A 143,061-nucleotide genomic window follows, 5' to 3' on the forward strand; every position below is an offset into this window, starting at 1 on the left:
TTCTCAGGGGCCATCATACTCTTTTTGGTTCCTTCTCCTATTGGAAACACCATCGGAGCTCAAATAAAGCATCCCATGGGGTATTTGCTGAAAGAGAGTTGCTGAGGCATTCGCACACCGTGGCGCCACTCAGAACCAAGGGGCCATGGGAGGCAAGGAAGAAGGGAAACAAGTGTTCAATTTGAGAAATGGGTGAAATTATCTCATCTTGTCCTCCCCATTAAGTCATCCCAACCTGCTTTGACGCCATCTTCCTACAGGGATCAGGCTCCTCCATACTGCTCTGCCACAGCTTTCTGGGACATCCTCCACAGCGAAGGGAGGGCTACAGAAAATTTTCTACAGAAAAATGACCATCAAAAATTAAGATATTGCCACTTCCTATTGGGTCAGCTTTGACTCACAGCACAAGTAATGGGGAAGCAGGAATACTGACCAGCATCTGGCTGGTTTCCTCTTTCAGAGATGTGGGAAGTTCACCCAGTTTCTCAGCCCATTCAATGGGAAGGAAAGGAAGAAGCAGAAATGACTCATTTTCTCTTTCTACCGGGAGAACAGTGTCAAGGAGTTGCTGAATTTGTGCCTTTTATTTGCAGCCAGATTGCCTGAGCCCAACGTATGTGAGCGGGTTCAGTGGAAGCTGCCCAAGCCCTGGTGTAACAACAAGGATCATGTTGGCACATATAAACACAAAAAGTGTCACATTTAAATGAGGGGAGTTTCTCCTTTTGGAGAAATAATAGGCTTTTCAAACATATTAGCAAGCCCTTTAGTGATGTCTAGAGACAGCTCAAAATAAATAGATAAATCACACAGCCATGAGCAGGAGAGCACGTGGTCCCAGCCTGTACCCAGACCTGAGGTCCTTGGCATGGCCCTAAGATGTCAGTGGGAGTAACAGGTCTGAATAGGGGAGCTGAATTGCTCAGTGCAGTTCCTGCAGGAATTAGATCACTTTTTGGCCCTCATTAGATTAATACACACATGGCTGTTAGAGCAGCCAAGGCGATGACGGGTGCTCTGCCTGGGTACAGCCAGCACGCAGCCTTGCTGAGGTCTTGGCTCTCTCTTCCTTCGCAAGATGAATAAATTTGATGCATTTCTCACAACACACTCACCAATATCCCATCAATCGTCTTTGTAAGATCTGTAGCTCATTATGAAGAGAATATAGACTTGAATTAGGAGGCTGAATCCAATTAGACTGTGCTGAATTGCAATGCACCGGGTCTTAGAGACCACGAAAGCCTGATCCCATTTGGGATGTACAGTTTACATGCTGGATGTTCGCAAAGAGCAGATTTTGCAAACCCTCAGATCGTTTTTGCAGCAGTCCTCATTATCCCCATGCCAATTTCTGTCAATCATAACTGGTAATATAAAATAAATAAATCCTCATACCACTGCAAAGGGGTTGGGAACCTTCTGGAGACTTGGCACTCATGTCGCGCTGCTCACCAGTGGGTGAACTTGGCACAAAACCTTATTGCTATGAGAATAACAAGGCCTTGATCAACTCAGCCTTCAGCATCAAGCCCTGGTCTGTAATCTAGTGAAATTATCCTCTGCTACTTTTCACCGGGCACCGGCGTACAAAGGCAGCAGTGTGCCTGGGCAAGCACATAGCAAGGCTGCCCAACTCACACCAGCGCTGCTCCTGCCCAAGCACGGGCAAAACGCCCACTGGCTTTTTGTAGGACCAGTGTTTGGGTGTTGTTGGGTTTTTTTGTTGTTTTGGTTTTTTTGTTGGTTTGTTTGTTTGTTTTAAGCGTCGAAACAGACTTTGCTGGCCAAAGCAACCCCTCGATCCCTCGCAATTCTCCGGCGCTGTCTGGCTGACCCTTGGTGACAGAGAAATTATTCACGACTGGTTGATATAAGGATCATAACCAAGCAACTTCTGAACCTGGTCCTGCAAAGGAGGGCTTCATAATTGTGATATCAAGTTCCTCCTGCCCGACTGTGTGTTGTGTGGGCAGTTTTTAAAGTCTGTTATTCCAGGGGAAAAAGCTCATGTCAGTCCATACAGACGCAGGAAGGGGCCTGAGAGGATTGAGAGGCCTTGAGCCCTGGGAGAGGATTTTTACTTGATTTAAAGCAGAGCTAATCTTGCACAGTGTTTGCATTTTGCAAGCAAGAGCCTAAAGATTCAAATGATCCACCAGGTAATGCCTTCCTGTGGCATCTGTGACACTGAGAACTTGTAACGTGGGGAAAGCAATATCCTGCCCTTGCTGCAAACACTGGGAACAGCACACCCCAAAAAGCATTACAAAATTTTAACGACCCCAACGCAATTTGATATGTAAAGGTTTCATAAAAGCTTATGAAATTAAGTATAAAATGACACTTCTAAACCTCCTGTCCATTGCCTATCAACAAATGTTTCACATCATTGGATATCAGAGAGTGTTTTCGGAATGAACTATAATACTGCTATACTTTTCTCTAAAATTAAGTAGAGATTGTTTTTTATATGAGCATTAATTTCAGGTTTCAGACAGCAAAAGGCCCCTGCAATCTCTTTTACCCTTTTAAAAAAGTAATGAATAAACGAAAGTAAGGGATGAAGACATCCTTTCCCAGAAAACCAGCCGTGCAGACACGAAAAGCTCCTGCACCCTCTGCCAGACACTGCCGAGAGGAGTCCTTCAGACAAGAGTTAGGCAAGCTGCACACATTATACGTTGTCCTGTACGAGATAAATTATTTTTTCCTGAAGATGTCTTTCCAGTTGTACAGCACAGATGAAACCACAACATGGCTCAAAGCAGCTCTCATCCCAGTTTGAGATGAGCAGTGGTGCAAATTGTGCTCTGGGCACCAGGAACGACAAATCTGGCATCAGCCACGACTAGGAGCAAATGGGCAGCTGACAAGTTTGCTTCCAGCAATAACTAAAATTAAACATCTTTCAGCCTGAGTATCATTGTGAGTGGCTCAGCCTTGCAGCAGCATCCAGGAGCAAACTGAGGAGATGCATCCAGTGCTCCTGGTCTGGGCACATCTGGGTCAGAAATACCAAAGAGGGGCCAAGCACCCCTCACTGCCCGAGGAGCACCCACCAGCCAGCTGAAATGGCCCAGGGCATCCACCCCGCACGAAGTTTTGGGGATCCACAGCCTTGTGTGAGCTGGACTCACCCCACAGCTTTTGGTGGGACGTGGTCTACTTGTGAGGGGCAATGGGGCAAAACTGAGGGGCACCATCCAGCTCCTGAGCTGGATAACCATGGCCTGAGATAAAGCTCTCTGGATTTTCCATAACAAACTATGAGGTTTTCCAGAGCCAGAGTCGTTTTGCAATACGACTGACTAGACCAAAGTTGTGTGTCCAGGAAGGACCTTGTAAACAAGTAGGAATTTCTTATCAATCAGAGCTGCAGAAACATGCAGACTACCTGCAGGCACTTGATTGTTTCTTAAAAGGAAAAAAAAAGCTTCCCTAGCCCTCATGGCATCAAAGCAACAAATCCTAGGGAGATTTTAATTAACCTTCATGTGCCAATGGAAGGAAATGCTTAGCAGGAAAAACTGCCATACAGGAAAGTTATCAGCAACCCAAGGGATAAAATAGAAGGGCAGGGAATGAACTGTGGATTTAATGGCACAAGGAGGAGTTATTTACAAACCCTCTCTTAATGGCTCAGCGTAGTTATCAAACCTGAAGTATGCGTTCAGCAGTGGGGCGGCTGATGCTGCTGGAAGTGTCATTTAAGGTATCGCGAAGCAGCTGTGATATCTCAAATGCAGCAGAAAGGACCCTGGACATGCTCATGTCCTCAACTCTGAGGTTAGTCACCCAGAAGAAAGAGTTGTGGTGGATACTCATTGGCTGTGTTTAAATGAAATGGGATGTTTTTTCTAGTTTAAACTAGAATTAATTTGGGTGACCTCAATAGTTCACTCTGGCTTCAGTGTTTGTGGATCCAAGGTAGGATGTTGTCTCACTCAGAGCAGTGGGCTCATTTTCTGGCTTGTCAACATAACCTCATCACTCTTCTCTTCATGGCTCCCCCTCTGACATGTCAAACATGCCAATTCATCTCCGTCTCAAGGCTCTTCACAGCTCATCCCCACACTGGCCATCTCCCACATGCTGTCAAACTGTCAACACCCACCTCCAATCTGACAGCACCGGTCGCCTCCGCTGCCAATGGCAAACCCTCCAGCCGGTCCCCTGCCCTGTCCTCTGCTTGGCTGCATGCAGGAGACCTCTCCTCCATCACCCAGTGACCCTTCCCAGGTATCTCCCAGAGGTTTGTTCCTCCTATGAAAAAGCAGGCTAAGCCCTTTGCCCGTGGCGTTGGCCAACATGGTTTCCCTGCTGCTGTCACCTTCCTGTGGGTCCGGCCTGAGCACAGATCTCCTTCAGTGGGCTTTCACACAGCCCCAAGCACGAGGGACCAGACTGGCATGATGGGGATCATCAGCCATGACCACGGAGCAATAAATCACTGAACACAAAAACAGGATAACAAGTACCGCACAAACTTCCAGCTTCTGGCTTTCTTCTTTGCCGGGTGAGCAACAGTTTGATGCCTTCCCATCATTATTAAGAGCCTTATGTTAAAAAAAAAAAAAATTCGAGCTTTTGAGCTGGCTCTGCTGCACAGCTGGATTCACGAGCCATGAGCAGCCGTGGCCAAGGCACTGCCCATGGAAGCAGCTCCTTTGCACTCTGGCAAAAGCAGGTGTGTGCAATGGAAGTATGGGTATAACAAAAATGCTACGTAGACAGATATCTGCATTTTAGCAGTAGTAGACTTTTCTACTTTGAATGTCAATGCAAGCCAGTCTTTTTTCTCCATATCTGCACTCCAGGCCCAATCCTCTTCCATGGGAACTTTCTCCCCACGCAGGCTTGGGCAGAGGAGAGAAGGCTTCACCATAGCACACATTTAAACGAATGGTTAATTTTCCCTGTATCAGCACTGTAGACTTTAGGAGGGATTACTTGACCTAGAGTCAGCAACTTTTTCCACCAACACTAAAAATACCCTTGAATGAGCTGTGGAAATATGATAGCTTAAACACTTAGCAGTACTTTAGGCTAGACAGTGGTTTATAATTATATGGTTTCCGTTCAGAGACCTGCCAAGGGGCCATTCCCACACAGGCTTTATTTTAGTGAGGGCAGGGCTCTGCCAGCCTGAAGGTAAGGGAGTTAGGCGGTATCTGCCTTTGCCTATCAGCAAAACCAGCCTCAAGTCCTGCACCACATTTTCTGTCTCCAGCTTTTTTAAAATCAAACAACAGCTCCTCTTAAACTGAAAGGAAAATCTGCGGAACACAAAAGAGTAACAATCACCACAACAGCTGTATCACTTATTTTTATAGTCATCTTTATGTGCTTTCATATTTGAATACCCAGTTTATTGCAGTTCTCTGTGCTGCTAATGCCAAAGTACTGAGAAGTTTGCGGGCTGATCCTGGCAGCTGGAGTACCTGGACAGGGGAGATTTGGGATCCTGGGCACCACAAGTTTTGGTTTGGAATTTTGAATTAAGCTACTTGAGGTGAGATAAATATCTCTCTTCCCTCCTTCAAGTGAAAGCAAATGTGCTGGAGCTCAGCCCTGGATGGCAGGAGGCGCCGGAGCCTGTACCTGCGCAGTGAAGGAAAAGCAGAGCAACTTTTCCGTTTCTGCCTACAAACCTGTTAATAGCAGCCGCCAGGTCAGCATCTGATGTCAGATAACAAGCACGTCCCCAGAGGAGGCACAGGACTCATCCTGCACTACACAGCCCTTCCTCAGCACACGCGCATGGGAAGGATTGCACACGCAAAGCAGCAAAATGGATCACGGGGCATCTGAGCAGCCAGTGGCTGCACACACCAGTTCATCCCAGTGGGCAGGTGCTGGTGAGCATCCCCACAAACCCCAGCACTGGGGCTGGGCTTCCCTTAACCAGAGAAGGAGCAGTACAGGTAGCAAATATATACACACACACACAGAGACATTTTACCTCTGTGTATGTACGCAGACGTAAAGATCCAGGGAGAAAAGGAAGGGCTGCTTAGCAGGACTGCATTCACCTGCTTTCCATCAGAGGGCAGTGGCAGCCCAGCCATTTTCCCCGTCCCCTGCACAGTCCAGTTCAACTCATGAACCCCTCGATGCTTTGGAGGAGCAGCACTGCCCTTCCCTGGTCCTCCCCTGTTTCTCAGGTGTCCAAAGCCGAGACACGACTGGGACCAGGTCTCCACAAACTTCTCCTGGATGAGCCCAGCTGTGCCAAGATAAGCTTTTGCTCCACAGGTTTTTTTGGAAGGAAAAGGAAATCCTGAAATACTCCCAAACCCAGCAACAGGACAAGAACAGAGGGTGACCATTACCCTGGGACACAAGGGGCATCTTGGGGCCGACGCACCGCAGCGGGGAGGAAGGGACATGGGGCTGTGTGGCTCGTCCCATTGCACCCTGCCATGCTGATGGGGACCTGGAACCCCCAAGAAATTCCTTTCTGCAAGCGCCAAGAGGCAGCTGTGCACAGCAAACTGCAGGTTTGAAAGCTAACAACGGACTGAATTAAATACTGGGTGCAGACGCCAACGAACTGCGTCTCGCCTGGGCTCAGAGGGACATCTCATGGGACAGCCCGGAGGCAGCTCTCCGTCGGTTAGGGAAGCGCTGGAGTATGTTTTCATGATTGCACACAGCATCTTCAGTTGCTCACATTAACTAATAAAAAACCACTATGTGTTTCTACAGATTGAAGCAAGGCTTTTTGAGGAACCACAAAACCCTTCTTTCCCACAGGCTGAATGTTTCTAAACTATTTCCCGTGAAACTCTGCAATAAAGTCTCTCTCTAAATTACACTCATTAGTTAAATTGGGTTTCATTACCATCCTTTCCCTCTGTGTCCATTACACCAGCTGGATGCTGCATTTCAGGAATCCGTTACATGCTAACAACAAATATGTTGCTTCTTAAAGAAATAAACAATAATAAAAAAAAGACATTTTGGTGATAAACTAATTCCTATTTCTTTAAAGGTCCAAGATATTACTAGAGAAGGGGAGGCAGATGAAACTGCTTTTGGACACCAGAATGCTCTCTAGAATGCTCTGTTCTTCCAATTTATTTTGTTTTATGAGGATAATTAACAGAAACACTAAGTTTTTCTCCACATAGCCAGCTTTTTGACTAATTCAGGCCCTCTTTTATGCACTTGTCAGTCTCTAGGAAACAGGGGCGACACGTCCCAGCACAGCAAGAGGGAAAGCGTGCTGGCACATGGGAACACAGCTCGTCACCTCCTTGAGCAGCTCATATATGGCATTTGCCACCATCAAAAAAAGAGAATGAAAAGAAGACATTGATAACAGACATCTGTAATACCATGCCTTGGAGCTTACTTCAGTAGAAATTAAACTAGAATCTTGCAAAATCTGGATATTTCAAAAACCTGGCACTTAGGTAACCAAACTGCCCTCTCTTCTTTACTGCAATCTCCCCATACCCAGGGATTTCACTCAATTTTAATCTGAAGGTCTTTTAAGCATATTTAGATGTTTCAGTTTGTATTAACCGGTGAATAGAAGAAAATGAGAAGGCTTCTGCCTCTTGGGTTTATATGGTGGGTAATTCCAGCAAAGCAAAAAGCAGAGCAGGCTGCGAGCTTCAGCGTACCTGCGTTGCCAACAGCTCAAGAGGGAGGAACAAAGAGCATTTTTAGCATAAGTTAGTTGGGCTCAGAATTCGGTGCCTTTAGAGCATTGCCAACAAACTCAGTCAGGCCTTGGTACTTGGTAAAACAGAAAGGAAACTATTACAGCTGTTTGCATCCCTTCCATAACAGGGGAAAAAACCCCTCATATTGCTAAGTGACAGGCTGAGTCAAACACTTCCTCTCTAATGAAAACTTTATTAGATCCCCGCATGGTTACAGTTTTGGAAATTGCTTTTAGTGAGTTTGATGAGGTTTGGAGCTAGGATTTAATGTCATTGTCGTTTAAATTTAATCTTATTCGAATTACATTTAATTTGATTGTGCTGTGATGCTTACTTGCAGATGAGCACTTTACCATTTTGCTACTTATTCGCCCCTTTGCAAGCAAGATCCCCACCTCTCCCAGTGTTACCCCCCAAATGCTGCACTGTGGGTATCCATAAACCACAGGGTGTCCTGCAAAGCCTACAAAACTGCAGCGTTTGGGGTCTTTTTGTGAGTTTTTTCCCCTTCAGACATACGTGCTATCTAGGCTCCGCAGCTACTGCTGAAGATTGCCTTTCCCACACGCGCGTTTTCCTCTGCCCTTGGTTTTTCTCAGCCTGCCCTGCTTTAACTCTTTCACACACCTGCCATCAATGCAAAATTCAGTAACTGCCAATCGCTGTCACCTTTCTGCAACTGTTTTTTTCTGCAAAGAAAAAAAAAAAAACAACAAAACAACTTTGCAGCTGGCAACAAGCAAAATGTGAATAAATTGTAGGTTACGTGCGTTGCTTCGGTCCTTCTTGTCCAGACACAGACTAAGGCTGTAACCCCTGTGAAACGCAGCGTGGTGGGCGCAGAGAAGGCGAGCGAGGGATCCGCTGCTCTTGCACAGTTCACACAAAATCTACATTAATCACTCTTTACCTCCCTGATCTTTATGTCAGGGTACAATGTAAAATGTCAGGAAATAATCTAGTCTTTACCATGTTAAATTCATTCAATTAGCTCTGTAAAAAAAAAAAAAAAAAAATTAACTCGGTTAATAAAATCAAAACAAAGCCAAAAAATGTCACAGAGGGGTGCAAGGAGTCACGCTTTGCCGACCTTAGCAGTCTGCCCGTCCTCCACACACCAGAGGCAGCAAGGCAGTAGTTTTTTAAAAGACTCTGGAGAAACCAATAGCCAGCCTGGGAATTCAGATTTCCAAAAAGTTCTTAACCCAAATTTCCCGGTGTGACACAAGAGCAGGTGCACATTTTCTACAGTCTGCATGGCCAAGTGTATTGGTGACACCAGTAATTTGGGGCATGAGCAGACGTTAGCTGTTGAGGCTGCTCTCTTGGGGGTCAGAGAAATATCAGAGATGGTGTGGCCTGATGGCTAAGAGACCTTACTGTTGTGTTTGAAGAATTCAAAGCTGGTGGGTTTTCCTGTTGCATCTCACCACGGTTCGTACATTCACCTCTGCTGCACTGAACGGGGTGTGCAACTTGAAACTGGATGGGCTGTGCCAGTATCTGGCCTTCAGGATATTTATTAGTAACAGAGTTAGGGAAAAAAGCTCATTTTCTGAGCTTCTGAGGAAATGAATAGAATTACTTCACTCATTCTTTTCTCCTCTTTGATCTTGATTGGTAGGTCTCTAACAAAATTAGTAATTAACAAAATGAATTTAAGATAATGCAATTTTAGCTCGATTGGTTTAGCTGAGCCCTGGGCATGAGAAGCATTGCACAGAGAGCAAGGTATTGCCATATTTTTTCCTTTATACTCTGTCTAAACATACTGTTTCAAAATGTTACTGTCAAATAGATTTTTCCCCTCTCTATATATAACATCTGATGAGCAGGAAAACAGTAAACCAGGAGTGTTTCTTCTGGAGAAAAAATTCACGCAGGGATTCAAATGGGAGTGCGGGGTGTGGGAAGGTGGCGGCAGGTTTAAAACCCCTCGTGCAGCAGGACCGGTACGACTGTCCTCCTCGTCTGGCCAATTTGCAGTGGGTTGTCTGGAGCTGAAACATCCCACACGGTCTCCACCAGCCCACTCCAGCCAGGCTTCAGGTCCAAGCCAAGCCGTTGCCCTGTCACTGTTAGTGTATGGCAGACATCGGTGACATAGTTGGATGACGCTTCAGCAGGAGAAGGGGAAAGAAGAAGGCAGCACGTGTGCCTCAAAGGCAGCCTGATGGGGTCACCATCTTTTCCCATGAAATACAACTTCTGTTCAGCAGCATCCATCAGCAGCCGATGTTTCCATCTCTGGAAAAGATGGGTTTGAATTCTGTGCAGAAGAACTGCTCTTGGTTTGGTTTTGGGGTATAAGGCCAGTCTTCACCCATCCGGTGCCACAAAAGAGAGACAGCGAGGGTGCAGCGTCCTGCCTGAGAGCCCCGACCCAAAGCCATATCTAACCTGGGCTCTCAGGTTTTATTGCACGGGGAACCAAAACGGTCAGTGGCTCCCGGTGGTACAGACCGCTCAGCCAAAGAGCCGAGAAGACAAACAACTTCCAGCTCCTGGCTGCAAACCAGGGCACTGCATTCCCTCCCTTCCCAGAAACAACACTCGAGGTGGCCTTATGCGTGCTCCAGTGTTCTCTTCTTCTTCAATTTCCTGTAATTTTGTTCAGCCACAATATTATAGGGTTCATAACATTTTCTGTTCAGGCACAGTGAAGATTGTAAACATGTGTCCCTCCCACTGTTAGTGCTGAAGGTTCAGCAGCAGCAACATGGCAATTTCTGGGATGCATTAATGAAGCCGGCTAACAAAAATGGGGTACAAAGGTCTCATTTCATGGGTCGCCTGATCAGATTTTTCTAGCGTGAGGTTGGGTGTGAATCGTGGCACAGAGCCGTGTCCACCTGGCTGAATTTCTTTCCGTGAAACAACAGCCATGGTGGGAGGGCTATCATGGTGGAAGATATCCATCTGGCCAGATTTTTTTTAAGGTCATTTAAACTCTTTTCCCCTTCTCCACCCAAATTATCTTGCTAAACTTCAGGATTGTGCAACAGGCAGGAATAGTTACAAATTGCCCTTAAAATTTGAGTTTAATATTCATGGTTTCATTGTAAACAAAACCAAACAAAACCCCCATAGCTGCCATTGCGAAATAGGTTGGAGCCTTTACATCGCCAGTTAGCCAAGCTGGTGGTACACTTCAAGGGCTGCTGTCAGTTCTTGCTGTTGGCCTGAAGCTGCAAACAAAAGAACTGAGTCCACATAAATTTTCTGATTGGCTGGAAAAATTTGGATACAGCCTCTGTTGAGGTGTATAAATAGAAAGCAAAGTATTTTAGACCATTCACTTTGGAAGCAGAGCTCTCAAGGCACATGAAAATGCGGAGAGTCACAGCAGTCATCCTCGCGATTGTGATCTCCAGTGGTGAGTGAGCTGAATTTTAGTAACCATTGCTCGTTGTAACCTGCCTTCTTTTACTTTCTTTTCTTTTTTTTTTTTTTTTTTTTTTTAATGAAGTATATCTGTAAGGATTTAGGAACTGATTTGTTCTCTGCCATTTTTTTCTCTTGAAAATAACCCCTCTCCCATTGCATAGAAACCTCCATGGAAAAATCCTTTTCAGATATGGTAGAGTTGTGGAAAAATTTTGTTGGAGTAATAATGTTGATTGAATGAGAAAGAATCAGCTGAGGCACATCAATTACCAACAGCATGCATGTTTTCTTGAAAGCCTTTTACCTAAAGATCAGCCCACTGAGCAAAGACTGTTCCCAGAGATGTTTCTGTGTTTAAAGCCGTCACCTTTGATTTCACAAAGAATACACAATTCATTAAAATAAATGAAGACTACCTAGAACAAAGGACTGTTTTGCTTGAGGAAGGCGTTAGAGATTTCCTGCATCCTTTTAGCACCAAACCTTCAGTGCCAGCACATCATTTCCCCTGTTTGCGTATATTCCTGGAGCCCAGCGAGGACGGTCCCTCCCGAGCAGTTCACATGCACGAACAAACTAACTCGTTGCTGCTTGCTAGACCAGTCCCATTCTTGCTAAAGCATCCCATGGGAAACCCTAGTAGCTTTGGTGGGGGGAGCAGGGCTTGGAGAAGGTACCAAGACAGGGGGTTGCCTTTCCCCTCTTCTCCCCTGTAAATGTCTCCCCTCCCTCAGACATCACCGGGGCCGTAGGATCAGCATGGGTTTGACTGTGGGTGGTGGCAGCTGGAGTCTGGAATAAAAAATACGAGGATGTTATACCCTGTTGGGGTACCTTGAAAGTACTGGGGTGCTTTGAAAGAGTAATATAGAAACACAGGGAGACAGAAAATGCAATCAGTAAAAGGTAGATGACAGCTTGTGTTTTTGACTGGATCCCACATTAGGGAATAGGAATGGACTTGGTGGGTCTCTCTCAGCCGTCTTTTTTACAGTTACAGTGCAGTATCCCAAGATCCTGGGTGGCTCAGGTCACCTTCCAGGCAGACATCCCATAGCTCCAGCCCCACGCTACCACATGAATGCAGCACAGCACGTCTGCCCTGGGGCAATGGGAGAGGAGTGGGTCATCCCATGATGTCCCCTCCGGATCTATTTGTTCTGCATTTTTGCTTTGAAGTCGCTGCTTTAAGTACCCTCAAACGTCACTGGACAAAGCCTAAAACAAATAAAATGCTGTTTCATTGCATCCCTAAAATTAACTTGCATTAAAAGATGAGCAATTTTCTAGCTCCTTGAAGCCTGATCCACGGTTACAGCAAAGTCCAAAGGGACCTTGCTATTGATTAAACAACATGGGCTGGGAAATCCCCTTTTCTAACTTGTGGGTTTCATCTCCCATCCTCCTCTTTTCTTCTTTTCTAGCTACTGCAGCACAATGGGCGAAAATCTGCTCAAGTCAACCTGCAAACAAAATCAGAAGCTGCGACAGCCAGGGCTGCGGTGGATACAACAGCTCCAGGTCCTGAGCTGGCATGACGGGAGATGGTTGTGCTTGAAACTTTCTTAAAATAGAAATAAGCACGGAAAAATGGGCAAGGGGAGGGTTTCTAGCTGGCAAAGCACTCCGTTCTGTGCTAACCCACCTTGCTCTTCTTCTTCTTCAGAGGAGGGAGGAAGCACAAGGGAGTGGACGTGGTGTGTGAGGACGGCTCGGTGGTGTACGCACCCTTCACGGGGAACATCGACAGGCAAGTCAGGCCCTACGGAAATGGCAATGCCATCGACAACGGAGTCCAGCTTTCAGGATCAGGTACCAGAGCTGAACGACGTGTGTCTTGCAAAGCCTGATTGCAAAACGCTCCGATTGGTTTATAGCGCTTTAAACTCAGCCAAAAATTGTGAACTCAACCCAAACTGCAGTGTGCTTGCATGTGAATCCAAGTGAAAACTGTAACTTTGAAATCCCGGTTCTGTTAATGCAGGAAAATTGATTGAAATCATGACAGCATTTCACCTCTATTAAAAAAGTCAAAGGATGAAGCTGGTCCCTTTGCACATTTTGGATAATTAAAGGAACAGCCTCTGGCTTGCTCATGCAGTTTTGCCCACTTTATTGCCCTTCCCCACCCTCCTCCATGTTCATTTATTTCTTTTCCTATTCTCTCTTCTTGATGCTATAGGAGCATCACAGCATTTTCTGTAACTTTTGCTGCTGCTGAATCTCTTACCATTTTATTGTCGTTTGTGTTTTGCTACTGAACGTTATCACTTTGCCAGGCTTTTAAACCATTTCATAGTAGCAACAGTTTCCCCCCGTTCTCTCTCCCCTGTTAACAGGATTCTGCATTAAGATGTTTTACATCAAACCTGTCAAGACCAGCGGCCCCATCAAGAAGGGAGAGAAAATCGGTGTCCTGCTGCCCATGCAAACGGTCTACCGAGGAATTACGTCCCATGTCCACATCCAGAACTGTGACTTGACAGATCCTACTCCCAACCTGTAAACGGGCAGCTGCGCATCAGGGGCAAAGCCTCCAGCCCTCTTCCTGTGTATTCATTAAATTGCTTGGGCATAGATAGTCACTCTAGTAAAGTGGAGGTCACTGAGCCTCAAACAGTTGTTCCACCTAAAAAGTATCTGTGAACAAAATGCTGGTGGTTATCTGAACATAAACAGACTCAGAGTAAGGTATAACACGCGCTTTAGAGCTGTTGTCGTATCCTGCGCATCACTGCACTCGGAGATGAAGGCTGAAGCAGTGGGGAACGGACGAGCGGCTGGGAGGTGGTGGATCCTCGAGCAGCACCGCAGTGAGCCGTGCCGCAGCTCACTCATCTTGGACTCCTCGGCTCTCTTTGCAGCCAAACATGAAGATTTCTTCAATAAGCCAGAAATTTCACTTTTGCTTGCATATGGAAAATCACATTATTAAAGGGCTGCTTCACTATGAATTGCTTTGAATTTCTTTGGTGCTGTCACAGAGTTTGGGCTGGGTTCTGCTTTTTTAATGCAGCTGGGGGCGGGGGGGACTGTATAAAGCTGAAACCCAAATCTTTCCTGGGGCCCATGACCAAAAAACATAAAACAACATTAATGAAGTAACTCATTCCTTTTCCCCAGACTCCTGATTCAGGATTGCCTTGGCACACCCAGGTTTCTTTTTGTCCAAGTGAGGCATTTGTTCCATTAGTAAATCAGCTGAAGACTTTCCTGGGACAACAAGCTCTTGTTTAACAGGACGGGGCTTTTCAGGCCAAGGCTACCAAGATGCTACTGGGAGTTTCACGAGCTGAAGTGCCCCACAAGTGCCGCAGGCTCACGGATTTACTAATGCAACTGCAGCCTCGGATAAGCAAAGAAGCTGCTTCAGCGGGAGCTGCGTACGTCCCGACAGCAGATTTGGTTTTTCTAAGAAACTACAGAAAGATGTTTGCTACATCTGTGAAAAGTGCTTAACCTGCTGTGGCCCATTCAGCTCCCCTGGGAACCGCTTTAACTTTGCTATAAATGAAACAGCAGCACGTCCGTGTAAATATACAGCCCAGACCTGCAGGGGCAGATAGCAACCGGACATTGATGGCGAGTCAATATAACTGAGCTCTCCGTGAAAAAAAAAACACAAACCTTTTACTTATACTGAAAGCAGAAACATTTCAGCAAAAGTCCCCAAAGTTTTCCAATTTTGACCAATTTTTTTTGTTTGTTTATTTTTGTCATTAAGCTGGCTGCCTGCAGAAAAGAAACACTTCCACCTGAGTCTCACTTGGTTAAAATCCCAGGTGTTAACCCAGTTATCAGCTTCTCACATTTGAAAAGGGGAGGTCCCAATCAAGCCCCCACTTCTCCATGCAAAGCCTAACGAAAGACTGAGCTGGCCTTGCAGACTGAGCAAGGCACCGAGCCTCCAGCCTTATAGATTCTACTGCAAAACTAATATTTTTACTTGATTTTAGTCCTTTTATGAGGAAGAAAACATGACGTGACACTTTTTTTCCCCAGAAATGACAGGTAAGCTCTTCTCCAGGTCACACTTGTCTCCTCGCCCCCCGCAGCTGTCACGTGCATCAGGAACCTGTTAACAGGGACAGACGATCCCGTCACCTTTTAAAGCACAGCGCGGGGGTATCAGCGGGCCCTGGAAGGAACAGGAATGCCGAAACAGACCCCAGCCTGCCTTCTCCCGGCCCTCGGCACAGCATCCTGCCCTCCTGCAGTCCAGAGAGACCACGCGACAGTGCCCGCTCCCAGGGACTCGTGGTCCGAGCTGCTCCCTGCTCACCAGCTTTGCTCCTCTATACGTCACGTTTTCACCCGTACATTAATGACAACAGCTCAGCACTTTTCTGGTCTGTCCCCACAGACCGGTTTCATGAACCTTTTCAGGGAGCTATTATTTAACCAGAATTTTTCCAGCAGCGCAGGGGGTGCAGTGCTTTGGTGCAGGGATGCGGGATGCTCCGGCAGGTGCCTGAGAGAGGTAGAGGGCAAATGCTAAAAAATCCTGGTTTAGCTGGGGCTGTCACCCAGCAGCAGAGGAAAAAGAATAAATACCACTTTCTACTTTAGGTAACAAGCGGTTGGGGGAAACAGTATAAGTAAATCCAGCTTTATCTTTTCAGTCTAGTAAAAAAAAAAAAAAAATAACTGGCTGTAGAAGTAGGGAAAGCACAATTTGTAGCTGACTCCGGGAAGGAAATAAAGGGCTGGTAAAAGACAGAGCTCTAGGAATATTCAAGGGCAAAGGGAAAGTAATGGGGGCAACTAGGTTTTTCAGGAAAGAGCTGCAAACTCAGGCCATGCAGAACTGCTTTTCTTCTGCACCAGTTCTGCAGGGATCCTTTTCCTTGCTATCACTTTCATTTTATAAGTTTGTACAGTAAGGTCCCAGACAAAGAGATAAGCTGGGATCCCAAACTGTGAAAGTTCTAACTGCCTACGGCTGCAACCCAAATCTGCACTATTCCCTTCTATTTCCCTGAGCATTAAAGGACTTTTAGAGGATTCAGCCAAGCTTTGTCCTCCCCACAGGACAGGACATTGGTAGCAAAAAGATTTGCTTTTGTGTTCCTCCATCCTCCCCATTAAAACTTGCCGAAATCAGGCTTAGGAAGTATATTAAAAAGACAAAATCAATTCCAGATGGAGACTTCAATCAGAACTGTACACCAGCCCAACTTCATCTTCAGCTCATACTTAGCGAAGAAGGAAGGCAACACACTCCGATCTCCTACAGCCTGCGATCTACTCAACATGCCCAGCCAAGCCTTTTGGCTGATCAGCTAGCGCGACCTGCTGATTTTCCAGCGATACTACAGTATAAGCTCTGTACACAAAGCTTAATTAACCGCTGCAACAAAATTCCTCATATCTCAGTCTCATCAAATGACCAGAAGCCTGAATAAATAGCGAGTGCAAGTTGGTTTACGTTGTGCCAGCTTGATTTTCACTGTGAAAGCCTGTGCTGCTAATTGCACGAGTAAATTCTTCTACAGTTAATTTTTAAATCATAATTTGATTTGTAATGATTAGCACAAAGGATATTATTGATTTTCCAGAGAAACAGCTTTTAAGGTTGCTTAATAACATATTGTGTGCAGATCAGCCGGGAGGCGAGTGCTCAGCATTGACCGGTTCCCACACCGAACACATCAAGGACAAAGTCAATTGTTCTGTAAAATATAGCGAGGAAAAGGATTTACTTTTTCAATTGCCTGCTAACAAGTCTGGCAAATCTACAGTTATGGTACTGTAACATTACCAAGAAATAAGATGTGCAGCTCTCATTTATCCAGTTCACTGGGGCTGCAGCCCCACAGGGCTTGCAAAGGAGGAGGACTTTATGGACCAAATCATTAGTTTTTGGATGTTGGTTGAATCCCACTGAGCTGAAATATGTGTAAAGGAAATGATAGAGAAACCAGCCGTCCCTTGTGGGCAACACACGGAGGATGGCAGCACGGCTGGAAGGAAACTGCATGCCTTGGATGGGGGTTGAATTTGCCCTGGCTCAGGGTTTGGCCCTGGCTTTCGCTGATGTTTCTGCTCAAAGACCATGACCCAGGTGTGTCTCACCATTTTCTGGCTTTTTTCCTCCAAAAACTTTATCCCATCATTTTACCATTTTCTCATTAAGAGATAATGTTAAAGTAATTAATATATTAAGAGTGACAGACTAACATTTGCAAGGTTTATGGACACACGCGTGACAGGTACCATCTATCCAAAAGCCCTGGTAACTGGCAGCGGACCCTCCTGAAACACCACATAATTTACACAGCAGAGTCACAGTATCTTTGGAAAGGCTGAATAGCAAAATTGCGATTTCTCCCGGACAGCATCAGGCTTAACTCTCACTGCCTGTTGATACCAGCCCAAACACTCGCGTTTGCCCGCTGCACTCTCACTCAGTCCATGAGAAGACCTTGAAGGGACTAACACAGCCAGGGAAGTTACTACAGGCATAAAAGGGGCAAAACAGGGAATTCACCCAATTCATGCAAGAGAAAGAAGTCAGCATTTCCCCAGCCAGCGCATCGCTCCCGGTGCGCTTCTCGCAGCGCTGCGCGCTGGTTCCTCTCCATCCCCGTGTCCGCAGGGAAGGAAACGGTGCAACTGCAGCTCCCAGGGGCTGTGCAACGCTGGTCGGTTGTTCCATATCCTTCTGTTGGGGTGTGCTAAGCAGCCAGTTCGTGTGTTTCACAACCGCACCTACCAACTGTCATACTAACATCTCCGTTGCCCAACACAGGAATCCCAGCAACTTTGGTTCAGAGGTTCGTCAAGCCCAAGTGCCCAAGGCGAGAGGTCTGCACCTTCCAGCTCACCCAGGAAAGATGGGGAACACACTCAGAAGTCTCAACTGCAATATCATACCCTTGAAAACTGTTTTATTAAGAATACTTTACCAGAAGCGCATTAGATATATTACTGTAGCAAATGACATTTTGACATGTTTTAGAAAGAACAGAGCAAGATACAAAGCTGTTAAGGTCTCTGACGGAGAAACACAAAAAATTTACGCAGCTACGAGCAATTTGGAGTCAGCTCTGAAGCACAAATGAGATGGAAAAAAAAATCACTAAGAAAAGGTAGCTTAGAGCCACTTTACAAAATACCAGACTGCAAAACAGGATTCAGAGAAAAGCTTCTTTGGTGTTTGTGCACCTATTTGTACTTCTCTCTTCATGCCTACCAGCTCGACCAGCTTTACGCCCAGCCTTTCCTTCGCAAGACTTTGTAGAGTGGATTGAGGTGCTCCAATTCCTCCTTTGGTAAAATTATGAGCGTATGAGTTCACAAAAGTTTATAAAAATAGTTAGCTTTTCAAGGCAGGTCTGCCCCAGGTAAAATTTATTTAATGAGATATTTAAAACACTACTAGTGCAAAGAGGCAGTCAGGAGTAAACTGGGAATAAACTCTGGTGCAGAGAGATCAGTATTGCAGAAACCCCGCTGGAGACCCCCGCAACTGGAAATTTCCAGGCATCACCCAAATAAAGTCTTTATTTGTAAATGGTTTTGTTTCCAGTAGGAAAAAAGCTTACTGCAGCTAGTATCAAGCTAGCCAAGCTCGGAGATACTTTACTACCTCTATGCTATGAAGTCTTCATTGCAAGGTGCCACACACACCACCTCACTTGCTGATTCTCTCTGCTAAGGAGAGCTGAGGGGGGTTACAGAAAGCCTCTGCCAAATGAAAGCGAGGAAGCTTGGAAAGCTGCACAGAATATTGCACGAGCTCTCCCAGCTTGCAGCAACGAAGGCTGTTTCAGGCAAGGGTCACACAAACCCACATACCTTGTCTCTCAGTTCAGGAGTAAGCAGCATCCCCAAATCCTGAATACCCACTGAGAGCTCTTACCAGTGCCTTCTATCATTTACAAGCCTGGGCTCCATTATATTGAGCAAATTACAACCAAAAGCTTCATCAAAACTAGACCAAGGGGACATAATATTTATATAAATATTCGTTTGGTGGCTACGAGTATGAAAACAGCAGTTCTTTCTGGCAGGATGGAGGAAGAAAGCAGCAGGGGTAAAATCAGCAAAGCCACTTGTAAAAACCCCAGGGACTGTTAAAAGATTGTTTGGGGGTTAAATATTGGCTGTAAAAAAAGCTTGGAACCACAAGCAAAAAATTTGTCTCCAGCTGCTGGTTCTGCAGATATTTGCTCTTTGCAAACGAGAAGTGTGGCAGAGACACATCTGTTTCTCCTCTGAGTAAAACCTGCAGGACTTCCAGAGGTTTCTGTAACTTGGAATATCAGAGAGTTTATGTGAAAGCTCCATGATTCATTTTAATTTCATATTAACCAAGAAATGCCCATAAAGAAAATCTAGTATTTTTTCTGTAAGTAGTGCAGAAAAACTAAATGGAAGGAACAATTAAAAGAGACACTAACCAGCCTGCTTAATAGTACAAGAACTGAAATTAAGCAAATACTAAATGAAAGATTATAAAACCTAGATTATTTTTTTAATTCCATGTCAGTTATGCCATACAACTGTTTGTTTCAGAACTTGAAGATGGTTTAGCAAGAATTTTGTTGTTAAAAACTAGGGTTTTGGTGACAAGACTTCATGGATTTAAATGCAGACTTAGTGATAATTTCAGCTGAACAGGAAAAAAACACACTTCCACGCAAAAGCATCCACATTTCTTAGCCTAAGTGAACACTCATGTTACAGCAAACATGTGTTCTCTGTCACTCTGTTGGACATCTCTAGTGGGCACATACACCTGGGGAGGAGCGAAGCACTGGAACAAGCAGTGAAGGATAAACTGGTTACATACAGAGAGAGTTTTGCCCATCTTTTCCCTCCAATTCAATCTTCTGGACCGTATGCTTGTTTCCCATTGGTTTTGGGAACCATTAAGTGTTGCCTTGCTTCGTGAGGAAGAAGAAAAGATGTGAAGAAACATTCAACCAGAACTTCCTGAAATGTGGGATTTTTCATTTCCATCTGTTACTGTGTGCTAAGAGACCAATTATTTTATCCGTCTTTCCCAACCAGCTCTAACAACTGTTAGAGTTTGTAGACATCCTCAGTGCCTAATATGGCAACACCGTCCGCCTGGAGCTGTAATACTTTGCTCAAGATTGATTGGCCAAGACAAAAGACTGGGGCTTTCAAAAACACATAAATACCCCAGGCAGCTACTGCTCAACGTCTTTGATTCGATCAAAGAACACCGGTGAAACAGCCACAAGATGTCAGCTCTCAGTCTGGTCGCTCTGGTCAGCTTGGTGTCCGCTGGTGAGTTCAGAGTGCTGTACTGCAGTTGGTCTTGACTGGTTTTAGGCAGACACTAATGATTTATTGAAATTTACTCCAACATAAATAATGCTGTTTTTTCAATCTAGTTTTATGAAGAATTATGGTAATGTGTGCAATTCTGACTATCATAAAATAAGGAATTGGGTGTGCATTTAGAGTCATATATTGAAACATTTATTTTCACTTTTTTCATGAAACTTCTAGTTTGACTTATTTCACAAACTAATATTTAAAATAGTCATCGCTTTGCTTTTAGCATATCTTAAAATAAGACCTCTATGACAAGGGATCAAATCTATACAAACAGGTTGTATAATGTTCTTTTACCTACAGTTTCTGAAATTATAAACACCCATGAGCCATTCTCCACAGTATTTGAGGAATGAACCTTTCTTCTGTGGCAGAGGAGTCGCGTCTCCACTTTAAACACCCTATTTCGCACCTTAACTCTTTCTGTTGTACTGTACCGAGAACCCAGTTGAATTTTCCCCATTTCCCTCTTTTGCACGTAAAGTTTTTGCCAAGCAGTGGGACGTGCACCCGCCCCAGCAACAGCACAGGCACTGGGCACCGATCTGCAGCGGGAATCCCACCAACAGAATCCGGGGCTGCGATAGATATGGCTGCGGCCACTTCGGCGCCGACAGGTAACACAGCGAGGCATCGGGAGTGCGGAGCAGTGGGGTTTGCTGTTGCTTTCCTAAATAAAATGGTCACACAGGAGAAAGAGCAGAGTTTAACCAGAGTTGACACTTAGAATGAGAGAAGACTCTCGTCTGCAGGACCTCTTACTCATTTTTGGGATGTTAATTGGCAATCTCAACGAAGTGTAGTAATACCACAGCTACTAACTAGTGCATGGGTGAAGAAGCGAGACCATGAGATGAACTAGCAGCCACAGTAGTAAAGGAAATGGAAAGTATTTCAAGGATTTGGGTCATTTATTCTTGTTGCTTATAGACCAGGTATTTAACTAACATTCAGCAACAGCTTACAGGAAGCTAAGTACATTAATCTACATAAGCTAAAGGTCTGCCAGCATCGTTGTCTTTAAGTAGGCACCTCATAACAGAACAGGTTATATTTCCATGAAAAACGCTTTCATATGTAGAATGACTCCTGCTTGTCTGTTTTCCTGTCACCTCCTCTCCCCAGGTGCTGTAAGTGTCCACCCTCATCATGCAACTTCTGAATTTCTAAATGAGAAAGTGCCAAACATAAGATTCTACTTTACACTGGCACAGATGTATTTTGGGGTAGAACAGCGGTACTTTTCTGTAACAGGGGTACTTTTCTGTAACAGCTTGAAATATCCCATGAACTTGGGAAAATTAAAAATTTGCTTAAAATGTGAAGTCTCATTCCCTTTAAAGAAGGTCAGAGTAATACAAGCATTTTGCAGTAATGAAAGATGGATCAAAGTCGCTATTTCTTTCCAATTTCATTTTGTTAGACAAGTTTCAGATATACTGTGTTAACTGATCTATCTATACATCACGTTAAGCCTGGCAGACTTCTCTAAATACATATTTGTGTTTTCAGACACAGTGGTAAAGGAAAGCACACGGGCGTGGATGTCATCTGTGCTGATGGAGCAACAGTGTACGCTCCTTTTAGCGGCCAGCTCTCCGGACCCATTCGATTCTTTCATAACGGCAATGCCATTGACGATGGAGTCCAAATCACGGGATCAGGCAAGTAATTAACAGCAGATATGTTGTGAGGCAGGCACAAGTAATCATTTTATTCACTTGAGTAAGGTTTCTGTGGCTCTTCAATTCAAGCAAAGTGTTGATTAATCTTACAACTTCTCTAGTTCCTACAGTGAGGCACAACTACACTGCTGCTCCAAAATATCAGAAGTCAGCTCCAGCAGGATGCAGTTCTTTTCCTATGCTTGTCTTGGAGAGGAGGGAAGAAAGGAGTTGAACAACAGGTAGCAGGAAAACAACAACCGCAAATCAAAAAAAGGAAGCAGTAAAAATAAAGTAACAGAAATATGCCCTCAGTTTTGCTGAGGATGTTTTCCTGTCCCTATTTTCCAACTTCCTCTTTTCCATAGCAAATCAAGTAATTTTGATTTCGGGATTGTTGGTCCCTTGACTACATTTCTGTTTCATCATTAGTCTCCACTAAGAGCCTAGCCCGGAAGGTTTCTTACTCACCCTGAGAACAGATGCAGTTGATGTTTCCTGACCTCGCTTCCTCTCCCGTCTCTTCCAGGTTACTGTGTGAAGCTCGTCTGTATTCACCCCATCCGATACCACGGCCAAATCCATAGAGGGCAACCCCTCGGGAGAATGCTGCCAATGCAAAGAGTATTTCCTGGCATTGTCTCTCACATCCACGTTGAGAACTGCGACCACTCTGATCCTACTCAGCTTCTTACACCTGGTAAAGAAAAAAAACCCCAGAATAGTAGTATAATGAATGAAAATTAAGTTATTAATTTCAAATAAGGACAACAATATCAAATAGCAATAGTCCCCTCTGTCTTAGGTTCTCCCCGACAGCAACATCTGAAAGAAAATATGCATTATAAATACGGCATAACAGGACTGTGGGCAACGTTACAGGAAGGACGATATATCAGCTTATCAAGTGGCATTTCTTGCCCCCATGACACAGCAGTGTCAAGTCTCAGTAGTACACTGAGTCAGACATTTCTTCTGTTTCTACCCTTTCAGCTACTAGCAATGTTTTCAGTAATGCATCTTAGTAGACTTTGGGATGATTCTTTGCAAATAAGAGGACTTGAGGAGTCCAGTCTCAGCCTGAGCATAGAATAAGAAACAAAACCAAGTCTTTTCCTATCCCTCAGATTACACTCTAGGAACTGTGATGCTAGAATTTGAATTTTAAATTTTTGTCTCTAAAGCATGTTCCTTATACAAGATAACCCTAATCTAGAAACATTACAATCCAGTCTTAGTTGTACATTCTATTTCCATTTCCTAAAGGACAAGTTTTGTGAAGGAGGTATCCACTACAGGTGTGGGATGTAACTCCAGTATGTTCCTACCTAACTAAAATTAACACATAATACTTACAAACATGCAACACTTAGAACTCAAAAGTTAACTTCGATGCGCTGTGTTTCTGTATTTCAAAGATGTTCCACCATTCCCACAACAAGATGGACACTGGTCAACAATATGCTCTGGGAATCCTACAAACGAGATAAGAGGCTGTGATAGATACGGCTGTGGATACTACGGAGCTCCAAGGTACTGTAAGCAGAACACGTGGGGCTTTGTTGCTGCCCCACTGACATAGAGCCAAACTCTGTTTAAGCCATTTAAGAATTACAGCTTTGGAGATTTAGGTTGGACACGAGGCAACATTTCCACTGCAGGGGTAATGCAGCACCAGCACAGGTTGCCCACATTGTCCATAAACCCTCTGTGCTCGGCGGTTTTTTAATCCTCCACAGGTACCTGCCAACCAACATTTCCATGACTCTACAGCTCTATTTAAAGGCTTGGAAGAAAGGCTTTTTTTTTTCCTTCCAATTTGCAAAACTGCAACTTTAACAGATCATCAACCCTTCACAGCATTACATCATCTACACAAAAAAACATTTATCAGCCAGTCAACTATGTCAGCACTGTCTCAGTACAAACAACCCACTTCCAGATCTTGCAGCGTGTTAACTCATCTATCTTTGTGTTGGGCCTGACAAGAGACTTCTCTAATTAAGTATTTGTTTTCAGAAAAAATGGTAAAGGAAAGCACTCTGGTGTGGATGTCATCTGTGCTGATGGAGCAACCGTCTATGCTCCCTTTTCTGGCGAGCTCTCTGGACCCATTAAATTCTTCCACAACGGAAATGCCATTGATGATGGGATCAAAATCAGTGGATCAGGTAAACAGCTATTTTTCATTTCCTATTTCTTTGTCTTGAGATCACATAGGATGTATTACCTTGCAGCTAGCCAAGTAGTTAAGCAATGTACACTTTGAAACACTGCCTCTTCTATTCATCTGCATGCTAAACTTTTTGCTCCTATGGTAGAATGCAAATAATTGACTTCTGTAGAATGTCTTCAAGCTCTTCTCTTCAGTAAAGTAGGCATTCCCACCTTCTCCCTGCCTCCCATCTTCCCTCCTCCACCAAGCCAACAACTCCAACCACTATCTCTACTTTTTATGACCACAGTGCCTTTGCTATTTTGGTATTTCCACTATTGCTATCTCAGCAGAAAGGACAAGACAGAAAATGTTAATATTTCTGAAATATAGCACAGAAGAACAAATGCTTCATCAGTCACTTGATGTTTTCCCTCTTATTTTCACCAGGCTTCTGTGTAAAACTACTCTGCATCCATCCCATCAGATATACCGGTAGAGTTTCTAAGGGACAAATCCTTGGGAGAATGCTGCCAATGCAAAGAGTGTTTCCTGGGATCACATCTCATATTCATGTTGAGAATTGCGATCACTCAGATCCTACTGGCAATCTTGAAAGGGGGAAAGGGCAAAGAGTGTGAAGTGGAAATGTAGTAAATCCCAAATAAATTCATCTCAGCATCCAAAAGTTGTTGGTTTTTTTTTTTCTTCTCATGCACAACAACAGTTTATATTACACTGCCTCAATACTTTGAGCTTTATGTAATATTGCAAGGTGCTGACATTAATATAGATCCTAGGTACCGATCAGGTACTGGTTTTTAAGTACCTGTAATTATTGCAAACACTGTATCTCAGGCTAATTAAAAAAAAAAAAACACTTTACTATACTCTGGCAAACAAGATTACTTTAGATTTCAAAGGAACCTGAACTGAGAAAAATTAGAGGGAAATGTATTGAAACACACCACAAAGCATAAAAGATGCTGTTTGGAGTTGTCGTACCAGAACCGGTGGCTCTATTGAACAGCAAAAGGGACTCCACACAAGGAAAAAAAAATACAAGTTTTTGTTGGAATTTACAAGAGAATTGGGCAATTAGTAACGTCTAATTGTAAGCTTTCTCAGAGAGTCTGAAAAAAAAAATCAGTGACCATGAAAACTTGCTCACCCCCTCATGTGGCAGAAAAGGCACATTGCTGTTAGCTTCCACTGTAGCATGGAGTTTTTAGTGACCCTACAAATCTCCTTAGTATCAGGTGTAAGTTCTGTACTTCATTTTGAGAGCTTCAGTTACTCTGACAAAGTGTATTATTGCTTTAGAGATAGGCTTTTAGAAAGCCACGCAGGGCAGTAAAACTAAGAAAAGCCAATAAAATAGACAAAATTTGCCTTAGCTAGGACAAGGCAGAGCTCTGACATGTACTGAAGGGACAGGAGGAAGTAGAGGCAGAATCTACAGGTTCTTGCCAAATGCAATACCCTCCCCACTGCAGTCCCTCGGGGAGACCTACTGGAGAAGGAAAAGAAAACCCAATGCTGTTTTCCACAGGGCAGTGTTTTGACACTCCTCCTCAAAGCACTATGCACATACCACAGGACCAACACGTGACACTGAACAATCTAACACTAAAACTATACAATTCAACATTAACCCAATGTCAGAAGTTACCTTTCAATTAAAATCAGCTTCCCTTGCTACCAGTGAGGAACCAGCGTTTTACATTGAGACTAACATACCAGTTTTGTTGGCATTTAGTTATAAACTCAAGTATCAATTGGTCTTACTTGTCAAGATCAGTTAGCAGAGCGAATGCACAATAAAATCATCGCATCAAAATTCACATTAATAAATGCAGGGCCATTTTTCTAGAAGCTTGGAGCTGAGGCAAGCGAACGTTCATGGATTCACAGAAAAGCTGCTTTGATACAAGGGACAGAGAAAGGGACAACATTCAAAGTATTTTAACAGTTTCCTACTGAACTGTGTTTCTGTATACAGCCACTAGTGTTTGATACTTCATTAACGCTGCTATGTTGGCTAGAGACACAAAGGATTCCAAGACTCTACAGCCATCTACAAGTTTTGTCCACATTCCATTTTACAGTTTCAGCACGTCAAGAATACTCAAGTTTGAGGCACGAACATGGAATGACAATGACTAATTTGTTAAAATCCAAGAGCTAAACATTTCTACTGCCTCTCCCCAGGTCTGTCAAGTATGTTTCTAAGAGGACAGAATCCTGCCTAACAGGACATGGTGCAACAGATGGATAAGAGCCTAGTATCAGTGCATGTATTAGATCACTTTATTATGTTTACATTTAAAGCAAACCACACGTTTTAAACCAAATACTGTTTAGAAATATTTGAGTCTTTTAAACAAAAGACAATTATAATCCCCTTGATTACGGAAGCAAGTGCTTGGATAACAGGTGCTAGTAACCAGAATCAGATGCTGCTTAACTAACCAGGCAAGAGGCAATAATGCATTACTGAGTCAGACAGGCATTTTATGTTATCTTAAATCCTTTAGCTCACAACTGGAAACAAGTCTGTCCACAACATCGGTGGGTTAACCTTTTAGCTGTTATTTTTGCAGTAAAGAAGTGTAAGTGTTGAAGAAACTGACGTTTTATCTGATGTGACAAAAAACCACCAGGAAATCAAATGTAGATTTCTCATTATAAATAGGAAGATAGATCAACCACAGCATGAAAATAATTACAGCAAAATGTACAATGCATTTCAGTTTACAGTGTGCAAAAGTCAACACAAAAATACATACTCTAATTCACATCAACTCACCATTCCTTTCCTCTTTAAAGAAAATAAAGTAGTAAAAGACTATCTTCTTCCTCCAAAACCAATTAATACAACAAGTATTAAACAGTCCTGAATCAAAAGTTTCAGGATCACCTCTAGCAACCCTTACTCTTGAAATCAGGGCTTACAGCACAGCTGTGCAAGATACCAACAAAATTACTACAGGCCATTTTGGCCCCAAACTGGCTTAAGTGCTCTAAATCCTTGATTCCAGATAGAAAGTTATCAAAGACAACTGTATGCCATTTGATCCTTCCTTCTCACTAGCCACAGTTATGAGATCCTTCTTATCTCTTAATAATAAAAGCATGGAACAGCATTCAATTTTGTAATCAAAGACTTGAACTCTCCCAAATCCAGAACCTATTCCTTATACTCTGGCAGTTTCCAAAGTGCTTTGTCATTCACCCAAGCAACCAATCTAGACCCAAACTTTTAAGTTTATTAATTTTAACAAGGTCCTTTCCCATCTATTTAATGCATAAGACACAAAACCAACATGCTGTACAATGTAGTCTCTACAGTTTAGCTAATCTGACAAAATTTAAAGTGCAATTTAAAACTGTAAAGTTTATTTGTAAGCACAAGCTTATTTACCACAACATTTTAATATACTAGCATGAGTTTAAGCTAGATTATATGAGTAACCTGGGCTAGTGTAAGTATTTTCATGTACAAGCTTTTACATTTATAACATGAATATTTTGAAGGATGGCTGCAAAACATCATGACAAATAATACTGAACTCCCAAGTTGTATCCAGCTTCCCATAAAGATAGATTTGCTAAAGGAAAAAGGTTTCTCTAGTCCTCTGACTACATCGGAAAGACTAAACATGAAAAGACACAAAAACCCCAACTAACTTTAATGTGAATGGAACATTTAAACTGAAGCTCAGAAAAGTCCAAGTTCACTGAAGTTTGAAGCACCTGTAAACCACAGACATACTTTCAGAAGTGTTAAGTACACTTAATCTATTTTCTATTTTGGTATACTGTTAACATTCTAGAATGTTTTGCTGTTACACTGCTAGAGGTTCTCAAGGTAGAAAAACTCAAATCTGGAAATAAGTTTTCACCTTTCATTTTTAAATTCTTTATTTGCATAGAAAACAACACCCTGATCCCACCATTCTCTCCACAAATGTGGAGGATTTACCATGTTGGCATCATATCAGGAAACCACATTCTTCCAAGGTGTTTGGAGACTTCCAAATGAAGTCGATCTAAGCTGTAATCATTATCTGGAATCAGTACCTCCTCCATTATAGAAAGCTGGGTAAGCCTGCCCCCACACATCTTTACAAATTCAATAAAACCTCTGCAAGTTACTTCACATTCACCAAGTCCCATTGCTGTTAAGTTCTTACAGCGCTCTGCGATCCGAATGAGTTCGTCATCCAAAGGCTGAAGTCCATTAGCACACACAACCAACTCAATTAACCTTGGGCAATTCATGCCAATACGTCCTAGCATTGCTTTGCTTACTGCACGACCAAAGTAAAGGTGTGTAACAGGGGTTTCCTCTCTGAAGAAAGCATCAAATTCTTCTTCATATAAGAAAAAATACATCACAATGTTGACTTTAGGGGAGTGTTTAACAAGAGCATCCCAGCTTTGTTTTTTAATAGTGTGAAATTCAACTTGTCCAGGATTTTCACTCACAACATCTATGCGCAGGTGTTCAAGATCAACATGTTTTTCACTTGAAAGAGCCAGCAGTAGTTCATCACTTAATATGTAGTAGTTCAAAGCCAGCTCCTTAAGTCCATGACACTGGTCAGCAACACAAAGAACTCCTGAGGAACAAAAGAAATTGCTCTGTAAAATGAAAAGTGAATATAAGCAGAGTCGTTTGCTGTAAAGCTCAAGTACTAATTCTATTGGTTTGAGTATTTATGCCTATATCCAAAAATCCATGACATATGATAAAGTTCTAGATATCCACATCCTTTTATGGGGTTTTGGCCATGAACACTTATCAGTAAAAGAAGCAAGTCTAACGAGTCACATTCATCTTGGAACTACATCCTTCTTCCTCTTTGCCCTTCCTCATGCAGAATTTCCTCAACTCTGAAGAGGCAACTGAAATCAGGTAAGATTCAGCTGAAGTCTCCACTGCTCTCTTCCCTAATACTTCCTCTGCTACTTCCTAATACTGCTGCTTTCTTCCACTGCTACTTCCCTAGTGCACCTCCCTTCAGCATTCATCTAAGCATTCTATTTAGATGACCACCAGCAACCTATGGTAAAACAGACCCTTTCCCTAAATTAAGACATAAACAACAAAACTGAGACTCAGTCTTACATTAATAGTTTTTGAAATTTGTACACATCCCATTTTGTTGTGGGGTTTTTTTAATATAATTTTAAAGTATTAGCACTTTTGCTCAGTAAGATAAACTCACAGCACCTTGCAACACAGTTGTTGTCAACTGCTTTCATCTCCAACCAGCAGTTGATTCACAGATGGGAGATTTTGCACCTGTGTTCCCACAGATAAGTTTACAAAGTTGCACACATTAAGCAGCACACATTTGTTTACTCTTACAGAGACCTGGCAATGAACATCAAGTCTTTGGAACATGTGTTACAGGCCTGTTAAAGACTAGTTTTGGAGTCTTTTCCTCAAGGCCTATCATCAGAGGTACTGGAGTAGCTGAGAAGAATGTAAAAAAAATCCCCAGGATTCCAGAAGATTTAGTCAAGCAAGGAGCACCTCCACCTTCATTAATCCAACTCATTCCTTAACACAAAGACATTATTCTTCCCCTTCCAACTGCCCAAAGTCAAAACTAGGTCAACACAAGGGACTCAGGGACTCAGAAGAGCACTAGAAGTTTAATGAGTATCTTGTTTCAAACTAAGCCTTAACTATAGTTGTATGATACTTTACTATTACATTTTTCAAATATATTCACTACTCACCAGCAGGTGATACATGAGGACAGCTGCTCATTTTTAGCAGTTTTAGAGTATCACTATTGTTAGCAACAAGAACTTTCAAGGAAGGATCATCAAGTGGTGTGTCATCTATCTTGATTGATGATAACGATTTGGAGTTTACAAAAACGACTGTCAGTGCTGAAGCAAAGTGGGCCTGTTAGGAGAAATTGAAGGTGGGGGTGGAATTTATGAAAACAGAGGCTGTACTTCAGCATCTAAACCTCAGGTTTTGCATGCACAGAAAGTATGAAGATAATAACTTCCTAAGCATCCCCTTTCTTGTGTAAGAAAGGCTTATTTGAACATAGGAAATCTTTGCTTAAAAATAAACTGCTTCATGTGACAAAAATTCTAGGTACTTCAAGCTCATCACTATGTCCACTTATCCCTGTTTCATTACAGTGAAAAGAAATCAGAGTGGATGAGTTATCTACTGAGCGTAAAGTTAATTTATCTGCAGAAAAGAGGAAATGGCATTTATTTTATTTCTCCAGAAAGTAACTGCTGTGACCTATAAAGTCAAAAGAAAAAAAATCTCCCAAACATATTAATATCATTGTGACCAGCAGGTCGACAGAGGTGATCCTGCCCCTCTACTCTGCTCTTGTGAGACCCCACCCGCAGTACTGCGTCCAGCTCTGGGGGCCCCAGTACAGGAGAGACATGGAGCTGTTGGAGCGAGTCCAGAGGAGGGCCACAAAGCTGATCAGAGGGCTGGAGCACCTCTGCTATGAGGACAGGCTGAGAGAGTTGGGATTGTTCAGCCTGGAGAAGAGAAGGCTCCAGGGAGATCTAATTGCAGCTTACCAGTACCTGAAGGGGCCTACAGGAAAGATGGTGAGGGACTGTTTATCAGGGAGTGCAGTGACAGGACAAGGGGTAATGGGTTCAAGCTGAAGGAGGGTCGATTTAGATTAGATGTTAGAAAGAAATTCTTTACTGTTAGAGTGGTGAGGCACTGGCACAGGTTGCCCAGAGAAGCTGTGGATGCCCCTGGATCACTGGAAGTGTTCAAGGCCAGGTTGGATGGGGCTTTGGGCAACCTGGGCTAGTGGAGGCTGTCCCTACCCGTAGCAGGGTGGGGGGGGTTGGAACTAGATGATCTTTGAGGTCCCTTCCAACCTAAACCATTCTATGATTTATTCTTGTAATCTAGAAATGAGGAAACAAGCCTTCTAAACGATTCCCCATGTCTACACCACAAAGTATCAACACTACTAAATTTAATGAACGGAACCAATGTTTAACTATTTTCCTAACGTTTATTAAAGAAGATATGCCAATAAATACAGATAATTTCATAAAAATCACCATCAACTGAACAGCAGCACAATAAGAAAGCTAAGTGGTTTAAGAGTGAATTAAGTCACTAGTCACAGTTTGCAGAACATTACCTTAGAGACATTCATGAAGCTTGGTTTTGCTGTAGAAATCAAACCTAGTGTCTTGATGGAACAGTTCACCAGCTGAGAAAGGATATTACAGGCTGCTTCTGCTGACTCAGTACTACTATCAACCTATAAAAGCAATTTAAAAATTATGTCATTCTTTATTATTATTTATAAAACATCGCCACAGATACCTAAGACTGCAAATTCCACACCCACTCAGCTGTACTGCACCAGATTGCATTTACCACAAGGACAAAGTACAACGTTAATTAGAAATTTCAAGACAAGAAAGAGTTCAGGAAAGTTAGTTGAGTATTTCTTGAGTATGACTGCTGGATATTTCTAGTATGAAGAGAGTCTAAATCTAAGCCTTCTCTTCAAATCATCTCATGCCTTCCTAAACAACTGTAATCAGCATTAGTGTTACGATAGACAGTGGTATGTACACACCTTTTTTAAAAGGCCAATTCTAAACTCTCAGAGCAGAAAAAAGACTTGATAAAGCCTAGATATACTCCAGCAAGCTAATCTATTTTACCTGCAGGGACACCACCTTTGCATCGTGAGTAATGAGCTGATTCTCTATTCACCTATAAACCTGATGACTAACTTTGGACAAATTACTATTTTCTCTCACCCTCCTCCGTAGGAGGCTGACATGATAAAAGAGTTGCTAAAAAAGCCTAAGAGGTGTATTGAGACATTATAATGCCAATTCATTATAACTGATTATGCCAATTCATTATAATCTGTTATATGAAGTACAGAAGTTACAGGTCTTTAATAACTGATTATCCATGAACTACTGTGCAACCAAATCACGATATGTAAAAACACTACCAGTGCTCAGAAAAAGAAGCTTCTCATTTTCACCCTAGCTTTAATATCAATCCTTTCTTCCACTTTTCCTTCGCAGCTTAGAACTATGACCTCCTCTAAGGAGGAGTGCCAAAAGTGAAGCAAGCACCTGTAATTCCACCTATTATCTTCTCAGATAAACAGTGAACTGTACCAAATATTCAAATGAAAAAAATCTGAATTCATGCAATCTTGAGACTAAAACAAAGCTCACCTTTAAACCAAGTTTACTGTTACTTAATTATGCCCTTTGTGTCAATCACCTGAGTATATAGGCACATCTTTCTCCCTTACTTATGCTTTTTCAAAGTAGGGTTCTAAAATTTCAAGGACGTTCTTCACAGTATAGCTCTATTTCGCAAGTAAATTATATACACAAGAAACTTATCTCCTCAAATGCTTCCATGTGTAAGAAGTATTTATCTGCACAATAATCTGCTGAGTACTCAGATTGCACTAACATTGATTCACAGAAACTACGTATTCTGTATATTCTGAAAACATATCATTCAATCTTCAGCACTGTATTGCATGACGTTAGCTCCTTCTGTACTTTGCAGAGATTAGAGTGTAGAAAACGGAAGGAAATCATGTGCATGTGTGGAAATAAGTTGTTGCAATAGTTGCAGTTTTAAACATAAGACTTCCCAGGTACAACACTTGAGCCAACCGACATAGATAAGCTGCATATATTATAACAAAGCTTCGTGACAAAACAAGCCTCCATTCATCCAAGACTTACCTTGAAGCTGACGTACTGCAGATGATCAGCATGCCTCTTGATAATCTGCTGAATGAGATCAGGATGTGTAGACTTTAAGTAAGAAGTAGCTGGCTGGCTAAGTTCAAATTCAAATCTCCTCCAGAGATCTGGGATGTGAAAAATTTCATTCCACCTTCGACAAACAGAAGATGCCCTGGCTCGATCTACTAAAGGTAGAAACTGAAAAATACGCAGAATAACATGGTGCGGGAGGCTTTCCCAGTCCACTGAGGGTTGCAAGTCAGATTCACCAAACACCGAGCCATATAAGCAAGTTTTCTGCTTTTTGCTTTTCTGTGATGTTTGAGGAGGTTCATTTTCAACCACAACTTTCTGCCTAGCTCTCTTCATCATGAAGGTTTCAAGTACTGGAACTATCCAATGTATTCAAACTGCACAGCTTCCTGAAAGGTCTCCCATACAGCAGATCTCTAGAAAAACAGAGAGGATTAGGGGAGGATGGGAGAAAAGGTAGTGAAAATACAGTTAGTAAAATTTAAATACTATGAGAAACTATGAAAAAAGGTATGTCCATATGTCAATATCCAGTGCACAGACATTAGCAAGGGCTTTCTTTCTCAGTACCTTTTACTTTGTACAACTTGTAGTTCATGGTATAACAAGCACTTTGTAGGAAAAAAGTATTTAACAGCAATTTAGTTTAGTAGTAGCAAGTTATGTATGCTTAAGTTTAAACTCAGTAGTCAGTAGAGAAGCTATCTGTGATTTCTAGAGGACTCTAGAAGAATTTTATCCACTACAGAACTCAAGTCACAAACTCCCTTTTTAAACAATGATTAACTTGGAACAGATGAGTTCAGAGTCAGATTCGAAAGCTTTGCCCACCTCTCCCACTGCTTTGCTTTGTTGTTTTTTTCGTTTTGTTTTTTAAATCATGCCAGGCATAGGAAAAAATGTTTGTACAACTAACAAGTGGCCTCTGAGGTTTTTTGTTATCAAAGTAGGGCAAAACAAGTAAGGTTCACATGCTGTTTTTCAGCCGGAGAAAAGGACAGTGACCCTGAAATACAGTAAACTGTGTGAATCTACTTCACTGAGGAATGTTTACCGCATAAGCCAGAGTTCAGAAAACAGCAGCATAAGGAAAAGCTCTGCTTTCGCATGCTGAAGCAGTGCAATCTATTCAAGTCCATTCTAGACCAAGTTCTGTTATTCAGCCAGCTCTCAGCAACTGTCTTAACTGTTTCAAGTGCCACTTCATTTTACAGTGGGATGAGGCCCCTTCTCAAATGTCCTACTAATTAGATGGTCATCCCGACCTTCTCTTCCCAACCACTGCGAAGCTAAAATTTTCAAAGCAACCGTGCGTTCTTCAAGAACAAACAGAACACATTGTCTATTTTTACTGAGCAATCTTCCATGACAACCCTCACAGCATGCTTTTTCTAGACTGAAAATTTTCCACAGTACCTTCATTATGGGGGAAGAAACCCAAAATCTAGAAAGAGCTGCCAAAATAGACTATCCCATCAAAACCATATCCAACATTTTTCCCCAACTTATAAAACCTGATCTGTACGGCTGATGAGGCGTCTGACATGCAAGTGTAACTTTGTTTTTATGAAAAGAAAGAACAAGCATTGAGAATTGGGAAAGAACAACCTAGCTAAATAAGAGCTGTTTGTATGACCAGTTTCACTACTGTTTGTCCTCCTGACAAATCGTCTCAACCATCAAGGAATTTACTCTAACAGTCTTCAGAAGTCTCCACTCGGTCTCTTTAAAGCTCCACTTATGATAGTGATAGGTGATACACGCAGAAGGATAAGCAAGTAACACTCTTTAAATTATATTTAATAACAGAAGTTTTTCTTCCCTGAATAGACACATGCCTTGCATTAACAAGCAAAGGCAGCAAGTTAAAGAGAACAAATAACAACACACTCAAAACAGTATTTCTACACAATAGTGTTACTAATGTAATGAAGATGCAAGCGCAGCATGAATAAACATTTTGCCATTAGACCATTTTATCAAATTATCATCTACACGACCACGTTTTATGACTTTTGAGTGCTTTAAGTCACACAATGAATGCGCATTCCAAATCATTATGCATGGATGTAGTAATTAACCATTACATAACTCTCTCTTCCAGTTGCTTATAGCCTTGCTAAATATAGATTGAGTCAAATACTTGCGCACTTCCCCCCCCTCCCCTCCTTGGGAGGAATTACAGCTTTAGCTGTTTCCTAAAACTAAAATCCAGAACAAAAAATTAAACAAATGCTGTTGTCTGAGAAGCTTCTCTGTGCTTTTGCTATTTTCATGCAAATCTGCAACGTCTCGGTAAAATTTAAGTTGGGGGGGGGGGGGATGGGGGATGGTGGAATTTTTACTTTTTTATTTGAAACTTGAGCTTCACAGGTGCTGTTTTGGCTCCCACAAAGAGGTTTCGGCATCTGAGAACTACCAGAAAGGGTATTCCCCTAAACCAGAGACCAGGCTATACACCAGATGCAGCACATCCAGTCCAGACATATGAAGAGATGTGACAAGGTATGCACGGCATACACAGTATCTATGCTCTCGTGGATGGAACATGTTCTTGTTGCTACATCCCTCTAAAACTCTAGAATTTCTATTTTTAATATTCTATATTGAAGTACTTTAAACCTAGCAAAATTAGATTATATCACTCACTATCAGATGCAAACCCAGAAAAAGGTTCCATTGGTTCTATTATCATACAGCTTTTACCAAACATGAAGCCCTAATATTTACTGTGAAAATGTAAATGCTTATTTCATTCTGAATACTTAAACTACGAACAGTATATATTTTAAAACACAACTGAAGTTAACTACATTGTAGTTCCACGTGATATAATCCAGGTAGTATTCAATGAGAGGTTTACATGCACACATACCTCCAAAGAATGTGGAAGTTCCTGTCAAGTTACCAGGACCTTTCTGGTATCTGAACATCCATCCCACTGTTGAGTCATCCTGTATGTGTGCATGGATTCCTTAACCAGAAGGCAGGGACGGGTCCCAGAAGATGAACTGACCTGTGAAGCCACCGACCAAAGAAAAACTGTTCTGCAATGTCTGGGAGACCCACAGGAGGGACTAAACTCAGTTTTGGAACAAAGACTGAGATGAGTAGTACATTCTGCACTGCAGCGCAGTTGCGGAAGTAGATCAAGGGGAATGTGACAAATAAATTAATTTTACCAAATGTTATCTGCAAACTATAATTTAATTAATGGGAAGGTGTAAATGTTGGTGCAAATCTAATATTCGCATTATCTACAATTTTAGTCACATCAGTTCTCTTACGCAACACTGATACACCTCTGGATTCTTGAATATTACTTAAAGAAATTACAAACCTGGATAAAAAATGTTAATTTTTTCAGCTTACTGTATACCAAAACCATATGAATCAAAACAGTTATTCTTAGAGATATGACTTCTAATATTTTAAAATTTAAGGACTTTTGGGTTTAAACGTTACTCACTTTTACTCCAAAAGCATGCTTACTGCATCACAATAACCTTGACAGTAAACAAACTATTTTGGCTAGCTAAACTCTATCTGGGAAAAAAAGACAGACACTGATGATGTGCAAACACACTCCCATATACTAATATGAAAAAACTACCCTGTATCTTAGTATGAAAGAGCATCTTGATCTACAATAAGAAATATACCCAAAAACCTCCAAATTCAGTTACCCATTTTACATTATTTGAAGATTGTTTAACGGAAAGATATACGAGCAGCAAGACACATATTACTAAATCATGACAGGTTTGATATGAAAAAGTAGATTTAAAAAAACTGAAGATCATAGAACAGATTGGGTTGGAAGGGACCTTAAAGATCATCTCGTTCCAACCCCCCTGCCATGGGCAGGGACACTCTCCACTAGCCCAGGTTGCCCAAAGCCCCAAATAAGCCTCCAGGGATGGGGCATCCACAACTTCTCTGGGCAATCTGTTCCAGTGCCTCACCACCCTCACAGGGAAGAATTTTTTCTTAGTATTTAATCTAAATCTCCCCTCCTTCACCTTAAAGCCATTCTCCCTTGTCCTGTCACTACATGCCCTTGTAAACAGTCCCTCTCCAGCTTTCTTGTAGGCCCCTTTGGGTACCAGAAGGCTGCTGTAAGGTCTCCCCAGAGCCTTGTGTTCTCCAGGCTGAACCTCAGCTCTCTCAGCCTGTCTTCATAGCAGAGGTGCTCCAGTCCTCTGATCTTCTTTGTGGCCTCCTCTGGACTTGCTCCAACAGGTCCATGTCCTTCTTGTGCCGGGGGGCTGACAGCTGGACACAGTACTCCTAGGGGGGTGGGGTGTGTGTCTCACAAAAGCAGAGTAGGGGGGGAGAATCCCCTCCGTCGACCTGCTGGTCACACTTCTTTTGATGCAGCCCAGGACGCGGTTGGCTTCCTGGGCTGCAAGCACATGTTGCCAGGTCATGTTGAGCTTCTCATCCCCCAACACCCCCAAGTCCTTCTCCTCAGGGCTGCTCTCAATTGATTCTCTGCCCAGCCTGTAGCTGTGCTTGGGACTGCCTTGGCCTTGTTGAACTTGATGTGGTTCGCATGGGCCCACCTCTCAAGCCTGTCAAGGACTCTTTGGATGGCATCCCTTCCCTCCATCATGTCAACCCACCACACAGGTTGGTATTGTCGGCAAACTTGCTGAGGGTGCACTTGATACCACTGTCCATGTCACTGACAAAGACATTAAACAACACTGGTCCCAATACCAGCCCCTGAGGAACACCACTCAAACATCAAGCTGTTGATCACAACTCTGAGTGTGACCATCCAGCCAATTCCTTATCCACTGAGTGGTCCATCCATCAAATTCACGTCTCTCCAATTTAGAGACAAGGATGCCGTGCAGGACAGCATCAAATACTTTGCACAAGTCCAGGTAGATGATGTCAGTTGCCCTCCCCTTATCCACCAACACTGTAGCCCCATCATAGAAGGCCACCAAATTTGTCAGGCACAATTTGCCCTTAGTGAAGCCATGTTGGCTGTCACCGATCACCTCCTTATTTTCCATGTGCCTGAGCATAGTTTCCAGGAGGATCTGCTCCATGATCTTGCCAGGCACAGAGGTGAGACTGACCAGCCTGCAGCTCCCCATGTCTTCCTTTTTTCCCCCCCCTCTTTAAAAATGCAAGTTATGTTTCCCCTTTTCCAGTCAGTGTAAACTTCACCAGACTGCCACAACTTCTCAAATGTGATAGAGAGTGGCCTAGCAATTTACAAGTAGATATTTACAAAGTATTGTCTTCAACCAGTAATAACACCTTTAGAAACCTTCCAACGCTGAACTTTCTTATTTTTCTTCAAAAAATGGGAGACATGAGGCTTTAGATTCTCCCAGGTCATACCATCATCTTTTGAAAATCTACCCAGTTAGTATCAGTTTTATAGTTGTAAAGTTTAACACAGGTGTAGAATATGTGTTAATTATGAATACAAGAGAAGCAGCCCCATCTCCTAAGCCAAAAAAACCCACACTCAAGTACTGAAATCTGTGCAAGTAAAGCTGTTGCTCAGCTCATATCAGAAAATTTAAAAGCCACATAGTCATGCTTGTCTATAATTAGAAAGCTGACATACATTAGTAACTCAGTAGATGGCATCTGAAGAAGTTTGTAATTTATGGTAGCCTTGTATTGCACAGACAATCTACAAGTATTACATATTCTCCTGTGTTGTGAGCAGACTGCCCCTTTGCTAACTCTGCATGCACATAATATTCATTTGCAAAAGTGCTGTCAGTTTCTAACACATAAAAGTCAGGTTTATAATGACACATGTAAACAGAACACATAAATAACATTGTAATTCAGAGCACAAAACCCCAAGATGCAATTTAAAGATTCAACACAGAAGTGTATTGAGTGTAAGTTTATAAACCACATGACATTTTGAAGCAGCTTTCTTACCTGAAGAATGCTTCCAAGTTACAATAGGCAATAGATGAATGAACTGAGGCAGCTGCAGCCATGGGGCACTCAGAAGCATCTGTCTGCTTTCCCCTCCTGTCCAGATAAAAAGCCACAAAAACTGTTATTAGTTTTGAAGAAAAAAAAATCCTTGTATCATTACACCCCACGCAAAAATGACAGGAAAATACACTGACATCAATTTATACATTTTCTTGCCTTAGTAAAGGAGCTTGAGGGCATCACCTTAACACAAGGCAGCTTATCCCACATTGCAAATACTGTGTCATTGATACAAACGTGAGGTCAGATTAAGTATAAAACTGATGGGAAACAACTGTTGCAACTGCATTTACACTGTACTGGACAACAGTACAATGTAACCAGTAAGTGATTCAATATTTGCATTATCATTACTATTAGTACTGAAGTTTGGTAAACAACACTGTCTATAACTACTAACGTAATGTAAGAGTCATGGAAAAACAAAGAAAAAAGTGACAATGGTTTTTTTCCTGCCTTTTTCCCTTCATTAGCAAGGCTGTTTATTGGCTTAGGTCACTACGCGACAGATTCCTACCCTCAAACGTGCAGCAGCCTTAAGTCACCATGAGGTAGGGCCCTGGGTACCCACACAGTCACGTGGCAAGGAGCAAGACAGGAGCAGGAGTCCAGCAAGAACACACCGCCCAGCTGGCAGCCTCCTCCCTGTTTATGAGCTCCCAGAAAGCAGATGACAGCCTGCACAACCTGGCAGGTGTATCACAAATTGCCACATCGGGAGGGTGTGGATTAAAAGTGAAATTTTAGTGAAATTTGTGAAATTCAGGCTTCTGAATTTCACAAATATTTGGAGTGGTTACCTAAAACAGCTGAATACTTCCTCCTAACCATAGACTACCTCCTCATGAAACGAGCTTCTCCTTCAAAGACCCATCCTAGAATCCCTCAGTGCAGAAGGAAGTTTATACTTCTACATTGCAGATAAAAGTAGCAAAATCTTAGATACCATTTAAAAAGTTACTGACAGTTCTTGTTAACAATAAATAATTCATCAGGTGTACAGTTTAACGATGCTTCAAGTGTCCAAGGCCACAAGAACCATCCAAAGCAGCTTAAACTATGTGAACTCATCTAAGCAGCAATGTTTATAATAAAAAAAAAATGCATCTCTGATAACAAATTTGTATTTGATTAACTAGTTAGGTAAACAACAGTGAATTGTTAGTCTAAGGTAGAGTTACCCAAATTATTATCAAAGATAAACAGCAGCAACACAGCTGTTGAAATGAAACGCTTTGATAGTTGATGAGGTTTACTGAATCTATTCATATCCTCATTCGTGTAGAGCAAAGCATCAAATAGTGGTGCTCTACCCTACACAGCTGTTTTCCTCCACAAACTCAATGACCTCAATATCCTGAGAACAAGTATTTTGCACAGCTGCATGTTATCCTACTCAAACAAACTCAAATCCACAAAAATCATCAGGGATCCAGAAAAACTCAAGTTAAATAATTGTTTCTGCAGCTTATCCTGGTAACAGAACCATAAACTTCTGCTAAAATAAAGACATTAAAATCTCTTCCATGACATGGGGTCTCAACAGGGGATCCTGAGAAGTGGTCAGCAGCAGCTCAGTTCTGCTAGCAGCTGTTCACTACTTCCCATGCTTTCATGGGAGTTGCAAAAAAAAAAAAAAGAAGTTTTATTACAATAAACCAACATATCACAGATTCAAGCCACAGAGAAGTAACTGTTTCCTCTGATTTGCAGATTCTCAACACCAGGACTCAGCAAGAATTAATAAAACACCATAAAATCAGGGTTCTAATAGAGACAGTAAAAAAACCCAACCCAAACAAATCAAAACAAATCCAGCAGAAACGAAGCTCCTGAGAAATAAAAAACCTTTCAAATAACTAAGCTTGAAAATCCACTGGGATGAAGCAGGCATCGTGATAATTTTTAACTTTCTAACACTTGGAAATGAGTGTTTATAGATCTGCCTTTAACAGTGTAAATACTTGTCACGTTAATCATGGTGTCTTTAAGAAATGACAGTTCAGTGATAGTATCAAGGTCATCCACTTGCAATATTAAGGCATTCAGAGTCCGTCTGGGGAACAGCTACTATACCCAAGAAAGGCAGCGCTGGAAAGCTGCTCCAACTGCTGATGCAGCCTCAAATGCAATTGCTGAATATGTTTCAAAACATAGATCAAAAATGCATTTTAACCGTAAGTTTCAGAAGATCTAATCCTTCAGCGTGATGAGGTCCAAACCTAAGCTTTTTCTTCCTTTAGGACACAGTGATCTCTTAAGGGGTGGCATTTTCTTTTCTGAACAGGATTTTTTTTTAAAAAAATCAATCCTCACTCACTCTTCTCAAAACTGAGCCTCAGAGCCTCTCACATGGGATTTATCACTTTTGAATATGTTCATAACAAAACCTCAGAGACCTAAACATAACAGCATTCAGCTGAACATCTTAATGCTTGCATTAGTTTTAACTGAATAAATACAAATGCATTGCCACTTTTAGTGTTATTTAGGTGACAATAATTTAGCTATTCATGTTCTACTGATGCACAATTTTTAGCAGAAAACCACTCCTATTTGAAGAGCTTTTAGACCATGAACAACACCCAAGACTTACACTGTTTTACTGAATGACACATCTGAATTTCCACAGCTCTTTAAGAGTTCTCTTGAGAGCTTACCCAAACATTACGCTTCAGAAAAACACCCCAACATTCTTTCCACAGGTTTTCTAGAAATATTTCGACCCGAGTTTCAAGCCATTCAAGCTCTTTATATTGAAAAAACCCCTCCTTTTCCACCCGAGCATCCCCAGCGCCCCGCTCCCAAGGCGCTCGGGCAGACGCCCACCCCGGCAGGTCTCTCAGGTTATCGTGCCTGCGTGGGGACAGCCCAGTGACTTAAGGGAGGGTACAAGGCGACTGTAAAGTACATCAAACTCTTCCTGCACCGAGAGGCTTTGAATTTGTGCACCCGAACCCCCAACACAAGGCAGAGCATTACCTTTCCCGGACGCGCCCTCCGCAGCTCTCCCCGAGGGGAGGGGAGGGGGCGCGGCCGAGTTCCCCACCGCGGCCCGGGGCGGTGACCTCTCCTCAGGCCGAGGGCGGGGGTTTACGAACACCACACGTACGCGGGGGCCCTGCTCAGGTCAAGCCTCCTCACGGCTCAGGGAGAATTAGAAGTCTCCAGGCACGGTGTGCGTCTGCCCGCCCGGCCCCGCACCGCCCTCCCGTCCCGTCACCGGAGACCCCGCGGGCCTCTCCCAGCCCGGCCGCCGCGCAAGAGGTGGTGTCCCCCCCCTACGGCGCCCCGCCGCTCACCGCCGCCTCGGCGCGGCTCCCTCGCAGTGGCAGGGCCGAGGCGAGCCGCAGAGCAGGGGGGAGGCGCCGCGAAGAGCCCCGAAGCCTCCCGGTCCGCCGAGCGCCCTGGCCACGCCGCCGCCCGCGGAGGGGAGGAGCCGGCCGCGGCCCCAGCGCGCAGGCGCCGTGCGAGGCCCCGAGAGGCGGCGGCCGCACGTGACAGCGAGCGCCATTTCGCGCCCGGGAGAGCCTCGTCCCGCGGCTAAAATGGGGAGGGCGGGCGGTGGGGCGGTGCCCGCGGCTCCGGGGCGGGCCGTGCCCCTTGCCAGGCGGGTGGGGATCCTGTTCTGGGTCACCAGTCGTCTTCTTTCCTTCTCTTCTCGGAGTAGCAGGGCCCGCTGCTTCTCTTGACCAGTCTCCCACGGCCCTCGCTGCAGGCTTTGTCTCCCGCTCATTTTCTGCCCCGTGCATTTTGCATCATTTCCTGACGTGAAGTACTTGTATTATCATACCACCTTTGCGTTGGTGCATCCCTGGCCTTTGGAAACTTCCCCGTGAGCCTCTTTGGGAGGCTGTTTATTCCAGGCGCGGCCTTCCCCATCCCTCCCGTTGGAGCTGGGCCTCGGGGAGGCAGTTCTGTGGCAGCGCCGTGAGGGAGCTTCGGCCTGGAGCCTTGGGACGGATGTGGGAGCGACACCCGCTCTGCAGCCCTGCATTGCTGGCCCCGCAAGGCAAGCTTCAGCCAGCCGAGGCGGGCCAGTCCCCAGCTGAATGCCCACACTTCAAAAGGAGATGGAGTTCAAGGAGCTTTGATCGATTTTCAGCTATCTGTTGGTGAAAAAGGGCCCCTTTCTGAACAAGGTTTTCCCCGCCTGCCTCTTCAAAACACCCTGCCAGGAACAGAGGGCTGATGGATGGGTCTGAACTGGAGATGCCAAAAGTGTACCTCTAGTTTACTAAAGCATAATTTTAAAAAACTGCAGATGTTATCTCTGCAGACATGCTGCATAACAGCTTACCGCTAGTCAGTGTTTCTGTCTGATTGTAGTTCTCTCTGAACAATTCAGGTTTTATTACCAACTGCTACAAAACACTCACAACCACAGATTTCCTGGCTCTTGCATACAGTAATAATTAACCAATAACAAGCCTTTATAGCATCTTTTTATGAAGAGATAATACTAAACGTGAAGCATTTCAGTGGTAGATTATATCTGCCCTATATAAAAGCAAAGCTGGCAAAATTCAACTGAGTATTTGTGTGACATTGAAGTATGGCTTCTTTGCTCAGATCTGAAAAACTAGAAAATGGGCATGTTGAAGGGCTAATGAAACAAACTGAAAGGAGTATTTATTGTACAATGACTGTGACGTCTTCAAAGTACACAATTTCTTCAAACAGAATGATGAAACACACCACAGGTTTAAAAGTCAATTTAGTTTAGAAAATCTGCCAGAACCACTGTCACCTATATGGTTCTCAACTGTTTTATTCAGATCCTAAAGGAAGTAGGAGATTAAGTTCCAGGTAATTTTTTTCAAGTCTTTTGTTCCTGATGTTTTTAAATTGATTTTTCAGTAAATACTGTTAAAAACAAGCACCTTTAACTTAGACATTACTATCTGTAGACAGTAATAGAGGATAGATTGTAAACAGAGATTAATGGAGATTTGCAGCTAGTATCTAAATCCGCCAGTCATGGGTTTCTTTGGTCCATTGCCAGTAACCTTTGGGCTGCTGTGCAGGAGCAGGTTCAAATGTACTTTAGAAAGATTCGTATAGACTCAGTTCTGAGGCGTTCTGTATAGAAGAATTTCCTCTTTTGATCTAGTCTAGCACAGGCGTATTGTATACTTAACTTAAAATGAAGTATAGAGCAGTGTAGAAGAATTCTATAGCTATACTCATTATTGCTCTAAAATACTTGCAGGTATATACGAACAACAACAAAAAAATCAGCTATGAATTTATCAATACTGGAAGGAAATAAGCATAAACGTGGGCACACACTAGGAGCTTCTATCTTCTGCTCATCTTCCAGGTATCAGAGAGGTGCCTGGCTCAGAGCTGCTGCTTGTGTCTCCGGGTCCTTCATCTCATACACAAGATGCAAAGAGCTGAAGGCAAACTGCACCACTGGATATACACCCTCTTTATCTAACCCAGTGCTATGGGCTGCCCACGTCATCCGGCCACTCAAAGTCAAGCTTAGCCTTCCTCCTGTGGTTGTCTCTGCTGGAGACAGATTTACAGAAAGAGATATTCTACTCACATCTCATGTTTAGGCAAAATATTCCTGTAACCACCATAATATTTCACACAGGTTTCATAATATACTTTTTCTGTACTTTGATCAATACCGATATTCACATTTTTTTATCATTGGGCTTTGAAGTAGTAATCAAGAAAAACAATTTGAGTGAACCCGTGAGTTAATTAGTGTAAGAAAGCTTTCAGGAAATCAGAAGTTTCCCAAGACCGAAGAATGAACGTGTGTCAATTCAGAATCAGTACGCCATGCACTTAGAGATTTACAAGAACTGTATGAAAAGTTAAAGACGAGTCTCTTGAGATTATTGGCCATTTCCTAACTAGATTTTAACAGAAGGACTCCAGGAGAGTCAAGGATGTTTATTGTCAGATCAAGTAGGAAACCGTGCAGTAGATTGTGCTACACAACGATAGTTTATACAGATAATTCTTACAAAAAGAAATCACTACAGCTTTTTTGATACGCTAACTTCAGCATAACTGAATTTCATGGCAGGACTTCTTCATTTTAATGCAAGCCCTGCTTTTTTTTTTTGTCACAACCATGATTCTGACAAATCCATGTAACCAAAGGATACTCATGGTTGCGCTCTTGCTGTCTTGAACTCTTGAAAAATAACGTGGTGCGGGGCTTTGGGCAAAGTTTCGCACAGACACCATCATCACCATGGTGAATGATACTCAGTGTACCTTTTCTCTGAAAGTAGTTGCATTGGTGTCCACGTGCTAAGCCAAACAAGTGCTATGTCGTAGTTTCTCCTTTTAAAAGTTTAGAAAGAAATGTGTATTTCACAAACAATATTGAAAACACAGTGACATACTGTCATTCTTAATTTAAAACTCAAATACTTGAACTTTGTGATCAAACAGTGCAGCTCTAACAAGTTAAACGTAACTGAGCAGACTAGAGTAGCAAATGACGATCGTGCCCAGAAAGTGGGTTAGTATGTCATGTTTGCTGGAGGCTTGTGAGCTGGTCTGGTAGACACCAGCTGCTGCACAGGCAGGCAGTGAGAAACAACCTGTCTTGGGAATAGAAATCACCCAAGTTCTTTTGTAAAAGTTTCTATAATCCACACTGAATCTGAAATAAAATTAGTGAAAATAATAGCTTATTTACATGCCTGTTTACAAATGCCTTACTTTATAAGAAAGAGTTAAAATATGGGTTTATATGGGCAAATCTTTATGAGACGATATTAAGCTTTTAGAAATGCAATAACAGTCTAATATTATCTCTCCAGAAATAAACATGAATCACTAAAGGGAGTAACTCCAGGTATGTTGCAATCCTATCCTTTTGATTGATGATGTGAGTATATAAGATGGTATATTAACAATTGTTTTATAAATATGCTAGACATAGGTCTTTCAGACCTGCCGGGGTGTGTGTGGGGGGGGGGGGGGTTGAAGGGCCAGGGCTGAGCTGAAATAGGCACCTGGCGCCCTGGGACACTGGCGTGGGTGAAGCCTCAGGGGAGGCTGCTCAGGGCCATTGGTACCAATTAGGGTATTCATGTGTTAGTGTCCTGGCACTTTCCATGGGTAACTGCCCACCAATCCATAAAACACAGGTTATTTCATCCTCTGATTGAATATTATCTGATCAGCATTCAAAATAAATTGCCAGCTAATTCAACTTCTGTTTACTGGTGTTGATATATAGATTGTCATTTTTGGGAAAAGAAAAAAAAAAAAAAAAAAAGATTCTCTGATTCAGAGTTTTTATGTGATTTAGCTATATGGTAAATACCACAGTGTGGCTGACTTGAGCAATGAAATCCTGAGAAATGGCTGTATCCACTTGCGTTCTGATAAATATCTTTGCATTGAGCACACAATACCTTGTCTTTAAGATGCCATCTGTAATAACTCTGGTTCTGCTTAGCTTCTTCAATAAATAGATGCCCTCCAGACTGACAAAAACACCAACCTTAGACAACTAAGGCTGCCCAAGTAGGCAGCTGAAGATTTGATTTGATCAGAAAAACAGCTGATAATAGAAATAACTAATAACAAGTTAGCAGCTGAAGTAGCAGCAAACATTTTGAGTTTTAATACTAAGAAAAGGTTTCTAGTTTTATAGGTCGTAAATGCTCAGACAGACTACCCACAGAGGCTGCAGAATCCTCTTTGGAAGATTTCAGAGCAGGCAAGCAAAATTTTGGTCAAATATGGTCTAGATATAGAAAACTGCAGAGCAAAGGAATGGATTCAGTGACCACTTCAGTTACCCTTCAATCCTACGTTTTGATCATTCATGCTCTCTTTCTGTCCCTATCTCCTTTTTTGTTTTTTGCTACTGGCAAGTGCCCATTCATTTCACAGATCTGAGAAAAAAAGGAGGAAGTGGGTTTGTTGCAGTTCCTCTGCCAGGAAAATTATTAACAACGATAAAGGTTATAGAAGGGGTTTTGACCAGTTTCCTCCACCCTCTTTAGATTTTGTCTGCGAGACCTAGGATTCATGCGTAGATAAAATAATCTTTTAGCTTTAGCAACCTTATGTTACTTTTTGATTCATATTTCTGACAATCTTTTCCAGAGACACATTTCTGTTAATCCTTTTTCTACACTATGCACAGATGGTGTAAACAATTTTTTAAAGTGTTAGATCAATGGCCAGTGAACAAAAAATGCAGAAGTGTCATGTTCTCTGCAATTTGAGTTGTTTCTTTGCTCTCTAAAGGTCTGGGGTTTTTAAACATATATTTTACTTTCAGGTGTTGCTATAGCATCACTTGGTCACAAGAGGGAACTCGCATATCAGTCTCTGATTTATTTTTTTATATTAAAACTCTGAGGACTCTGCAGACTAATAAAAAGAATATGTTAGAATATGCATGTGCGTGAGACGTGTAAGTGTGCATATATAAATCTATGTATGTCTATATGCCCATGCCTTTTTATTACCAAAGGGACACCATTCATAGAAATAAGGAACAATAACCCTAGCAGGCATGACAGCAGAAAAGAGCCTCAGAATGGCCCAGAAATAACTTTCTTATACTCATGGGTATATATCTTAACACTCATGGGTTAAGAGGGTATGAGGACAGGGATGGAGCAGAACTCAGGGTATGAGGACACGGATGGAGCAGAACACGCTCCCTCCTAGCAGTGCCTGACCAGCAGGGATAACTCTCACCAATAGTTTTCACCAGCCCTGAGTTTTAACTGTGGATGTTTTGAGGCCAGGATCGCCTTTCACCTTTGCAGAGAGCCCTTTGCCAGCCAAAACTTGATCGTACTTGGAATCTGTCCCAGAAGTCATAGTATTGAATGTACATGCATATTGTTTGATTGTTAACTGGAGAAGACTGAAATACTAATTAATTTTCCATTTCTGCTAGATGCCAGTGGCAGCTGCGTGGATTGTACCCAATCTGCTCAAACCTATCAATCCAGAGCTTGCTACCTGAGAATTAACGTTGTCCTCAGAACTTGGTGTCACACATCTTCCTACACTGATGTTCCCACTGATCCAGCAATGAGCCAGCAATCCTGCTAATGTATTTGCAAGTTCCTTCAAGAAAACATGTAATAAATGCCCCTAATAAACTGAGCACGGTATGGGAACTTTTCTTGGAAACTTTGCTGCTAGACAAGACAGCCCGTGTACAGCTTACGAGATAACACCTGACAGTTCAGTAGCTGAATTTGGGTCTGGATTTGGTGATATTTGAGTTGTAAATGCTCAGGGTGGTTGGTTTCCTAGGAATTGTATGACCTTCCTGTGTGGAAGTGAACTACCTTGTCTCACCCTTGGGGTGTGTCTGGTCCCTCACACAGATTTAAGCACTGTAGTCTGGAGCACAAATTGTAGTGGCCTTTTGGCTTATCCCATGGCTGTGAAGCAGTGCAAACCCACTGCACTCTGCCAGCATGAGCTACATAATAGGGTCATAGTTGGTCCTGGCTGGTTTGTCTTTCAGATATATCATGTCTGTTTTGCACGTTTTCCGTTTTGTCCTCTGACCTTGTGAGTTCCTTAGTTCCCTTCAAGTTTTCTTTCTGTACAACTGCTACCCTTCAAATACAGCATCATGAAATCATCCCCACCGTGGCTGGTGGCACTGCTACAGATGCAGTGGACGTTGGGCCACAAATCAGTGATGTGCTGCCAACGAATTTGGGGCCCTTGAGAAAAGAGAAGGTGTCCTGCACCATAGGGCTGATTCCTAGAAGAACTGTTATGTATTTTGGGGGATCTGGGAGTAGATGTTTGGAGAGATGTGCCAGTTTCAAAAAGCACAGAGTGAATTCTGTTAAGCTGATTCTTGTTTATGCAATGAAAGACACTGTCAATAGGAGAAGGCAGCTTTCCTAACCTGAGCTTGCTTACTGAACCACAAATCACATGGATATCTGTCAGTTTTGATAGATGGCAGGGCTGCCGGTCTTGAAACTTCTAAGAGAAGGTTACACGTAACTAATTGTTATCTATAATCTGCACATCTGATTTATTAAAAAATCTAATATTAATTTAATTGCACCACACCTGCATACGATTGTTCTGTTTGTTTAAGTTAGTGGGATAAGAAAGTTTGCACAATCTAATTTTGAAGATCTTAAAAGCCTGGGATTAGTCCAAGAAAATTACAGATAATAACGTTAGACCTCAAGCCAGGTGTACAGTCATGAGCATGTCTGATCGTGGTGCCACATGGTACCACAGCCTAGATGTAAGCACAAACACACCGTCAGAAAGGTGAAGACCCTCTCAAGGCTGTATCTTCAAACTGCTGTAATGTTTTTGTGTGCTGTTGCTGATTCTGGACTTGGTTTGTGTCTCAATATACCTTTAGATGCCCTTTACTAGTGTATATGTGTCTTTTTCTAATAAATATAGCCAAATTACAAGAGTGGATGGTCCTCCTTGGAAAGAGTATGCGATAGGATGCTGCTGTTATTCTGTGAGTCTGGGCTCTAGCCAGTCTAATACTTGTGGATTAATCTACAATAACTCGTTTTCCAGCTTAATCAGGAATTTTGATCAGAAGTTTTACTTCACCAAAGTGTGAGGTAAAACCAAAGCATGGCAATAACTGAACTTCATTTGGTAGTGGAGCCAGGACAGTGCCAACTGTAGAACCACGCAGAAGTCTTTGGTTGTTTCCAAGAAACTTTGAGGAAAGTTGAATGAGAACAAAAACCATATAATCTTTGTTATTAATTCTCCTAAGATTTTCGTCTCTCGTATCAAACAAGTATCAGACTAGGCTTCCGTATGCCTCTGCCAACTACTTCTTGATGCATCTCTCATGTATACATTCAGACAGAGGCTTTTCTCATTCATTTTTTCATAGTTCCTCTTCCTTATATCAAATACAAAGTAAGATAAATTTCTCTGTTTATTTCTGTAGCTGGTATTACCTTGCTCTCTGCAGTCTTGGGGCTGGCAGCATTCCTGCAATACGTGCCTCTTGCCCCTGCTTCACCCACACAGCTCCACTTCCCTGGTGGTTTCCCTTCATGCAAGGGGATTTCTCAGTTTACTGCCTGGAAACTCTGGTTCCCCATAACCAGGTTGTTCCAATGCCGAAGCATTTTCTACCTGCTGGACCCTTCCAGGAGGCAATTAGGAGGGAACAAAATTTTCAGCAGTTATCAGGATCTTCTGGTCTCCTACTCTGTCCCGAGGTTTGATGCTAAGCTAAGCTGGTGGCAAGAACAACTCCAACAGCACAGTGAACAGCAGCTCCCACCAAACCCAAGAAGTCTGCTAGATTCTTGCCACTTTTTTTTCCCTCATCTTCATGCCCTGTGTAAATGGTGGCACCAAATTGAAATATGCAGAATATGTGCTTTATGCACATCATAGTTTTTCTTAATTGCACATTGATCAATCAGTAAGAGGATTATTGGAATGGTGAAAGCTGCATTAAATTATCCTTTGCTTGCCCATCTTGCCCTCTGTGGCCCATCGATATCACAGTCTCCAAGGAACAGGGAGACCGTATTTTAAACCACCTAAATTTCCCTTCTTTCTTCCCCAAAACTGTTCCACAACTTTTGCAGCCTCAGTCAGCCACCAGTGAAGGGGATCACTGGGTCCTAAATGCCTGTTTTCTTAAATCATTGTGAGATGTGCTAAAGCAATTAATCTTTTGGGGGTACTTGCTTCTAAATAGGTGATAATGATTAAATGGATTTTGCACTTTTCCTTCCTTGCAAACAGCATAGCCTTTATTTCTAAGTGTACGCTATGTTGCTGAAAATACCTTATGGTCAATGGGGATCTGTAAGTTTTCATGCTTGCCTTTCTATTGCATTTTACTTTGTAATATGATGTCAGGTGTATGGGAGCACAGCAAAATGAGAGTGAGAAACTTTTTTTGCCACCGTGGAACAATCTTATATCTCAATGGCTGATTTATATCCTGCCTGAAGTCTGTGTCTTTTCTCTCCCACAGGCTGCTTGCAAAGTCAGAAGTAGGCTGATCATTATCTGCATCTCTTAAGTCATGATTTCCCTCTTATTTTGCTCTTTTACAATTCCAATTTTGTGGGGAGTCAGGGGAAACTCCCCTCACTCCTGGGCTTTTTGTTGACCTATTACCCCTGGAAAATATTTAGTTAGTCTGAAAGTTATCAAATTAAAAACTAGCAATATGAATGCAATAAACAAATCAAGAATGTCTGTTTTCTTGTGAAGTCTCTTGATGATGCTGTGTCTGACATGAGTAAAATCTCACTGATGTTTTACATGGAAAAATGTCTTTAATGTAGTTTCTTACTGTCACTTTTTCTAGATTATAACCTGATATACGCTTAGGATTGTTTCATGTATTACTACACAACTAGATAGCAGAAACAATTCAGACACATTGCTCATATGTAAGCATCTTTGATTTTTAAAGCCCGTATGTGAATCGGGGGAAAAGGCCGTTGTGGCAATCTAGGTATTGTGTTAGTGAAGCATTTTACCTTCTTTTTCCAGCCCTTTCACTCCTTTGCCTGCCTGAGCCGTGCTGCTGCTGAGCTATATAGTCCATTCCGTGTCTCAACAGGAAGAAGACAACATTTATCTCCTATCTCATAACAGTAGTGTGAACATTCAGGATTATTTACGGAAGTTCATACAAAGTGACAAAAGATGACTGTTTGAACTGGAGCTCGGTGTGCACCTTGCACAACAGAGTGTGTGTCCATGAAGATGCTGTAATTCATAGATCGCTTCCCTGAGAGATGCACATAAAAGTCTTGGGAATTTTTAGTTCTAACTTTTGGAGATCTTTTTTTTTATTTGATTGGATCAAAAGTGAGAGACCAATAGAGAAGAGGGGAAGGGAGCTATAAGCAGCTGTGGGCAGGCGTAGGCTTATCTGGGCGGAAAACAGACCAGAAATGGTAGTTACTTTGGCTTTAGCCTTCCCAGTAGCACCAACTGATATTATGTGTGCTGTCATTTCTGTCTTGGCGATGTTAAACTCTGGTGTGCATTGAGCTCTGCAAGCAAACGCTATCAGTCTTCACACAACTGTAAAATGCAGAGTGTTGGGGAGAAATGAGTTCTCTGTCTCACCAAACTCTCGTTTCCTTACTTTTCTGTAAAACTATAAGAGTGAGGCTTGTCCACATGCCTCAGGAGGATGTAGTGAGGATTAACCAGATAAGATCAACTTTCTTACACAAATATGTAGAACTGCTTTTAAATACCGAGTGTGATTTATGACTGGGAAGTGTTTGAATGGCAGCCCAGTGCCTCTCCTTCCCATAGCATGGCATATACCAGACTTGTTCTTACAGGGGTGCAAGAGACTCAGAAAAAAACAAGAACATACCAGATGCACCAGGGCAGTTATAGTCCCTCCAAAAATAACTTCTAAACCAATGTTTGTCTATCTGTCATTGGAGACAGCTTCTTATTAGATCTTTGACACTGCTTAGGGCTTGGGCTTGTCCTGCAGCAGGTCATGGAGTTGCATAAAATCAAGGGTAGCGGGCTGGAGCACAAGAACTTTGGCTCTGCTGCTGTACTTCTGCCTTGAGAAGTATCGTAGCAGAGACTCAAACACATAAAGCTGCCCTAGTCAGGTTTCTAAAGGCAACACTACAAGTTTTGTAATAGCCATGCTACTACGTGGATGCCTGAACTAAGACAGAAAATACTGCTGTGGAACTGCAGGTCTTGTGAGTGGGTTTCTGGCTGACTGCTGTGAGCAAATACCTTTCAAAGAAAAGGTGTGTGCTGGCTGGTGTTGCAGGACTGGGAGAATTCTTCCTTGCTGAAGAGTAAAATAGTGTCTCAAGTGCCTTTGGGTCATTCCTAGCATACAGTTTAGCATTACTTCATGCTAAAATGGGGAAAAAAATCATAGTTGTCGTGATATGTGGTATGGAATTGGTCTGCACATTCCTAATCCTTAACTTGTGAGACAGACATTCCCAAAGACAGGGGTACTATGTACAGAGATAATGGTGTTTCTTTCCACTTTGCAGAAAGCAGCCATTCCTGCCCTGCATCCTCAGATACCGAGGGTTTCTGTCTCAGAAATCATAAAGCAAACAGTGCTCAGAGCCTCCTTTTCCTGACGTGAGTCGTAGAAGCAAGGCAATTGCAGAACTGTACATGTTTGAAAACAAGCACACACCTTGCCATGGACACCTGTACAGGTTTGAATGGGTGGAAGAAGAGCTTTTCCCTAAAATCACGGTTGATTAACAATTCCCCATTGTAAATCTATTTCACAATATAATCTACTTGCGCAGACAAATCATCTTGTATACCAAATGTTTGACCATCTTCACCTCCTCTGTCCCCTCTGCCATATGCCACATCATCTCCATTAGAGCACATAGCATGACACGTCCTGCTAGAAAGCTGCAAGAGAAAGATAATTGAGATGCAAAAAGGTATACTTCTTACAGTAATTAAATTCCTCAATGGATTAATCTCCTTTTGTTTTCATCTGGCAGTTTCACAATCCTATTGTGAATCAAATTCAAGAGAGGGAGAAGAGGCCCACGAGCATCCGCAGGGTCCTACGTCTCTCAGGGGCTGGCTGAAGGGACGCTCGGTCCTGCTGAGAGACATCCAGCCCTTCCCACAAGGCTGCCCTGCGGCTTGCAAAACCTCGCAGGGCATTGGAGTCCCACAGAGAACATCTGAGTATGCCTGTGGGGAGGCAGAGAGCTAAACTACTCAAGGATGGAGGACTATCACCTTTCCTGGACTCTGGATCGCAGGGCTTTCGGGAGGTCACCGGTGCGAGCAAACACTTGGCATCGGCTCACAGATGTAAGGGGTATGTGTGCAATGACAGCTGTGGAGGCACTTATTTCAGGTTGCACAATTCAGCACTGAATGCTTTAAGCACACAACAATCGTTTCTGTTACGCAGATTGCAAACTGAGGCATCAGATGAGTAGATATTTTGCAGATATGTCTTCTGCAGTTTAGTACGTTTGGTTGGTTTTTCAAATTCTGTGCAAGAGTTTCCTATTACTGTCTTGCAGAACTGATTTGACTGGAAGCTGCCTGACTACATTTGACTCTCGCCAGCTTATGCTGGGCAGAACTGAATTTATGATGTCTCTTTTGCTTGTGCCACAATTTCACAATTACTGTATGTATTTCATAAATCTAATTAAGTTGTTTTGGGATTAAAAGTATTAGACAAAGAATTTTCTTTTTCCTTGCAGTTGCTGAAAACACACAGTTTAGAGCAGCTGTCTGCAGTCCTAGGAGCTGGGAAGTCTTTTGCTCGTCTATAAAAATGAATCAACATTTTTCAGATTTTACACTTGCTACAGATTATGACCAGACACAATGCTGGTGAGCTGCACACACAAAGATATGAAAATCAAAGCATCATGGAAACACTGAAATAGCTTGGACTTGCACTTGGAAAATATTAACGAGGCTGAATAGCAGTATTTGCTGAGGCAATATTTGGAAATTTGAGATCTGACAGCATACTAAGCACTAGATACGCTAAGATCTATGGATGCTAAGGAGCCTTTTTCTTCTGTTCAAGGACAGTAGCATTCATAAACATTCTGCTGATTTGTCAGAAATGTGAATGATTTTACTTTGGACTAGAATCCCAATAAAATGATTATTTAGCAGAAAGCTGTCTGAGCTGAATTTGGAGTAGAAAATGTAGAAAGATATGAAAATGTGAGGAAGATGAAATAGTTGTTTTATTTCTTGTTTTCATCTGCATGGGTGTTACCACAGAAATAGTATTTTGTATTTTAATATTTATTATTATCATATTTGAAGCAGGTGGCATAAACACATCAAGAAATGCCTTCGATCTGATATATATTACATAAGTTTAACTCCTTTCATATAGTTGTATCATGCGTTTTCTATAATCTAGTTCTCTCTTTTTCCCCAAGCCCATATTAATGGAAACCTTAAGAATAATAGTGTAGTTGATGAGCACTTCCATCATGCTTTTAGTCTTAGAAACATGATCATCCAATCAATATCACACTTCATGCTGAAAGAAGAAAGGGAATTACATGCCTGTGTCTGTTCCTTGAAGTCTGAAAACCCCACCGTACTCCAGTGGAGGTGGTGAAGTCATTGGAGGTCGTTTAAGATCCTCCATCTCAAAAGCCAGCCCTGCTACAATGCCTCATCTCTTTTGTTCCTCTCTGAGGCACAAAGGAGATGAAATCTAACCTTCTTTCACCTGTTTGGGATTTTCCCTTGTGTGGAGAGATCTAAGAAACTACTAGTAAGGCTGCAATAGGTGACTGAGATAAGCGTCTCCCATTATATATATATATATATTTTATTTTTTTTTTTTCCCCAGCAAAGCTCCCTTTTTGCCTCTTTTGTTTCTGTTGAGCTGAGTGGAGAGGTGGTAGAGGAGCATATCTGAGCTCATCACACTATAGAAAGATCTTCAAAGGCAATGGTAAATACGTCCTGAGGAAAAAACAGTTGCCCGCAACACATTCCAAACACACCAGCCCATTAAGAATTTCTAATTACCCCCGGGTATGGTCTTGCTTTTATGTGTTAAAATGTTCATGAGTTCTCTACTACTGAATATTTAGAAGAAAAAAAAAAAAGTGGCTATGGGCAGGAAAATCTGCAACCTTGCAAGAAAGAAACTAAGCAACTTATTCGTGGTGTGTAGATATTATCAAAAAATAAAAGTGATGCAGAAGGAAAGCACAGAATTTCTGTTTGAATCTCAAGTTCACATATGCTTCTGGTGCTATACAGTGGTCAGAGTCTGCATTTTGCTGTAGCACCTCATGCGAGTGAAATTGTTGGACCGGAGCTTTGCAGAAGCATTTTGACCCACTGGTACAAAAGCAGGATGTCCAAACCTTCCACCAAGTACAAAATGTATAAAATTAAGACTCTTGAATACTTTTGGTGCTCATGTAAATGATAGTTTTATTTGTTTAGCAGTTGTTATTTCCACCTTTTAGATTTCAGGTAGATAATAAATACAATAAATAACTTTTCTGTTCCCCCTTCTTATCGAAGAGGTTTGGATTTTTTTAAAGCTTTTTTAAAAACACCATTAAGCTCTATGTTTATTGATTGCTCGATAGGTGCTCAGAATTTTATTCAAAAATTCCTTCACAGTTCCCTTGGTCTTGTACTGGCATTGATCCCCACGTGCCAGGCTCTGTGATGGAAGAAAGAACAAAGATTGGGTTACCAAAGATTTTATAAAAAAGAAAGGGTTTAGATGAAACAGTTAAAATATACATTCTTTGGAGCTAAGCAAGGATTTCAAAAACAGTTCCTAAAGAACCGTTCCTTGAGCAGTTAGTGTAAGAATGGCTTTTCATGGTTACTAACAAGGTGACAGCTTGCACCACCATATAGTTACAGCTGAAGTGATTGAAACTAGGCTGTTGTAACCCAGCAAATGTGCAGACAGAGCAGCATGAGAAGCTGGGTGAGACCAGGGCAATGGGTCTGCTCGGCGTTGCGATGCCAGTCTAACAGTATTTCCCCTTGCGAGTTTGAAGCTAGCTTCAAGGAGCTGGAGACGCTGCAGCATCAGCATCTTCCGTGTCTCATTGAATTACACAACAGTTTAGCTCGGTATGCAAATGAAAGATGCTTCACTGCCTCAGAAAAGGCATCTGGGGATTCAGGAGTCTTCCTGAGCATCATCACAAGTTTGAAGATGGGTATTTCATGCCCAAGCATCCTTGAAGAAACTGCAGCTTAGGTAGAATTAATGCTCCAGAAGAGAAGGAGGTCTCTGCCTGCCTGTCCCCAGCCATGCTGCTTCTGCACATCTGCTTTCTGGTTTTATATTATTGCTATTTAGTGTAGAAACACATTTTTGAAAGGAAAATAGAAAAGCAATTTAAATAAAGTTCCTTTCCCAGAGATCTGTGTTTAAAGGTCCTCATGCTAGAGGGGTTTGGAGACGGGAAAGGACAGAGTGGGGCAGAACCCATCTCCCTGCTTCCTCTGCCAATTTTAATAGCTCTCCATTGCCTCACGCATGTTGCAGCATCTCATCATATCAAACACATTTCAAATTAATCGAACACTTAGCTACAAATGTTTCAATTATTAAAAAAAAATCATTTCTTTTGTAAAAGACAGACAAAGATCTATAGAAAAGTAAGAAAAGTCTTACTTCACAGAGCTTTCTATCCAGCTGAGTCTGAAAGATGAGGTTCAGCCTTGTAATTATTGCATTTGAAGATACGTTGTTTTTCAGCATGTGTTCAGTTCCTTCCACAAAGCAGGCCAACTCATGGCCGGGCTGTTGAATGAAGAAGGCATTACTAAAAGCTAGAATGTGTTTTGTGTTTATCTACAGAAAGAAGAAATACATAATCCTAAATGTGGCAGTGTGTCACAATTACCCATAACATGTGCAATGGTTTTTGGACACACCTACAGCTGAGCATCTGAGGCCTGACATCTCTGGCCCCAGTTTGCTCAGTATTTAGCACCTAACCACAAAACAAGGTCTTGCAGAGATTTTCAAAGCAAGAACCTGTATCTCTGGATTTGTAAGTACGTCAAGCCCACAGAGGACTTTTGCCTGACTCTGGGCTTGGTTCTGATTGCACTGATAATGGGAGGACTTCTGTTTCCCTCCCCGCCACTATTCATCATGCTCAGTTTTACTGCTACGAGGGTATTAAAATCTTCCTCATAACTGAAAGCAAAAGTTATGTAAGGAGCAAAGTGAACAAACTTAAACTCAGTTGATACTGAACTTCTTTAACAACTACAGGAGCTTACAAAAAATAGACTTACCTCAGCAATAGGAAGACATGAACATGACTGAAAATGAAAAGAGTGAACATTAAAATCCAGCATCACTAGCATTCAACACACAAGTACATTTGTGTTTAGTTTCATGATATTCTCAAAAGCGATGTACTCACACTGACAGCTGTCTCCCTACATGGGCAACTTACAGAACTTTCCTCCTGAAAGAATAACAAGTGATAAATCAGTATTTACTATCATCTACTTTACAAGCATGCATTTTTACAGAATTAAGGTGCTAAACAGCCACTTACAAGTAGACGGTTTGTATACCGGATAATTTCACGGACACTGCAATTCTGTGCTTGCACAGAGAGCAGCAAACAAGAGAAGAGTATGTATGACAGCATGCTGGCATTCATGTGCAACTCAGTCTGATGGGTGACAGAAGAATAGGAGGACACTCCTTTTAATTGAGTCTTCACAAAATTCCCATTCTAATATGGAAAAACCCAATTATAAAACTGATACCAGGTGCCCACTATTTTTTCCCACTAGCTTGGACAGCATTTTAGAGAAATCAAACGTGGAATTGAGTCACCTACTGCAGTGACTTTTGTTTAGTACTGTGGAAATTCACAGATGCTCCTCAGAAGTGATTAATTTGAACATTATGATATCACACCCCAACAGGAAACAATGGTTAAAAATCTACGAAAGCATTTTTTTTTTCATACGTGGGTTTTGTCTCCTGTGCTTATGTAAATTATGGTTCCATGAAAGCGAAGAGACAATAATGTTCGGCATTGCCAAAGTTCCTGAGAAAACAAACTGACAGGCTGCAAGCTGGTTTCCCTCTGGATTCAAAGCAGGACCTTTCCCAACGAAAGCTGGTAATGCTGCTGGGGTCTGGTCAGCAGACAAAGAGCCGGAGTTGTGGAGCGGTGCCTGGAAAAGTTGTCACGCTGAATTACAGCTGCCGCATCCGGAGAGCGATCCCATAGTCCTTGACTGTGATCCCACCTCTGCCGAGTGCAAGTGCACCAGTGTGCAGATAAGGATCGGGCCCTTCAGAGTGCAAACACTGGGTGCAACGTTGCATCCCCCCGTTCCCTTTGAAGCAGAAAGTAGTGAATGCAAAAAATAGTCCTAGGTGACCAAACTGGTATTAAATTGGAAATTGTCTCCGATGGAGTCTCCAAGGCAGGTTGAATGTCTGCTGGAGCTTCCTGTGGTCACAGAGGTTTCCTTTTTTCAAGTTGCACACTTTGGCAGAGCAAGCAGCAACCCTTCAGATTTCTTTTAGATCCCCAGTGTTGACTTTTAAGCTTCCCTCCTGGTATGCCTTAAATCCTGTTATGCCTCAAAGATCTCCTCCAAAAGCTTGAGCCTTCTGCCGGTCAGTCTGGCTGAAGGATGAGCACGATCTCTCTGGAAACTGTCCTGGAAAGAGGAAAAACATCAGGTTGCAATTTGCTGGTTTTTTCTCTGGCATTTGCCTGCCGGCAAGGGATTCCTCTGCCTAGCATGGCTGCATCCTGCCCTGCTCCAAGGGGAGCGGAGGAGGCTCTGCCTGCGGCTCCTGCCCCTGCCTCGCTGCCTGCACACCGAGCACCGGCTCCGGGCTGGGACGGATGCTCCCTGCCTGTTCTTTGAAGTTCATCCTTAGCTGATTTAGTGTGGGAAGTGTACATCCCATTAGGCAGCTACAGCTTTCACGCAGGCCCCCGGGGAATACCTGTGAAAAGCCAGAAGCCCTCCCTTGGCAAGCTAAAGGCTACATTGTGATCCACAGACGCACAAAAGCACATCGTGGGGAGGGATGGCGTTCATGAGCCAGGCAGTGGCATCCTTCAAGGCACTGGGCTGTTAGACAAGGGCTAAAATCATTGATTTGTGATCAGGAACCTGTGATTCCCTGAAAAGCACTAAAGAAACTTCCGTGATGGGTAGGTGTCTGTCCTGGTTTCGGGAACAAGCTTTTTGCTCAAGCAGAGCAGTGGGCGTGCTGCGCTCTGTTTTTTCAGCAGGTAAACCCCCACGGCAAGAGCTAGAACAATTAGTTCAAAGCACAAATCCCTAAGGGAAATAAATGATGTGTAATGTTTGTGGGACAACTGGTTTCTCAGATAGTTGAAAAAAGGATTTTACATGGCTTTAAAGGAAAGAATTCACAAGCATCTTTGATTTAGCCAAGGTCGTGCAAGGAATATGGTAACAAGCCATGGAGAGAGAGGGGCAAGGGGTTCTTCCTGACAGCCAGGAGTTTCTACTGCTTGTTTTTAAGGAAAAGATGTTCATTAGAAATCCCATTTTGGCCAGTAGCTGCTACGCTCTGTCTTTGCAAGGATTTTACAAAATCTGATATACTTAGCAGGGTCTCTAGGGCCTCTTCACCTGAGGAATGGTGTCTCACTGCAGCTGCCATGCTCTGTAAGCGAGAGTGATGGGTGGCATAAATTGCGAGATACGTAATTGGGACCTTTCCATACATGAGTTGTAATTATGTTCGCTGCACAGTGAGCAGATCAGATAACTTCTTCCCAGGCCTACCACCCAAAATGACAAGATCTGTATTTTTGTTACGAGTTGAAAATGAGACTGGCAGAGCTTCCAGAGCTGCTCCCGAGCTGCTCCCTGAGCCTGCGGTTCCTCCTCGCAATCTCTATCTGCCGGCGGTGCCAGCGCTATCTCTGCATCTTTTAATTTCTATTTGATTGCTTAGTGAGATCCGTCACACGCTATTGTTGCTGCAGGGCAAATAGGTCAGCAGAGAAGCTGTGTTCAATTTCAGGCAATCAGAAATCACCAGAAGTCAAACTGGCAGACAAAGAAGTTTCCACGTATCGGTTAGAGCAGTAGTGGATTGGGCACCGGTTACGGCTTCTCTTTGGAGAGTTTAGCTCTATTCTGGCATTCAGAGGCAGGATCCAAAGACCATGGAAATCAATATCTGCTGCCATCCCAGCAAAAAAATCCAGCTTTTTAATATAATCTTTAAACACTTGGTTTTGATGTTTTAAAAGTCTTCATTTTGATGACCAGCTGTGGCAATGTATTTTCACAAACGTGATGTCATTTGTGTGTTAAATACAACCAGCAGTTTATATTTTGTCCTCATGTCTAGGAATCTGACCTCCCTCTCTTCCTCTCCCTTAATCTCTCTTTAAGCAACACAGGCCAAAACGTAGAGAGGAAATAGGGGTTTCCTGACCATTGCTCAAAAAACCTGAACCAAACTCATAATAAATTCAGTAGCCAAATCGCAGTAGGTAGGAAGGCGACTCCATGTCCACTTCCCTCCGAGGTCGCAAACCCACCAGCCTCAAAAGTCCAGTTGTCAAAGTGGGGAGCCACCAATGCTAAGGCTGGTCTTTCTGAAGCTTTTTCTTCCCTTTTAAGCTTTCTAGCTGGAAAAATCTGAAAACAAACAAACAAACAAAAAAACAGGAAGAACCAAAACCCAGGATTTTTAATAAAGGTCACCGAGCTCAAAGGTAGTGGGTGTGTTAGCCCATAAAACATCCTCTGCGTGGCCATTGGGAAACCTGCATGGGGAAACTCGCCATCAGCGCGGGGCAGGACCGTGCGTGAGCTGGTCGTGTATCCCCATACTGCGTACCGCTTCCCTACGGACTGAAGGATGCAGTGGAGGAGCAGAGTAGGGAAGGGCACTGCCAACACCAAGGCAGCACATCAGCCAGGAGTGCCTGGTTCAAGAGCACAACTTCCGAGTAACAGGATTGTAAGATTTCAGCCCAGAACAGGTATTTGGAAAAGGTGCACACTCAAAACTCTCCCAGTATAATTCTGTGGTCTCTTACAGGCAGTTCCCTCTGGATCCTTTGGAAATCCTCATCTCATGTCCTGTACATTTTTAGTTTATGTGTAAATATTTTGGGATATATTCTTTTAATGCACCCATTAAGAGAGGTTGATTAACTGAAAATGCCACAAAAATGTCCAATTTCCAAATAACTATTTTAGCCTGGTCAGCATGAACCCCCAGATCTTCCGAGTTCTCATGGCAGAATTTGCATCCCACTGTAGTATTTCCAAGAAACTTTGTACAGTTTGGGGGTTTTTTAATGTAGAAAAAAGATTCCCTGTAGAAGAAAAAGAAACAAGATAACACACAAGCTTCTTTTACATTTGCTGTGTACGCTAATCAAGATGTAAGAGCTTACAAAGACCACAAATGAAAAGATGCTATTGATAGTTTCATTTTCCAGAGATAAGGTGGTTTGGAGTATTTTTTTTTTCCTTTCTTTTAGGTAGATTCTTTTAGATAGACATAGCATATGCTAGTGTGGAAATAAAGGAAAATAGGGTTATTCTAATTCCTCCACGACAGGGTAAACCGTAGCATAGTAATAGAAAGATTGCCTCTGACAGGAAGGTGTAAAATCCAGATGAACTCAGGGAACATTTCATGTGCCAGCATGAAGAGGGCAGTGGCACCTCCTGATAGCTCTGCTCTGCCCTGCCCTAGCAGATGGACCACGGGATGTCCTCGGGACTCACCTTAGGTCATGGAGTCCCCATTACTTTCAGAAGCGTTTTAATTAATTTGAAACCATTTAAACTAACTAATCAAAACTAGCAGTGCACAGGAGCTGTGAGAAGGGGGGGAGCACCTGAGAGGAACCTTCCGAGCTGCGAGTCATCTTTGTTTCATGCAGTAGTACAGTCACCAGAGCTTTCCTGGGTTTTCTAGCAGGCGAGCCAAGCTTTCCATGCTGCAATGATATTTAGCAAGAGCTGAGGCATCTAAAAGCAAAAAGCCCTGATAGTAACGTGCCAGCCATGCTGGGTGTTGCACGTATTGCAAGTGCATCTCACAACCAACAGCCTCCAGAAGTAAGCAGAGGAAAACAGGAATTGTCCACAAAGGTCACCAGTTCTCTTGTATTTTTTTCCTTGATGCCATTGCTTTCCCTTCAGCATCCCCTTTTGTGGACCTGACCGCTTTCACCCCAGGAAAGAAAAACATTGCAGAGCTCTCAGATCATAAGTCCACTCACCCTTCCTTGCTTGTCCCACTGTGAGATGACCCTGGGTGCTGGATTTTCCTCTCAGCACAGCATGCAGAGGAAGGTTGAACATGTAGGACAGACAGACAGCACAAAGCATTCACTCCGTGGCTGCGTTAGAGCCCTCCACCAGCTATACCTGCACTGCAGCTTGCTTTCCATCCTGGAAGCACTGAAAAACCACGTGCAGACTGCTTGATGGAAGCACGGCAATCACAATTTAATAACAAAATAAGCATGGATATTGGTTCACACCTAGTTGCATGAGTAAGAATAGGCTGGCCCTCTTCCATGAGTTGGCAGGATTTTCTATGCTATGTGTACAGCAGGCTACGCTAGTGCTAAATGTTTTGAAACATGGGGGAATAGACCAAGAGCTGGTCCAATCCATGAAGATGAGCTGTGTAAGTCCCGGTGCTTTTACAGCAGGCGAGGCCGTGCCGGTGCCAGCCTTGAAGCACCGAGTGTTGGCAGCAGGGCTGTCTCAGCCTGTGCTGCCCCTGTTGCAAGATTCTTGTTTCTTCAGATCTTTCTCCTTGTGACCCCAAGTTACCCATTGCTTTCTCCATCATTCAAGAAGACCTTCTTATTCTTTTCAGAGATTTGGTGATCTACAGTCCGGTAGCCTTGGTGTTTCACCTATACTAAGAAGGGATTTCTTGATGTATTCAGCATTTTATATCTTGCAGTGAGACCTCATATGGGACCTTTGAGACACCCTTAAAAAGCTGTTCTCCTTCTGATGCATGTATGGCTCTTCGCAGGTTGGTCATTCCACTAATGTCTGACTGGAGCTGTTGCAGGATCTACAGTTTAGGAAAACTGCTTTGAAAATCAGTGTAACTACCTAAATTTCCCCTCACTGCATGACTTAATTCCCTTTGGAGCCTATCTCTGGAAGGATTCTTTACATACTACTTATCTAAGTGGGCAGTGATCAGTCTATGCATCACTATAGGAGCATATATAGGCCAAGGTGGCTATAGAGAAAGGAAACTTGTGCAGTTTATATTCAATTTAGCAACTTGAACTTCTTCCCACTTCTCTCCTTGGATCTCACCATTTCTTCTGGCTCTAGACTTTACCTTTTTCTTCACGAGTACAAGACAGGCATTGGCCTTCTTGGCTTACATGAATGCAATGTCTAGGAGAGAAATCTCCACTAGAACAATCTCTATAACAAAACAAGGAACTTCAGATAAACCAAGGAGATATATTAGATCTTAATGCCTGCAAAGGTGTCACCTACTCCTGTCTCAGAGTACAACAGAAAAAGAGAAACTGAGATGGGGACTCTGATCTCGCCTTCCCCCAAGGTGTGGACACGGCAAGCAGGGACTCCTGAGCTGTGAGAAAATCTCAGCCTGGCCCACAGCCATCACAGGCAGGGCTTCAGCAGGAGCTAAAACCTCTGGGGGCGAGCTCCTGCATGGGATGTCAGCTGCACCCTGCCTGGGAGAAGGACTCAAGAACATTATAGGTGCCCAGCAGCAGCAGGGATGCAGGAACAGGAGGTGAGGTGGCCCCCTCCATGCCCCCTGCCCAGAGGGCAGCCCCAGCCTGCTCCCACCTCACACCATGAGGCTTCTCCCAGCACCAAAGACCTTCATCCAGGTCAGGGCTGTTGTCCAAAAAAATAGCTTTTCACTGGGAAATCAGTTCCTGTTTGGGTTTTGGGGTTTTTTAAAATGGGGAAATAAGCTACTATTACCTTTTTTTCCTTCCATAGCACTACATAGTCTATAAACTGGGAAAAACAGCTACACAGCCAGCATCTCATTAAGTAATATGGGGTGTTGTAAGAGCTGGAACACCACCAGCAACATGAAAGGCGGGCAATTACAGACTCATTTAAGGCATGACAGGTCTGAGTATGTTTTCATATCCTAGGCAAGAAAAGCATAGAAGTAGGTATCCCTGGTCCTTCTGGTCTCCCTTTTCATTTTTTACCAATTTCAGGACTTACTGCATTTATCTCAGAAATGTGGGGCTCTGTGAGCATCTGTGATCTGAAGTTGGCTTCTCCCACTCCAGCATGCATGGTGCTGGGGAACGTGGCACCGACGGCAGGTCACTACGGCCACTGCACTGACAGAGGAGCAGGTCCGTATCCTGAATTATGTTGACACGAGGGATTATTCTTTTGTGTAATTAATTCAGGGACAAAAGCACCAACATATGCAATCAGCGCCCCATACAAGGGATGTGAAACAGCTGTGTGTAAGGCTGTTTGCCTGCCAGGCAAGGCACTGTTTATAACTCCCATCAACAGGTCCCTGAAGGGGATTCTTTAGAGATCTTAATTTCTATCAGTGGATAATGATATTGATATTATCTCTACAAATTAATGCATCTGATATATCACAAAGAAAAACATTCACAAGACACAGACCTGTTGAGTTTCCCTGTGTGTAAATTGTAATTGCCACCCGTCATCTTCAAGACACTGGGCTGACCTGCTGTGGCGTCACCCAGTCCCCCACCATCCCTCTTTGCTTGGTGACACAGCCAGGCACTCACTACATCAAAAGCAAGACTAAATTATTTATTGGGCTCTGTGTACAGGGATCCACTGTGATCCATCGCAGCGATGGGTACAACCATGCCAGAAAGTGCTGCACCTCAAACGCTGCTTGTCCCAACCCTGCTGTGCCTGACCCAGCATCAGCCCGACCTCCTGCGCGGTGGACAGGGCTGCTGTCACCCTCGAAACCCTCGTGGTCCAGCCCGACGTTGCTGGTTTGTCTGTAAATGCTAACGGGTTGATACACTCATTAACCAGGGCATGCAGGGCTTGCCTCCCACACTGCCAGACTAGGGAAGCCATTGGCAGAGCAGGGTCACCCCAAAAATCACCTGCACGCTGCCCGGCGTGGGGCTGCCCTGTTGGGAAGGGGGCGTGTGGTGGTCTGGCAGCAAACCTGGACTCGGGGTTGAATGGAGCAAGGCAGAAAGAGATTGCCTGGCAGCTCAAAAGCAGTGCAGTGAGTGGCACACGGCCGTGCCCTGCCACGGACGAGGATGCCATCAAGTGGCCAAAGCCTTCCATTCACTTCTCTCTTGCTTTGTGTATTTTTATATCAAAAACTTTCTGCCTTCTGCCCCCTTTCAACACCAGATAGTCCACAGCTCTCCCTGACAGCAACTTCTGGCAGGCGTGTGTTACACAGGAGTTTTGTCCGAGTAAATCCTGAGAATCCGTGTCAAAATTGGTATAATTGGATGAAGAATATCAGGGAAGATCACCACATGACTCTAACATGGGTCTTAGGGCTTTACGCCCAGCGGGACACTGAACACACCACACCTGGTCACCATGAGGGCAGGGTCATTCAGATACACAGCTCATTGCAAACCTCATCAGTTTAATTAATTCACGGTCCATTTTACATAATGCAGGCAGATAAGCAACATCATTTGTCTGCACTTAAAAACCAGTCTCCCCGAGTATTATCCCTGGAGACATATGATATTACGCATCTAGAGAACATGTTTTACGTATATGCATTAAAATAGGTAACATGGAAAGGATGAATCCTTAAATGCAGCCAGCAGCAAATACTTGTGTGAAGGCTCATCAATTTTATCCATATTGTTTATCAAAAACAGTTCCCTGTGTTCTCGCCAAGCTCAAAGGCACTGTGAGCCTCCTTGCCTGCAAGTCCTGAGATGAAGCAACACCAGCTGTTTCTCCCACTTTTTAAGACCGGTGTTGTGGGAAGCCACATTTCTGGTTTTAGTTCAGGCCTCAGCGAAGAGGAGTCCAAGGTTGGGGACCCCATTTCTGGGTACTGCTCCAGACCTGAGATTTTAGGCACTTTCTGCTGAGGTCTTCAAGTCTTGTCACCAATTCCTCCATTCATCCAGGGAAGAGGATGCAGGAGTTTCTCTTTGCTTCTCCTCCTTTTTTGGAGGAAAGCTGGACGGCTGCTCCAGGTTGTCTTCAGAAACCTTTATTGAGGGCATCTGCTAAAGCTGCCATTGCTGGGCTTTTTCACCAGAGCTCTTCTTCTCCAGAGGAAGATGGGGGGAACCGTACATTTCTCAGAGGACAATGTTGTCCCAGACTGTTCCCCCATGCTGCATGTCCCTCTGCGTGCGAGGCTGTTACCCCTCAGCCTCTCCTGCCAGTGCCACCAGAGTCCTCTTGTCCTAGTGGAGCTGGTTCTTCTTGGGTTTTGGCATCAGAAGCTCCATGATTAGAAAATAAAGCATGGAGGTATTTAACAGCATAAACAGAAATAGTCGTGATGTAAAAAATCTTGGAATAATTGAAAAGCTGAGGTAGACCAAAGAGAGACCTGGGGTGCCCCAGCCATCTCAGCAGGATTGTGGCAAAGAGCTGGAGGTCTGAAGCTGGCCTGTGTATTTTAGAGAATAGTTTGGGATAAACTGCATCCTTTAAAGAGACTTCCTTTGCCAGTGGTCTCTCAAGGCTGGAAAGTGATGTCTGCAGGATTTGGCCGTTGGCAAGCTGGACTGTCACGTCAGGCAAATCAGACGGTCTAACAAGATACCTCTAGCAGGTCCCTGGAGGGCTACACAAGACCAGTTAGGTAAATTAATAGGCAGCCATCTATATGGAATGCAGACTTGTTTTATTGTTTTCAGAAGAAAAATAGCAGCTTAGTCACTGAATTTAACATCCTCCTGTCTGCCAGTTTAATTAATATCTTGGATAACAAACTGAAGTTGTTGAAGCCCTTCACATCTTTTCATGATAATCTTGCCTGAATTAAGGCAGAGTTCTGTGATGTAAAACTTAAGTATTCGTTCATACAGGTAGAGTCATCCATTTCTTTGATCCCAAAAGCAAGCTGGGATTTGGTGGGAATCCAGACTTTCCTATATGAAAAGCACCTGCACACCCATCACACCTCTCCCTTTCCTTATGCGCAAAAAAAGATGAGCGTGATACACAGTGTTGTACGAAAGATGCTTCCTCAGCTGATGTTGAGTGGTCTGGTGTTGGGTATATCTCACTCATGTGGGTAAGGGAAGTAAATTGTTCTCTCGGCTCAATGCGAAAAACATCATTGGCGCAAAAGCCCAACACCAACATGGGAATTATTAAGGTGTTCTTAGACAACAGAGAGAAAGATGTTGTAAGAAAATGGGCCTTGGATTTGATTGAGCTGTTGCAGTTTTTTGAGTCCTCCAGGGACTAAGTCCGTGGCAGAAGAGAAAGCAGATGCCATAGGTGCAGGAGCAGAGTCTTCAGTCAGAGCAGCTGAGCCCTCACCAACACCACACTGCTGATTTGGCTCAGGAAAGTAGGAGACTTTCAGGTCTTCTTGGCAACGCTTTTGAAATAAGAAAGAAGGAGGTTTATAACGTACTGCAGGAAACAGCAACAACTGCCAAGAATAATCTTGAGTATTTAACTGCTAAAAAAGTTTCTGTAATCAGATATTTTTAATGCTGCTCCTTTCTGTAACCCTAGGATTAAGAGGGAGAGTAAAACTGTGAGTTGATAGTCAAGACACTTTGAAAGGGTTTCATTTCAGGTCTGTGTAGATGGATCAAAGGAGGAAATGATATTGCGCAGGGACTTTAGTGAGAATGGTATTTCAAAACTTACAAAATGTTAGAGAATATTCTTTCGGATTTTCTTTTCTGATTCACAGTCATCAAAACAATCACAGCAATCAGAATGGATTGTAATGAAATTCCACAAGATCAGGAATGAAACCGAAATCCATCGGCACATCTATTGTCTGCTCCAAATCCCACAGACCCAAATTTGGAAAATGTTTGACTATTCAGATGTAGGTACCCATGTAAGTTATCTGACTTTCAGAGGATCTATACAATTGCAACTCCATTTGTTTCAAAGATTAATTCTCTAATTTTAATAAAGCTAGAGGGTCTTTATGCGCTGACCTGGAAGTTAAGGATTGGTCTCAGTTTGGTCTCTTTTCATTGCTTTGAGAGAAAGTTCATAGCCAAGAAACATGGCTGAACTCATTGGGAATCCTCGCACTGCATTGACCGTGATGCCCCTAAAAAAGACCTGTTGGGGATGGAGAAAGGTTAGAGCACAGGAATATACTGGCTATTTTAAGAAGAAGAAGAAAACATTGAACGAAGTCATGGTGGGATTCTGAAGAACCAAATCTTGGTTTGCTCAGGAGATACACTCTCACTGCTGGTCTTTGCTGAAGTCATTCTGGAAAGAATGTCTGGAAAACATTGTCTGAAAGTCATGCTGGAGAACGGAAGCGCAATGGCAAAAGTCACCGGTTTGGTATCATTGTGCCCTATGCTCCCTCTGCCCCCCCTCTGTATCTGCCAGCACAAGCTACAAGAGTTTGAGGGTAAAAAATGGCCTCACGCCACTGGTGTAGAGCAGAAAGCAAGAAACCTAAAACATCTTCCGGGGTTGTCCTACCTAGCTGCAGTTCCTCCTTAAGTATGTGGGGATCGTGCAAACCCCAGGGTACAAGAAGGTGGCTGTTGCTTTCGTGCCACCAATGCTCTGACCTCTGGGACTGTCTATGAGTGCAGAAGATGTTTGGGAAGCGGAGAGGGAGCGGTGTGGCTGCAAGCCAGCCCGGCCGACACGGGCACTGTGCCACACAGACTAATTTGCAGATTTCACCTTTCAGCATAGAAACAATTTTTCAGTCAACAGAAAACTAGACTTACTCTGTACCTTGCTGAGAACTAGCTCTCGCCACTGGCTTTGGGAAAAATATTCGGAAGAAGCTCATATTTTCACATGTGCGTTCCTAAGGTCAAGCTTTGGTGCCCATATGTATCCCAGTGTTTTCTTTCATTAAGGTAATAAATATGAATGTATACAGCCAGGCTTCCTTATTCTGCTCAATATATATTTTTTGAAAAGATGCTGGCACTTACAAGAGTTTTTAAGTGCTCATACAGTAGAGTGCTTTCTGGAAAGTGGAGAGGGGCCCTTGTCGCTCCTCACTCCTGGTATTGGCTTGTCTCCCTTTGAAAATCCCCCTCGCTACAAACACTGGTGCCTGGTATGTGCAAGGGTGTGCACAAACCACTCGCTCTGGGTTGAGCCTGTTTACAAAATGATGATTGCAGGGAGTATCTCTGCTGGCCTGTTTCTCACAAAACCGCTCCGTTAACCACCCACGCTAATCACTGTGGCCACTAATCTAAACACCAGAAGTTCAGAATAGACACAAAAAGTAACATCAGCAAAGCAAGCGCCCTTCCAGGCTTCATAGAGGCAAAGCTCCCACAGCTACTGTAAGAAAGCATGGAAGATCTTGGCTGCAAGACCAGAAGCCCATAGATTTCAGCCTCTAACCACTATTTTCCCTGAAATACTGAGCTCTGCTAAACAAGACTATATGTTGTATCCAATAAATCCAGTGCATGGTGCTGACTTGTACGAGACACAATCAAAACATCTTCACATTGTTTAGGATAGAATTTTCAATGTGAAATTGCAATGTTGGGATGTTTAGGATATTACTTGATTTATTGGGGTGTTTTATTGTGCTGGGAAAGATAGAATTTTCTGGGAGGAAATTCAAATTTTGCAGTATCCATAAAGTAACATGAGAGAGCCAAGTTAAATAATAATGAAGATTTATGAAGAAGAGCCCAGAGGCATAATTTTCTCATTAGAATGAACACACCTGACCATGGGGAAAGAAGAGGGCTACATTTTTTTTTTTTTTTTTGTACACCAGGCAATTATTTTCAGCACTGTGAATACTGTTCCTTTTTCCCAGAATGAAAACATCCAGAGCTGGGTTTGCCGTTTATCTGTTCTGCGTCTCCCAAGATATAAAAAGATTTTCCTGATGACAGAAGGATCTAGTCTTATCATCAACTATTACTTAATCCTATTGCCGGCTTTGGTCCGAGTGCCAGGTATGATAACAGAAAAACTGTAAGCAGCTCAGCTGTTAATATTCAGGCAGGACAAGGAAGATAGAGGATGAGGATGGAAAGAGAAGGGAAAGCACGTGGAAATTCCTTTTTCAGCCACCCTATGTTTTACTGTGGAACTGCATGCCAAATCATAGAATCATAGAATCTTTAAGGTTGGAAAAGACCTCTAAGATCATCAGGTCCAACCATCAACCCAACACCACTGTGTCTACTAAACCATGTACCAAAAAGTGCCACATCTACACGTTTTTTGAACACCTCCAGGGATGGTGACTCCACCACCTCTCTGGGCAGCCTGTTCTAATGCTTGACCACTCTTTCGGTGAAGAAATTTTTCCTAATATCCAGTCTAAAACCGAAGGTGCAGGGTGGCCTGGGCAGAGCTTGGGACACCCTGACCCTCCTTGGACCACCTGAGCATGGTCCTTAGCACCTCTGCAGGTCCCTGTGCATCATATGAATGTGGCTTTCTTCACTCAACGGCAAAAAACAAACCAGACTGCAAGCGCCTGTGACAGCTGCCATAATATAGTGGCATGTTGGCAAATATTTAAATCACACTGACTTGTGATTTTGCAGGTTATGTTCTTCTTTGTAACTTGTTACTTTTCCCTCAGAATGTGAAAATTAACACTTTGGAGCTAAAAGCCCACATGATGTTTTGATGACAACTTAAATACAGATTTATTTCAATATCAGAAGATGTCACTTCTCATAACCATGCAGCACAATAAAGCTGCAAACCCTGGTTCTCTGCCATTCACATTTAACTGAGGCAAAGTTTGCAGTTAGAGCAAACAGCTTTTATTACACTAATAGATAAAGTCAGAAAAAGGAGATAAGGGGGTTTTTTGGCATGCAGACCTTCATGCTTGAAGCTGAAGTAATTCTGATTTAAGAGCATTTTCAATCAACTCTATCTTGGTGGGAAATGAGGGTGAGTAGTGCAAACAGCAGCATCAGTTCCACCAAAGCATTGCCCGAGGTGACCAAACACACCTTGGGTGCCAGCGCAGTCCCGCTGGAATCCGTTCCCATTGACTTTGGGGTCAATGGGAAACATTTCACCTCTGCATTTTATAGAAGCAATCACAGAGGCAAGATTTTCTACTCTGATTTATGACACGTCAAATCATATCCACAACTAAATTCACTGATACGAAGTCTTATTTTAAGTTAATTACACCAGCAGACCTTGACCCCCAGTCATTCATTTTGTCATTGCTGTAAGGCACATTATTACTCTCACTATTATGATTTGAAAAGAATCTGCACTACAATTACCTCCTCTCATTATTGTAATTTAGCAGTAACTGGCTTTAGCTGTCTCTCAACCCTGCAGATAGGTTTGTAACAGCCATTGTATTTCCCAATTGAAAATTAAATCCCTAATACCCAGATTTTACTTCAAATATCACTTACTTTTAAGCCCTCGTTCTGGTAGCTCTGCAAGATACAGTCAAGGGTCCCTTTGTATTTGTTTAAATAAACTCCATCTGCCTGAAGTCGACTTTTCACAACATCCATTGGAGTAGCAGTCCCCCAGGAAATGGCTCCTAGAAAAATGCAGAAGTATTTGAACAATTTCTTCTCTGTATTTCCTTCACCGCAGGTCAGTGGACTCAGAAATTCATCTCCCATCTACCACATCATATTCATGGGATTTTCATTTGAGGGTGTTCACCCTGCTCAGGCACAGGAACAGTATTTCGGGGAGCAAAGTTCCCTGTTTCTGAAGGAACCATTGAGATTTTGGGGGTTATGCTGGTAATCAAATGCAGGCAGCACAGGAGATGCTTCCCCAGGTGCAAATACATCTTCTGCCTTGCTTCTGGTAGAGCATGAATGTGCCGTGGGAAGAGCCTGAGCTGCAGGGAGCTGCCACTTTGGGCAGTTTCAGAAAAACTGGAGTCCTCAGATAATACTGTTGAAAAGCAAATTTTGAGCTGAGAATGCAAATAAGAGGCTGGTCTATCTCATGCAACCAGGGTTAGGCTCCACACGGCTGAGATATATCGTCATTCCTATAAAGAAACTGTCTATTTACATTGATTAGCCTGCAGCCAGGCAGGATATTTTGCCTCTCTGAAGAGGTCAGCATGTAACTGAAATACATGGCCCGGGTGGACAGATGAGAGCTTGTTTGGGCCTACGTGAGCGCTGGGACATACTAGAGAAGCTGTCTAGATGGGCCAGGGCTCTGTTTATTTGCAGGAGAAACACAGAGTGCATTTTGTAATCATTACCTGAGCTAAGGACTGATCTGCATTTCGGGGTCTGCAATTTAGAAATGGTCCAGAAACGGGGAGTGGGTGTAGGGGTGACCGTACACGTGTAAGCGTGGTGGGGGATGTACATGCCGGTCTTACTGGCAGGTGTACACAGGGCGAAAAAAAGGAGAAGATCAGTAACAGTCAGCTCTGCTTCTGCTGTGTGTGGTGCACACCCTCCTGGTGGGAAGCCAACAGGTTGAAGTCCTCTTCCGGAGGCATCTTGGCTGCTGTGTATCACTGGCAATATGTGACACGCGGGCTGCCATGAGACATCCAGGAAGATGAAGGTGCTGGCTGTTTTCATTCTTGCTGACATTGAGCCCGATGAAGGTCTGATAACACGACTTCCATAAAGTTTGTCAAGTCATAAAGCGTAGCTGTGGTGCCAGGGGACCTGGTCCTGGGGAGGAAGGTTGTTCAGCCCTATGTCCTCTCCTGGTGACCAGGAGGATTTGGTGGCCACTGAGCCACCCCCATAATCTGGCCTGGGAACCTTCCTGTCCTTGTTTTGTCAGTGTTGGGAGAAAAAAGGGTGCTTACCTGCTATACCCCCTGCCAGCCAGATGGAGGAGGGATTAGGGGAAATGCATCCATCAGGGGTAATCCAGCCACAGAAATATGTGTAAGGGATGAAATAGAGGCAGTACCCAGGAACGTCCCTCAGAAGCATTGCTCCCGCGCCCCGGTATATTCCTGCTATCCCCTCTTTCTGTAGGACTGTCCTAAAGCAGTGAATTGGGCCTCGGTACACAGGAAATCCAGGAAGTGTGGGCTTTAGCTTAATGTTCGCTGCAAAAGAAGATACAACTGTTATAATAGCTATATTGCTACAGAACTCCTCTCAAAAGCCTACCGCCACCGAACAGACAGAAATCACTGCCATCCATTTTCTTTTGCTGGGATCAACATGTAGTATGGGAAAAAAAAGTTTTAAGAAAGAGGACTTTGGTCCATTTTTAAAAGATGCTTAGACACTTCAGGACAGATTTTTCTTAGATGCATTGCATGCCTCCCAATAGGTATGTGCTCAGTAAAATTTCCAAATGAGCTTAAGGCTATGTGCCCAGTTTTCATAGATTTTAACCACATCTGGTGCCAAGCTGGATCTTTGGAAGCATTGATGTCTTAGGAGTTTGGCCCTTATAATGTAGAAGACCGAGGTGCTTTTGGAAAGGACATTAGGTTGCTAACCTGCATGGAGACTTTTAAAAACAGACATAGTATTATTTTATCAAAGCAATAAAAAAAGTCAATATTTCACAGTTGAACACCACAACTGTAACCATGAGAAAGGTGTTTGTGAAACCACTGAAATCCAAGCTGTTCAGCTCTGAAGCTGCGCCGTCTCTCCCTTTGGCTGCGCCCGTACTCTGGTGGGGTTTGCTCCATGCTGGCAGCCTGCGATGAAATTCTGCTGCCGTCTTGAGCAGAAGCACCTCCTTCTGCCTGCAGCTTCTGGAGAGGTTACAGCTGCCCACTGCCATCCTGCCAGTGTCCCCTCCTGACCCCTCTGGCCTGCACCTGGGTACCTATAACCCTGCCCCAAATAAGCTAGCGGTTTTCAAACATACATGTGAAATTTTTGCTTTGGAACAGAGGAGGGTGGAATAACAGAGAGTGGTTTATGGGCAAATATATGCGGGACGGAGAGGTGCAGCAGTAGATGGGGAGCTGGCATTGCTGCTGGCAGCTGTAGTGCTGCTGGTGGGATCTCCAGGGGACCCGACAGCCCCAGGACTCGCTGTTCTGCCCCACGGCCACGTGTTGAAGGTGGCTCCCCTGGCTCCTGATCCCGAGCAGGCCTGCCCCTGTGATCCCAATCAGCTGGAAATGCCAGAGGACATCTGATCAATGTCATTGATAAAAAACCTCCCCTTGAGCTCAGCAGGATGGGGTCCATCCTGAGGTGGAAGGAAGCTTCCTACCTTGCTTCCTACGTTCGATGTACGGCTGCATTTGCATCTGCAGCCTTATCTTTACCAAGTCCACAGGAGTGCCGATGCCCACAGAGATGAACCCTGCCACCATGCTGGCCAGAGCCACGTCGGCGAGTGCTGGCGTGCGAGATGGGTCTCCGTGGCGGAGCTGGCTGAGGAGCCGTTGCGTGTTGCTGAAGACGCCGAACACCACGGAGCTGTAGACGGCGATGCTGGCCAGAGGGAAGGACATGCCTTTGAAGAAACCGGCCACCTACCCAGGGAAGGGAGCAGGAGTTAAGACAGTAAACAGGACTGAGCAGAGTAAAGCCCAACTTTTCTATCTGGCCAGAAGTGTAAATCCAAGTATCGGATGTCTCCTAGAACCAACCACTCGCACATGCTGAGCAAATGAAAATTAATTCATACTGCTAAAGACTTGTAAAGATTGTGCAGAATACAGAATATGCTGAAAGCACAGGAACCCATGTAAAAGTCCCTCTTTTGGCCAGCTTCTTTCCTGGCATCACCGAAGTCAGCAAAATACCTGCAGTGGAGCTTTGCCAGCAGGTACAGGCAAAAGAGCCACTGTGGATGTAACACCCCGACCCATGCAGAGACGTGGACAATGATGTCATTTATCACTCCCTGCCAGGGATGTCTCTTTTCCCTATAGGAGTAACTGAGAGAGTTACCTTAGAGTTAGCAGGAGAAGGCTGTAGGAATTTGCAGTCTCAATTTCACCAACTTTATTGGTCTTCATACAACTGCTGGTGTCAACAGTGATTTTGTATAATTGCTATACGTATTTATTTATTTATTTATCTATCTATTTGCATTTTCTACCAGCACTTTAAGTAAGATAAAGTACTTACAGACTCATTTCTGTACACAGTGAGAACACAGTTGAGTGTATTTCCATACCCTTGTCCAGCTTGCAAACGAGTCTGCAAAAGACATTCATAAAATGCAATTAAAATCCAGTGCTTCCAGCCCAGTGAAAGCTCATGCTACGTAAACAACGTGTACTTTGCTTTGAGAGTGAATCCTCCAAGTAGTAAAGAAAACGGAGCAATAAAATAAGATATATGTGCATCCAACCCCCTTGAACTTTGCCAGAAGCAAGGCTAAACGGGACCTCAGAGGTCTGAAGCTTTCTGCAACATCTGGAATCGATGACTGTCAAATTGCTCTCGAGTGCAGACCGGCTCCCCTGTCCCGGCACAGTGCTCGCAGCAGACTGCTGGTGTGCGGTGCTGTCATTGGCAAGGTCCCGATTTATGTGGAAATTGGAGAGTGATCTGGTCTCCCCCGTTTGGGGACTCTCAGTGGAGGTTGGGATGCGTTGCTGAAGGATGGAGAGGAGAGCTCCCCGGGAGGCTTCCAGGGCCCTTCTGATCCAAGGTGGATTTTAAGGCACAGAAATTCTAAATGGAGCCAAAATAATTCAGCTCCATCTCAGAAATTCTCCATGCTTCACTCAAAAATACATTTTTACATCATTTCCAACAAAGACATTTTGTTTCTGGAAAGCAATGGTTATATGCCTTCCAAAAAATGCCTGCAACAGCTGTAAGAAATGGCGTGTAAGTCACGACAAAGCTTATGTCATTCAACATGCTTTCCCCTTCTCACACATATATATGTATATATGCAACATATATTTAGATCATCTTTCATTCAAGCTGCTCACAATTTTGCAATAAAAAAATCCTGACAAGTGATGCATTTTTTGGGCTTAGAGATGTGCAAAGAAATGGAAACCCTGTTTGGTTTGCAGGACCTGGAGCTTCAGCAATTAATCTTGACTGAGGCCAGAGCTCATTTTTTATAGGAAGACATTCACATTGTGCTCTATCGGGGATGTTTTTAGGGAACGGGAACAGCATTTCTGGTCATATCCATCAGCATTACTGCTATCAGGAACGACAAAATGAAGCCTGGAGGGACAGTGCCCGATCCTCTCCAGGGGCTCAGCCCCGACTTACTTACACCAAGGTGAAGCAGGAATTTTATTTGGGAATTTAAAGCCCAAAGGAATGAACGTCCTCTAGAGTTTGTACCTGGGGAGAGCTTTTGGACAGCAAACAGCAGGTTGAACGACACAGTCGTTTGGCCCAGAGCCCTGCAAGAGGCTGGTCAGGGGGTGCTGCCGTGGGACCCGCCTGGGGAGCGAGAAGGACCAAAGCCCGGGCTTGCACCGGGGCTGCTCCGTGCAGCCGTCTGCCCGCACCGAGCACCGCTCTGTGCCTGGCCAGAGGCCACGGAGAAGGCGGCAGCGAAAGCAGAATATTTACTGAGCCTTTACAAACAAGCCGATACGTGAAGATGCCGGCTACAGCTCATGCAGTGCACATTGTGCAACGCAGGCAGGCCCGGGCCGTGGGGGCAGACCTGTGCACGCCGTGACTCACGTCGGGGGTGATGGGGCCGGGAGGGACCGGCAGGGAGGCTGGCAGCACCCCAAGAACCCGGGACAGGGCGACTGCGGTGCACAGCCCTGCGTTCCCTCCTGGCTTCATCTGCACGCTTAGCCCAGACGTTTCCATTTTGCCTCCACGGGCTTGTTTTTTTTTTTCTTTTACACAGTAACCAGGTATTTAGAAGGTCAAGTTAATGTATTTTTTGAGTAACTGAAGGCAACTGGGTGCCCTCACAAGCTGTTCCTCACACAAATGCACCTTTGTCTTAACAAACAACACCCGGCACCAAAATCCCTGCTGGCATCTCTGTCAAAGTCAACAGATACCAGTATGGATCGTCCTCAGGAAACTTCTCCTTTCTGTTACATTTTAATTAGTATGATAGGGTCTCAGGTGACACCCAGAAATGGAAGAAAGGTCTGGGGAAATGAATGCAATGTGGAGGATGAAAAGTGAGTAAATGTAAAATTATTTAGAGTTTTGCAAGGCTGTGGGAAAACAGCTGCTTGGGTTTGATGGAAGCTGCGCCACTGGGAAGGGGCCAGCTGAAGGAGGAGGCCTGCTTGATGGGAACCATGGTGCAGGTACCACATACTCCATCCATCCCTTCGCTCAGTCCTGCCCCCTCCTCCAGGTGGGGAAGGACCCCCCATCCCCTGGAGGCTGCAAACGCCACTGAGCTGCCCCTCAGCTGCTTTAGTGCTGTGTAAAAATTCTCCTTTCCACTTCTCTTGCCCTAAATTTGGAAAGATAACAAGGCTGCCTACTTGGTATTCCCAGGCAATGTCCAAAGCCAAAGGCAACAGAGGGGTCAGCCTGACAGTTGTCTTTATAAGCGTTGAAGGATGGGCTTGCTCTCTCTCGGCATCCAGAAACTCGATGCTTCCCAGCAGGATCCTCTCAGTTGTTGCCAAACTCCCCCAAACCTGGCAATGACGCCCTGACAGCCAGCCTGAGATGGGGATTGCCTTGGCAACCCTGGGCAGAGCCTGCCTGCGCTGCCCGTGCCCTGGCCCTGCCCATCGCTGGGATGGTGCAGGCAGCCTCGCGGCTCCTCCCGCGTGGGGTCTGCGCGCATCCTTGCACGGCGATGCTCCCGGGCCTGATCTCACCCTAGCAGCTCCAAAAGGATAGGGCTGGCAGGCCACCTCCTGACCCCAGGAGAACCGGCTGTGTGCAAGGGGATGGCTGTGATGGCTGGGGAAGGATGTGGCATGGGCTGCGCTGGACCCCGCCTCCTCCCCATCGCCCTCCAAGGATCTCTAAGGTGCAAACGAGACCACCGGCTCTTGGGTTTGCCACATCTGACAGCCCAGCAACAAGGCTTGAACCAGATCAGAGCACGTGGGCAGGGCAGCTGAAGCAACGAAAGCTGGCCAGAGATGCCTATCACACTGTACGAAAGCAGAAAGGAAAAAGGAGCAGGATCTTCCTCTGTATCTCTGCGTCAGTAGGGATGGTCAGCTCAGTTGGGTCAGGCTGTACTGGTGTGTGCATGAGCTTGTCTGCATCATGCTAGCAAATATCTTCTTACATCTCTAAATACTTCCCTCTGAGGAATAATCGTCTTGCAGGAATAATAAATATTGCATCTCATAGCCCCAGGATAAAAATTTCAGCACTCTGCTCTTCCAGCATTGCCAACACTAGGAAAACACGTAAAAGTGTGCCTGCAGCAAAACAAATATAGTTCCCCTGTTGCCCTTTGAATACTTGTCTGTTGCAAAGTTCAATAAAACATTGTCAGAACTGTTCAATAAACCACACATTAAGTAAGGCCAGGTTTAATTTTCAGCATTAATCCTCAGCGAAGGAATTCACACGTATCAGCCAGGTTTTTTTAGTTTCTCATTCAAAATGCGTGTTGGAGAGGAAGAAAGGCTAAAGTCTATGAAAACATTTCTACCCAGGCTAAATTCCCCCTTGGGGTGATGAGGGAAGTGAAGGTCTTTTGAAGCGTCATCTAGAGAGGCCACCTCCCCGTCAGTGGGGGTTTGGGTGGTGACATGAGAGCACAGTTCAAAGAGGTTTACCTTGATCGTATCCAGGGGGTGGCCCACAACCACGCTGGCAGCTCCTGGGGGTGAAAGTAAAATATTACACAAAACATTGAAGAAGCTTTTGTGACAGGACAGGAAGCAATGGGTTTACAGAGGAGGAGGAGAGATTTCCACAGGAACAGCCGTACTGGGCCAGAGCAATGCCCAGCAGAAACACTTGTGCATCTTCCCCTGAAAACTATCCTGGACTCCATCAACTTTACATCTCAAAGGCATCCGAGCAAGAGGAGGAGGTGGTGTATTTGTATGAGCTGTCCATGAGCAACCCCACTCGTACTCTTGTACGCTCATGCAAATATTTAGCCTTGAAATGGTGAGATTCAGGTTAGACACAGGGAAATGCTTTCTTCTGGCTCAGATAGCGATGCACTAGAGCCAAATGCTGATGGGTACTGTGAACCCCCATCCTTTCCTGTTGTAAGAGCAGTTTATAGCGATACCTGTCAGGGATGATTCAGATAAAGAGGCTCCTGCTCTGCATCGATCTCTGCAGTCCCATCCAGCCTTGTTCCCCATGGTTCTCTGGGAGAAACCGGCCCATTCCACCCCACTGTCCTGCCCATCTCCCCATGCCACTTGCTGCCAGGAGCCACTGCGGTGGGGCAGAGCACGGCTTGGTTTCCCCCTTCTCCAGGAGGATGGAGCAACCTGTGTCCAGGATATGTTTTTGTGTGCTTATAGCAAACAACACTGGCAGTTTTCAGGGTGTTTGTGGAGATGGTGGGTAGTTTGTGCTGCTTCCACATCTGCAGGTCTCTGTGCAAACCAGTGTCCCCAAACGCTTTAGAGACTACATGGAATTTCTCACTTGTAGTGGATTAAGACTGAGAAGACCATCATGTCCTTGGGCAACACATTATGACTTTACTCAAAAGTGTGTTATAAAATGTCCCCTCTCCTCCTGGACCTCGACCTGAGACCACCTGTGGTCCAGCGCTATGCATGAAAACTGCCCGCTGCCGCTGAGTGCTGGTGGCTCTTCGCTGCCCAGACACCCTGTCCCACCCCCGGGGGTGTGCGGCGAGAGGACGGGATCAGCGGGGCAGAGCGAGCGACTGCATCCTGCACCGCCACTACAGGCTGCAAAGAGCCAAACATCAGCTGCTCCAGTAACCCTTTGGCAGAAGTTCTGGGGGTTTTTTAGAGTCAGCTAACCTATTAACCTCGTCTGGCCGGTCAGGATCCGTGAGCCATCTCACACCCCCTTCCCGAGCCTGGGCACAGCTCTGGTCTGCGGCTGCCACGATTGCCCCTCGGTCCTGCCGGTGCTGCACCCCGTCCCGGGGCAGCTTGGCCGTGCACCTTATCTGCTGCTAAACCCAGCGGCGACTTTCCGTTCTGTCAGGATCCTGAATCACCGGTGTCTCTAGAGACCCTCGCGGTTTCTTTTCTTTCTGGGATCTATTTTCCCGCTGTTTGCAATCAGCATGTTCACCAGACCGGATCGATACCCCTCCCTGCCATCCCCCCCATCCCTCTTTGCCCTCCGGGGATCGCGGGGGTCAGAGCCGGGCGGTGCCGCTCCCGGGGGTGTGTGCGGCCGGGGGACCCCGGGTTGGCTGCTGCGAGCCCCGGCACCTCCCGGCCGAGCCCGGCGGAGCTTCCAGCCGTGAGAGCAAGGAAGGGAGAGCCGGCGGGGGCCGGGGGCGTGCGGGGTGGTTGTGGCAGCCGCCCCCCACCTCCCTGGGCGGACAGCAGCATCACGCGTCCTGACACTTCAGTTTTAAGTATCCCGCCTGTGGAAATTTGATTAAACTGCACTTCTGAGCCAAAGCAAAGCAAACCGCGTACCGCTGGTTCGAGCACGCCGGTCGGAGCCACGGACCGTAGGTGACACGGAGGATTTTATTCCCACGCACGCTCCTGTGTGTGTCACCCCCCCCCCCCCGCTGCCTTTCCCCTCGAGTCCACCGCACCACTTACCGCCCACCCAGCCCGCCGCGAAGTCCTGCAGCTGGAGGCTGCCCATGCTGCGCCGCCGAGCCCGTCCCCCGGGCCGGGGATCCCGCCGAGCAGGGGATCCCGCCGGGAGGGGGGGGAGTCCCTGCCGAGCAGAGTGTCCCACCGGGCAGGGGGTCCTCTCTGATCAAGGGTCCCCACCGGGCAGGGGTCCCCGCCGGACAGGGGTCCCCACCGGGCGACAAGGGTCCCCGCCGGACAGGGGTCCCCGCCGGCCGCTCTCCCCGCGGCAGCCCCGGCGCCCGCCGCACGGTGTCTCCCAGCCCGAGTGACATCACGCACCGGGGCTTAAAGGCGCCGCACAGGGGCCGGCGGGGGGGAGAGACCCGCCCGGGCGGGTGGGGAGGGTCTCGGTCAGGCGTGGGGTAGCGGTGGGGGCAGCGCGGGTGCTGCTCGTGGGACTGATGCCGCCGGCTGTGGGGTACCTGGGGTCAGACCAGGCTCCTCTTTACGCCGAGGAGGTGGAAAAGCAGCATCGCCCCTTCCCCGGCTGGGAAACAGGGGAGGGGGGTTCTGTGTGGAGGGGGAAATAGGGATTATTGGGGAGTATGCTATAAATTCTCAAATTAAAGATGTAAGTCCAGAGATAAAGGGAGTATCTCACGCAGCTGTACTCAACTGAAAAACATCTCCGTTAGCTTCACTGAAATCACACTGTCTCATCTTTTCAGGACATACTCGCAATTTCTGTATTATCTTTTCAGGAGATACCCCCAATTTCTCTAGTTTTGTAAGCAAGGAACGGTTGCTCCCTATTCCCTTCCTCCTCCGTAGCATTCACAATTTTCTTATGCTCCTGTTACCTGCTTCTCCCTGAATCCTGCCCTGCCCAGCTCTGTTTAGTTCCCCTTTCATGCAAGATGCTCCTTTTTACCCTCTTCGGTCGTTTTTTTTAAAGTCTTTGAACTGGGCAGCCAGAGCCACGAGTAATAGGAATGAACCAGACACTCAGCAGCATAAAGATATTTTCTCTTTTGATCTCAAACCATTTTCTGGCAATTCCTAACATGCCTTTCTGATTGCCAGTGAAGACTGGGCTCTCTTTCCCAAATGGTAAATACCTGATTCTGAGGTCAGCCTGGCTATTGTGCCTCCTGTGTAGTACTTTCAATTAGTAAATCTAATGTCTTACACCTGAATAGCACCCAGCTACTCAAAAGCATGACATTTTTCTGATCCTTAAACACATCACTGATATCCTTGTGCTCACTGACTCTGTCGGAAAACTCCTCTTGGACTTGAGGGACACAACTTTGCTCTGCAAAAGATGTGTTGGCCCTTTGCCACTGAGCACATATATCTGTGTCATCTGGCTGTGGTTTGCTACAGCCTAAAGTGAATTTTTTTCTACAGAGGTCAGATTTCTGCAGATAGCAGTTCCTTGGACCAGTTTTGGAGGCTTTCTGAAAAGATTGGCATCAGGTTTGCTACATTGCCTTCCTGGAATACCAGATTCGCTTTTTGTTGAAATGTATTTTGCCTACATAGTCTGGTAACTATGGAAAATGTTGATAGCTCATAAACAAGAAATCCTGAACACCAAAATACTGGCTGAAAATATAAATATTTAAATGTTTTGCTTAAATAATTAGTATTTTAATTTCCATTGATAAATGAATATTTTCCACAAAAGGAGACATAATTATTCAAGCCGACCTTAAAACAATGTCCCCTTATGTGCATGCACATAGACACAAGAAACCTTATCACTGCGTTGGCTGAAGGGAGCTTTTGTCTAGAAAATGCTTATAGAAATTTGATATTAGGTGCATGGTTATCAGCTCAGATAATCTACACCTGAAACTTTAGATTTTTCAATGTATATAATAATGCACGTTCTCCATGAGGAGGGTTTTCCTAAAGCACCAGGTCTCTACCAGCACAGCACGGGTTTCAGGGGGCTGTGGTCCTGGGTAAACATTGGAGACACCATGTGTGCACAAGCACTGTGGAAACTTGTCAGTTATTTGTTTTCTCAAAGAAATTGGTTTTCTTCTTTTTAGAAGAAATTTGATTCCGTATATACATTAATACAGAAAGAGGATATTGTCCTCATTTTTCATGCATATTTTCGTGCAAAGCCAGAAGAAGAACTGGCTGAATGAGGTAATTATTCAGATAGCAGCATTAATCATTAATCATATGAATTCTTTTTAACGGTGAGTAACACATTTCCACGCCAAATTCAGAACATCTGCTAACTCAGGCAGAATACTGTAAATGGTCTTTTTGCAATGTTGGACCAAGAATTGAAACCAAATGTTATGGAGACTTTATTGTAAAAAAAGAAGGAGAGGGAGAGGTGAAGAAGCTAGAATGGACGCAGGAGGTGAACTGAGATACTCTTGCAGCTGTACCTCTCACACTCACCCCAGCAGGCTGCAGGGGTGCAGGACACTTGCAGCTCTTGCCCTCGCCTGCTGTTAGCAACGCCCACAAACCTAGAAACCTTCCCCAGAGCGGGCAGAGACCTGTGCGCAAGCTCTCGGTGCTATTCGTTTGCTCCTCTGTGGTTTGCGAGAGTGTGTTTGCCCATAAAGTGAAGTGGCTGCAACTCAGGGGAGTTTATCGTAACTGTCAGCTACGCGTTGTGAGCAGACGAGGCGTTTCCACGCGGACTGCAGCACCTCTCAGTGGTTACGCACAAGTAACCCTGTGCCACTGCTGGGCCATCTGTAGGCGTTTTGCCAAGCTGCTGTTATACTGGAGTGAACTGGGACCCCTTAAAGCAAAGCAGAACTCCCCTGCTTTGGGCAATGGCACTAGTAGGGGCTTCTTTGCACTCAAAAATACTTCGCAGCATGTTTCCAAGTCATGCTGATGGGCTGAGAAGCTCATGGCTCTTATCTTCAGCAGACAGCGTCAGATACACTGCTGTTTGTTGAGACCTGCGCGTACGCCTCCATCTCCGGCTGACGGGGGATCTCCTTTTACTGATAACGGGCAGCAGTGCCGGATGGAGAACTGGGAAGGGATCCATCCTTTCTGCTGCTCTGAATCTCAGCCCGGGCTTGTAGCCCCTCAAAGCAAGCGCTGCTCAAAGGGAGAAGAGCGTGGTTTTGATTAGGGATGAGGAATCCTCTTCCTTCTGCCAAGAAGGGGAACAGAGAGATTGTGTCATCCTGAACGCTGCTGATTCTGCCTCTTCCTCAAACCCACTTTTTCTCACCGTACCCCAGTCTGACCAGCTTACATTCTTTCCGCAACAGGTTTTACTGCTACTGATAAAAGGGAAGAAGTTTCCCACCATCTTACCAGGAGCCGTATGTTTTCTCTGGGCAGGCACTGCAGTGCAGGGACTGGGGCAGAGTCAGTAACTTGTGGTAAATTCACACTTAACCACTCTAGGGATTAAAGAAATTACTCAAAAGGGACAGAGTATGTTAGAGATGAAAAGGGATTGTGCATTTCTTGTCCAGCTGTAAAACATTTCTGGGCTAGGATGCATTTCACTGGAAATACAGCTTATCCAGGGATAAATTCCCTTTAAATATTAACCTATTAATAACATGTATTATTTCATGTAGGAAAAATAAGGGTTAAGACTGTACAAAGCATATGCCACCTCAAGTATCCTTGACAGTATGTTCTGAAACTGTAGTAACCAGGATAGGATCTCTCAATGGACCAAGGATTTAGAACAATAGGACCCTTCAAGGTATTCTTTCCCTATTGTAAGTCTATATAAAATATCTCTAGCCTTGGAAGAGTATCAAGAAATAGGGTATCCTCAGCTAGCCTGCACTGATTTTAATACTAAAATGTGCACCCTTTGTGAATAATGAACATGCTAATTAGGAGACTTCCCCAAATGTTTGAAACATAAAGTAAAAACTACAATGAGGGTGGGTGAAACGTGGATAAGGAAGTTGAAGAACACCAATCTGCTACGTTTTGTTACTGTAATAAAGGAACACTTGATGCATTCAGTGTGCTGGCTGGTGTTAGACACCCGGCACAGCACTCTGCAGACTAGAAATAAAACAAATATCTCGACTCTGTGTGTTGATTGGCTCTTTGCACACCGGATTTTGGGAAAACGCATTGGCTTAAGCTGCTGGGCAAGATACAGTAAAACAACATTAAACCTCGCTGCTGCGGCCAGAGGCACTGATCATCAAGCTCTAATGCTTGGTGTCTCTTTGAGGGGCTGAGTCCCATGAGCAGAGGCCAGTAAATTAAAAAGCAATGTGCACACACCCCCTGAAGCAGTGTGCAAGCAGTGATAAGGGAACAACTTCAGGGGCTGCAGCAATCAGACAGATCCAGGCAGCAGGAAACATGTCAGGGGCCATGTAGCAGAAGTAGTTGTCCCCTCCAGGAGCTACCCCACAAGCTCGTTTCTGTGGGCAGTGAGACATGAGTGCTTTCTCTGCAGGAAGGTGCTTGGAAGATGGATTAGGGACTACGAGAACACCAGAAACAGGCATGGAGGGCCCCTCTATGAACAGCTGCAAAGCTCTTCTCTGCCCTTCCTTGCCCAGGACCTGGGCAGGTTTTGCTGGAGGAATAGTGTCCTAGGAAGAATTAGGCAGTGAGGGGAATCCTCTGGTCTTTTCATCACCCATTTGCTTATGCTTTTATGTAGGGAACATCTCTGACAAATGCCTGCAGTAGCTGATGTCCATGTATGTCTCCAGACCTACAGGCAAGATTCAGCTGATGCAATTGCATAATGCTGGAGCAGGCCTCCCAGAACAGCGTGCCCTCAGCCTCGCGGGACCAGGAGATTTTCCATTTACATCCAACGTATCCCCCCAGATCACAGCCTGAAGCACCAGCCAGCAGGCAGAAAAAGTGTCCCACGAGCAGCCCCGTAGCACCATCCAACAGCTTTGCTTGAGGGCCATGAACAGCCCTCTTCCGTGCACCAAGGTCTTTCCCTGCCACAATTTCTGGAGAGCAGAAGAAGCAGCAGCATGTGGAGCCTGGCGAGCTGGACCCGTGCTCCTGCCCAGGCAAGGCTGACCCTCCCGCAAGCCGAGGAGGTTTTGGATGAGATGAGTCAGCTTGGTAGGGACATGCTTGAAGATGAGAGCAGAACAGTGCTGCAACAGGCAGCTACAGCATGGAAGAAAAGGCATTTTTCTCTGTCCTGTCGGGAGGAGACAGCCAGCTGTGACTCACGCTCCCTGCTCCCATCCCCCAGGTTAATTTTCGACACAGCAGCTATTGATAAGACCTTGAAAGAGCAGGAAGTTTCCCTGGCAGAGGCGGCTGGACGGGCAATGTGTGGTTGTACTGCTAATGAGCCTAAGTGGAGCACTTTGCTCAAAGGCGTGAACAAGTTTCCAAGCTTTGACTGTATCATCAACAGCCGCCTGCTCGTGGTTCTCAACTCAACTGCCACCACGCTTCATGGTCAAAGGGACACTTTCACCAGCACCACCATTGTATTTAGTTTTATTCTAGGCAGAGAAGAGAGAGAGCTGCCAAAGAGCAGATCAAGGGACGGGTTGATGTTCAACCAGTGCAGAATTTAACAGCGCAGGCTGTGCTGTGTGCAATAGCAATGTGACGGTCATGGGAAAAATACTTTCCCAGATCTCTCTAGGAAGTGTTGACTCCCGTGACCCGCTCTCCTGCACGTTAGACCCTCCACACTCTCACAGAGGGAACTGGAGCATGTAGAAAGAGTGGTTGAGCAGAGAGGAGCCTTTCTCCAAGGTTAGAGACAGGAACGTCTCTGGAGGCTACAAGCAAGTTGCAAGCTCAGGGAGCTTCACGCTCCATCAGCCAAGCATCTGCAACAGCCACCCCAAAGGACTGACGTACACTGCAAATAGCTGCAGGAGAGATTGTGCACTTGCTGCCCTCCAGCCTGCCTGTGGCTGAGAGGCAAAGCCCTGCCCAGGCTGCCCAAACTCTCTTTAAACTCCAAAAGAATTCAAACATGACCATCACATGTTGTCCCCCTGACAGTGAACTTCTGATGGATAAAAGTCCTTGTAAAACACGCTTGGAAGTTCACCAGGCTCTCTATGTTTTCATTTCTTGGACAATGGTTAATGTTTCAAGCAGAAAACCAAGTAATTTTGCTCAAACACGTGAATGAGAAATTCTGAGCCTCAGCCAGTTTTTATTGGAAAACAGCAGTAGAAACATGGAAGAAGCTTTGAAAGAAGTGTCTAGCCCTAAGAGGTGTTTGTCAGCTGTGGTGGTTGTCCTGCCTCTCTGATGGTGGAGGGGGTCTGAGAGGGCTGGAACCAAAGCAGGGCTTGTGTGGGTAGGCAGGAGCAGAAGCAAAGGGGATCAGAAGATGGGATGAAGGCAGGAGGCAGGCAAAGGTCTGCAGGGCTGAGAGATGAGAAGGTCCCAGAGAAAGGGTTGGTGGTGGAGAAGAATCTTCTCAACATTTGGGACAGGATTTGTCCATTTGAACTTTGCATTTCCCTTCTGCAGCTGTCTACCTGAGCTGGTCATCTCAGCAGCCTTAGGCATCTAAGATGAGTCGTGGCTTGTGACCCAACGGGAACTCAAGCTCACGTGTAAACATCTCCACTACAGAAATCCACATTTAGGTAAAATAATTCCCACTCTTGGCTTTCAGCTCTTGTATCAAGTCAGACACCAGACAGAGACTCGCCAGGTGAGATGAGCTCCGTTTGAGCTCCAGCTTCATGTGATCAAACCCCTCCTGCTTACATGCATATGCTAAATACCACATCTGTAATAGCAGCACGTGAATGCACAGCTCCTCACACAAACCCCACTGGCAAGTGAAAATTAGAATAAACCATTCTTTTCGGCATGTGGAAGCTGGATATCATAGAATAGAATAGAAGCATATCGAACTCTCCAGAAACATAAATGGCAGTTTGGAGCTTGGCTTTTGTAAATTGCCTTGAAAATCTCAGTAATTGGGAGTAATTCCAGTGTTTAGTCCTAAAACTTAGTTTAAATGGGGTTTTGTGTGTGCGTATATGATTGTCTTCAGCTTAGTATAGTTTCCTCTGTGTTTACCCCTCCAAACATCCTTCTACCCTTTTTTTCTATTATTCTCTTGTGGGAAAGGGGTTTTGTTAGGTTGCCAGGCCCAGCTGGGCTGGAGTAGAGGTTCATCATTGGGGAAAGAGGAGGAGGATAATTTTACAAGGTGAACACTCCTATTTGCTTGGAAACATATCTGCAATCAATAACATCAGGAAGAAGAATGGCAAAGACGACAGTTAAATTGAGATCTTCAAAGTTGCAAATACTAATCAGAGTGCTTGAAAGCTGCGGGAAAATTTACGTGAGAGAAGCAAATACCACTTCTTTGTGGGCAACGATTTGATTAAACAAACACAGTGAGACAGTTTCTCATTTGTATTAATGGAGAAGCATCCTTTGTTCGCGTTCAGTCCCACTGACTCCCTGCTCACAATGTCCTATTTAAGCTCCATTAATTCACTGTGGAGCCTATAGGAAGAACTCGTGTTCATCCTTGCTGGAGGGACTCGCAGCATCACTGCTAGTGAAAGAAAAAATCAAGACAGCAGCTGAGAAGGGCTCAGATATGAAAAACCAGCAGAGTGAAAAGTGGAAAATGAGGAGTGGCGCCTTGGGTCTGCTGAAGAAACCCTGGTGGTTGTGCCTGAGCCAGGAATTCACCCTTTGCAAACCTTTTCATTACAATTATCTGACCTTTTAAATCAGGAGTCCCAGACAGTCCCTCCAGGGGCTCCTCAGAGGCCAGTAAGGCAGGGAAGAGCACTGCACCTTTAGCTGGGTCTGGATGCATCCTTGTGCATTTTGGCTTCGCAAGCTATTAAAGATGAAAAACAACTGAAACACTTCACGCCCACATGTGACCTCTTTCCCTCAGCCACGCGTGGGACCTGCCCCGGCGCTCCATGAGAGGCTGTGGGACTAAGTAAGAGCTGCCCATCTCCAGCTGCCTGGATAAACAGGGCAAGCAAATACTCTGGAGCAAAGAGCCAGGCTTTCTGCTGAGCTTTAACAAAGCAAAGCTTTAACAAGTATTTTAAAGAAAAAAACAAAGTCAAGGTAATGCTGGCAAATCCAATTGCTCATCGCATACGGTCACATTCGCACCCAGGCAGTTGGGTCACAGCAGCCTGGGTGCCACGGAGGGTCACCTCCCTGCATGGCAGCATCTCGCGCCGGGTTTTGGTGCTGCCGTGGGATGCAGGGCTGTCTCAGCACTCGTGTCCCCATGCTGGGCTCCATGTACGTGAGGCTGATGGACCTTACAGCAGGGACTGGGTCTTTGTGTGGATGCTTTTCCCTTCTAGAAGCGCATGGTTTGGAGCCCAGATGTGGTCGAAATGGTGCCTTTGCGGCATCTACCCAAAGCTCAGGGAAATGATTATTTTTCAATATGTATTATTTTTGCAAATGGCTCATTACTGTGAATCCTCGCTGTCATTCCAGAGTCCCCGTGCACAAAAACTTCAGGTCCAGCCTAGACCAGCATTAGAAGCTGCTCTTTGGTTTGCCCAGCAGGTATTTATTGTTGTTGCAATGCTGACTAATTACCTAATTGCGTGGATTGACACCTTTCCTCCAAAACCTGAGGAAGCCACAGAACAATTTGCAGCAGTACATTTCCCTCAGTAGCAAGAGCCGCACTTTGGTACCTGGAGGAAGCCAGACCCAAACGAAGGATTTCCACCTGAAACAGCAGCTGGTGATTTGATAATATTTGGGCAGACAGTGCCACCAAAAGGAAACGTGATAAACTACCCAGCCAAAAAATGCTGTTTGCTGGGGCTTTCTGAGCAGTTGCCACGACTACCCTCCCTCCCCAGACCCCTGCTTGGTTCCCCCATCAGCTCCTCAGAGGGTGCTCAGGTGCATCCTTCTCTATTAGAAACACACACAGCCCTCCTAAGGTACTGACATTGAGCAATCAATGTTTTCAGTTGTTCAGCGAAGGGAGAGTCTCTTTTTAGCCTAGCAGCTGAAGATTTTCCAGCCCTATAAAGTACAATCTTATAAAATTCCTTGAATACTAAGTTGCAACACATGGAGAAATCTTATTCCTTGATAGTTTTTAGATAATATATTCCCCTATATCCTACAGAACAACACTTTATTTGTTCCTAATACACTGGAATACTTTTCTCACTTTTTTTTTCAAAGCAGACACTACCAACAAGAAATTAAAAATATTAATTTGCCTGGATCTTTAAAGTACCCATTAGCATAGCTGACTTCGCTCTGGGATGCAGCTCAGAGGCTGAGCCCAGTCCTGGTCCATGGCCTGACTCTGGCCACCACCGCTGGAGCATCGCTGTCTCATTGCAGATGAGATCCAGCCGAATCCTGCATCTGCCGGACAGGGACGAGGGGCTTCACATCTGATGTGCTTTACATCAAGCTGTTATCACAACTACAAGTTTTTCCTAAATTAACGAGAAGCAAAAATAACGATCTCCATTTATACGGAAAGACGGATCGAAACGCTTCGTGGAGGCTGGTTTTTCCCGGCTTTCGCTGCCGGGGTGGCTGCAGAGGGTGCTGTTAACCTGTGTACACCAGCACGAAACGGGGACTCCACCGAGCGGGACGGACCCTGCGGGCTGCTGCAGGCGGTGTGTGCATTCGGGGGGGGTGTGAAAGGGTTTTGCTGTTAGGATGTCAATCCAGGCTCTGCACAGACCTGTCTGCTACAACCCCACCTGAAGACTTTCATTTAATATGACAGAGAAAGGACGGGTCCTGGTGGCACATCCCATCCGGCTGCCTTGAGTTTGTACCCTGAAAAAACCCATTGTCCCCTGTTTTGATGTTAGGTGCAGCAGGATCCTGTAGCTCCTTGCTGGGTCTCAGCACACCCTGGGTGTCCCCAGACCAGTGTGTTCGAGGGGGACAAAGCCGTCGAACGGGGTTCGGTGAGACCAGGCTAACTGCTTGGAGCAGAGCAGAAAGGATCTGTGAGCTTCACGCAGGTTGGATTTTCTTTGCTGGTGGGGGAGGATGTATATCCATCCTTCTTTTTAATCTGATGATGAGGAAACCACAGCTTGGCCTCTCTGCACTGTTGGAAGTATAAAAATAGTCTTTTATCACCGTCCTAAGGATCCTTGTCCCTTCCCAACATTTGAATTTCATTACCAATGACAACACAGTTGTTATTTATTTCACCAATCTGAAAATGCCCCATTTGTTCTTGGGGAACGGGCTGGGCACAGTTGGGCTGCATCAGTCCTGTCCTCGGGGCTGAGAGCTGGAGTTTTCCTACGGCGTCACATCTCAGGAGGCAGTAAAAATTATTTCACTCCTTTGGTATGATTCAAACCTTCATTTTCTGTTTTCAAAGGCAGCTTCTTGCCCTAACTAATGATAAAACCAGGCTGTGCTCCCACTACCAAACACTGCCTTCTGCCCTTTCCTTTGACTTCCCCTAATTTGGAGGAGACCGCCGCCGAGCTGAGAGCATACTGCGGGTTTCCCTGCAGGGTGGGCACCAGGACGGGGCAGGGGACACAGATGAGGGTGGCAGGTGGCGGTGGGGGCCATGAGTCCTCTCCAGCCACTGGACATCCTGGAGGAGCTTTCACAGGACTCAGCAGCTGAGATCATTTCTTCATGATGGCTTTTAAATCCATTTCATTTCAGCATTAAATGCATATGCCTTGCTCATCATCAACTACGCGATGATTTAAAAAGCTGTTTTCTTCCCTTAAAAATCCTGCCATGGTTTTGCTCCTGGTTGCTCATGGGTTTCCTCTAATCCTGCCGCTCTAGCGAAGGCGGCTGCAGCTCTCCCATGCCTCCACTCTGACGCAGAGGACCGTGATTTTCAGCATTTGGCTCACCACCTATGCAATTATTTTCCGTTCAGTGAGTACACGCAGGTGCCAGCTAGCAGATGCAGCCGACAGACTGGTCTGAACGGGCCAAGGGTGGTGAGTGCCCTTTCGAGTTGGGACTGTGACATTTTTACATAGGGAATATTGTTACCTTCTCAGGTTTTCTGTTTTATTTTGGTTTGGGGTTTTTTGTGGGTTTGGTTGTGGGTTGTTTTTTTTTTTTAAATAATAGTTTCAGCATCATCTCTCTGGCTTTCTGCCTATCCCTATTAGGAAGAGTGAAGTCAGAGGAGTCAGTCCAAAGCTGATTGAATTTTTGTTACTGCTGCTGCATGAGGATGAGGGGAAGAATGAGGATCCTCCCAAGGGCAGGCTGGGGCTGTGCGGGGAGGAGGCGGAAAGCTCCTGTTTCCAGCTGCAGCATCCCTCAGCCAGGGCATGTGGTACCCAGCCTGGTCAGCCCTGCCCCTGAAACCACAGGCGTTTTGATTGGGAAAAGGCAGAGAAGAAAGACGAGAGGGAAAAAATTACTCCCAGTAAGGGACTTACAGAAAACATCAGAAGACCAGTTCCCCAATTACCCCAAGATCATCCCACTCCATCCACTGTTGCTGCTCAGTGGAAAGCGGTGAAATTCTTATAAAAAACTAGTCCGGAACTGCTGTGCATGAAGGCAAACAGGAATTTTCAGCTTGTTTTATTACCCCATAGCTGCTTGCTGCTGCACAGTGGTTTTAGTCTCTGTGACCCAAACCTCAGAGCTGCACCTGTAGGTGCCGTGTCTGGGTGTGCTTTGACCTCGTCCCCGTCACTCCTCAGGTGTCCCAGCTCCATCAGCAGAGCTGCTCCGGCAGCAAAGGTCCCACGGAGCCTGGAGGGAAATATCTGCAGCAGGGATTGCTGCGGCTGCTTGCTGCGAGCCCCTAAGTTGCTTGGGGCCACAGTTAGCACAGTTAGTGCAATTAGTGCAATTAGCAGCATCAGTGCCGTTAGCACACACACACGATGGGGCCAGGATTGAGCCACCCGAGCTGCTGCTGCTCCCTGCCAGCTCACCTCTAGCACGGACCTGCAGCCAGGCTCCCTGCCTGCGTTGTCTCCTTTCCTTTTCCTCGTATGTGTTTTTATCTTTCATTAAACTTTAGCATTCCTTGATGGTCCATAAGAAGCATCATCCCAGTTTCTGTCCCTTCATTCCCCCATGAAACGGCAGCAGTGATTGCTTAAAAAGTAAAAAAACAAAAAACAAAAAACAAAAACAAACCAACAAACAACACCATTTCTGTTTTTCTACCCAACTATTTCCTTGCTGGTGATTCAGAAGTGCCATGATGTCCCTTTGGCTCCTCTGGAGTTTTCAGTAGTTCCTTCTCCTGTCCATTTTCTGTGATAACTCAGTCTGAGAAACATCTGCACCCCATTAGGAGCAGCTTTGGGTACATAAAACTGAATACAAAGGGTAAAAAAATGTTTGATGGCTGAGTCACGCTCTCATCCAGGAAGCAATCTGGCAATCGGCACAGGGTCCCTGGGGTGTCCAAGCTGAAAAACAGGCTCGACCCTTATTTCTAGCACATCACTGAAGAGACTTACTCTGCTAAAATACTAAAGCTGCTATGAATCATACCTACAGCATGAAGAAGCCGTTATCTTCTGTGTCACCTAGTGCTGTCAGCTTCCTTTTTAGTAAAAATTACCCGGTGAAGTGCTATCAGTGTCACCACCCAGAGAGGGGCCGTGCACCCACTGTTTGGCTGCTACGGTGATGGGCTTCCCTTGATGTTTTCTCAGAAGCTGGAGCAAGGAGATACTGGAAATCTGACTCGTTGTCAAGGGTCTGCAGGTAGATCTGATTTTGGTAAATTGGGGACTATTTGGCAAATTACCCAGCAGACAGCAGTGATTTGCCAGCTGGGCATCGTGGATAATCTTGGCCATGTATCTGAAGCCAGCACGATGCTTTGCAGAGACTGTAAACTCAGCGTGGGACGTATCTCCACTGGACTTTGGTCCTTAGATCCCCCTGTGTCAGCCACCTCCCATGGGTGACTTTACACTTTGCCTGCCTGCCGTGATCATCTAAGCATGCCGTTTGCAATCTTTGCTCAGGAAATTCAGTGGCCCTAAGTTTTGGTGAACTTCAATTTTTTTATGCTGCCTGCTGATGCCTTGTGGCCTCATTTTTCTCCAGATGACCAGCACTCTCCCCAAGAGTTCACCTCTCCTTTCTGCCAGCACATTTTCTCTTAAAGCATTTCTGATTTTCCTTCTCTTTCTGGGAACAAGCGAAATTAAAGGTGTCTTAATGGTCATTTGAAGATGCATTTTTCCATTTGCAATCTTCTATTTTGAGGGTGTTTTGACTGTGAAGCGCCTTCCACACCCATTGCTGTCTCCAGAAGACTTGTTGCCGACTGCTGCAGATGCTGGTGGTGGGTGAACTCAGGTGTCCTTCTCACCATTTCCCCAGGCTGGATGTGGTTAGCCACGTTTTCACAGATGCTGGGGCATTTCCATCAATTCCTGGAGAAAATTCATAACCGTGCACGCATTTATTTTTTTTTCCCCACATACAACCAGTTTATGCTTTCTCTGTGCCCACATAGTTTAAAAACTTCTTTTGGGAAGTCTGACCCTAAGGTTTTTACAGGCTGAGGAATGTTTCAGGCACAAAGGCTGACCGTATTTTACATCTGCTGATTTCTTTAGTCTTTACGTGAACGTAATCGCAAGATTCATGTTCCTCCTTTCAAGTAAGAGCACAATCAAAGAAATCATATCCATCCAGCCAGGGTTCGGGCATGTCTGGGGAGGGTAATAAAACATTAAAAAAATGGAAAATATTTTTCATGTTGCCTATTGCTGCAGCTGACAGTACATCGCTGAGAGCCGGGAGGAGATTCCTCCAAATTTAATAGCCAGGACTTAGATGGATAACTAGAAATAAATCAAGACAATCATAGACAAGAGCCAAATGGTTTGCTACAGTGTGTAGAGAGAGGATCGTGGTTTGGGAAGCACAGTGATTAATTTGTTTTCATAGAGTAATTACCAATTAATCATTTGGCTAATGATGCTGTATTATGAATTAGTTATAATCAGACTTCAGCCCAATTATAAGGACTCAACTAGATCATTTAATTGAACGTTTATTCTTCCAAAAGTGCTGCACATGACTTTTTTTTAGCAGCTGAACACATACATCTAACTGGAAAATGGCACACGTTTAAAATCACTGGCTGCTAAAGATGCCTTAAATTACACCCTGTTGTAATTAGGAGGCTCAGTGGTGTATCCATAGCTGAGCTTGACCTCGGTGACAATGCCAGTTGTTTAAGCGTGTAATCATTCCTTTACATCAGTTCGTTTTCCTGAAAATGGTATTTCAGGGGTTTTTTTACTTCATCAGATGAGGGGGTCTAAAATAAACATTCTTCTCTAGGCTGACACGTGACAGCATTAACAATGAGTTGAAAATAAAATTGCACATAATATGCTGTTTAGAAGAATGTCCTCAAAGTTGCTGCAGAAAATACCAGCTGTACATAGCAGACTAATACTTAGCAATTCAACTTCCCCCTTGGGGGTACATCTGCCAGATATAAATATTAATGAAAGGGAATTGTGACAGAAAGATTAAGATGCATTAATCATTATTATTATCCAGCATCAGGTGCTAACGGGGCAGCTGCTTGGAGTGAGACGCCGTCACCTTGACCTAGCGCACACAGTCGTGAGGATGCCGTAAGAAAATGAGGTCTTCAAAGGAAGCAATAAGCACACTGCTGCAAGATGAGATGTATTTAGGGAGTAAATCCAAAGCTCGGTGGCTGTGGGTGTGCGTCGGGTCCCCAGGAGGACGTGGTGGGACACGGGAGGACCTGGGGCACAACCTGTGGTTTAAGCAAGCAGCACCGCAGCCGCCGTCTCTGCATTGCCGGGGTGATTCCCTCTGCTTTCCCCTCTGCAGACGGGACCCGCGCTCACACCACGCGCTGACAGCAGCTCTGCTGTCTAGGGAAAATACAGTCAGAGAAACCAGGAAAAGCTGCAACTCCCATGCTCCGGTGGGATATAGAAGATTTCACAAACTTTCCCATCTGACACATTGTTCAAACACTCTGCAGCTGTCAGACCCCATTGTTCAGGTTTATATTGCGTTGGGGTTTTTGATGTCTCAGCCGTTGCAGAGCTTTCGAGTGGGAAAGAGAGGCCACTGCATCCTCCGTGCTGATCCTCCTTCCCAGCCAGGTTGGTGTCTATTTTCACAGCCCTCTGTTCGGCCAGGCAAGCTTAACTCCTCACTCTCCGCCACACTCCCTTTGCATTGCATGTGTTGCCAGTTGCCTTCAGATCTTGCTCCAGCAAGAATTCCCGTTTTAGCTGCTTGCATTTGATAATTTTGTCGAGCGCTAGCCATCACAGAGTGTGCTTGCTCCTTGGTGCAATTGCAACAGAAGCAGTTTTGTGCCACCTCTAGTCTTTGGCATTATTTTTATCTTACCTAATAACACGAGAAGGTGCCCCAGCTTCCCCCAGACTGCAGGCGATCGCTGCGCAGGGTGTTGTGCCCCATGCAATAGCTGATGCACAAGAACACCACGCACAGGAGGTAGGTGCTCAGAAAAGCAGAGACACAGTCATTCCCCTGCACAATGTATACATTTCAAACATTAGCTTGGAGGAGTCTCACCGCTCAGGTAATCCTCTTGTAAGGCTGTCCTGGGGAATTTGTTTCTCCATTTATTTTCACCAGTAGCAGAAACTAGCCCAAGGACACCAGCCTTGATAAAAGACTGCTAACTAAAATACATAGCACATGCATTTTTCCACGTGTGAGACTCTAATGATTGCTGCAGAAGTCAAAAGAAAGAGTACATCGCTTGGATCAGGTGCTAGCGTTGCTGCCTTACCCACACCTGCAAATCCCATCAGCTTGCGTCCCTGGGAAAGGCGAAAGTGCCCCCAGCAGCCGGGGTGCCTGGAGGGAGTTAATGAGAACTGGTAGCGCTGGGGCACGGATAGATTTATGGGGGTTTATGTAGGTCGGTGGGCTATTTGCTCTTTCGTCATCCGTTCCCACCTGTATCGTTAATCGAGAAAGGATTTCAGACAAGTCCAGCCTGTGCCTTCATCCCAGCCCAGCTTTTCTCTTCGTGTTTTGGGAAACAATTGCTCTGGGCAGAGACCTCACCTGGGTTACACACACATTTGTACTGGAGAGAATTAAGATACAGATCTAGATAGACAGAGATATACATCTGTGTGTCAGAATAGACTAATCAAATCGTTTTGAGGGTCCAGGTGTTACGGGGAGCGCAGCTGCTTCCCCTCCTGGTGCACCAGCTTCCATGTGGAGCACTGGAGCTTGCATCCCTCGCTTCCTCATTCCTTTGTATTTCCATTTATTCCTGCTGATGATTAGCATTCAGCACAACCCTCAGGCATCACCTTCAACCCATCCCTGTTCTGCAAAACACGGTTCCTAACGTCTGATGTGGTTCCTAAATTGCATTGGCAAACCAGAGGAGCCTGGATTAGACTGTGTTGGCAGGAGGGCTGTGTGGTTCCCCCATCAGCGCGCTCACCCGGTGATGTGCAGGTATTTGCATGGGAGGTATATATTCAAGGTGTTCTCTAATCGTTTACCGTAAGTATGGTTCTGAATGGAGGCCAAGTTGTTTCATATTAATGAATCGCTTCCATTCCTCCCTATCACGTTGCTGGGAAGGGACCTGTTTAAGCTTCTTTGTTTAATGCTGGGTTCTGCTCCTCTGTGATAAGTGCTACTTGCCAAAAGCTTCATTTCTAATGTAGTTAAAAGTAAAGCTATTAAGTCATATACGTCGACGTAATCAGGATTTGGGAGAGGAAGGAGAGCTTAGCTAACCACAGTCCTTGGGGCAGGACACACACCGATACAGTTAAACGTTGGTGAGTTAATTTTCTCCCTAAAGCAGCATTTGGTGGAGCTGAGGTTTGCAGAGAGGGAGCGTTTCAGCTGCCGCTCTGCACCAGACTGGAGGCCCAAGCCCAGCCTTGCTGAGGCTGAGGGAATTTTCTTACTGATTTTAGGGTGTTTTGGGTTTAGATCTTAAAGCCTGGAGTGCTTTTACTAAAAGAAGGCCTCTCATACCTGATTTCAGAGACAAATTCCATGCCCTGTGATGTCTGTGTGAACTTTTTTACTCACTTTGAAGTAGGTATTTCCCTAGGGGTATGCAGATTAACAAATATTGTGACTAAGTCCTTCCGCCCCCTTTCCAAATGAACTCTAACATCAGCTCTCGAGAAAGAAGAACCTGCATTATGAGAAATCCCCAAAGACAGTGATGGTCATCACCACTTCTGTTATTAAAGGGCATCTTTTGCCATGGTTTGTTTGGTTTGTTTTATGAATTAAGTTTGTGAATTCATGAGATTAAAAGCTTAAATGGGATCAATGAAGACTACACAGCACGCATCAAAGTAACTGTGGATTGTTTTTCAAACTCCATAGGACCACTAGTATTGAAGTACTAAGGGTTTAGAGCAATAATTATGAATTTTTCAAATAGAGAGATGAAAGGAACTACATTATCGGTACACGAAGCTGAACTGAACTGTTTGTTATTTCCAGCTGACCAGGACCTCTCTTGGGGTAGAGGTACATGATGTCCTCTCTAAGGTAGCAATCTGATCCACGGAGCATTTTGAGAAAAGTCGTTTGCTGTCTGTGTACAGGATGTTAACTATGTGGAAAAGTAATAAAGCAGCATAAGCCTTTGAGAGAAACAGAACCTTCCAACACTGCCCTCCATCCTTTCCTTTTTACCTCTGAGCAAGACTGTATGGAAAACATATTAAAATAATGAGTTTTGTTCAGCTTCAATTTCCAGATGGCAACATATGATATGATATTTGCCAGCTTTCGATTAAAATTAGGCTTTTCTGATCCATAAGGGTAAAGCTTGTAATATTCTCATCTCCCAAATCCTTGATTTCTGATGTTCGTTGTTCCCGTAAATTATCAAGTACAGCCAATAGAAAGCAGCTAATATCTAGCTAGGGGAAGTCAGGCAGATTTGTGGATTTGATACTATGTAGTTTAAACTGTTTTAATATGCTGAATTTATGGAAATGCTGAATTTAATATTCTCAGAACAAATCACACCTGATTTTCAGACAGATTTCCCTCCCTCCTCTGCCCGATCCCTTGAGTTTGGATAATCCCACTATATTTTGCATGGCTTGCTTTCAACCCAAGACGTAGGCTGCCTTCATGCTTAAAACCAGAAGCTATTTCATACAGCCTGGCTTGGTTCAACTAGAGTCTGATTCGTCTTGGTTTTCAGTGAGAAGGTGGCAGAATGATGCTGAGGTGCCTGCAGGGATGCAGAGATGCAGCAGGCGCACGGGCTGCTCCAGTTGTGTTCCCGGTTCCAGTCAGGGCAGCTGTGCGTGGACATTGGGATGAATTTCCACCAGTTTGGCTGACCTCAGGTTTCCTGAAACAGCACCAAGCTCTCATCCACTGTGGCACACAGGCAGCTGCTGCTTCGAGGTGGTGCATCGCCTCATCCTGAGCAGTCCCTAGCAGAAAGACCAGGATCAAAGCTCCTGTCATCTGGTGTGTCCCAGCATCCAGCCAAAAACCCTTCCCTGCCTGTCAAAAACACTTCAGTGCAGCATGGGCAGAAATTATTGTCCAAGTCATCACGTACCTTACATGGCTGTAGCCTTCTTGGTCTCAGTGTCACACTTACCAACAGGGAAAGCTGGTCTAACTACGGAGATGTGAGATATGATGCTACTATGATGCTAAATATGGTGTGTTTTGTTTCTTCAATTGCTAAGAGAAAATAGGTAGCACTGGTGCATTTAGCTGCAGGCTATCAATACCAATGTGTAATTGTTCCAGAAGCACTCAAAGATTAACTAAATGGTCGGAGTACACACATCTATTTTGAACAGAAAGTGTCTGCGCACATAGCAGGAATAGGAAAGGGGTGTGTTTGTTTAAGATTTCACAACTGCAAAGGAAACACCGAGCTGACCTTTTTTTTTGGTCAGATCCTCATGTGGTGTAAATTGGTGAAGCTTCACAAAAGCCAAGTTGTTCCTGGATGCTGTTGTCCAGTTTTCCAGAGTCAAAACTCATGTTTTGTAGAAGCTCATAGTTGCACATATTAAAGTAATCAGGAGTATTTTCATTACTGACTGTGCAAGTGAAATGAAGACAGACATAATGGAAATGTGTTCAAAAAATTTTATTGACAAAGAATTTAAATAAAAATGTTTTTTTTCTCCTGTGTATGACTGTTGTGCACAGTAACCAGGTCTAACAGATGCCATTAATACAATGGAAGGATTGTAGTGGAGGGGAGAGGAAATGTATTTCCCAATCCCTACTGGAAATTATGTCTCTGCTTAATTCCTCCAAGCAGCTTAGATTTAAATAATTCTTATTTTTTCCCATAGCTGCACATCCCTCAAGTGAGCATCTAGCCTTTGGGCTTAGCTACAAAAAAACACGGTTCTCTTCCTCACCCTCCTCCTTCAGGGTGTTTTCTAGAACAAGTTTATCTGGATTCCCCCAGATCAGGCATTTCCCTCTCTGCTGCGTTCTGCTGTCATTACACAGTCCCGCTTATCGCTTGTTGTTTTGTTTGAGGGGAAGTGTATTTTTACTCCACATTCATGCAGATTTTTCATGTTGTTGTAGTTTTCGAGAGCTTCTCATTCATGCCTGCGTTGACTCAACCTTTTGCTGACAAAGACAAACCCCTGCTTTGTTCTCAGCACACCAAGCAGCTGGCATTGAGACTCCAAAATTCTGTTTCTCCTCCTTGCCCTCCCTCTTTGTTCTCCAAACCTTCTATCCTGGTGAAGAACCTGCCACCCTGAGCTGGACCAGTACAGAGCTCTCCCTCAGTCCTGTAGTAAGGGAAGTACCCACCAGAGGGAAAGGGCAGCCCATTGGGCAAGGAGATCGTTGATGGGCAGTGTTCAGAGGTGCTGGCTCTCAGGAGTTGGTGGGCTGTTGGCTCTTCATCAGTCACAGAAGAAAGTGCCCTCTCATCCAACTCCAAACTTGGTGGGATGGTCTGAAAAAAACATATACAGAAGCAAAAGCTAAGGTCTCAAATGCATGGGAAAGTGGGGATGACACATTGGAAACCACGCTGCCTTTGGGGACGCAGCTGTCCCCTGCAGCAATGGATCTCATCCAGAGCCAACAGTGTCCCCACACAAGAGTCCAGGGCCCGCAAGGTTGTTTGAAGGGACAGGGGCCTTGCCTGGGCTGTCTCAGGCATCTCCTCCTTGCAGATAGCTCTACTCCTGCGTCCTGTTCTCAGAGCATAATTCATTATTGTGTTCGTAAGGGCCTAGTTTTGGGGAACAGCGTGGTGTGAGATGAGCCCACCTCCCTTCCTTCCTACCTCTTTCAGAAACTTTAAAGGTGAGTTTCACCTCACCTAATTTGCAGGTATTTGACCCAATTTAACCACATAGACTTTGAAACAGTCTGTGCAGGGTGACAAGCACTCCTAAGAGGCAGCTGACATGATGGAGGGAGCTGAGGCACCTCCCTCAGACCTAAAGGCACCTGCAAGGGCTCCCACTCCTGCCTTTGGCTTATTTTGTTTGGTTTTTTTTCCTAGTTATGTCTCTTCATGCCCTGAAAGTATGTGTTCGTGCAAAGGCACTGCCTGCACAAATTCTGCATTTCTTTGTGCGTGACCTGTGCTAACGGAAAGTGCAATAGCAATAGTTGGGCAAAGCACCGTCCCCACATCTGATTGAGCTACAGCACCGGTGCTCAGAAAGGCCCGTGAGGCCCCTGGGCAAGCGGGAGGCACTGAGGTTGGTGGGGTCGGTGCTCCCACTCGTGGCAGGTGGAGCATTCCCTGACTCTGTGCAATCTCAGGGAGCAATTTAGCAATTACCCTTGCAGCTTACTTTCTCAGCATCTCCAACATCCTCTGCACATCCACCTTCACTTTCATCTTTCCCATCATTATCAGGCTTTTTTTCCTCTGTATTTAATCCATATGTGAGTGACTGGTCAAAAAGCTCTTCATATGTTCTGTAATATGGAAAATATCCCTTGGAAAAGGCTGAATAACTCACTTTCTCGTCCTGCTTAGCGTTAACCTTGCCATCATTGAAGCTTTCTTCGGTTTCTGTGCTGGTGTGTGATGCAGTAAGGGAAGATGGGCTGATCAAGACACAAGACATTCTGTAGCAGGGCAGGTACGCAAGAGCAGACACCTCTTAATCTGGGACTGACTGGTCATTGCAAAGCGAGAGGGTGGTATTCAAGTCTTCAGGACTGTCCCTGGTCAGCAGGACATGCTCCAAGTCTCCTGAGATGGATGGTGCGGGAGTGGTTTCATCCCGTGTCTCCAGACCTCCTGGAAGCTCCGGAAAGAAATTTGTATTTGATCAAATATAACAAAATTATGCTATCGATGGACAAGAGCCATTAGCAAAACCAGTCACCAACGTTAATCAGTTCTGCTGTCCACCTAGGGCATGGCACATCAGCCGTTGCAAAGAGATAATGAGGCCAGTCAGAAGATTGAGGATTGTAAGGATTTGGCTGATTATCTTTCAGCTCTTTCTTTTTGAGTCTTGAAATCGTTTCTCATATAGGGTTTTCAATTAAATTTAAATACCAAGTTAGGTCCTATACTCTCAGTCAGTCTTTAGTAGTTCACACAGGAAAATTATGAAATTTCCTGTTTTCCCTGTGTTGATGAAGAGCAACAATAACCAGGCTTCAGAAATAAAAACCCAGTCTCCATCCCCTGCTACCTGATTTTTTACAGACTACTGTTTGGCACTGTATGAAACCATGGCCCACAGAGACAGTGTTTATACCTGATTTGAGGTTAAACTTACATCTGATTTCATGAGCTGCCTTGGCAGACTCCAGGCCAACGAAATGGAACTCCCACGGGCTTGGGCTATTTAGGGTGATTTATGGCCTCCTGAAAATCTTGGTATTTCAGCCGTGCTTGTGAGCATTCTGGAAATGGAAGAACATTAAAATTTGGGTAGAGTCTGAAAAAAAACCCTGTACAGCCCTCTGCTCCTCCAGATATTTTCTTTTTTTATTTTCTATACAACCAAAACTGGCATGTGCAATTCAAGGTTTTGAAAGAGTTTGGACTTGATGTTTCAATTCAACTCTGGTTTTATCTCTATTTGAAAAGCCTATTTATCAGATCACCACTATTATAAGACACTATTTCATTGGAAAAAAAAAAAAAGGTAAATAGTCGTCTTACTGTTATAGATAAACACACACAAATATTTTGCTACTAGAAAAAAATGTCTACTCCTTAGCTATTTGCTGCTCTGGTGCTGTTAATTCCCCATCCACCTTGACTTTCTTCCACTTTTTTCTTATCAAAAGATCTGTCTCTAAGGTTTTTGACATTTTAAGGATACCTTACAAATAGCTCATTCAAATTGGCCTGAATCTGCACAATTGGATAATATAAGTGCAACCCATCTGTTCACAAGGCTGAGAGAAAGGATATTTTTATAGTTACCAGGTACCCAAGAAGCGTCCAAGAAGGGAAAGCCAGCGGGGAGACCATCATCCCGTGTCCGCCTGGCTGCCTCGGTGACGGGGTTCCAAGGCAGCATCACAAATGGGGGGACACCCCGCACCCTCCCCAGCTCCCTGCTGGCAGAGCCATCCCCTTCCTCCTCCCCAGTACGTTTTTGAGGACATCCTGCTTTTACTGGGATGCTCACAGATGGCCTGGCTTCCTTCTAAAGAAGCATCAGTTGTTTTATCCCTCGCAGTGCGATAACAAACTGCTGAGATAAGCCCTAATAAACCAACTGGTCCCAACTGGGGTGATGGTCCTGGCTGGGGTGTTTCAGCAAAGCCCAACGGGCTTCTCCACCTTGTTTCTCACTGCTGGAGGACCATTGATGGACTCCCAACCAAGCAACGAGCAGCCCAAGTGACACATTCAAAAGGAAAAATTTCAATAGAAATAACATCAGATTAATGCATTATTTCATTTTCATACTAATCGCTGCAAAAGATGGTGGTAAGTATAAATTTCATTTTACCATGACAGAATAATGCATCTCTCTCTGGTTTATAAATGTAGAAGAAAGCACAGGAATGCCTCAGTTGTGCCTTTTAAGGCATTTTCAAAGCCATGTATTTCCATACTTTAAAAAAATAATATATCCTGTAAATACACAGAAACAAACAAAGACTTCCTGATATTTCACATTGAAATAGTTAACATCTATTTTCCTCCATTCAGGTTTAAAATATTTTTTGCTAAATGACAGACGATTTTTCTTATTAATGCATCAATGTTATGTATTTCAGCGTTTAACTGGCAAGGGTAATAGAGTGGAACAGCTCCTCTAACAATACATTAAAAATGCTCATAAATACCTGGGTAACAGAGAAATTCAGAGTAAGATTTATTCCTGCATAGTTTTTGATCTATTTACTGAAATTCCAGAACTCTAAAGCACAGGAACGATTTTGAATGGACTATTTTATTATTCATCCCATTTATTATCCTAGTTGCTGCCTGCAGTAAAAAGTGTTTTATTATAATGTGATTTCTCAACTGCATCAGTATGATATCCTGGTAGCTAATGAAGTGTTCAGGCACCCAAAACCCGAGCTTCATTGAAATTCATTACCACAAAGATTCTGCCAGAACTAATTGCTGTCAAGGCTGCTTATGCATATGTCTTAGTTTCATTTCACAAAATGACAGAGCTAATGCTGGCACAAACCAACGTAAAAAAACCCCTCCAGCCTGCTAGACACCCCAGCACGTTGCGGGAGGTTTCTCCAGTGAGCTGACACTCCTGCAGGGCCAAGAATAGTCTGAAGATTCGAATACTTCTTTTTTTTTTTTTCTTTAAGTTGAAATATGCCATTTATGTGCAGAGGAAATAATGATTGAGTATGGGAGGGTCTTAAGGGAAAGATCGAGGGGGTCTCTGCTGCCTCCAGTGCACCCTGAATCACTGGGCTTGGGGCAAGGCATGGCGTTTGGGCCAGAGGAGGAGTCAAAGATCTGGGATTTGAAGACAGGAGAAGGCAGGGGTGAGCACCAGCCTGTGGCTGCTGAGGTGTCCTGGCCCCCCTGCACCCCTGGGTGCTGAGCTCCCACCTCCAGCTCCCGCTGCCCTCGCAGCCTCCCCCAGCCAAGGCGCAGATTCTGCTTTTCCCCCTAAATTCATACCCACACCCAGAAGACCAGACCCTCTTTCCAAGCTGCGAATACTCTTTTGCAAGCGTAGTGCTACTTTAAAGATGCTTTTGTGGCAAAAAGCAACAAATGCAATTTGCCGGGAAGGAAGGGAGAGGAATTTGCGAGCGCAGACGAGGTTTGTGATCCCCGGGACTGCTTGAGCAGATTTGCTGAACAACTCCATTTACATGATGTTTGCACATTCCTGTTTCAAAAGTCAGCCTACGCGGACCGCTCCAGATACGCCTTGCCAAAATACTTGGGACTGATCCAAGGGAATGATCTTGACTGTTGCAGGTGGGTTATGGACCCCCCGAGAGGTGCCGGAGGTGTCAGGGAGTTCACTAATTACAGCTCATTACGGCTTGTAGGGGAAGGATGCTCTCAGCACGGTGAGTCGGGGTGCTTTAGCAGGACACCTTTGCAGACACCTCCCGATGTGGGGAAGGTGAACAGGGATGTGGGTTTTCCATTTCAACCTTCCGGAGTTACATTTTGCTGCTGAGATCGGTGGGAGCAAAGCTGCCATTTCGTGGAGCCTTTCAGCGTTTTCTGTAATGATTTCCCTGCGACTTCAGACCTCTGCGACTTGGCCAGTTAGTTTCAACAAAGACAACTTTTATTATCTTACTGAAAAGCCTGGATGTGCTGGTATGTTGTGCTTGCTACATATACATTTTCAAGCATTAGTCATGCCATAACATCTGCTTTTTATTGGTAATTACACTATCCCCATTTTAATAAGAGGTAATTCTTAAATTTCTCATAAAATATATATGACTCTAGGGAAAGAAGGTGAAAGGTTTTGCAAGCCTCTCACAGCCACAAGACCAAAATGAGTGGAAATAAATCCTTTCTGAGCACAACTTGTCCAGCCACTCACAACAGCGCGTCCAGGGATGCCTGTGCAACTCGCTGTCCCTATTTCTCCTAATTGTTCATGCTCTGCAGAACAGACCTGCAAAGTCTGTGTGCCGCAGCCCTTCTGGGTACTATTAATGTGCTTAAAAATGGGGACCTGGTCCTAAAACTACACATACGTGGATACCCCCTCCTGGGTGTTACTCGACTGGAATTAGCGTGAAGGGGGTTCTGTGAGATCAGGTCCAAACTGGGGAACAGTAAAAGTTTGTGGGTTGTTTCCAAGTGTTTTAGACACTTTAGAATTGCAAATAGGTGTCCAGATTAATGGACCGTAGCTTGTTTGTGTTCATATTTATGGTAGACTCAGTATAAACTGAATTGAAATAGTGTGCCTGAAAAATGAGTAACATCTGAAGTGGAAGGCCAATATCCAGATAAAGTATCAAGAAAAAAATATTTCAGGGCTCCATGAAAAGCTTCCACTTTCTTATTTCCCACTGTCCCTCTGTAGGTAAGTAATACGAGAGTTGGGCTCTGTGATTCCATAGCATGTTTCCAGGGATTTTTCCAGCGATTCTGGACAAGGCAGTGACAAATGACACTTTTGCAAGGTCATCCCTAAATCTTTGAAAACCAGGGAGCTTTTTCAGTGGCTCCTGCCATTCACTGAATGCCAGCAGCCAAGCCCATATGGAGGAGCATTGTGTGCTGAGCTCATTGTTGATGCAAATGCACACAACTAGTTTTGATTAAGAACAAAATGCAGAATTGACTCAAACTGCTTTTTTTGTTTGAAAAGCTTCAAGCCTCTCATTATCATCAGGGTTTCTTTCAGGGCAGGAAATTGGAATTTCCATAAAATAATGCTGAAAGGCACAAGGCGAAGTCAAAGAACATTTACATTCCTAACGAATGGAAGAATAAACATGCAAAACAAATTTGGGGACACTCCGCGAAACATTTGGGGGCATGTTATGGCATGCGGATTGTTTAAATTATTCAATATATCTTAAGCAGCCACATATACAAGCGCTAAAAAGACAAATCAGTGGGTTTAAGAGGGGCCTTTTCCCTTTGCACAGTAACTCGTAGCTACCCAGGATGTGATTATTGCCTTCAATAACCAGGGCAGGAGGGTTTGTGTCGTAGCGTGCCTGGATTGCATGGTTTTCATGTGAGCAAGGAGCTGGTTCCAGTGCAGAAGAAGGTCCCACAGCAGCATTCATAGCCTTGAGGTCATTGAGGTGGGATCAAAAAGACTTTGTGTAACCTCCGGGCTGCTCTGCTGTGTTTGGAAATGCTGGTGCTTGGAGGGGCTCGCCGGCAGCTGAGCACAGCCAGCACGCAGGTGGTCCGGCGTCGTTTCCCATCCTCGGGATGTCCTGGCTGATTGGAAAATCCTTGTGCCAAGGGAAACTGGAAAGTGGCAACCACATTCTTCGTTCTTTCAACACCCGGATGAATCTGGCTAGAGAGTTCCTTCATTTTTATGGGGGTTTAATCATAGCCAGGGCTGGCAGTGTTCCCTACAAATAAGGGTGTTGGTATTTCCCAGTGCAAGACCAGGCTGCTCTGCGTATGATACTGCAGGGCGGGTTTGTGTTTTCCGGAAGGAGGGAAATAAAAGGACATTTTTGCCAAGGACGACATTAAAAAGCTATATCGCAAAGACAAGCTCTCCAAAATTAGAAAACTGGGTAACCGAAGTTGCTTTGTCCCTATTTCTCTGCATGCCTCATATTGTGCGGATTTCAATCACAGAACCAGCTCCTGTTGCCTCGCGCTGTCTGCCTGCCTGCACAGGTCTGCAGTCGGCTGTGGCAGACTTCAGAGTTCAGGTTCATTCGACGTGGCTGGCGAGAAGAAGAACTGTTTTCAAGGCACTGTTTCACAACCCAGTGAAACCATCGTCCTAACCAACACAGGAACTACTCCTTCCCTTCCGGCTGATGATTTGAACAGCAGCCCCCAACCTCTCGAGCTGCAGATTCCTGGATTATCGGCGGTGGTCGGAGAGAGTGGGATAATGCTAGAGATACGGGAATTTTCCTGTGGGGAATATTCCCACCATTTGGGAACTGGTGGCAGGGTGTTGGGGAAACCTTGCAGAGGAAAGAGAAAAGAACAGGATGGGGAAAAATAAGCCAAATTTCATGGTGAATTGGAAAAAAAACTTGTGGCAGATTAGAAAAATACTGGGAAATACATTTGCTTTTGGTCGTTCCACCTCAAATAAAATATCATCATATCTGTGCAGGACAACCCCAAATGGGGGAAAGGTATTACAGCTGGCAACATCTAGGAAACAGAAGAAGCCTAGAGCAGAGAGGGAGGATGTGTCAGGGATTGACACCATAACATTTTCTTACAACAAATCTATCTCTGCCTTCACACTGATAGGTGGCAGTGGAAAGAAAACTGATTGTGTGTTTAAAAAAACAGGTCATTTTCAAGAAACGTCACGGAAACCTTGAGTAGACATGAGCAAACAGCCCTGGGGGAGTCATTTGTCTTTACTGTCAAGAGGAAAATTAAGACTCCAGGGGACAGAGAGGCTGGGTTTGATCGATGCTTGCAGTAGAAGGCAAGTGGGTCAGCATTCCTGTCTGCCACGAAATCGGGTTCTTTATCTGGAGAAAAGTGACTGTATCAAGTGTACACCTGTGGGGAGGAGAGACGGGATGGGAAGATAAATGGTGGAAAGTCCCTACAATTGCATCTCTTCTCGTTTGGTATTGACAGGAATAACCTCGCTCAGAAAGGTGAACTGGATCTCCCTGAGCTGGGGGCTGTTTATTGCTGCGTGAGCGTATTTGTGGGCAGAGCATGGTTAGTGGCTACATCTGCATTAGCTTGAGCAAGCAGGTCTGAGAAGCGGGTGTCCATACTAGATGTTTTCAGGAGGGATTGGTCCCGGTACTGAGTGATCATTAGTGACCCATGCATTTAGGTGAGCTGGAGCACGTTATCTGGTCTCGTGTCCTCCAAAAGCCATCCAGTTAATGTGCTGCGGCACCACTCCATGGTGCAAACCGGATTGCCATAAGTGGAGATGATTGGGATATTTGCTTCAAAATTCTGATCCTAATGACAATTCCTATGTAGATATACCTGGATATAGTACCTATAGGTTAGGAGAACATTCCTGTGATGGATGAAGCAATGCAGCTCTGCAACCGCTAAACCACATTTTGAGACCCAGCCCTGAAAAGGAAGAGAAAATACAATTTCTGTTACAGTTAAAATCCAAGAAAATAGTGCTCCATGTATATCCTTGGAGCTCTTCTAAATCAAGTATCTTGTCATCCTCTTCACATACACACACGCACACACTCACAAAAGATATCTGCTGATTAATAGCCTGGATCTGTTTTAGTGAACAAACGCACCCCAGTCAGCTGTGCAATATATATTTCTACTAGAAAAAAAAATTTGACTCCTATAAGCAACATATTTCAGTCTGTGACAGTATGGTGAATCATGCCACTAGTTTTACTGCTTTTTTTTTTTCTGTTTTCTAATCAGATTTATTTCAGTCATAAAACACAGAATCTGGTGATTAATGTTCAGCAGATTTCAGCTGACCAGTATGTGGTCTTGGGTTACTAATACATAAAAAAAAACCAAACCCTTTTCTGATAATATTTCAATATTGATAATTTCCAATGCTGAAAAAAAGCTGCAGACAGACTCTGAGTCTTGAGGTCCTCTTAAATACTATTAACAGTATTCAACTTTTTAATTAAATTAGAGTACCTTCATCTACTTCTTCAGTTTATCTTCAGTTTAGGCATTGAGAATGTACTGAAGTCTTTAAACTTACTTTTCCTGCAGTTCTCACATAATCACGGGCTGCAGGAGGGGAGAAAGCACTATGTATAATGAGACATACTAGTAAACTGCGGAGTTTGGCAAGCACAGCGATCTCTAAAGAGACTCAAGGTGTTTATAGACATTTCAGCTATGATAGATCTTAAAGACTAGACTTTAAATTCCTAGCATCTTGCAGCTGTTTCTGAGAACGTAGAGGAGAAAAGGTACTGGTGACACAGGGGTAGGATTGGAAGGAGTTGCCTGGTCCCTGAGAGCAGTCCCTGAACACGGCAGTCACCTCCATCAGTTAGTCCCCAGGAAGGGACCCAGGAAGTATCCTCATGATACTGTCTGCTTAGAAATGCGTTAAATTTCCATTGCATCCTGCAACATCCAGCCCTGAAAGGGAAAGAAGAAAGGAAAATGCTGTTTGGGTTGCCGGCCCCACTGCCACCTCCATGCACACGTGGCAGGGACCGGTGGTTCATCCTGATGGTCCGATTAACCGTTCAGTTTATTTTAGGGAATAGATGCTTCATTTGGCATCTGTGACGGTTTCCTATGAGGGAATGATTCATGGGTGCAGCAGATCTCTAGCTTTGCATTTGCTCAAGCTTCAGCTCGTTTGCCTCTGGCAAACTTTTGATGGTGCAGCTGGAAAACAGGTCCACAACTGCCCTTGGAGCAGTCTGAGATAGTTTCACGCTGTGGGTTTTTAACACGGGTGTCTGATCCATACTCACTATTTACTGCAGCAGCAGCTGCAAGCAGCTGTGCTTCTCCAAAAACCGGGTGAAAAGAAGGTCTTGCCCTTTGGTACCGGTCCTTCTGTGACTCCCTCGGTCCCCAGCGCAAGGCTGTGCGTCCCCGCAGAGCCGGCTCGGCCAGAGGAGCGAGGGAGGTCGGTCCCGGCAGGACGGGCAAGCGGAGGAAGGTGGATGCAGCGTGTCCAGGAAGCACATTCCCGGGACATGACGGCACATCCCGGGGGCCCGGGGGCTGCACTTGTGCTGGGAAGGAAGGACTGGGCTTGCTTTCAGGCTCCGCTTCTCACTTGGGAGCAGGACTCCTAACACATTTTCTAAAGCCACTTCTGTGTTTTTCCCAAATTCCCTCCTCAATACTTCCACTATGATTCTGAAGGAAAAATAATCCGTAAACAAGGGTTAGCCTGCAAACTGCCGAGAGCTTGTGGCATGGACAGGATCCCCGCTTGCCTCGCTCCTTGTGTGTGTCCATGTGTCCCCGTGTCAGGGGAAAACCTCTATGGAGAAGGGTCCCTAGTGAGCCACGGCATTCCCAGGCACCAGCCTAACACATTAAATAAACTCCAGTAACACGCAAGGAGGATGTGCCCAGCTGCAGCCTCGCCATGCTCCCAGAGATGGAAAGGAGATGACATGGAGCACCAGGACACCCATCAGGTTGTGTCCTCACCTTCTCGGCACGTTCGTGGTCATTACTGCAAGGAGAGCAGGTACAGCAGGGCCTGAATATCCAGGCTCCTTTTAGCTGGATGTGCTCTGACCAAAGTCGTGCTCACTTTTTCCCGAAAAGGTGCTTTAAGGGATGGAATCAAGTTCACCCGCACGACGCTCAGGTGAAATTTGAAGTCACTTTCCATGGTCCTCTTGTACTAGAAACCTGATTTCAATATTCACACTTACACCATCCAAGACTAAGAAAATCTGCCATTTGGTCTTCTCCACTGAGCTATAGTGGGCAGCACAACCGAACTCTTGAAAATGATGAAAATGAGATTGATTATTTTAAGTCACAGATACGTCTGAATATATATTAAAAGCAAATAACAAAATCACGTACTGTTGGAGGCAGCAAAGGCAGAGCATGATCACGCCAGAATGGAGATTTGGAACCTTCCAAATGGATGCAGAGTCCCCTGTGATGAGGGGCTTGCAAGCCTGCAGCAGAGCTCTGGGCCTGGAATTTGCTCTGAGGGAGCTGTGGTTGAGTTTCTTTTTGTCACTGTTGTTTTGCAATGCCATAATAAGTGTTGGTGAATTTGCAAATCATAAAAGCATGGACCATGGGTGGGTGCTTTCATCCAAGGGCTAGAACAAACATTTTTGGTGTCAGCCCATTCCAGAGAGATTTTCAGTGTTATAAATTAAAAATAAGAAAAAATACAAATAAAAAAGCTAAACAAGCAACAGCTGTTTGGAACCAGGCCCTAAACCCAAAGTATATAAATGGTGTTCAGACAAATGCTTAGAGACAGTGACAAGAAAATGCTCAGAGCAAGAACTGTAGGGTGATTTCTAGCTACTCTGTTCACAGGACGTTGATTTTTATCCAGCCACAAGAAATTAGGCATTCTCAGTGATGAGAGAGGCTACGATGACACAGCCACTGCCACATCTACCGGGTGGGCTGGACCGGTCGGAGCCCCCAGTGACGATGGGTGACAGGTTCGGGATGCATCCCCGGTGACTGCACAGGGATGTGGCTCAGCCTTGCACAGCGGATTAGGAAACATGTAAAACAGCTGAATTAGGAAGCTGTCCATAGAAATGTTAACGTAACAAGCCAGAGAGAATAAGAGAATAAGTATCAAAAGAAAACAGCAATGCTGGACAGCCTCCTGTAAGGGGACATACATACGCTCCAAGTTGAATTATGAGTATTAGTTTGTTTGGAAAGGTATTTGCCCTTTGGACAGCCGTATTTGTGTTTTGAGCTTCAGAAACATAAATTACAGTCATTTAAACCCCAGGCTTACATTTTACTTCAATGACGTAAATGAGTTCCCAACTTTCAAAGGCCAGCTGTCCCTTACAGCAAGAGGTAGCAATTATATTAAATTCTTTTATTGCATGGAGGTATTTTCAGTCCTTTAAGTTTATGTGCCCCAGGTGAAGCAATATAAACAAACTATAGCTGTCACAATTGTGTTAATAATGGAAACTGCATTTGGGAAGTTTTAGGGATAAAACCTATAACTTTATACTGCTAAGGTGTCAAACCTTTCCAATGTAAAACAGAAATGCAGCTGTGTTAGGCGCCAAGAAAGGTTTCTGAAAAGCCAACATTCACAGACTCTTCAGGTATATAAAGGCGGTTGCTTCCAAGCCACAGCCATTAATAAGAATTGCTGGGAAAAATAAGGTTAAAAATACATTTAAATGGCTCTGGGTTTTTGGTAAACTTCAGATACACAGAGTTAAATCCACCCCTAATCCAGCCTCACTGAAATCCATATTTTACAGATGTGCATGTGTTCATGGCTGATGGCAGCAATGAAATGCTGAGGCGCGGATTGAGCGTGGACACGCCAGACAGTCCAGTCTGGCTCTCGGCTCAGGGAATTGCTCCATCAGCCCCAGTGCTGGAGCTTTCCATTGTGGATTCCTAATCCCTTGGCTTAAACTTCAAAAACAGACCAGGCAAAGCAATTGATTGCAACAGTGCAGGTAGTTGGGTTTGGGGTTTTTTCCCCAACCCCAGCAGACGAAGAGCGAAACACTACTACCTTAAAAGAACTGTTTAAAGGATCAAAGCCAACAAAAAACGCATCAAAAAGTACCAGTGTGCCTATGGATGGCTCTAATTTGCTGCCCTGTCCACCTTGAGAGCAGAGCATGGTGCAGCAGCCGAAAGCACACTGTGTTCCCAGCTGTGCACGCACCTGGAGCTGAGCTTATTCTGCTTTCCAGCTTTTCATTCGGTTTTGTACAACAGTGACATACTGAGCTACATGGAAGACAGTAATTCTGCTCCACAGCAATTTTTAGAACCAGGTTTTGTTCTGCATTTAGAAATAGTACTTTTCTTTCACCCTTATTCAGGCAGAATGTGGGAAAATTAGCCTTCCTACATCAATGGCAATGATGTAACCACCACGCCGGAGAGCTGCAGCCAACCTGCCTGCTCCAAGGAGCCACGCATCACAGCGTGCACGCTGCTGAGCCAGCAACGCGGGTCACTTGCTTTGGCAAACAGGGGGATGGAGATGGTCCAGGAACGGTTCACAGTCAGGAACTCACCATAGCTCCTCCACCCTGCTGTGGGATGGAGCAGAGATTGCAAGCCCTGGTCCCAAAGGAGAGGTATGAAACCTCCTGGTGAAAGCACTGTTGAACCCAATAGCCTTTCAGCGCTGCACTTGCACTGTTGACGTATGTTCATGAAAGGCCTTTTGCAACTTGAAAAATGCAACTTTTTTTTCCCCCCCCTCTAGGAAAAGCAAAAAAAAAATAAACAACCAAACACATAGTCATCTGGTTTGCTTTGGGGACAGAATATCCAAATGCATTCACATCTGGAGAACTGAGGTCACATTGGAATGGGCATCTAAGCTCTTCTCTCCTGCTAACCTCCCAATGCTTTCAGCTGCTACCGGGAGAGACAGCTATTTTTTAACGTAACTTTTTCTGACCTCATCCCATGAAAAGTCAGGGCATTTACTATAAGGCAGGCTGCCAGCAAGGCAAGGCAAAGGTTCGGAGGCAGAGAAGGGAAGGTTTAGATGCAGTTCACATCTCTTTCTTGGTGAACTGACAAGGGGGAGAATTGAACTTCAAAGGCTGCCGTTGCACAGCTGATGACATTTAGGAAGAAAAGGAAAATAGTTGCTTTTTTAGGAGATTTACAAATGCCATCCATGTCCATGGGTGTAATTTTCCATTAGGAAAAAGGATTTCAGAAGCAACATATGGACCATGCAGTAAAGAAGTTACCATAGTAACCAGCCTCCTAAAAATCCCTATATATGTATACAGAAATCAAATGCATGTAATAATTATGGCTGCATGTCTAAAGTAATTTATAAGTCCCATTTTCCTAGCATTTTTTTGTCTATTAAAAGTCTAATTCATGCTTCAAATATTGGCTTACTGTGCTGCCTCTCAAACCTGCACATATTTTGCAACTGAAAGTCAAAAGCATCATGACTGACAGTCACTGACAACAGAGCAAAATCTAATTTAGCTAATTCAAAATATATGCTATAAGCATAAAAGAATGGTTATGGGACCAGAATGAATTAAGCTCTGAGAATACAGTTGAGATGACATTTAGGTTCAAAAAATGTTAGCTGTTAAAAATAAACAGATGAAGGGGTGTGAATGTCAGAAAAGGATTGCAAAAGCAGGGTGTTTTACCAGGGCAGAAGGGATTTGGGGGGGGGGGGGGGGGGGGGGAGTGTTACATCCCTCTCCTCTGCACTGTGGTCCCTGTGTGAGGACAGACAGGACCAAGGATTGTCCTCTCCCCACAGCTCCAGTGCTCCCATCATGGTGTGCACACACACTTCTACTGCTCTACTTTTTTGCAATCTCTGAAGAGATCTTAAAAGACTTCATGGCTTGGCACTGCATTTTCCCATATTTCTCTGTGCTCTGGCATTAGGAACCAGAGATCTTCCTTGTTGTCTGCTGGGCACTCTGGAAATTTAGCAAAAATGGATTTCCTAGATGGACATCTAGGAAAACAAAACCTCCGCTCTTGAGAGGAGATGGGGATATGGAGTCAGTGCCAAGAGAAGGCAACCTCCTGACGCAACTGACTGTAGGATGAGAGGTCGTCAGGTGCTTCAACGTTGTCTTCCTGATCCTGCTTCAAAAGATGCTGTGAGGAGACAATGGTTGACCCTTGCCCCTGGACCACCATCATGTCCTCTTGCCTGGCCAGAGTGAGGAGCATTAATCATTAATTAAATGTAAATTTTACAAACTGATGTCACAGTCTTCAAGCTGACAATCCTGAATGTTGAGGTCAGTTACAGCACCCAGAAGCTCCCAGAGGGGTTCAGGTCCCATTTTGATATATCTTCAGCCAGGAAACGAATCAATTAAATGCATAACAAATGAACAAACTCTCCCTATCTACCTGTGTTCAGAAAGACTCTCAGAAAGACTCTCAGTGAGCTTCAACACATGCTCTAACCAAGCAGCATTAAGTGTAGTCTGTTAAAACCGATTTTTTTTCATCACACCTGGCTCTTGTTAGTGCAGGTGGGAGCCGTCTCTGTCTGCGCTGTGCCAAAACCTGCACTCCTGTTTGTGGGATGCTGCGTCCCTGGTGTACAAACAGGGCTCCTGCCATCACAGGAGCAGACGGCCCGAGGAAGACATTCGCTTCCTTTTCAAAACAAACAATTTGAAATGTCAAGTGAGTACCTGCTCATCGCTAGGACATTTCACAGTCCCTCCAACTGCTGTTCCCCTTCCTGCTCCAAGCATCGGCTGCTGCGGGCTCTGTGCAAAAGGAGCTGAAATGCAACCTTTGACAGGTTTTGTGCATGTTGCCTCCATTTGCATCCTTTTGAAGCACTTCTAGCTGCTCATTCTTTCACCCTTTCAAAGTGAGTTGAGAGCTGGTGAGAAGGCTGGGAAAGATGAGGTCCTGCAAATGTCACTTCGGGGGGAATGCATCACTAATGCTCTTAAACGGACATTTATCCTGCACTGAACATTGACAGAAAGTCTGTAAAATCACATTTCTAAGCCCCTCGAGCACATGTTCTTAAGGAGAGTTATATCCATCGCAAGCTTTAGCTCTCTTCTGCTGGCTAATTTGTGGCAAAGTCACTCAAGAAAAGACTGAGCCATGATTCTTCTTATGTGAGCAAAGACATATCTGTTCTCCCTGAGTGGAAATCAGTGCTGTTAGAGAGTCAGAAGATGACCTTGACTGAACTTCAATCCTTTATTTAGCATGAATGAATGTAAAAATAGCTTTTGCTCAAATATCATTTCACTTTTCTGTTGCACAGACACTTGATTCCATCTTACTCAACCAGAAAATAAAAGGCATCTTTGGACCTAAGGGTGCTACTTGTTTCCTGCAATGTCTCGTGGGACTGAACACTTCCCGTCTGCCTGCAATGGGGACCAGGGGTTTTCTGCCCAGATGAAAACTCACTGGTTTTGCTTGGGTTTGTTCTTCTCTTTAGGTAACAAGGGAAGTCCTCCTAAGCAATGAGGGTACAAAGTCCACGTCACATCTGGACTGGAGTGGATCACCCGGAGGTTTCAGCAGGTTACACGCAATGATGTGACACGCTGAGACTTACAGCTCCTGCCTGGGGGGGCATGAATGAGAAAGAGTCCCAAAGCTTGGTGGTTATGGGGAGGTTTTCCACCTTTCTGCTTTGCTTGGTGACCACCTCTGGCAGCCCTGGTGCCATCCCCCTGGCTCCCATCCTCAGCCTTGCTGGGGTCATCCTCCCAAGGCATGTGGGAGAGCAAGGCACTGTCCACAGGGATGAAAACAGCTTGTTGCAACATTTTTTCTAGCTCACATGAAGTCATAAATGGCAAAACAGACGGCTTTTAGGAAACTTGGGCCCGTGTTTGCATGCCATGGGAAGGCCACGCTTGTCACTCTCAGGGAGATTATGGTTCCACCCTTGTCCCACAGAGAATGTGTGGGTTTATGGATGATACAAAGTTTGTTAAGTGTTTCTTTGAAACGGCCCTTCTTTTTCCTTATGGGCATATAATATTATTTCTGGTGGCTGGACACATAATACTTTTTCTTAATACTTTGCCCATAAAAAATTCACTTAACACAGGGAACTCCACATGCCTTTAGGACTCTAACTGAGGGATACCAATTCTGAACTGGGTAGAAACAGAGCAGCATTTTAACATCTGGCAACAACAACAAAAAGCCAGTGCAACACGGGGGCAATGAGCAATGTCTCCGCCTGGATATTTGCTTTCTTGCACTGCAACACTTGAACTTGTATGAAACACAGCACTCTTGGGTCCTTACCTTGGCACCCATAAGAAGTAAAGATAAAAATGTGTATATCGCTGCCTCCCCTACTTTATTGTGAGAGAGAAACGATTTAGAGGCACAAAGATGCAGAAGCTGCTGAGATCCCTCTGACACAGAGCATATGGACTGAAACAGGAGGCACCTTCTGCTTCTCAGAAGAAATTATTGTACACACAGAGACGATGGGTTTTTATAAGCTCGGGCACCTAAAGATGAGCTCCACGATCTGCACGTAGCATGCCAAATGTGAGGTTTGAACATCTTGGTTCCTGTCTGTTCTGCATATCCCAGTTTCTCCTGATGAAGGGGAACTTGCCAAAGCTGAAGCTGTGATCTGTGGGTTGTACGCTGAGAAGGCAGCGTGCAAAACCTGCTGCCTCCTTCTGACCTGCTGGGCAGAGTCTGTCCATCCTCAAAGCACAAGAGCCTGAAGGTCCAGACTTGCTGGCAGTATCAGGCTTCCTGGAGCTCACGGTGTGCTCATGTCTCTACCCAAGTCAGTGTAACAACTTGTGTCACCACTTCTGGCTGCCGTTCAGGAAAGCATCTCTAGGAAAGGACTTACACTCCTTTGAAATGAGACTTAAACACCTGCTCAGGTGCCTCCTTCAGCAAAGATATCCATGCACCTGGTGATGGTGAGAAAGTGGCACAGTTCACCTGGCAAGGAATAAGCAAGTTCCCTACAAGCTGGCATCTTGTCCTCCTCAGGCCAGCATCATGGTGCCCCAGATCCACAGATTTACCCCTTTGGCCTTGAAGAAAGGCCATTCATGGGATGAATTTCTGTGACCTTTCCAAAGCTCTCCCCAGGCTAGAGATGCCAGGCTTGAAAAAAATCATTTGCCAAATGATTTGTTAATGTTTGTGTCTTTGGGTGAAATTTGTCATGCTTTTAATTTATCACAGAAGAAAAGTGGAAACAGGGAAGGCTTTATGATTTTTAAATGTTCTAACATTTATTTCAGTGTTTCGGTTTTTATTACAATTATGTTTGTGGCAGAGGAAATTTCTCAAGACCGAGAGTTAATGTTCCTTTCAGCCACTAATGCATTTTCAATTAGTGTCAGCGAATGCTAAAACCCCTTTCGCTGCTTCAGAGGTGAAGAAAAGCCTCTGGCACACGAGCGTGCAACTTTGCCACTCCCATTAGTTGTGAACACTGCTCAAGTACACCTTCCCTTTACTATCTGTTTGCCTTTTCTGGGTTATGATTTTCCTCTGTTGATTTTCTCTCGAACTGGATGTCTCTCTGCAGGCTTCTTGGTGAGCATTTTGCAAAAGCCACTTAGTTCTTTCCAGGCTGGCGTGTGAGAAGAAATCTGTTCTTTTCACACTGTTCTGGCCAGAAATGCTGAATATGCATCTCTCGCAACAGCTATTTTCCCTTTCTGCAACTGCGTCTGTAAGTGCCAGGTTCCCCGTTGGTGCAAGTCAGTGTGGTTCCAGCAGTAGTACCAGCAATGTGCAAACTGGTGTCATCAGATGGTCTGGATCTCATTTCAAGGCTCTGCGTTCTTCCATGTGACATCTGAACCTCAAATACAATGTTTGATAGAGTCACTTAACTCATGATCCCTGGATTTCCTACCTCGGCATTGTTAATAGCTTACATCTACTTCTGGCATTATATGATACTTCTTATAGTCGTGGAAGTCACGTCATCCAGTGAATTAGATCACATTATGACACTTCCTTGACCTCTATGTCAGCATGAGGATAGCAAACAGAATTGATTGTTTAGGTGAAGTTCTTTTCCCATTGTGTTTCAAGTAGAAAATTTTGCATGAGTTTCAGATCTCAAAAAATAAGTTGAAATGTAAGTACCAGCAGAGGAAAGGTGCTTCTTTGTGTTCTGAAGTTTTACTTGTCTAATGCTTCCCCAGTGAACACCTGTTACTTAATTCTTATGTTTCTCATCTCAGGAATATCTTCCTGATGCCTGAAATGTGTGGCTGGGTTTGCGGTTGCCTTCCGTTGTGGCAGACGGAGCTCGCATCTCAGCTGAGCGCAGGCAGCCCCGGTGCCTGGTGGAGGAGGGCTATGCTGACCCCCCGATGTGCACGGGGCTTTGATCTGCCCGATGCCGGGATGCAGGCAGCCCTGCCCGCCCCTTTCATCTGTGGAGCCAAGGCTTCGGGGAGTGCGGATGTCAGACCTGGCCTCACAACAGTCGCTGCTCAGCAGAGGGAACAGAAACCCGTGAGTAAACAGCTTCTTCTTGCAGCTCTGTGATCACCTAGAGTATTTTGATCCCTAATATTATAAGTTAAGACGTGACTATATTAAATAAAATGAGCACATGTGGCCTCAGCGTTGCACGATGCAGGCATCACATCTTGATCACATTAGGTAAGACTCAGTGTCTATACATGGTGCATTAATTCACAAGCAGCAAGTTGGGAAGAAGCCTCCTGGACAGGGATGTGAACTTTTCTATGACCATTTTACATGTCTTATGGTGCAGAGCCGTTTGCTGTAATATGTGTCCAGACATGATGGACTTGCTTAAATAAGTCTTTTTTTCCCAGGCGTGTGGATTGGGATAGGTGGTAGAAGATGAAAACACCAAAAGTCTTGCATGATTCCCATCATATAGGTAAAGAAAATAGGGAGTAATAGTGGAATAAAACCAGCAGGACTCTGATGGCTGAACAGCCAGGATAAGGAAAATCAGGATGAGGAAAATGTATCTCATCCTGGCAGTAAGACAGACGGATTAATGTAAAAATGTAGGAAAGGCTACAGTGGACCAGACTGAAGGTTTAAGTATCCCTGGAGCCTGTGGTCAGCTGGAGCCAGCACTGCACATCTAAGGACCACGGGGACCGGACTGCAGGAGCAAGGCAAGCATATGCCCCCCTGGTTATTTTCCTGGATTGCAGGCAGGGGTTTTATTTTATTTTATTGAAACAAGTCCACATTTGTTGCTCTGTTTTGCTTCTCTGCTGCCTAAAATCATTTTGGGTCACTTCATGCACCAGTGTGCTCAAAAGGGAGACTCACAGGTAGGGTAACCAGCCCAACCTGGTAACGAACCCCATGCAGCGCAGCACCGCACGTCCAGACTTTGTTCCCTGTGGCCGGTTGCAGAGGGAGGGAGCTGTGGGACTCGGGGACGGCAGCATTAGTCACCTCCATACCAAGGTCCTTGGAGCTGTTCTCTGTTTGTGAAATGTTGCGACGAGTGTTTGGTTTCTATTGGTGACATAAATCAATCTCACTGCCTTGGTGCTACTTTTCCAGAACAAAGAATTCCCAGAAAAGGGGAACCCTGCTGCTAGGTTGTATAATACAAATGTATGATCCTGTGGGCCACATGGTATTTCCAACACTGGCTATTTTTTTTCTCCAGGATACAACCAGGATGCTAATGAAAACAACACATGGAAGACCTCGGGATAAGCCCCAGTGTCTGCTGAAGAGTACATAGCTCTGGACTGGGTCCTAAAGCAAACACAGATGCATCTAAAACAATTATCAAAGAAAAACAACATGTGACTCAAGAAGGAAAGTCTATATGTGCCTGCAGACGAATGGCTGGCTGGTCTAGGCTGCGGGATTAACTTCCAGACTTCGCATATGAAGAAGGAACATCTAGGAAGAGGAGCAGGAGCTGAACGTACGTGTGACCATAGGGTGTTGTTTCTCCTGCTAAGGATAAAGAGGAGCTGCTGTTGTCCTCCCAGCAGAGAGGTGAATTGTGAACACCGCAACCAAAATGAGAAAAAAAAAAAAAAAAATCAAGCCTCTGTTCCTCAAACCAGAACTCTCTCGTCTGGAGGGAATTAAGGAGCAGCCTGTTTCTCCTGCTGTGAGCACTGAGGGCAGCCCTGGGCTATGGTCTACACAAACACCATCAAAATATTTTGACAAACTTTAAAGTGCAATTTCTGCAGGGAAAAATTCCTTCTTCCAGGTTAGATCACAACAAATGGCAAACATTTTTCTCAACTATAAAGCTGAATTTTTTTTCATGTAGTTTTTTGATGGGCAAATTTGGTACTGATCACAGGTGATACAATACAAATATCCAGAAACAGGTCCAAGCAGACAGATGAGGGAAAAATGTGATTTTTTGGGGGGGCAATTCATTCAATGGAGAAACCGATGGCTGAGCACAACAATACTACAAGAAGAAATTTTTAAAGCAAGTCCACAACCTAGCAGAAACCTTCCAGCCCAGTTTCACACTATTGAGTGTGCTGGGTGGTACCTACCACTGCGTGCTCTGGCAGCGTTCTCCTGTATTACTAATATGGCTTTAATTATATCTGCTGGTTTTGATTCCTGTAATTTTTCAGAGGAAAGCACTAAGGAGCTCTAAGTGGATAGAAATTATTTGGTTGGGAGGTTTGGATTTTTTCTTCTTTTTCTTTATTTCTGCCTCAAAAGATCTCTGGCAAAGTATAAAGTACTTTTCCATTGACATTGACAATTCGTTCTTATGAAATTTCGGTTTGCCTTGTGATATTTGCCAGTTTGCTCCATGGAAAACCGTATTTTTGGGCAGTCTGTAGAAACACACAAGAATTCAGAACATAGATTTCAACATCCTCCAGTTGGAAGAATTTTTGAGTGACAGCAGATCTGTTTTCCAGTCTACACGGGGAGCTCAATAGCCATCCTACAGCCAACATCTCCCTGCGTTCAGCCTTGTTTCTGACACACCACCAAACACTGGAGCTGAAAGCCAGCCCAGGTGTAATCCTGCATTTCTGATGCATGTGGGGACACAGGACAGGTGCTGGCGCAGGAGCCAAACTCAAATTGCCACAAAGCATTTCAGACACAGACCGTCCTAAACTGCATGGGAAGTTTATTAGCAGAATGAAACTTTAAAAATATTAATTCGTTGTTGGATTGTACCTTCTTTATTCTAATGCGATGTATTTTCTCTTTTCTTTTACCTCCTGCTGTTCTGAGGTAACACACAAAGCAGAGCACAGTCTCATGAATTCTGGTTTCTTTGAGTATATTTTCAACACTTTCCTATTTCCTCTGAAACAAACGGCGTTGTAAGAAGGTTGCTGACTGGAGCAGCATCAGAGGTGGAATATTCCCAGATTTCCAGCATTTGATCCCATTTTCCTATCCTCCTGGGAGCTTCTGGGGATCACACCTGGTACCCCTCCAACATGCCCTGTGTGGCGTTAGACCACCGGTGCCTAATTCACCAAATTTCCCAGAGCCCAGACTCACTCTGGTGCTGGCTTGAAAAGAAATCAATTATCTTCACTCATCACAGAAAAACAACTAGTGCTGTCCATCTTTTATCCAAATAGCTTGTTCCTGGCATTTGCTTTGGCACCCTCCCTTGCCAAAGAAAACTCTTCTCCTTGAAGGCTGAGGCTGGTGATGAACCTGGGCGTCTGCGTTTAACTGGATTACGGCTGTCACGAATGATGTATCCTAGTAAAATCATTTCATCCTCCTTTTCTGTCTGTTCACCAGTACTTTACAGACAGATAATGAAATACCAACATACTCGAGCAGCTACAGGTGGGGGTTGGGATGGAGAATCGAGGCTTCATTTAACTTGACTTTGGTAATCAAATGTATTAAACAAACAGAAAAATGCTTTCTTATTATTAAGGGGAAAGATCAGAAATTCTTCAAATTTTTTTTTTTTTTTTGCATGCCAAGAAGTTATAACTGCACAAAACAACAAAGCTTTTGCAAAAATTGTTTAGCATTAAAATTAGCTTGTTCTTCCCAGCAGATTCCTGTAGCAAACCTGTCTCCTCCCCAGTCCCTCACCTACAAATGTAATTAGTGACTGGGGAGCAGGAAGGGGACAAATTCTCAAATTGAACTTGAGATAGCAGGTAGCAGCCTGTAAAATGGAATCTGCCCAAGCAGTTGCTCTCAGCAAAGACTTCATATTTTGGGATATTTTTATTGGAGAAATCATGAAATTCCTCTCATCACAAGCTCACTTGCTGAGGGCCTGACCCAAATTCAATAGATGTCAGGAAAACTGCAATGGGCTGACCTCCATGGCCATGCTCTTTGCTGGTTATCTTTGTGATTTCCAAACTTTGATTTTTGTTCTGAACATTTTCTGTGCTGTGTGCCTAAGCTCTGGTGACTTTTTTTTAGTTTCAGCTGAAATGGTTCAGCCACCTTTAGGAAAAGAGACCCAAAAGAAAATAAAAATGGAAATGATTTTACTACAAATCCCTGAGACACCAACCTTTGGAGACCTACCTGATTGGGATGAAGAAGCCATCCAGGGATTAGGAGTCGATGCCATAAAAATCAATGTTTCCTGGGAACGTGTCTGAAAAAGAAAACCACGGGGCTGAGCATTGACTTTAGCATGTTGGGATTTATCAGGGGACAGTCCTGGGCACCCGGGGCAGTTCCTGGCATGGATGTGCCAGGGCAGGACAAGGGCTCTGCAGGCTTAGGCAGGAGCTGCAGGTTGGCAGCATCCTCTGTGTCACCGGTGCAGCCAGAAAGTGACAAAAAGTGGATTTTTTTCAAAGCTTCCAAAAGAACCATTTGTTCCTCTGCTATCTAAATTTATGAAAGCCAAGCATCCAAATCCCTAGGAATTGCTAATGCCCCTCCGTTTATGCGCTTTCTGACCAGACTTTGAATATCTGAAATGACTAAATATCAAGAGCAGGAAAGTGGATTGAATAGAGACGTCCTAGCCTCATAAAAATCCCTCCTGTGCCTCTTCTACCCATGAGCTTTAGCACCATATAGCTTTTCTCTTATTAAAAAAAAAAAAAAAAAAAAATCTGTTCCCATATTTAGGTTCCTCTCCTCCTGTGAATCATACTCAGATGATTTTTGAGGACCTTTCATTCTCTCTCTGCCTCACATGTTAATCCAAATCTCCTTTCTTAATTAAAGTTCTACCTCATAAGAGTCTTTAACCTCCGTTTCCAAGTGGCAAAATCAAATCCAGCTCCTCTTGATAATGCAAACTCATTTCTGGTTGATTGACAAGTTTAATTAAATACCAATATTTTCTTTTAATTGCTAGATTATTACCAAGACAGCAGCTCCAAGGATTATTATGGGTGCATAGAGGAATGGTAGCTAAAGACTGAGCTGCACAGCTATTTCTTGTCTTCTGCTTTCCCTTTCCCAGAAGGTGCTGTATCTGCTTGACGTTACACGAAAGGGCAGAGTATGGGCAGGCTCTGAGCTCTGATCATCCTTGATTAAGGCCATTGACCTTCCTGTGCGTAACTGTGACCTCGAGCATCCCTACAGACGCATACAGACACTGAACACCCCCTTCTGCTCACCACAGCCTGTAGCCCCATTGAGCTTGCTGGAGCTTGGGGTTTTTTTTTAATTTGCTGAGATACAAGATGTAAGCAGCCGTGCCGTGCCACGCTTTGGTCCAGATATATCTCTGTTTACACTGAAAATTGCAATTAATAACCGAAAGATGGCAGGATGGAAACTGCATTATGAAAAACATCCCGTCCACATTCCTGGGGCTTCTCCATATTACGACACTCTGCGGTGTTGCAACACAGTGTTCGTCGGTGGAGAAAGTGGAAAAACCTGGTTATGGCTCTATTGCACCACTGTATGTGCCAATAGCCATTATCTTTCTAAAACCATCGAATGTCTAGAGAAAACAGGGTGGCCATCACAGACCAGGAATTCTCTAATTAATTCAAACTTCATTCGCGATGAATCACTGCTTATTTCAGTTGCAGCCTGCAAACAGGCATAGGAGTAATCATGTACATATGTGAAGCCTCATTTCCAAGGATTTATTCTTGACACTGATTTTAATAAATTACTGGTGAATAGTAGGCAGTTACAACTGTCTGGGTTTTTTTTCAGGTAGTTACACTTTACTTTGTTAGATTCTTATTACAGAAAACAACCTAACCATAATAAAAGAGGCTAATAGGTCTTTCCTCCAACACACCACTAAGCCCTTTCCCTGTTGTACCAATGTTATTTGTAGGATGTGAGTCAGACATTGGCTTTGTATGAAAAATAGAGGAACAGAGCTGAATCACATGAAAGGTATCATGGTAATGATCTTGGTGACAGGATAAAGCCTCAAGAGCCAAGTCAGATAAACTTTCCTAACAAGACCTTCCACTGTCCTCCATAAACCATATAATATAGCCTCAGATAGGAAAGCTACCAAATAACTCTTTCAAAGAGCAATTACATCCCAAGGCTCCCTATCTTGACAGAGATATTGTCATGATGCCAAACTATTCATCACACCCTCTTAAGATGTCAAAGCTGGAAATTCTCTTTAATTTGTTTATGTATCTTAGGAAACTGTTTATGGTTTCCCATCTATTAAAGAAACACTATTTAGTATGTATTAACCAGGCTGTAGTTTTTGTATGGTCTTTACCATAACTTTGATGATATACAGAAATGAGATAGATACGTTGCGGGGGTCAGGGGGCAGATCCTGATCACTGACCAAAGAGACGGAGGGCACTTGGTGCCTTTCCTAGGCTTCTTTCTGACCAGTCAATTCAAACATCAAGCCACAAGTTCACTGAAGCAGTATCTGCGTGGCGAGGTTAACGTTATTTATCACTAAAAGCAAAAGAGCTTTTTGGCTCCCTGCCTGGTTCATCTCAACATGGGCTGGCAGCGAAGGGCCGTCTCGAGTTCAGAACTATCATTCAGAGAGCCATTCCCTCATACACACCTTTGAGATCTACTTAATCTTTTACACACTTATTTGCAGGTTATCTTAACCACAGATTTTCAGTTATGATTCTCACTAGGCACCTTCACCAAATTTGCGTGCACATAACATTAGTATATGACTGTGATTATTATTTCATCTATTCTTGCTTTTCACAATTAATCTTAAACTCAATGCTGGAAAACAATTCAGATATAGATACTCAAATACTGCAAAACTAAGTGGTCTCCTACCCTCCTTCTGAAATCCTGAGATTGCCACAGCCTCTGGGTTATTTCTCCACATCAGTATACCCACAGGCCAGTCCACATTATGCCAAGCAACCATCACAGGGCAAAAGTGTTCCTGATAGTATTTTTATAAAGTTAAAAACAAAATCACTGGCCATCAATAGTTTCCACAAAGAGCAACCTTGACACCATGCAGTACCTTTCCAAGGCAATATAAGGGATTTCAGCTATAACTCTCCTATTAAATTTAACAAAAGCCATGAGACCAACTCTCCACATACATCACAGCCTTTAAGATGATCCAGAGGCTCAAAATTCAGCTTTCAATTTAGGTGATTTATTTTATGGCATATTCCCGCATCGCATAACTCCATTAATGTGCTGTTGGGTTTCAGTTTCTTATGCATTCTGGGCTGAGCTGTTAAGCATTTTAGAGCATGAGCATATATGACATGCTAATAGGAGTGCTCTTCGTACAACCAAGCCGCTCCTCCATTTTGCAGTAGATTTGATTACTAGTTCTCCAATATTTAAAATTTCCCTTTCATCACCAAGAAACGACTGGCTTCAGCATCTCAAGATCCTTTTTCTCACTCCGCTTTCCCTGTCCCATCAGTGATGCAGCGCTCAGGACTGGTTCCCCAGCTGGCACCGGGGTGGGGGGTCCCAGGGAGCCACGTAAGTTCATGGGCAACTGCATCCGGCTCCCCTGGCAGCACCGGGGCTGCCCTCCCCACAGGAGCCAGCCCCACCTTGCAACCTCCAGGCAAAGGTACGTGCACAATTTGGACGAGAAGAAAGGTTATCCCCATATGAAGTCCAAAGAGTCGGAGGGAACTCTGAGCTCTTGCTCCATACTGCGAGCGCTGAGTATGTGAGAGCAGTATCTAATACGCTAATTAGTGAAAATTGTTTCCTTTCCAACATCCTGTTATTTTACCCGCATGGTGATTTACTGATGTTAAAAATTGGGTTTGGCAGGTGGAGTCTTCCTTGCTGCTGGTAGCTGCCAGAAAAGCAGGTGTCTTGTTTCTGGTTTTAAGAGGTTTTTTGTTTTGCTTTGCCTGGATACTTTTTTCTTTTTGAATATACCTTCCCTTCCTTCATGGCTTTGTTCTTTGCAATTCATATCTTTTTTTTTTTTTTTTCTAATCTCTGATTTTGGAACATTTCCATATTTGACTGTCGCTGGTATTTAAACAACTTCCTAATCTCTAGGATTTCCTTTTGTCTGTAAATCACCTTTAAAAACCCAGCAATCCCTTATTATTTCCTCTTTCATTTTCATTGTTTCATCTATAACAAGCAACATTAAATCCAGAAAGCATTTAAGACCAATTTCAATTTCTCCATGAAACAAAACCAAACATTTTTTTCAAGCCTGAAGTAGGATTTTTGCCAGAGGGAATATTTGTTCTCTCTAGTAACAAGGTGACATGCTGCCAGTTTGGTCTAATTTCACATGAGGCCAAGAAAGATTCATCTAAATGGCTGCAATATTCATTCAGCATTTCTTTCAGAGAGTGTCCTAAATAAACTAAGAGCTGCTTGATGTCCGCTGAGTTGTTTCCTTCCTCCCAGGGAAATAGGAGGACTGTACTTATTTTCACAGGTAGCAACAAAAGAGACCATCTGCTTGGCTATTTTATAATCAGCTTATTTATCTGCATGTGGTCGCTGCAGGAGGCTTCAAACATGCCCCCTGAAGCTGATGGCCGGAGGGGAGCCGCGATGTCTACATGCTCTTTGGGACGGGGACCAGCGTCCGCCCCTGCATTCTCCAGCCCATAAGTAGTCCCTTTGGCTGCGCTCGTGGCTGATGTTATTTGCACGCATCATTATTTGCAAAAGCTGGGCTGAGATCCAAAAGGGCAACAGGTGGGGCGAGAAATCGGCAAAGTGGACGTTGCAAGGGGGAGAGAAGGGGGCAAGGGGTTTTCTTGGCAGTTAGCTGCCTGCAGCCTTCATAGGTGGAAGGAGCCCGGCAGTGTCAATAACTGCAGTAGTCAAAGTAAATCACATCTCGCCGCTTTCCTAGATGACATTTTTCTCCCTGTACGTGAGACCAGAGATGAATTTTCTGGTTGCATTTGAAGATGATGATTTCAGAGATTTTTGCAAGAGGATTAGTTACACGTTTCAGCTTTCACTGCTGGAAAAAGGAACTCATTTGGAAAAGAGAAATTCAGAGCTTTTTGTGAGATTTTGAAGAATGCTATGAAGAGCTGGGCAGAAGTCAGAGCAAAAATGGACCCCGTGTATATCGGGTTGTTGATATCTTTAAAAGAGCAATTGTGCTTTGAAGTACAATAGGAAAACAGAGATTTTTATCTCGATGAGGTATGAAGATAATTGCACTCAGACGCTTTAATCAGCATGCTTCAGATTTAAGCAGATGGATACAGAGGGCAAATCTGTGAAGGATGAATTATTTATTTTGGGCACACTAAAACTTTGCCTCCTAAAGGTCATCAAACTTTCAACAGAATTGACAAAGTCTGCTGCATATGTGAATGCGATTAATCTTCTCATTAATGAGAGGCAACATTTTCTTTTGAACTTGATATGCCTGGTAGGAGAACAAAAAAACATAACAAAATCATTTATGGAAAAGTACAGCTGAAGAGCATCTGTTTGTCTTACATCAGTGGTTCTGCCCAGTTGCTTTCAAAAAAATTAAACTGGAAACCCTAGAGCAGAATAATATGTTCTGTCCACTAGGCACAAATATTTGACACATCTATCATTTTTAATAGGATTATAAAATTAAAAGCCCCCCCCAATCAAGTGGCATTTATCAATTAGTATGATGCCTCCTTAGCGGCTGGCTGAGGGACTTCGGTGTCAAAGGCAATAAAATAGTCATTTACACCCCGTACCAGAAATCAGCAGTGAATAAAGAAGAAAGAAATGCCATTGTTCATAATTGACTTCAATGAGACTGCTCGCATGGGTAAGCTTAAGCACATGCAGGAATGGCTTTAAACGATTTACGATACTTTGCATTTAAATCAGACATGGGTCAAAACGGGGGCCCCAGCTTGAATTTCTCCATCTGGATCCTGATCAGCGGGGCCAAACTTTCATTTCTGAGGTTATGTTGCATTTCAGATGACACGGGATGATTGTCCGCAGAGGGCTGGGACCGCGGTTACGCTGCCAGTCCCCACAGCTGGAATTTCCAGGGGAATTTCGCACGAGCGAACTCGATGCGTGCCCATGTGCCAAAGGGGTTTGTAGGCAAAGGCAACTCTGAGTCTCCCCGGTCAGCACAGGGAACCAATGGAGGAACTAAAGAGAAGAAACTGCATTATTAATGGAGTTAACTAAAGAGATGAAGGCTCACGAATCATTAAAATATTGTGTCGTTCAGTGAAAGAGGTCTCCCATGGGTACAAGATAATATGGGGCCACAGACAGGAACATCGTCAGTACAACTTTGGATGAGGACTCGTGGTGTTCAGGATCTGTTCCCTGTGCTGTCGGTGCCCCAGCAACAACTGAAAAACTCATTTCATGGTCTTTCCCTATAAAATAGGGATAGTAACTATCTTTCAGTTTTTTCAAAGTACTTTGAAATACACAGATGAAAAAAGCTCAAGGTAAGTTGTGTGGCACTAGCTGTTTCCAATAAAGAGTAGTTTCTATTACTTTTATTAGAGAGTAACATATTTTTAAATAGACACTATTGTAAAACAGTTTACGTGATTGCTTTTGCATAAAATCCCTTTAACCTATTTGCAGAAGGCAGAAAACGCTCTGCGATTTTTCAATCAAACAACTAAATGAGCTCATTAGGGACAGGACAAGCGTTACTCCATCAGGTAGTGCATTATAGTAATGCCGACATTTGGGACATTTGACATTAACAAATGCCTTAAGAAATCCTTCATGGAGAGATGGAGAGAGAAGTGGAAGAGCTGCATAGGCATGGGCATGGTTCTGTTAGCAAGAGTCACCAGCTGGGAATTTGGCCTTTTTTTTTTTTTCCTGAAGATATGCCCGAGGCTGCAGAGCAGCATCCTGCCAGGTCAGGAGAGCACTTTGGTCACCGAGTTACCTGATAAGTCAGGTCTGCCAGTAAAACCAGCATTACTGGAGGTAGAACCCAGCTGGCTATGGAGATTTTATGGAAAGATATTATTCCTTTCAAACGAGTAAATAAACAGCAGTGCGAATGAAGCTGATTTGGTGTCTGGCCTCTATTTTACTGCCTAATTCATCCATAAAGAGTAAATGTTTAATCCTCACAACCTAAACGAGAGCTGACTTCCCCATCTCCATGATCTCCTACAAAACACCCACCAGCCACTTCTGAGAGGGAAAGGATGAGGACTTGGCATGCAGGCAACCAGAGTTCAAAAATACAGATAACATCATCATGCCACTGTCAAATTAAGGATATTATGTTACTACTGTATGTGAAGGGGGGCAATTAATTTAATCAAATAACTGATAACACTTCTTAAAATTACATCTCTTCTCTTCACCTTCCCAGCTTAAAAATCAATAGGAAATTACAGTCTAATGTACCTGAATATTAAAACTCAGAGATTCATGTAGAATAGGAAAAAAACCTGAAATCCTGGCAATCACTCAGATGACACAGTTACTGAGTTAATGACACAGACCTGAGTTGATTTTTATTCTTGGAGTGGGGCCAGGATAATTTTAATGGTTACTTTTGTGACTCTAATAACGGGACAGAGTCTTCATTGTGCTCAGGAAAAGCAAACATTTTAACAAATGGTACCTTCTTTTTAATTGCACGGACTGCAGCCTTACCACCTCAAAGCACGACATACACATGTTTTAGTGTAAGTTCCTCTCTACTTAGGAAAGTATTTCAAGATGCACAAAAGTACCTTTTTTAATCAAGAAGTGAGCAACATAAAAGGACGTGTCTATGAGCTAACTTGCCTTTCATAAATAACTATTCTGCAATAGCTTCTTAAATATAGTTGCACAAAAAAATGTTGCAGCTATTTCAAAAATCTGTATCCAACCTAAATGCTGCCGTAAAGACGGCTTTGTCTGAAACTCAGCCTCCTAAGAGGAATACGTTACAGAAGTTCTTTGGATTTAGGCTTAAATGAAAAGCCCTTGGGCACTTCATTTGCAGTGACACGGGTTAGACAGGGGAAACCTCTGCACAGCAGAGTGACATCCTGGGCACCCCAGGAGACAGGGCAGGGCGAGCTGGTGTCAGTCCAGCTCTGCTGCTGGCATGGTCCAGGTTGGGCACTTACACAGGTACTCACAGCACCCTCTGAAGACTTAAATTAGCCTCAAAACAACAAAGCAGAGCGAGCTGTGGCATCGTTTGCAACGGAAAACTGGCCTGACAGGAGGATGCTGAGCATCCTCCGACCTGGAAATCCCCCAGCCCCATGGCAGGGCATCGGGCAGGGATTTCCCTCACCACTGACCTGCCCGACAAGCATCCATATTTATTTGTGACAGAAATCTAGCACAGAAACACTCAAAACTCAACTCTGAGATGCTGTGCATCTACCAGGACCACAGCAGTAATTAAAAGAGTGAAAGATCTGCTGCCAAATATCACGGCGTGGTGTTATTTGCACAGTGAGGGCTGAGCAAAGCAAGCTTCAGAGGCTGTGTTCTTTGCAGAGATTTTCTTTCTTAAGAGAAGATTGTAACCAAACTACCCTGGGAAGAAAGGGCCTTTGAACGACATACTTAATAAAATTCTAAATTTAAATTTAAACACACACACAAATCATTTCTGAATGTTTATTTCATTTCACAACAGGAAAATCCCCCTTCCTTTAGTTAGAATTATTACCTTTTAATGGGTACCAGAAGATTTGTTCGTTGCCATAATTTTTTCCAGGATTTTTCTTCCTTTGTGTGCCCACAGTGTTCCCCTGTTTTGCTCTTTGCAGTAGTCCCAGGAACGTGCCCTGTAATCACTGGGACAAACAACTGGGTGGTTTCAGCAGCACCTCAAATTTCCAGTCAGGTTGGAGTAGGCAATCTGGGCAGAGATTTTAGACTGGAGAACTAAAATAGAGTAAAAACCAAAGGAATAAAAGCTAAAGGGTTGTTATTATTAGCAATCTCTTTGATACAAGACGCTGCACATAACAGAGAATAGCTTTATGATTTATTGGCAGTTTGGAGGTACCACATCTGGGATGACTGAGGTTCCTCTCTTAAAAAGTAAAGACAAACTGGTGTGACGATTTGTGGACTGAGGTGACATACAGCTTATGATTTCTGGTTGTGTGTTTAGCATAACTGCTAGGAAATGTGATGTGTTCCTGGTGTGGGCATGCAGATCCCCCACATTGGAGAAGACCTTCAGCCCCTGGGCTGGGATTCAGGAGCAGGGAGCACTAAAATAGTCCCTACACCAACGAGGGGCTGAGCTGGGAAGCCAGATTGACTTAATTTATCGCGTGGAGGAGGTCTGGAAAGTGGAAAATTACCCAAGGCTGAACAAAGAAGCTCAGCGGTAGCCATGGGGACACACAGAGGGGCCGAGCACCACCCAGGACGACTCGGTCGGGATGAAGGACACACAGACATGCTGCTGGAGATGGGGAGCCAGCCCTGCTTTCGCTGGCAAACCAGCATGGTTAAAGCAAGCTGAGCTGGGCAGGGACAGCAGCTTTCAGCTAGTTTAAGGAGAAGTAATAAGCTGCAGGATAAGTATCTTGGGCAACCCCAGAAGGTTTGGCCTCTATGAATATGCCAATGCATGGGTCAGTAGTACCGTATTTAGGCACTGTAAGGATGCCCAAATTTTCCCCAGCCCCACAACTGAGGGCTATGGGGAGTAAAAGCAGGCAAGAGATCCACATGCAGAGATGGGAAACCTGGTATAACAGCCAGGACCTCTTGTGTCCTTTCATTTAAATGAAGTAATTAACTCTCCTAAATCCCATCCTCCTGGCACAAAAAGGACATTCCCATTTATTCCATGAGATTCTGTGATTTAAAGAAAAATCAAGGATCTTTACCCCTATCTTGGTGCCCCGATCAACCCCAGCATTGTAATAGGATTTTGATGGATTGCTCGAAGGATTTTATTTCTTATTGGTAAACCAGACTCCCCTCCAGTTACCACCTGTTTATCATCTGTCTGACACAATATTTTTTTAATCAAGAAATTCTTTTTAAATCGCTTTTTTGGGGCAAGGTTATCATTGCTTAAAAGCAGCAGTTTCCAAACAGATTGCAATTACAAACCCTTGGAAAATGGGCAATGGGAGATTAACACCCTACAAAGGATGAGTAAATGCATGGGAACCTGTTAAAACGGTAGGAAATGAGGAATTGTGAACACATGCCCTGGCAGCATCCAGAAATTTGTTCTTAACCTCCTTTCATCCGTATCGGCGAAGCCTCGCCGTGCCCCGGTACTGAACCCTCGCAGGCGCAGCCCGTGCCCCTGCAACCGTCCCGCGCTTGCACGCAGCCGCGCCGCGGAGGGAGAGATTTATTTATACTGCATGGGAACAAATTCCCACCCCTGCTTTGAAGTCGGCCGCTTGCTGCACAGCCACGGAAGCAGCTCCCACGGCCCGCATCCCTGCAAGCCGTCAGAGCAGTTGGGGATCTGGAGATAATCTTCCCTGCCCAGACCCACTCCCGGCTTCAGGAAGAGTTTGCAAACATGATATGTTTGATTTTATCCGCTCGTTTTCACTTTAGGGGTGCAAGAGAAGAGGGGACACAAAAAAAGCCTTTCAAAACCTTTTTCTTTTCTAGTGTGGCTACTGATATTAGAGTTACCTAAAACTGCATCAGCTTCCACAGAAATCTCAGACATATATTATCTTATGTAGATATATTATGTAGACCAACAGCCAAATTTCTACTCTCTGTCAAGCTGATGTAAATCTGATTTTCTGCAACTAAATGAAGAGAAATTCCCTGCGTGCACAAGCTTTATTCCCAAATCTGGCCGCCTGCACTTAACTAGTCTGAAACTTGACATCGAAGAAAAGCTTAAACAAAGAGCGTGTCCTGTCTGAGAGTGAGGGATGGTGCTTAAAAGGCAACAATCACAGTGCATCTCTAGTTGAGCTGCTGAAGTTTTAATCATTGCTAGGAACTCAATTAGTCACTGTTACTAAGCGGCCAAACAGACTGAATGTCAGAGTAGAATCGTTCGACGTTTTCTTAACAACTTGAAATATGCCAAAACAACCCTGTTTGGAGTATATTATTCCTACTGAGTTGCCAAAATCCCTTGGCTGTCGCAGACCTGCCAGGAGCCTGGAAGGGCATGGCTAGGTAATCTCAAACGCAAGCACTGAAAAAACCCAAGTGATGCCCTGGGAACCCCGTGAGCCGCTCGAATCCGCAAGGTTTTCTGCTTGCGGGTGGACCTTGGTTTTCAAGAATTTAGAGAACGTGTTTTGAAACCCTTTTGATACTTTATGGTTAGAGGCTTACTGAGAAAAAGGAAAACCTACTAGAGGAGTGTGGTTTCCCCGGCAGCCGTGCAGGGTGAGATCGCCCGGGAAAACCGGAGCGGTCGGTGCTGGAGGAACCCTGATGCGCTGCAGGCAGCTGCCCCTGCTCCAGGTTTCCTTCCCAGGAAGGAATTTGGTCTCTATGTAATCTCATGCTGGCTGATGTACCAGTGTTTAGGAAGCCTCACCAAACCCACGGCTGATTTTTTTTGCCCAAAGAGTTAACTCACGCCACGGAGGCTGCAGGGTGTGGGCGGTGGGATGCGTATGCTGGTGCTGGGTGTAAGGGAGAGGCAGCGTTGTTCCCGTGGCTCCGTTTCTAGGAGCTACATCCCAAAACCAGGTGAGGAAAGCTGAGGGAAGGGAGAGTGCTGCAACCTGCTCAGACCAAAGGGATCTTAAGAAATATGTGGAGCCCAAGCATGGGAAGCCCTGCCAGGACTGCGATGTCTCATAAATGACTGGGGGTTTAATGGTGTGGGACATAACCCACAAAATGGCTTCTTTGTCCGGTCTACAGGGCACCAGGTTGTCCCCGCAGCTTTGGGGAGCCGGCAGCCAAAGCTATTAGAGGAAGGACCGCATTCGAAACATAATTCCTAGAAAATGATGATTCCCACATGGTCTCAAAAGCCTGGATAAACTCCCACTTCCACCTCGCATGCTCTGATGGTGCTCGCTGGCTTCAGCATGGGCAGCACAGGATGCTGAGCTCCAGTACCTCTTTGCAGGAGCAGGATGAGCCCAGGGGAAGGACAGGAGGGGAGAAACTGAGTCGGGGGCTTTGTTTGAAGTGAGGTTCTGCTAAAAATGAGCACAGAGATCCAAGTTGGGATGTGGGACACAGCAGAGGGGACCACACAACCAAGAAGCCCACGTTTCTAGCACAGCTGCTCAGACACCTCCTTGCTCTGAAGGTGACAGGGAGGAATCCACAGCTGACATATACATCTTTTTGCTGGAGTATTTCATGTCTTTTCTCAGGCACTGTGACTAATTATGCGAATTAAAAAAAAAAAATCATAGATTTTGCCAGCAGACATTAGACTTTATAAAAAAAAAAAGCAACCTACCAGGGGACAATTCACATGACCAACCAGAAAAAAATGGTAAACAGCTGTGCCTTAACATCTGACTGCAGTCAGGCTCTGCAAGAAGGAGTAAATGACCAGAATAAAAATTGCCAATAGCTCCTCTATTCAAGCCCAGACCACGCATGGGGGCAGGAGGGACCCAGGAGTCAGGCAGGCTCCTTTCCTCTCACAGGACAGAGAGTCACTTAGGGCGGGACTGATTAAAAGTCAAATTTGTACCCAAAGTGCATTCATCTGGAAAGATGTTGAGTCTAAGTGCAGAGGTCCAAGCTCTCCTTTGGTCCATCACCCCTCTGCTGATAGCTCCTAGATGGCCAGTCCTCGTGGGGACACGGTGTTTTGAGCTGCAACCAGAGCCATGGCAAGTACCCGTAATGTTTTTATCTTAAATTACAGAAATGGAAACTTATGACATTCATTTGCTTCTCACATTTGCCCCTTCAGGCTAGCTCCTTCCCTAAAAAGACTTTGGCGATGAGGACTTTGCGCAGTCCTGGTGGATGCTCCTTGCTCATAGGAAGCTGCATTGATTCGCTGGACTCTGCTCCTATTGCGATCAGAGTTGTCTTTAATTTCTCAATCTGGAGTAATGAGATTACATTAAACCCTGCATTCTCAAACCATTTTAGTTGAACAGTGGAATTCTAGACCTCATTAGGCTGATGGCTCAAAATCAAAAGACAACCACCCTCTCCATTTATTTTCATAGTTATTAAGCCCATCTCATGCCAGTTAGGGCATGACTCCTGGATTTTGAATATTTATGGTTTGTTTTGCTAACAGAACAAGAGAGAAGGAGAAGCTTGTGGATCACGGGCTCCTACTGTTTTCATTTGCAGACCAAGGCCAATATATATCTGCAAAACACACTGATATGGCTAAATTAATCCAATTGGATCTGGGCTATATTGCCCCCAAAGGATTTCTTAATATTGACAGAAATATCTGGGGTTTTTAAATAACAATTGCAATTCCCACGTGCTGAGGCCACATCCCAGGTGACGCCATCTGCACAGGGCAGTGCAGCAGCATCATGCCCACACAGCCGGCATCCCGGGGCTGCAGGGGTCCCCTCGATCATGTCCCTAACAGGTCAGAGCTTTGCCAGCACCTCTTAAAAGAAGGTATTTTTAAGCATCCAAAAGAGCTGAAGGCATATTTACTTCCCATACACTGTTTTTTTTAATTACAGAAGTAATTAATGTCTTGTCTGTTGAGACACAATGAAATGAATTTGCTGAAAATTGCAATTTAAGCCTATTTCAGGTGAGCTGAATTAATTAAAACACTGAGTAAATCCGAACAATAAACATGTACAGAACACAGTCAAAAACGATCTGAAACAGCCAGTAAATACCTTCTTATTAGTAGCAGAGGAATGTTTTTCTTGGACTCTTCTAAAATGGTTCTCAAAAATAGATGAATATGTTCAAATAACATATTCATGTTCATTTGGCAATATGTCTAAAAAGAATTAAAAGTATTTCCAAAATCACTTATGTACTTTGTTTCAGCATTTTCTAGAAGAAAAAAATTAAGTTTTTAAGTTAAAAAAAATTTTTTTCTTTCCTTTTTGAAAGGGAAAAAGACCCTATCATTTGAAATGCCTGGAAACAATTTTTTCAGCAATGTTTTAGATCTTTCATCTAACTGGAAAAGTTGCTATATCTTCACTCTGACTCTCTCTAGAGAACGTACTTTGATATCATTAATTAAAAAAGGGGCTGAAGACCAGACTACCCACTCTGCCTCAAAATCTCAGCTTGCATAAATCAAAGGAGAGCCATAAAAAGGGAATTGGTCATTTACATGAGCTGCAAATCTGTCCCATTTTTGCTATAAATATGTGCACCGCAATGGCACGTACACTTTCACATGCTAATGGCAGTGTCATATTAATGCTGTGAAATCACACTTGTGAGCCGCAGACTTTAAATGCCACTTGGGTAAAAGGATTTTAGAACAGAGTGCATAAGTTTTGAAAACTTGCTTGTGGCTGAAGGGTGAGGAAAATGGACAGTCCTTTATACTTTTATTTTTGACTCCTTTGTCAATACTGACTTGCTGTGGCTTATCGCATAATGCGGCTGGCATCTCTCCAAACCCTAGTGAAACCAACCGAGAAAATCACCGTGAACACTTTTGGGCTGGAATGATGAGTTTTGGTAATGGATATTTTAAGCTCCTTTGACATTTGCAGCACTCGTTCCCAGAGCAGAGATGGATTTAAAAGACAAGTTGAGGGTCCTGGAGGGGTCTGACATCACTTGAGCTGTCGCGCTCAGCAAAACCATCTAATTACACGAGTGCCAAAGTCCCGCAGAACCTGCTGTTCCGATGTGCTGGAGCTTAGGAGTTAACTCAAGTCCCTTCTTCAGATATTTCTCACTTTCTATTTTGTCTGTAACACTTTTTGTGTTCTGTGTCGTGATGTGTTCAGTTAATTAATCACCTTAGGTGCTGTTAGCTTCCCATCAGGTGGAGCTCTTTTGTTGATAGAGGTGACTGGGCTCTGTTGCTCTGTCCGCGAGCCGTGGACAAGGGTGTCTGGATATCTGAATTTGGCTGTTTTCCATTATTCCTTCAATCCATCAATATACCAGGAAGAAGGAGAGCCATATCTGGACCTGGAGATGGTCTCTCCAGCAGCATTGCTGATTGCCTTGGTAAACCCTCCTTGTCCCCAAAAGGGAGGCTACATCTGATATCCCATGGGCTTTGGCTTCAAACTCCAAACTTTTACCAACTGTTACGCCATTTTTACATCATCATAATCAAGTTCTTTTATTTTTTCCACTTTGTGGGCTTGAAAGTAGGCACCTAAGTTTATAATAGGCTTGTGAAGGCATGGCCTGATTTTTAGAGGACCTAAGTACTGCAATCTCCATTACTTCCCACTTTAGTCCTCTGAAAATCAGTGGCCAATGATTCTCAATTCTCTATTTCTCCCCTGTCCTGTTTAAGTGAAAGCAAAAGAGAAGGGAAACATCTGTCTACATATATAACAAAACTGGTGCAAGTAACTTTACCATATTTGCATTGACCCTTTACCATATTTGCACACCTTACCCATATTTACTGTATTTGCACGGACTTTTCCAAGCCGAGTGCTCTGCACGGTTCCCAAGCCATGAGCCTGCTTGCTAAGGGTAGGAAACAGCGTTGAGGCTCATGAGCCTGCATGCCCCGGTCCCCCTGATAACCTGGAGATATCGCTCGGTTTGTCATAGCATGTCACCAGAAAATATTGACAAAAGACTGGGAGTGGGTGAGGTGTTTATGTCTTCTGAGCCTCAAACAACACCAAAAAAAGAAAATGTACTTAAAATAGAGCTTGAGATGCTCCTCCCGCAGAGATGGGAGATATTCCTCCCTGAAATGTGGGAGTCATCTAAATGTGAGAAAGAGATCCTGCAAAAATCTTTAAAGTTGGAACTAATCTCATATTTCAACTCTGTAATCTAGGACCATTAAATATTTATACTGTTGGGATACACACAAAGAAAATTAATACCTGTTCAAATTAAAAGGATCAAGCTAGGAAGGAGGTTAAAATCAAAAGAGAACAAAATATCAGGTTGGACTTTCTTTCCATTTTTATTCTCAGCTCTCCTTCTGCTAATGTGTTATTTCACCCTCAATACTTCTGACAATACCAGCTGCTTTGATCCCAAAGGCTTATTTGCTCCCCAAGTCAGCAAGTTTGCAATAGCTTAAATAAACTCCGAAAGGTTCAAAGCCCAACAGAGAGAGATAAAATATACTTTAAAAAGACATGAAGTCAGGAAGGCATGTGTTGCTTAATGACTTTCCTGGAGGCTATATCTCCTCTCGCCCCCCACTCCTCCTCCTCATCTACCTTCCTTCTGTTTCCTGGCTTAAATTAGACTGTAAGATCTTCTGGATAGTGAATGCATCCTTCCTGTGCAATGGGCCATGATCTTCACTGGAGCCCCTGGTCGATCCTGGGACTAATTTTCCATCTGTTGTCAAGGGTACCTCTTTGGTCCATTAAAAAAGAGCAAAACAAACAAAGCAAAAAAAAAGGCCAGATCGCACATGACGTATTAATTCACATCTCCACACTGCTCGTTTCTCATCTCCGGAGACTCCTTCTAAAAATGCAATGGGTATTTTGTGCTTGTGCCAATGTAGCGGAGAGGCTGTGGACAATCATAACAAGCCCAAACAAGTTATGGAAACTGCAAGGACTGCTTTTATACACAGTGTAATTTATTACCTGTTGCATTTTGCTAGTGACAGGATTACGTCTGTCACAGCCTAAAAGGAGAAATAAGGAGGTGCCACACGAGTAGGATATCACACAAGTTACTGAGTGTCCTAAAGCTGCAGTTGTAAAAAGCAACTTGTTCTGAGTGTAGGTGTGGGGAAGGAGGAACAAATGCAGTAGAGATGAATCAGTTTTCTTTGAACATAACAAGAATTTTTGTCTGTGACAGCAGTGAGATCAAGGCCCTGAGTTATATCCCCTTCTCACCCTCTTTTTGGATGGCGATACCAATACTGCTTCTTCCATATGCTGCAGACTTCGGCCCTTCTCAAGACTTTCTCGGAAGTCAAATGCTAAGGACACAATGACACAGTTTTGCCAGGCTCCCTGGACTTCAAAAACCTCAAGTGAGGCCACAGTTTTAAAACATGACTTCTCCAACACTGCCATCCTTCAAAATGCCCACGGAGGGTTAATGCTGCGAGAAAACAGAGACTGTAACTTTCCCACTAAATGGGGAAAAAAAGAAGAGTTGAACATTACGTTTGCTGCCAGTGCTCAAGCTTGGCTTAAGCTGTTCGTCCCGCTTTATCTCCTCCCCAGCATGCAGCAGCACGGGGACTGGCCAGGCCACCAGCATCACCAGGCGAGCGGCGAGATGCCGACATGCCATCACCAACTCGAACTCCCCCACCGGCCTGTCTGCAACAGAGTCCACTCTCCTGTTTCTGGAATTTGGGGAATCTGGTTCAGATTAAAATAAATTCCACCAATTTTCTCACTAGCAAATCCATGAGAACTCTCTGTTATGTTTACTGGCAGAACATAGATTGTCATTTTAGAATTGTTTGCATTTCAAGTAAATTGGTTTTATGAGGAGAGGTTGCTCATATTCCTGAAGGAAGACAGCATCCTGCCTTCTGCTTCACCTTGTGGCTTGAGGGGAATGATTTGGGGAGTCACGAAGTCACCTCATCTGGGGTCCAGCATTTTGCCATATAGCTCTGCCCACCCACATTGCTGGTGACGACTGACTTTATTTCATTTAAAATATAACTTCTGGTCATTCTGTTTGCATAAAGGAAAAATGCTGGCATGCCAGGCAGGGGGAGTCACTGGTGGGATTATTTACTCACAGCATAGTTTACAAATGTACAAAAGAAATCAGCAGCCCCAGCCAACACCGACACACACCTGGGACCAGTTACACACAACAGGATCACCCACCTGAGAGGTATAAACGGGAGTCAGGCTGCCTGAGTATCTACTTTAGGAAGACTGAAATTGCACACAGGAGCATCTACTTCCATTCCCACTAAGAGAAAAGTCACCAGTCGATCTGAATTCGTTACATTCATGTCCCTGTATGCAATCTGCCTGTTTCCAGGCATCTTTATCAAACAGCCTCTGATCAACAACCACATAAAACCTTTTGCAAGTCAACCTCTGTCTAATTCTCCTCTTCTAGAAGCAATTCCTGCAGTTGATCTTAATCCAAGGCCTTCCAGCAGTAGAAAGTTACTGTGTATTAAAAACACATGTAAATCTTTGGTAGATTGTGTCCAAAAATGCTGAGAACAACAAACATTCACATTCGACCAGTAGCCACCAACTTTGTTATAAATATTTATATAGGAAAACAGGCACAAAATCTTTGTTTACTGCACAGCAAAGCACTCAAAATTAAGACATTTTTAAGTGTATATGCAGCATTCATCAGCTGAAAATCTGTACTTGGTGACAAATCCTGGGTTTAATTACACTCAGTTTGATTCTCCTGAATTGAATTCAAGGGCTCCACGTCTTTGCTAGTGCAAAGAGGAGCTCTCATGGACCATTCCCAACCTTGGCCATGTAAATGCACTAAAGGCTCCCAGTTGTACATATATTAAGTCAAGATGTGACTGTACAGGTCCAGCTTTACCCAGCCTCACTCCTTGGGTTTACATTACATTCACATCACAGTGCTTCAGAGCAGACCAAAAGATCTTCATTGGCAGGATTGTATCCTTTTGATATTTTCATGAGATGCTTATGGATTAGAGTAAATGTGGACAAAAATAATGATCCAGAATATAAAGGGAGCCAGAGCCAGCAGACACATCCCAGGTTGCATATTTTCCATGTGCATTGAGTGGCCTGGCTGCCAGAACAAGCTTCTGGGGTGAACACGGCTCCTGGGGATCCTGTTCCCTTGGGTTCGTGCCATGAGGTGTCCCTCAGGCCAGAGCTTCTGGGCATGCCCAAGGCATTTTGGGAGAAGGAGCCAGCCCTGCTTTTCTCTCCTGTGCCACAGGACAGGAGGAAAATGCCTGAGGACCCAGCTCCTGATTCCAGTTTTGCAAAGGACCTGGAGATCAATCAGTAGGACGGCAGAAGATGGGCATATCACCAAAGATACAGACCTCAGAATAAATCCTTGCCAATGTCTGTGGTTTCTCTCCCTTTTTCTCAGTCTGTTGGTAAAACAGAGAACTTCGTACATTTGTGTTGGATTTTTTTTCAGGATCCTCAAGGCACAAGAGACTGGGGGGGCAGTTATAATCAGCTTTCCATCCATCAACCAATTATTCACCTAGGGAGAATGAGGGTCAGAGATCAGCCCACAGATGGGCAATTGTTCCCTGCACCATCAACATTTTTCTTTTCATTTCTAGGAACTAGCAGCAAGATGTTTTGGCAGATCCCAGCTTTACTTCCCCAAGCAATGGGTATGGGTGCACGCTAAAGCGAGGAGAT

The 143,061-nt window shown here is 44.3% G+C and overlaps 5 protein-coding genes across 12 annotated transcripts; 2 read left to right on the top strand and 3 right to left on the bottom strand.

The window, feature by feature from the left end:
* Positions 1–10,897: 10,897 nt before the first annotated feature.
* Positions 10,898–14,016, top strand: LECT2 (leukocyte cell derived chemotaxin 2). The gene is made up of 4 exons (XM_010309615.2): positions 10,898–11,055; positions 12,491–12,587; positions 12,733–12,878; positions 13,406–14,016. The coding sequence occupies exons 1-4, from the start codon at positions 11,004–11,006 to the stop codon at positions 13,570–13,572; spliced, it is 462 nt and encodes a 153-aa protein (XP_010307917.2). The 5' UTR covers positions 10,898–11,003; the 3' UTR covers positions 13,573–14,016.
* A 6,185-nt stretch (positions 14,017–20,201) lies between these two features.
* On the top strand, positions 20,202–24,885 carry LOC104641066 (myeloid protein 1-like). Its single transcript, XM_010309614.2, has 7 exons — positions 20,202–20,327; positions 20,863–20,995; positions 21,891–22,042; positions 22,572–22,742; positions 23,461–23,575; positions 24,062–24,213; positions 24,648–24,885. The coding sequence occupies exons 1-7, from the start codon at positions 20,282–20,284 to the stop codon at positions 24,836–24,838; spliced, it is 960 nt and encodes a 319-aa protein (XP_010307916.2). The 5' UTR covers positions 20,202–20,281; the 3' UTR covers positions 24,839–24,885.
* A 1,600-nt stretch (positions 24,886–26,485) lies between these two features.
* On the bottom strand, positions 26,486–42,422 carry LOC104641065 (F-box/LRR-repeat protein 21). Of its 2 annotated transcripts, XM_075766240.1 has the most exons (7): positions 42,284–42,422; positions 38,919–39,014; positions 35,872–36,012; positions 32,961–33,412; positions 31,364–31,486; positions 29,952–30,123; positions 26,486–28,822 (listed from the first exon to the last, which is right to left on the bottom strand). In XM_075766240.1, exons 4-7 carry the CDS (start codon positions 33,333–33,335, stop codon positions 28,179–28,181), a joined length of 1,314 nt encoding a protein of 437 aa, XP_075622355.1. In that variant the 5' UTR covers positions 33,336–33,412; positions 35,872–36,012; positions 38,919–39,014; positions 42,284–42,422; the 3' UTR covers positions 26,486–28,178. The 2 variants fall into 2 exon arrangements, with proteins under 2 accessions (XP_075622355.1, XP_075622354.1); XM_075766239.1 differs by lacking the exon at positions 35,872–36,012.
* Positions 42,423–55,902: 13,480 nt separating this feature from the next.
* Positions 55,903–58,765, bottom strand: LOC104630802 (hypothetical protein). Its single transcript, XM_010307942.2, has 5 exons — positions 58,016–58,765; positions 57,878–57,922; positions 57,747–57,773; positions 57,115–57,243; positions 55,903–56,139 (listed from the first exon to the last, which is right to left on the bottom strand). The coding sequence occupies exons 1-5, from the start codon at positions 58,121–58,123 to the stop codon at positions 56,032–56,034; spliced, it is 417 nt and encodes a 138-aa protein (XP_010306244.1). The 5' UTR covers positions 58,124–58,765; the 3' UTR covers positions 55,903–56,031.
* Positions 58,766–58,809: 44 nt separating this feature from the next.
* On the bottom strand, positions 58,810–81,504 carry SLC25A48 (solute carrier family 25 member 48). 7 transcript variants are annotated; one of them, XM_075766491.1, is made up of 8 exons: positions 81,208–81,504; positions 79,258–79,301; positions 75,677–75,748; positions 74,823–75,075; positions 73,426–73,674; positions 72,035–72,168; positions 68,618–68,747; positions 66,085–68,037 (listed from the first exon to the last, which is right to left on the bottom strand). In XM_075766491.1, exons 1-7 carry the CDS (start codon positions 81,251–81,253, stop codon positions 68,625–68,627), a joined length of 921 nt encoding a protein of 306 aa, XP_075622606.1. In that variant the 5' UTR covers positions 81,254–81,504; the 3' UTR covers positions 66,085–68,037; positions 68,618–68,624. The 7 variants fall into 7 exon arrangements, with proteins under 7 accessions (XP_075622610.1, XP_075622605.1, XP_075622606.1 ...); XM_075766494.1 differs by having other exon boundaries at positions 66,085–67,272; positions 81,208–81,458; XM_075766493.1 differs by lacking the exon at positions 66,085–68,037 and adding an exon at positions 68,048–68,173 and having other exon boundaries at positions 81,208–81,458.
* Positions 81,505–143,061: the final 61,557 nt, after the last annotated feature.

Source organism: Balearica regulorum, chromosome 14 (assembly GCF_011004875.1).
Source record: "Balearica regulorum gibbericeps isolate bBalReg1 chromosome 14, bBalReg1.pri, whole genome shotgun sequence".
NCBI lineage: Eukaryota > Metazoa > Chordata > Aves > Gruiformes > Gruidae > Balearica > Balearica regulorum.

Coding starts and splice junctions, on each gene's coding strand:
- LOC104641066 (XM_010309614.2), top strand. CDS start 20,282: ATGTCAGCTCTCAGTCTGGTCGCTCTGGTCAGCTTGGTGTCCGCTG. Junction 22,043..22,571: donor AGTCCAAATCACGGGATCAG/GCAAGTAATTAA, acceptor CGTCTCTTCCAG/GTTACTGTGTGAAGCTCGTC. Junction 22,743..23,460: donor TACTCAGCTTCTTACACCTG/GTAAAGAAAAAA, acceptor TGTATTTCAAAG/ATGTTCCACCATTCCCACAA.
- LOC104630802 (XM_010307942.2), bottom strand. CDS start 58,123: ATGAATGCCAGCATGCTGTCATACATACTCTTCTCTTGTTTGCTGCTC. Junction 57,923..58,015: donor GGTATACAAACCGTCTACTT/GTAAGTGGCTGT, acceptor TTATTCTTTCAG/GAGGAAAGTTCTGTAAGTTG. Junction 57,774..57,877: donor GTAGGGAGACAGCTGTCAGT/GTGAGTACATCG, acceptor TTTCATTTTCAG/TCATGTTCATGTCTTCCTAT.
- LOC104641065 (XM_075766239.1), bottom strand. CDS start 33,335: ATGATGAAGAGAGCTAGGCAGAAAGTTGTGGTTGAAAATGAACCTCCT. Junction 30,124..31,363: donor GCTTCATGAATGTCTCTAAG/GTAATGTTCTGC, acceptor TTCTCCTAACAG/GCCCACTTTGCTTCAGCACT. Junction 28,823..29,951: donor TCCTCATGTATCACCTGCTG/GTGAGTAGTGAA, acceptor TTTGTTCCTCAG/GAGTTCTTTGTGTTGCTGAC.
- SLC25A48 (XM_075766489.1), bottom strand. CDS start 81,253: ATGGGCAGCCTCCAGCTGCAGGACTTCGCGGCGGGCTGGGTGGGCG. Junction 79,302..81,207: donor CGCGGCGGGCTGGGTGGGCG/GTAAGTGGTGCG, acceptor TTTCACCCCCAG/GAGCTGCCAGCGTGGTTGTG. Junction 75,076..75,676: donor CTGTGTACAGAAATGAGTCT/GTAAGTACTTTA, acceptor TTCCCTGGGTAG/GTGGCCGGTTTCTTCAAAGG.
- LECT2 (XM_010309615.2), top strand. CDS start 11,004: ATGAAAATGCGGAGAGTCACAGCAGTCATCCTCGCGATTGTGATCTCC. Junction 11,056..12,490: donor CGCGATTGTGATCTCCAGTG/GTGAGTGAGCTG, acceptor CTTCTTTTCTAG/CTACTGCAGCACAATGGGCG. Junction 12,588..12,732: donor GGTGGATACAACAGCTCCAG/GTCCTGAGCTGG, acceptor CTTCTTCTTCAG/AGGAGGGAGGAAGCACAAGG.